This window comes from Equus quagga, chromosome 2, assembly GCF_021613505.1.
Source record: "Equus quagga isolate Etosha38 chromosome 2, UCLA_HA_Equagga_1.0, whole genome shotgun sequence".
Classification (NCBI taxonomy): Eukaryota; Metazoa; Chordata; class Mammalia; order Perissodactyla; family Equidae; genus Equus; species Equus quagga.
In genome coordinates, this window is record NC_060268.1 from 137,139,342 (window position 1) to 137,258,766 (window position 119,425).

The window sequence follows — 119,425 nt, forward strand, 5'->3', positions numbered from 1 at the left end:
AGAGCCAAATAAATGGTGCAGAGGATAAGTGTTAATAGTGTTCAAAAATGGTATTATTGTGGACTGGAGAGCAAAGAAAACCTCTGTAGAGATAACAGAACTTGAATGGAGGGAAGAATTTGGAATAGCAAAGGAATGGGTGAACAACTTTCTAACATGAGGAAATGCACATGGAAGAGAGCATGAAATGTTCATATGGGGGCCAAGTTTCCTGTAGGGCAGTAGCATGGAAATACAGTTAGCTGTGACCAAGGATCAGGATCAGATAGTGAAGGCCATTGACTGCTAGGTCTAGAAACATGATATTGAGCTTAAATGCAACAAGAAGAGGTTTTTGATCATGAGAGTGATAATGTGACAGTGATATATTAATTATAAGATTGGTCTAGTAGAGGGGCATAGGATGGATTAGATGAGGAGAAAAGGGAGGAAGGAAAACAGCTTGAGTTGCTACTGCAGTGTTTAGGGCCAAGACAATAAGAACCTATACAAGGATGACAGCCCTAGAAACACAAAGAAAAATATTTTGAAAAAAGAACCCATGGAACTTGGTTACAATTAGACAAAGAAACTGAAAAAGAAGAGTAAATTTGAACTTTATGGAGAGGGGATGGTAAGTCGAGTTTAGGACACATGCAATTTGAGGTTATCAAATGTACGAGGTGTCCAAGGGGAATTGCCATGATGGTAGATAGAGACATGGTGCTGAAAATACAGATTTGAGAGCAATCATGTGAGAGGATGGATTTGAAACTTTAAAATATAAATTGCTCCCCAAAGGAGTAGGGGGAAAACAGAAAAGAAAGTAAGATACTAGAAACTGAACTCTGGGAAATAGCTACAGTGAAGGAGTTAGAGGAAAAAGAAGGACCTGTAGAGGAAAAAAAGGTAGAGAACCAAGAAAGTTCTGCCTAGTGGGAGCCAAGAGAAGCAAACAAAAAGCCAGCTGATTGTTCCAGAAAGGCTCAGGAAATGAAGCTCTGGTTCCTCAGAAGGAAAGGGTAAAGAGTTGAGAAGAGGGAGTTGAAAGTCTGTGTAAAAGTCTATATAAAAAGCAGTTAGACCCTTACCTTACACTACATACAAAAATTAATTCAAAATGAATTAATGACCTAAATATAAGACCTGAAACTTTAGAACTCCTAGAAGAAAACATAGGGGAAAAGCTTCATGACATTGGATTTGGCAATGATTTCCTGGATGTGACATCAAAAGTGCAGGCAACAAAAGCAAAAACAGACAAATGAGACTACATCAAACTTAAGAACTTCTGTGCAGCAAAGAAAACAATCAATAGAGTGAAAAGGAAACCTATGGAATGGGAGAAAATACTTGCAAACCATATGTATGATAAGGAGTTAATATCCAGAATATATAAAGAATTTCTAGGGCCTGGCCCCATGGCCTAATGGTTAAGTTTGGCACTCTCCACTTTTGTAAACAAATCCAGGAAGTCACACACTATCAACCTTACCCAACGTGAGAAGGAACTACACAAAAGTGTGCCTACCAGGAAGTGACAATCATTGGGCGTCTTGGAGACTGGCCACCACAGGGGGAAAGGAAAAGTTAATAGAAGAGAAAAGCTAATAGAAAAGGCATTAAGGGATGGGTCTAAGCCCTTGCTACTCAAAATATGGTCTATAGAGCGGCATCATTTGGGAGACTGTTAGAAATGCAGAATCTCAAGCCCTGTCTCAGGCCTACCAAATCAGAATCTGCATTTTACAAGATCGTCAGCTGACTCATCTGTATATAAAATTTTGAGAAACATTGATTCAGAGTACAGGAATGGGGATTGGCTCTAGAGAAGGAGATTGCATCCTCTGCAGGGACAAAAAAGAGTGGAAGTGAGTCTCATGACAGAGTTGAAGGGAAGAGTAAATGAGAGTGCTTATAAAGGAAGCGACTTCTTGCCACATTGAGTTAGTTCAGATAAGGCCTACTTACAACTAAGAAGATTTAATGAATAATAAGCCCGTTTTCTTCAGGAAGTAATATAACGAAATGGAAAGAACATAACTTTGAAATAAAAACTTGGATTTGTATCCTGACTCCAGTACTAATCAGCTGTGTATCTTTGGGCAAGTTTCTTAACCTCTCTAGTTCTTAATTTTTTTCATATGGAATACGATGGTAATAATACCAATTCCATAGAGTGGATCAGAAGATGAAATAAACTATATAAAGCACTCGGTTCAGAGGAAGCATCCAATATTATTTTCATTCCTTTGCTTCTTTTTTCCAACTCTAAACACTCCATTTAGGTCCTATCTTTTGGTATTTTAACTTTGGTTGTTACTTGTGCGGAAATTTCTCTTGAATTCTCGAGATTCTCGAATCTCAATCTTTATAATTTTATTAGAGAGCACGTTGATTAGAGGGAGCACATTACATTTGCTAGCACCATATCTAAGAAAACACATATATTCTGGAAAGTCCCTAACTCCTCCCTCATTTCATCAGAGTCGATGTAGTAAGAGGTGCTATATTGAACAAGAAGTACTGGCCAAAAAACAGAGCCTAATTGCACAACAGAGGTGGGGATTGTGCCTGGTGTTGACTCACGTGAGACTCTACTTCCTAGACATCGCTTTCTGGAATAGTCCCTGTCTCCACCTTATTGCTTAGCATTGGACCTTCCTTCTTATTGTAGCTCCCATCTATGTTTCTTCCGGGCCCTCTTGGAAGCCTACCATAGTTTTTCTATTTCTTCCTCTCACTTCTTTTCCCTAAATTCACAAACACTCTTCCTTTGAGACTTTTCAGAAAGAATTTTAATAGTAGTAACAACAGGGAAACTGATGAAGTTAACAAACACAATCAACAACAGTGACATGACAAACTTATAAGAATTCTTCAAAACAAATATAAGATGAAAACATTAAAGGTCAGTTCTCATCAACAAAGTGAAGACCACCCGCAAACTAGAAGAAAATATTTTCAAGTTACACATCTGATAAGGGACTTGTAACCAGAATGGAAAAGAACTCAATAATGTAAAGACTAATAACACAATTTAAAAATGGGTGAAGGATTGGAATAGACATTTCTTTAAAGATGGATAATAAGCACAAGAAAAGATGCCCAACATCATTATTCATTAAAGGCAGGCAAATCAATGAGATAATACTTCACACCCACTGGGATAGTTATATAGATCTTCCTCGACTTTCAATGAGATTACATCCCAATAAACCCATATAAGTTGAAAATGTGTTTAATATACCTAACCTTACCAAACATCATAGCCTAGCCTAACTTACATGTGCTCAGAATACTTACATTAGTATACAGTCAGGCAAAATTACCTAACACAAAACCTATTTTATACTAAAGTGTTGAATATCTCATGTAATGTATTGAATGCTACACTAAAAGTGAAACGCAGGATGGTTGTCTGGGTACAGAATGGTTGGAAGTGTGTCAGTTGTTTACTTTTGTGATCCCATGGCTCACTGAGAGCTGTAGTTCACTGCCACTGCCTAACATAATGAGAGAGTATTGTACCACATATTGCTAGCCCAGGAAAAGATCAAAATTCAAAATTTAAAGTATGGTTTCTACTAAATTTGTATTGCTTTTGCATCACCATGAAGTCAAAAAATCATAAGTCAAACCGTTGTAAGTTGGAGACCGTCTGTAACCAAAAAGACAGACAATAATAAGTGTTAGAGAGGATGTGAAGAAAGTGGAACCCTCACACATTGCTGGTAGGAATGTAAAATGATGTAGTCACTTTGGGAAACAGTTTGGCAGTTCCTCCAAACATTAAACAAAGAATTATCACATGATCTAGCAATTCCACTCCTAGATATCTACCCAAGGGAAATGAAAACAAATATCCATGCAAAAACTTGTACACAAATGTTCACAGCATCATTATTCATAATAACCAAAGAATGGAAGCAACCCAAATGTCCATCAGCTGGTGAATGGAAAAACAGATGTGGTATACCCATACTATGGGGTATTATTAAGCAATAAAAAGCAATACAATATTGATATATGCTACATCACAGATGACCCTCAAAAACGTTATGCTAAGTGAAAGAAGCCAGTCACAAAAGATTACATATTGTATGACCCCATTTATATGAAATGTTCGTAACAGGCAGATCCACAGAGATGAAAGTACATTAGTGGTTGCCAAGGGCTGGTGGGCTGGGAAATTTGGGAGGGTGGTGAAGGGTGACTTCTAATGGGTATGGAGTTTCTTTTTGGGTTGATAGAATTGTTCTAAAATTAAATTATGGTGATGGTTGCAGAGCTCTGTAAATATACTGAAAACCATTGAATTGTACACTTAAAGCTAGAGTCAGTTCTGTCCACATTGGGATTTGAATCCTCAGGCTTCAACACTATCCCTCTCTTCCCCTGGATTCTTTCCCTGGTCAGCTGTATTCCAGCGTCCATCTCCAGGTTGCCATTCTGTATTTCCACCCCTCCAAATAAGAAAGGACAGAAGATCTCAGAATCCTCCAGCCCCAAAATCTGTAAAGTAGAAGTCCTTCACCCTAGCTGTGCATCGGAATAGCTAGAACGGGGTAGAGAGGCACAGGGAGCGCCGGCCCTGGCAGCTCACCCATCAGCCTTGCCTGGAGCTCCTGCGAGCTCCATCAGGCCCTTCACTGCCTCTGTTCATCCTGTGGGCCCAACCTACCCACCATGCCACTACTGTGCTCCAGGAGGCAAGTGAAGAAGACAGTCCAGCCCCTCTGGGCCAGGATGGAGGAGATGGTGGGAGCTGAACTCCACATCTCCACATGACCATCACCCATACCAATGAGAAGACTGACCTTCATGTCACCCTGCCGCGGGGTTAGGATGAACCAGCTCTCCATCGCCCAGTGGTGCAGCTTGTTGAAGTGGTCACAGGGATTGCACTTCCCTTCAGAAACTCCTATTTAAGGGGAAATCTCTGCAGGATATGGAGCACCCATTGTTGGTACTTGGAATAGAATGGTTGCTGGATCATGTTAAATCGGGAGAAAGAATGGTCCAGGGGAAGAAGTGAAATAAAGAATTGATGTATTTGGAATAGTCTCTGGAGAGGTTTGCTGACCAAGTAGAAGAGGTGAATGAGGAGCTCCTTGGGACCAGGGAGGGCGTGCTGACCAAGGCGCACCGGATAGAGTCAAAGCGACAAACCGACAGTTTATAAAGACCTTGGAAAAACTGACACTCTGATTTGGCCAGAAAATTTCAAAGACAGTAGAGCATAAAGCAAGGGTTTGATGAAAAGATTCAGGCGTTCCTGGCCGAGTGTGTGACATGGTAGAATAGAGCATCTGCCAGAAATCCAGCGTTTGCAATCCATGAACTTGGCCCTGGCCTCTCTTGGTCAGGATGTTAGCGCTCAAGGGAGAGCAAGAATTCATCCTTCCTCCGCCTTTTTGTTCTATTTGGGCCCGCAAGGGATAGGATGACACTCACCCACACTGGTGAGGGCAGATCTTCTGTACTCAGCCTAGCCATCACCCTCACAGACACACCTAGAAATAATGTTTTACCAGGTATCTAGGCATCTGTTAGCCCAGTCAAGTTGACACATAAAACTAACTGCATCTGGATAGCTAGAATGCTTCTTAAACAGAGCAGCTACATCACCTCAGTCTTCAGCACAATGCCCGGCAGATGGGCTCCTGACAATCCACTCTGAGGCAGAGTGGTATTTCACTGAAGTCCCAGAAGTCAGGACTGGGATTGTGGGAGCTCAGACAAGGTGGTGCTGAGGGCGGACAAGTGGATGAGGCTCTAGGCCTGGCCCCTCTCACTCCCAAATGGAATTGGAGCAGTTCAGCATTTATCTGTTTTTCTAAAGTACCTGAGTGAACTTGGGTAAGTTTCCTTGTATAAAAATTGGTTTAATAGCACCTGCCTCGTATAATGAATGAGGTAGTGCACGTAATCACTTAGCACACTGGAGGAGCATGGGGCGCGCGCGTTTCAGAAAAATGTTTGCTGCTATTGTGTTTGGATTCTACTTTAGAGTTTGTTAGAAGGATGGCTTCCACTACCTGAAAAACAGGTCTGGAAATTACTGATTTGGCCCTTATTCCTCTTTAAAAAAAAGTTTTGATAAATTACGTCAGTAGTACATGAATTCATTTGTATGAAAATTTTTTTTAAAGAAGCAACAGTGACAATACAGAAGTCTGCCCCCATGTTTTTTTCTCTAAAATGAAAAATGTTTTTAGGGAAAACATCCAAAATCTACTCAGTTCAAATTTTTAAGGTAAAAATGATTAAGGCAGTGATAGTCCTAGAGCAGAAGAACGTTATCTGTAGAGAGAATATTATTCCCTAACTAGATGTGTTCTACTCTGCAGAGTTCTTCCTTCTCAGCTCTCTTTTTTTGCAACTCCATTTAAGAATTTTCTCCTATGCTTGGAAATCTCTTGCCTCTCCACAAGTATTTTCAGAAATTTAGTCCCTTCATCCTTTGATATGAATTGTCGTATTAGGCTATGATATAAATATTCTGGATGGAGCATTTCAACTCCATCCCCATACTTCGTTACTCTGAGAATGTTGATGTACAAGAGTTGTCCATTTTGCATCTGATATTGCCATGTAGTAGTAAAGACTCTTCTTTAGAGGCAATAAATAAGTATCTCACTCTGTTAATTCTCTAAGTAATCCAGGACAATATACTACAATATGCTGAGAAAGAGGGATGTTTGTAATTTTACTCTTCAGTTTAAACAATAGTAAGCCTGTTAACGCTATAAAAGTTGTTACACAAGTCGACATGATACAGCCCTTTAACAAACAAACTTATTTCCAAGTGCCTTGCGTCACTGCTGGATGTGCTTTTCTGCAAAGCCTAACATGATCTAATTATGGGCAGTAAGAGCAACAAGGACTCCAAAAGCCTGTCTGCCCAGGAGGACCTTTGTTATATATCTCGTGAAAAAGCAGAGAGGCAATTCCTTCTGACTGCCAAAGGGAGTTTGGTGGTTGGGCTCACCCTGAGCAAAACTGGAATAAAGTGTGTATTCCTAACTCCTTTCTGTACTTCTTTGTCTTTTTCAGAAACTGTCCCCCCCAATATCTTTCTGCTATTTTCCTTCCTCTTTCCTTCTCTTTCTCTTTCCCTCTCCCACACCCAGGACTGCAAGGGGGACGTTGCTTAACTCCAAAGATGAGAAATAAATGCAGCATTCCTTAGTCTCTAAAAACCCATGCCTTCAACCTTAAAATAGAAGGAAATTCTGACACATGCTACAAGATGGATGAATTCAAGGATATTATACGAAGTGAAATAAGCCAGTCACAAAAAGACAAATACTATATGATTCCACTTCTGTGAAGTTCTACAGTAGTCAAATTCATAGAAACAGAAAGTAGAATGGTGGTTTCCAGGGGCTAGGGGGTGGGGGGTGGGGAGTTGTTGTTTAATGGGTATAGAGTTTCACTTTTGCAAGATGAAAAGAGTTCTGAGGACTGGTTGCACAATGACGTGAATATACTTAACACTACTGAACTGTATACTTAAAAATGGTTAAGTTGGTAAATTTTACGGGTTTTTTTCTACCACAATTTTTTAAAAAAACATGTCTTATTGAAAAGACAAACAAGTGTTGGGGAGGATGTGGACAAATGGGAACTCTTATACACTGCCAAATATTTTGTCAGTTTCTTAGCAAAAACACAAACTTTACCATACAATCTAGCAATTTCACACTTAGGAATCTGCCAGGGAGAAATAAAACGTGGGTCCACAAAAAGATGTGTACATGAATGTTCATAGCAGCATTATTCATAGCGGCCCAAAACTGGACACAATCCAAGTGTCCACTGACTGGTGAATATATAAACTGAATGTGGTGTATCCATACAGTGGAATATTATTAAGCAATAAAAAGGAGCAAACTGCTGACACATGCTACAATATAGCTGAACATCAAAATATTATGCTAAGTGAAAAAAGCCAGATGCAAAAGACCTGCCTGTTGTATCATTCCATTTACATGAAATGTCCAACAAAGGTAAATTTACAAAAACCAAAATAAAGCAGATCAGTGATTGTCCAGTCTTGGGAATGCAAGTGGTGGTTAACTGTAAACAAGCACAAAGGAACGTTTTGGGAAGATTGAAATGTTTTAAAATGGGATGTGGTGATGGTTGTACTCCATAAAATGTACTTTCACTAAAAAAATCACTGAAATGTACATTTTAAATTGGTGAATTTTATAGTCTGTGAGTTATACCTCAATAAGATAAGTATTAAAAATTAAAATTCAAAACAAAGCCATGCCCCACATATGGTGAGCCATCTTGGAGGGCAACTGCTTCCTGGAGCAGAGGTGAGCTGTCTCCGCTGAGCTCTGCCCAACATGAAGATTTGTGAGCAAAAGAAATCCACACACATACACCAACCCTCGTACCCAATCATAAAAATAAAATCTCATGTTCCTGCAGATTCTAACATGCCTCCCCTACGTTCTCAAAGAAAAAACATATATCATGGAAGAATTCCCACCAGTGAAGTGCACTTTGCACACCAATCACCTTGCAGCCTCATAACCACCCTAGGAGGTAGGCATTAGTACACAAATAATGTAGAACAGCACAGATTGTCAGATATCCCAATTTCATAAATATGAAAATACAAAAAAGTCTGCCTTTCCATTAAGGAAATACTAATTAACCCCATTTTACATATATGGAAACTGAGATTTAAAGAGAAAAAATGATTTCATGAGGTCACATAGCCTGCAAGTGACTGAGCTAATAGCCATGGTACTTCACTGCCTTCCACTACAAGATAATATGCTTTTTCTGAACGTATATGCTCATCCCATAAGAAACCCCCTCTTGAGAACAGTCGATCTCTCAGAGGGTGGGATCTGGCACTCATTCTGCCAACCCCAGTTGGCCTTGGACAGTCAGGGCAAGGAGTGTTGCTTATCCCGTCTGTTATGGAGAGAGCAAATGTGTGACTCTCAACTCTGTGAGCCAGGCCCTTTTGTACACCTGTCTCTCTGCTTTTATCTGTCAAAGAACTCCATCCACCGCTGTCCTGCGCAAGAGGAACACATTCTATCATTAGATGATCAGGAAATGGAAGAAACGGGAAGAGACTGAAAATGAGGGGGTCAATCCACTTTGTAAAACTTGAAAGTAAAAAGAGTACAGCTGCCCAGGAACAGTGAAGAGAAAGCACATTTTGACCAGGAAGAAAAAAGTGAGACTTTGGGCAGAGGCCCTTTGTTTGCTAGGGGATAACTGTGCTGTTTTGACGCTTGCCTGTTGGGAAATGGGGAGACAGCAATGGAATAGAAATGGCGAAGAGAGCCACAGTTTCCGGTTTTGACAAAAACATTCCATAAAAGGTGCACTTACATAAGTGACTGCTATGTTGTTAATTTCTTATGTCTCTCCAGCCCACCACCCCAGTGGGGATGGGAAATGACTGAGTCACATCCAACATTAACATCCCACCCACCTCAAAACAAAGCAAACTTTTGGCGTCTGGATTGAAGTTTCTCTTGCCTTTGCCTGAAAAGGAGGTGAAATTAGCGTGAATGTAGGTGTTGTAGCTACACAGCTGCTGTAGCCTTCATACCTTAAAAAAGAAAAATCACCTTATTTTGCAGTGTTAAAAAGTCTCATGCAACTGACAGCTTTAAGAACCTTAAGCCTCTTGGAATAATTTCCAGATATTTCTAACACAGAATGCTGGGGAGGGGGAAGGGAGAAAGAGTGAGGGAGATAGAGAGAGACAGAGGAACTACAAGACAGAAAATTCAGTATCAGAGGCAGGAAAACTGCAAAGTCATCCCGGAATAGGTCTCAGAGGCAGGAAAACTGCAAAGTCATCCCAGAATAGGTCATTTAACGCTGGATTCCACAATCCCCCGGATTACTGTGTGGTTTAGCTTTTGGGCAGCCATAATATAGCTGTCCTGAGCTTAAAGCCTAAAGGAGTAAAATTTAATAACACCTACATCACATAGAATTATAGGCACATCCATTGATCCCATGTGTGTCAAGGATGCTGTTCACCCTGGGTACAGACTCAATAGGGCTCATTGTAGAGAATTTCAGAATAATATAAAACTGTCAGCGATTCTAAAAAATGTTCAGTGATAAGATACTCCTACCCCAAATCTTTCACTGATTGAAGTTCTGAACTATCACTGCAGTTCCTCTTGAGTTTCTTTTTTTACATCTCTATTGCAGTATAATTCGCCTACCGTAAAATTCACCATTTAAAGTGTACAATTCAATAGTTTTTAGTATATTTACAGAGTTGTGCAGCCATCACCACAATCTAAGTTTAGAATATTTCCATCACATATTGAGTTTTAGTAATACATATGTAAGCTTCTAATTAGCACATTGTTATTACTAATCCTTTAACAGCTTTGCATACTACATGGGAGTTAATTCGGAGAATTTTTAATTATACTGTTGGCAGTAAGTTTGTAATGATCTAGAACTGTTTTAGGTCGTTGGACAGTTTTTTGCCTCCAATCTTTGTAATTTACATATTTCTACTTTAAACAATAGATTGAAAATAAACAATGATAGATGTAAACAATTTTTTTTTAGTTTTTTTCCCCGGTATGAAATTTTTGGATAAGGCTAATCAGATACAAAATATTTTCAAACTGTGAGGATCAGACTTTAATATTATCTTGTGAAACACTACCTTTAAAATTGTTCCCAGGGCCGGCCTCGTAGTCCAGTGGTTAAGTTTGGGCGCTCTGATGCGGCGGTCCAGGGTTTCACCAGTTCAGATCCTGGGTGCGGACATGGCACCGCTCATCAAGCCATGCTGAGGCAGCGTCCCACATGCCACAACCAGAAGGACACACAACTAAAAATACACAACTACGTACTGGGGGGCTTTGGGGAGAAAAAAGGAAAAATAAAATCTTTAAAAAAAAAGTTCTCATCACAAGAAAAAAATTTGTTAAAAAAAAAATTTTTCCCTGGAAATCTGCCCATAGAAATTGAGGAGGAGAGTATACAACAACAAAATGTAAGGAAATGGGAGATTTACATTTAAAAAAAAAGAATAAAACTTCAAAGAGGAATGCCAAGAGAAACAATGAAAGATGCTGGTCTCATATTGCTAGAAGAAATCGAAAGTCAGTGTTTGAATTCCAAGCACTGGGCACCCATTTTAAAGCAATGGATAAAAAAATGCCAATATTTACTATTATTTAGTCATTTTCTCAGATTTTTTTAATAAGATGAAAAGCTTTGGAAGTTTTTACTAAATTATAGAAAAAGTAATTTCTGGTAAAGATAACATTTTAATGGAAAATTTTCGATGCTGGAGACATTTGAAAGCTTCTAGAGTCAATCCTAAGGACAAAGACTTGAAGATATTGCAATTTCTGGTTAAATCCTATTTTTATGACTCTACCAAATTTCTCCTCATGTTTAAGACTTTCCCTATCTCTTTGTATGTCTCTTGCTTTGTGTGAAAGAAACTTTTCCAAGTTAAAATTATTAAAACATGTTGTTTGCTCCGAAGATAGATGGATGAATCTCACTAGACAATCTATTGAAAGTGATGATAAGAAGAGGGTCAAATTTTATGAAGTCATTGACAACTTTTTCTAAGTTAACACTCAAAAACAGAAAACGTAATGCCATTCATTTGTCACAGACCCATATGTAGGTATTTTTCCCTTCTTTCAAAAAATACATTAATATAATTAAAAAGCATTGATGCTTTACTTTTTTCCTTAAAATATTTTAATTTTTTTTTTAAAGATTGGCACCTGAGCTAACAACTGTTGCCAATTTTTTTTCTTCTTTCTGCTTTTTCTCCCCAAATCCCCCAGTACGTGGTTGTATATTTTAGTTGTGGTCCTTCTAGTTGTGGCACTTGGGACGCCACTTAAGCACTCGGCCCCGGGGCTGGCCTCAAAATATTTAAATTTTTTTTTTTTCACCAGCTTGCTTATGTATATGAAGTTAAATAAAAGAAAATTGTCTCCATCTGCTTTTCTTTTCTGGCCATTATTATTATTCATTTCTTTTTATGATATTACTGAAACTAATTTTGTCATACAGAATGAGGGGTGTTTAAAAGCAACAACAACAGGGCTGGCCCTGTGGCCAAGTGGTTAAATTCGCACGCTCTGCTTCAGTGGTCCAGGGTTTCATTGGTTCGAATCCTGGGCCTGGACCTAGCAACCCTCATCAAGCCACGCTGAGGCAGCGTCCCAAATAGCAGAGCCAGGAGGACCTACAACTAGAATATACAACCATGTACTAGGGAGACTTTGGGAAGAAGAAGAGAAAAAGAAGAAGATTGGCAACAGACGTTAGCTCAGGTGCCAATCTTTAAAAAACAACAAAACAAAACAATCTGCTCTGGATGTCAGATATGAAAGATATTTGACCACTACATTGATCACCTTTGAAAATTACTTGTATGTTTGGTTTCTCTTTTCTGTTTTAACCTATGTTCTCATAAATAAAGATATACTAGTAACTTCCTGCAAATTACTCTGTTAGAGCCTGGGAGGGCAACATGACTCACAGCTGGTGCTCACATGTGTCAGACGCTAGGACAGGCAGCTTCTCGTGTGTTGCTTGATTCAATCATCACAACAACCCCATGTGGTAGGTTTTACTATTTTCATTTTACAGAACAGGTTCAGCAAAATAAACAAGGTTACATGGTTTTTAACTAGTGGATTTGGATCCAGATCTGTCTCCAATGAGTGGTATTGTCCCGCAGGTATTTACAGTCTAACTGAGAATTCAGAATCCATATATAAAGACAAAAAGGTAAAATAATATAAGTAATATTATGCCAAGTGGCCATAAAAACCTGACCAAGCCCTTGATTGGGTCAAGAAAGGGAGCCATCACTAAAGGCTCTTGCAGTTGAGAAGGCTTTGTGGGGAAATGGTTGAGCAGGGCTTGCAAGGGAGTATTTAGATACAAAACTACAAAAAAGAGGAATATACATGAGGAAATGTGCAAAGTTGGGTCTGCTCCTGGACTGTCAGGACTGTAAGTGCTAAATTTAAATGATTTAGAAGGCCCTGCTTAGAGAATAAAATTCTTGTCGTTTTTGTCTACCTATATAAGTGAAACAAAATCCTACTAACCGCTTCCAGTCACCTTCAAGTTTGGGCTTGGATTTCAAAAGCTAATGCCATTGTATTGAATGTAACAAATATTTAGAGCATAGTAGCTATGGATAAAGGTTTGTTCTGATTTTTCTTCAAACTTCACGATTTTTAATTACTATATATATATATATATGCACATATACACAAACATGCACACACAAATAATATTTTTGCAAAAAAGGTAGCTATAATGAAGCATATGCATACTCTTCTGCACTTTGCTTTTTTTGCTTAACCTATATTGTAGAGAGTTTCATATCAGCCTCATTTCTTTTATTGGATCCGTCTTTTTTCATTGTAGTCATACGCCATAATTTAATCTGAACTCTGTTTTTTAACCCTTAGGTTGTTTCTTTTGGTTTGCTATTACAAACAGTACATCACATAATGACCTTAAAACAATATCCTTTGCTTACATGTGAATAAATCTATAGGATAAATTCCTAGAAGTGGAGATTCTGGGTTAAATGATCCACGAATTTTTGATTTTTAAAATTGAAACCCAACCCCTTCATAGAGGTGGACAGTGATGGTTTTTCACCTATCTGGAACCAAATTATTTCCTCGTAGAAACAAAAGATTGATCCATTAATGCTTTGTACTGTCTCCTGGGTCCAATGAAGCAGCCTACCACAAAAGTGCTTTCAATTCATTTCATCCCATATTGCTGGGGCCCATGCTACGTGCAAGCATAACCTAAAAGAGTGAGCAAGAAAATGGACTGTGAGGGGGAGAATTAGAGACATCCTGTAAACACTAGAGAAGAAAAAATCCTCCTGCACCAAAACACCCACATTCAGACAGGTGGGAAGTGCAGAGCAATCTTGAAAGAAGAGACTGTTTGTTCATCCCAAGGCCCCTCTCAAAGCCTTGAGAAGCCTGGGACAGGCAAGGCCGGGGGCTTGGCTGTCCCAGTCTTCAGACAGGCAGGAGACTCCAGTAACAGAGGTCAGGCTTGGGTAAGTACACTGAGAAAAAGAACACAACCAAGCTGATAAGCTAAGAAAAAGTTTGAGTGGCTGGTGATGGAGAGGAGGAAGAGTGCTCTGGAAGTGAACCAGGGAAGAAGAAGGGTTGGGCTTCTTGGAAGGCAGAGAGAAAAGCTCACCGGGAGAAGGGTGTTAAGATGCCATGGAAAGGGAAGTAGGTTATACAGGAAAAGGTGGGAGGATGGGGTTTGTTGAAAAAAAAGTTCATTATAGTCCCTTTCCTGTCATTATGTCTCAAGTTTTATCTGTTGAAAGCTCCTGTAGTGCGTCCCTACCACCTAGGCTCAAGTCTTATTGTCTTTGCACTGTGACACAGGCCAAAGCATCTGCTGTCTTGCCCTCCTCTTCTCACCTCTTTTCTTCTCTGCGCAAATGGCAGCATCCCACATAAAATACAGGAAGATTGGCACAGATGTTAGCTCAGCGCCAATCTTCCTCACAAAAAGAAAAAGAAAACACTATGGGACAACAGAGGAGGGAGTAATGGAATGTGTGAATGGAGGACCATGAGAAAACACCCAAATTCACAGTTAAATATTTGATCTGGGCTTTGAAGGATGATTTATGTATTTGGCAGGTGAAGAAATGGGAAAGGAATTTTAGGAAGCTTTGGTTTCAGGGATTTCTTTTGGGCTTATAGAGAAGCAAATTAGTCTGGGAGCCTAAAATTCTTTCCTCTCTATGGTGGACAGACTTTAAGACGGCTCCCAATGATCCCCTCCCCATGGTATTCATGCCTTTGTGTAATCCCCTCCCCTTGACTGTGGTCAGGATCTGTGACTTGCCCCTAATCAATAGAATACTGCAAAGGTGACAGCATGTCACTTCTGTAATTACCTTACTTGTGGTATAACACCCATCTTGCTGGCATTGATGAAGCAAAGGCCATGTTGCGGAGGCCCATGTGGCAAGGAACTGAGGGTGGCCTTTACCCAACCAGACAGAACTAAAGATAGCCTCTGCTGACGGCTAGAAACTGAAGCTCTCAGTCCACAGGTCACAAGGAAGTGATTTCTGATAACAATCATCTGAATTTAGAATAGATCCTTCACCAGTCAAACCTTGAGATGAGACCACAGCCTGGCCAACACCTTGATTTCAGCCTTATGAGACCCTGAAATGAAGCTATACCTGGATTCCTAACCCTCAGAAATTGTGAGATAATAAATGTGTGTTAAGTTGCTAAATATCTGATAATATTGCTTGCAGCAATAGATAACTAATACACTGCCCTTATGCCTTTTCTCTTCCTGTTCCTTTTTTCGCTCTTCTTTATTTTCTTTCTTTTGAAGTATCTCCGCTCTTTACTCTCTTCTTTCTCTTCTCTCTTTTGTAGAGAGGAACTAAGCTAACTTTTCTGCCAAGCTTAGTCCAGAATACTCTCTCTCCTCTTGAAATACAGCAAGTAGGGGCTGGCCCGGTGGTGCAGTGGTTAAGTTTGCATGTTCTGCTTCGGTGGCCTGGGGTTTGCTGGCTCGGATCCAGAGTGCAGACCTATGCACCACTTGTCAAGCCATCCTGTGGTAGGCATCCCACATAACATAGAGGAAGATGGGCACCGATGTTAGCTCAGGGCCAATTTTCCTCAGCAAAAAGAGGAGGATTGGCAGCAGATGTTAGCTCAGGGTTCATCGTCCTCAAAAAGAAAAAAAAAAAGAAAGAAAGAAAGAAAAGAGAAAGAAATACAGCAAGTAGCAATTTTAGTAATTATCTTTGTCTAGGATTGAGTGAAAAATGCAATTGTGTGCAAGAGCTTGGATTTTTGAGGTCAGAGAGACTTGGGTTTGAATTCTGACCTCTCTACTTAATGGCTATGTGAATTTGGGCAAATTATTTAACTTCTCTGAGCTTCACTTGCAGTAAAATAATACAAAATGGTACAAAAATAATGAACCAGGGTGGAAGCTTTAAGTTTCAACGATTTACTTGTAGTCAAGGTGCTGCTTCTAAGGGCAGCTCTAAATACTGTGCTCTCAAGTGAACAGTGGCTGGATCAGTGGCTAATAGTTCTCTCCAGTAATGCCAGTTAGTGTTAACTAGTGTAGATATGAAAGGAATTCTGACTATAAAGGAGTCATTCACTCTTATTTCATCTGGGGAAAATACCATTACATATTAAATTTAAATTTCTGGTTGGTTCTTATAAGAAAATTTACTTAGATATTTGTCTAAGAATGAGGAAGAGTTTACGTATTTCATTTAGTCTGTTGAAATAATGGGAGATTTTAACTTTGCTTTTATTTGACCCTTGTAATGCTCTAAATAGAAAATTGACCCCAGTTTAGCAGCCTCTGATGGAATACACATCATTCACTTAAAGAGTGTTCCTAGTGTCTATTGAGGACAAAATGCGTTTAAAAAATTCATCTGTCCTACAAATGAGAAAATATTTTGTAGAGGAAAGTAGCTGAATAAGTTAGGGAAAAAGAAACCATTCTTTTTATTGCTTAATAAGAGGGAAGAAAACCGAACAGAAGTCAGCTGTGTTCCTTCTCCCAACAAATGCACACCAGGAGAGGAAAGGCCAATCCAAAGGCCAGGTACCCAAGTATGTCCACGTCTACACCCCAGGGCCTAGCTTCTGACTAGTGGAGAGAAAACAAGGAATAAATGATCTGGTAAAGAAAAGAAGGCAGAAAGGAGAAGAAAAGAAGGAAGGGGGCTTGGAGGAACACGTTTTGGAGAAACTTCATCCTCCTTTCTTTACTCAATCACAAGGGCTACAGAAGCTGATGCAAGCCCTCCTGGAAAGTGGATGAAGTCTATGTGCTGGGCATTTCTCTCACATAAGATCCCAGGGCTGACATCAGCAGTTCCTGGGGTCTTAGGCTTACAAAGATTATCTTGAGAAGAAGGGCTCGGTAGAGCTAGACATTGGAAGGAGAAAAGGGAGGAAAAAATGGAATTTATGCAGTAGAAGAAGGTGTAATGAGATTTGGGAAAAGATGCAAAAACTAAAGTAGAAATAGTAGAGACCTTTTCCTGGTCATTCCTTTGAACTGCAAGTTTGCAACAGGATTATGGAGGCCCTTTAGTTGTTGGATCACAGGCAACCGGGTAGGAGAGGAGTTTGGGAGAAGACCTAGGAAAGCCAGGGCAGCACTGGAGGGGGCCGTCTCTGGGCAGTGGCCATTCACCATCTGGTGTGAAGGAATTTCAATAATTTAACATCTGGCATGGCCATCCTGATGCTTCCCGGGCTGAACATCAGCCCTGCCGGTTGTCTGTCCAGGAACCCACTCAGGTTCTTACTATTATTTCCTGGGATCAGTGGAGCCAATAGCTCAGTCATTGGGCCAAATGCCCCTTTTCGGTCTTCTTTTCTCCTTTTGAAATGCATGGAAAGAAGTACTGAAATGTTATCACTACTTTTGCTTCCAAACAGCACACACACACACATTCGCACACACACATATTTTAAAGGAAATCCACTGTGTGATGAATCTCGATCAGTCTTTCACAGTTTGACAGTTGGCCCAGTCCATATTAAAATCTCACAGGGACCATCCCGAAGCTACAAACTCCAAAAGCAAAGATGCGCCTCGTAGAAGAAAGGAAAGCAACCAGGGCTCGTTTAGGAGCATAGCCTCCTCATAGACACGAGCATGGAAGTCATCCAACTGCGGGGAATAGAATTCCTCTACCACCTCCCAGAGCTTCCCCCATAGTCCTCCATTTGAAACCCTCTATCGGTATGTGTAAATTGTGTGTCCCTGACTCCAGTATTGTCACTGGGCTTGGTGCCATGCTGCTGCTACCTTTCATGCCCACAGGAAAGTTGCTTCCGGAGGATGCTTGTTATAAGCAGTGAGCCCTGCTACTGCTGCTTTCACCACACGTCCCAAAAGAAATGACCCTCCACATCCTGGATCTCTGCAATGCTTAGTGGTACTACCTTCTCTTCAGCCCTCAGGGTCTACTGTTGCAACTGTATGGTGCAAGAGAGCATAGAATACCCCTCCTTATCTCTTCCAAAGAGCTCAGACATGGTCTCAGTTCCCAGTTCCAGGGACAATCTGCATGACCAAATCTCTCCATAATTGCCCGAAAATCTCTCTCCACTGGCCTACTCTATCTCTTGGCTTCTCTTCATCATTCAGTCCTTTTAAATCCCTTTGCTCCTCCCTCATTCCTGGAGTTTAAATTCTCTTTATTGCTTGGGTTATCAGATGGGGCCAGGGGTTTTCCGATTGTGCCACTAGGACAAGCAATGAGGAAGAGGCTTTCTCTGTGCTCTGGCAAAAGGGTGGAGTACCTAAAAGAAAGCTAACTGTTGGCACTGTTAAAGTTAGCCTCCTCCCAGCATAGTGCCGATGTGCTGAAAGGATGTCTGTCTCCTTCTTGGCCTTGAATTGCATGACCAAGTCTCCTCTCTGTTTTCACAGCCTTAGTGCATACCAGGAATCAAAAAGAAAATGTGAGAGGGGCCGGCCTGGTGACGCAGAGGTTAACATCGAGCGTTTGGCTTCGGCTGCGCGGGGTTTGCCGCCTAGATCCCGGGTGAGGACATGGCACCGCCTGGCAAGTCATGCTGTGGCAGGCATCCCACATATAAAGTAGAGGAAGATGGGCACGATGTTAGCTCAGGGCCAGTTTTCCTCAGCAAAAGCAAAAAGAGGAGGATTGGTGGCAGATGTTAGCTCAGGGCTAATCTTCCTCAAAAAAAAAAAAAAGGAAATGTGGGAAAAAAATTTGCCCCACTATGACTTGCACCACTATGTCTTCTAGAATTTTAAGGAAATTATGCTTTTAGTTTGTTTTTACAGAATTTCCCTCCATCTCCCTGTCCTTGCCTCCAGTTCTCCCCAGCAAACTATGCACAGGAGTCCGCGGGGAGGGCAGAGACGTGGTTCAATGAAGAATGTGAGTAGAAACACCACGTGTTACTTAAAATCATTGTTTCCAGTGATGACTAAGGCTTTGGGACTGGATGAAGTGTATCTGCTTCTCTCTTTAAATTATGATGTATTTTAAACATAAAGAAAATGCCCAAATTATGTAAAAGATCCCCAGTCCTATGTCCACCACCCAGATATAATGAATGTTTACATTTTGTAGTATTTAATATTATAGATAAAGTTAAAGACATTTCATTCCCCTACTTCTTTCTGAAGAGGTAGCTCCTGTGTTGAAGTTTCGTGTGACCCTTTTATAACTTTATTAAACATTTATGAACACATAGCTGTATATACTATTGTATATATATTAGATGTGTATATCAAATATTAGATGCGTATATCTAATATTAGATATACAATAGGTAGCTATATAGATAATAAAATATTGTCTATACATAATATTGGTTTGTATATAATATTGGTGTGTCTTAAAGTTGTACGTTAATGGCGTCACACTTTATCAATCTGTAACTTTCTTTGCTCAACAAAAATGTTTTTGAGTTTTGTTCATTTTGATGCATATAGAGCTTGTTAAGTAATTTCGATTGCTGTATATTATATATAAATAGGCCACAATTTATCCGTTAGTTCATGTCAGTCGACATTTAGATTGCTTCAACATTTTACTATTACTAATAATACGTCACTAATGGCTTTTGCTTTTTGGATTTTACAATTAAGCAAAAGATTTTCTGGGTTAAAGTCTAGAAATGAAATTGCTGGGTCGTAGAGTATACGCACTGTCAGTTTCACTCAATATTGCCAAATTACTCTTCAAGCTTATTGTGCCAACTTACACTCCCTCATTCTCTCCCAACATTCAGTATTATCAGTCTTTTTTGATAATCAGATGAACGTCAAACTGTTGTTAAAGTGTGTGTTTCCTTGATTAATCAAGAGGGTGAGCATCTTCTAGCTAATTATTGATCATTTGGGTGTCCTTATCTGTGAATTGCCTTTTCACATCTTTTACCAATTTTTCCTCTCTTTACTTTCTTAATGAATTTGTAGAAGTTCTTTATATATTCTGGATATTAAAGGCACTGTCTTCTGTCACACAGCAGTTTGAAATATCTATGTAGTCAAATATGATTATCTAAATAGTCAGATCTTCCCCTTCAGAGTTTGTGCTTTTGGGGTCTTGTTTAAGAAATCTCTCTCAGGGGCTGGCCCAGTGCCGGAGAGGCTGTTTGCCATGCTCTGCTTCAGTGGCCTGGGGTTGACCAGTTCCGATCCCGGGTGCAGACCTACACACCGCTTGCCAAGCCATGCGGTGGCAGGTGTCCCACATATAAAGCAGAGGAAGATGGGCACGGATGTTAGCTCAGGGCCTGTCTTCCTCAGCAAGGAGAGGAGGATTGGCAGCGGATGTTAGCTCAGGGCTAATCTTCCCCACCCCCCCCAAAAAAAGAAATCTCTTTCTCTGTCAATGTCAATAAAATAGTCTGCTGTATTTTTTCTAAGCATTTGAAAGTTTGCATTTTATATTTAGTTCTTTAATTTACCTGGAGTTCATTTTTGTATAGAATGATATTGGAATCCAATTTTGTCTTTTTCCAAATGTTTAGACAATTGATCTGCTGCTGTCCATATATATGTGGCTCTGGTACGGGCTCTCTATTCTTTTTTCACTGATATTTTTGTCTCATACCTAGCCATGCTATTCAATTACTCTAGCTTTATAATGAGTTTTGCTTTCCTGTAGGACAAATGCTCCTTTCTTATTTGCCTTGAAAATTAAGTTGTCTATTCTTTACACTTTCATATGAATTTTAGGATCAGCCTGCCAAAGTCTAAAAAAAAACTCTGTCGGAATTTCAATTGTAGTGGCATTAAAAGTAAAGAGTAATTTAGAGGAGAAATTGATAACACTGGATGGTAATTCCTAGCATTCTTGATCATACTGTAATCTTCATTTTTTTCAAGTCTTTTCATGTGTTTACTGAAATTGGTATACTTTTTTCCATAAAGATCTTTGCATCTTTTGTTAAATTTATTTCTTGGCATTTTTGTAATTATTTGTTGCTAGTTTAAAAGAATACGATTGATTTGGTATCATGACCTTGTATTCCGCAACCCAGTGTGATCTTATCTGCTTTAATTGTTATAAGATTTTCATGTCAACAATCTTTAGGGCACCAAGTATAGCCCAAGGTCAAGAGTAATTATAAAGTCATAGTTAAGACTCTGAAAATTAGGAAGTGACAAATAGACCACCAAGAATTGTTTGTCCTTTTCAATCCTTTCGTCTCTTATTCAAGTATCTTGGTGTCCTCCCTGTCTGCCCCCTCTCCTCCCACATGGACTAGGACTTCCAGTGACTCATCTGAACATAATTTTAATAGTCAAGTAGTACAAAAAGATTCTGAAGAGAAAACAGCTGTCCTTTCTCATCTTTCAGTTTGGGTAAAATAAAAATTAATGGTTTAATCATTATAACTAGATAAATATTATTCACAGCAAAGGCACACATGACTCTTTCTTTTCTTGTATTTCATTTATGTGTCCTGGAGTTTTTAATGCATCTATTAACTCCAAATTTCTCATCTCTCTTGCTTGTTTGCTCTTGTTTTTCCTGTTAGAGTTTACCTCACAGGCCTGGAAATCATTGGCTGTCGGTTCACCTTTAAAAGGGGGCACTGAAAAGCTGCCTCAGTCTCCGAGTGTATAAGAAGAATGTGCTGACCAATGGGTATTGCGTTAGGGTTATCCATTTACGTTACAAATGTCAGTATTTACTTTTGGCTGTTCTACAGGCTGGGGGGGGGAGGGTTGCTGTGGATGGAACGTTTGTGTCCCCTCCCCGCAATTCATATTTTGAAGCCGTAATGTGGTGGCATTTGGAGGTGGGTCCTTTGGGAGGTAATTCCTTCATGAGAGGAAACTCTATGATGGGATTGGTGTCCTTGCAAGAAGAGGAAGAGAGTCCTTTCTCTCTGTTCTCCACCATGCGTGGATACAGAGAAAAAATGGCCATCTGCAAACTAGGAAGTGGGCTCTCACCAGACACCGGATCTGCTGAGCACCTTGATCTTGGACTCCAGACAGTGAAAAATAAATGTTTGTTATTTAAGTCACCCAATCTCTGGTTGTTCTTGTCATAGCAGCCTAAAATGACTAAGGTGAGGGTGGGATGTGGAAAAGAGTGATAAACAACCCATCAGGAAAAGGGGCTGCAGGTCTCGTTATTTAATATAGAGATTTTAACTTAGCTTTCCTGTTTTTAATTGAGCCCCTTGACATCTTTAGAGTCCTGGAGTCCAGTACCCACCCATGATGACCTCTTCCCAGAGAAATCCTTAGTCATCTTTCAGAGAGTCATCTGCCTCTTGGGCCTGACTGGGAATTTGGTGAGAGTTGTCTATAGTTCTCTAGTCAGATGTTTAATATAGCCTCTTGTTTCCAGCGCCATAACCTTCCCCTGTGTTCCCAGATACCCCAGTTCCTGAATCTCTGTAGAATTATATTTTTCTTCTTCATATCTTTATTGAGATTTTTTAAATGAGTTTTTTAAATACAGAAAAGTTGACAAATAACATCATATATGTCTCTGACACTTGCAAATATACCCCTTCCCCCAATTTCTTATTTATCTTTTGATTTTATTTATTGGGTTTTTGTCATGCAGAAGAGTTTTGTGTTTTTTAAATGAAGTCAAAAGTCATGGCTTCTGTGTTTTGTTACATGTATAAAAGTCTTCCCCACTTCAAGAGTTTAAAAACATTGTTTTGTCTTCTAGAACTTCATAGTCTCTCACTATCTTTACATTTTTTGGTAGGATTATCAATTATTGTAAAAGATAGCAGGTAGTGGTAGGTATCCAATATCATTCTTTCTTCCCAGCTGCTGGCTATTTATTTGTCTCAGCACAATTCTTTGAATTACTTATCTTTTTTTGATGATTAAAAATACCACTTTTATTTTAAATTCTTACTTGAATTAAAGTTCTTTCTAAGCTTCTATTCTATTTCATAGTTTTTTTTTTTTGTAAATTCATGCTCCATTATCATGCCATTTCAATTATTATTGTAGTTTAATAATAGGTTTAACTATTTGAGGTTGCTAATTTGGGTTTAATAATAGGTTTTGTTATCCTCCTACATCGATCTGGAGAACATCTCAGTAAATGCTCGGGTCAAAAGCCTTGCAGAATCCTTTCTCTTTTTCTCATATATTACATCCAATCCATCTGCAAATCCAATCCATTGTTCCTTCAAAATATATCCCGAATCTGACCAAATCTCTACCACTGCGTCCTAGACAAAGCTGCCATCATTCCTCTCATCTGGACTGTTGCAATAGCCTCCTAAGTGGTTTCCTGGCTTCTCTGCTTGGTGTCCCTACAGTTAGTCATTAGTCATTAGTCTCCATACAGAAGCCTGGGTTATATGAAATCAGATGTCAGCCTCCTGCTCAAAAACCCTCCAGGAGCATTTGATCTTACATCTCACTCAGAGTAAAAGTCAAATATATTCACACAGCCCCGTGACTTCTCTGATCTCATTCTCTCTCCCTCCCTCCCTCAGCACCAGCCCCAGGGACCTCCTTGCTATTCCTTAAAAACAAACAAAGAAACAAAAAACTTAGCATAATTTACCCCAGGTCTTTATACCTGCTGTTCAGCCACCTGGAACTTGCTTCCTTGAGATATCTATTTAGGTTGGTGGCAGAGAGGGAAGAAAGGGAGAAAGAAGCATAAGTATGCTCATGTCATAATTTCTGAATATATAGTAGCTAGACACCATCTAAACAAATAGGAGATAAAGCATTTCATAATAAAGGTCACAACTAAACAAAAATACAAACTTGCCAAATTGTCAGAAGCAGCACACACACCAACACAAAACATGCATAGAACATATAGTGAAATATTATTTAAAAAAAAGAAGCTAAAAAAAAGAAAGAAATCATTGAAAAATGATAAAACTGGGGCCGGCCCAGTGGCGCAGTGGTTGTTTACGTGCTCTGCTTCGGCAGCCCCGCCCGGGTTCACTGGTTCAGATTCCGGGCATGGACCTATGCACTGCTTATCAAGCCATGCTGTGGCAGGTGTCCCAAGTATAAAACAGAGGAAGATGGGAACAGATGTTAGCTCAGGGCTAATCTTCCTGAAAAAAAACAAAAAAAAAAGATAGAACTAAAACTCATCTAACTATTATTTCTATAAATGTGAACATGCTAAAACCTACCTATTAAAAAAAAAGACTCTGGTTGAATTATAAAACAAAGAACATTCTACACTGTATATTCTGTATATACAGAGACCACTAAATTAAAATTACTCAGAAAATTTGAAAATAAAAGGACGAGTAAAGACATTCTAGGAAAATAAAAGAAAGTGGGGGTTGTGATATTAATCAGATGAGATTAAATTCTGGAAAATAATTATAAAGATGACACTTTATAAAGGCTGCAATATACCATGAAGGTCTTACAGATATGCCAACTTACCTGTACACTTTGACCAAAATCGTTGGAAATTGCAGGTGAGGATTGGGGTGGGGAGGGTAGAGAATCTGGAGGCCCATGTATTGCTTTCTTTGACCTTGAACCATCATTTAAGTACCACTTTTACTTTTTAGGCCACATCTAAGTACTTCTTGTACAGTTATTTACTTTATGTTTTTCTTTAAGTGACTCATTTCTTAACGGAAATAAGTTTATTTAATACAAAAATTGGTAAATGTGAGAGTTAATGCCCTATCTAAAAAAGGCAGCTGTTCCTTGGTTCTGAGAATGCAGTTCCTTTTTACTAAATTATTCAAGTAAAGCCAGAAATCTATCTTATTATATAAAATCTTCTGATTTTTCAATGTTAGCTTAAAGGGACAAACAAACCTGCCTGTGGTTCTTTTGGCCAAGGGTCTCCCAGTTTTCAGTCTTTGTGTTAGTAGGTGCTGGACACACAAAAGGAATCCTCTGCTTGTCTCCTTCCTCCAGTCTCAGTCAGAGGCTCTTTCAACTCAGTGCCCCCTTCTCTCTTCTCCCTTCATCCTCAGCCAGCGATGCGCCACTTAGGACTTTCCTGGACCGTAAACTCCTGAAGAGCAAAGATGATGTCTTGTTGCACGCCCTCTCTCCCTCACTCATGCCACCCCTCCTGCCTACTGGAGTTTCTGGTAGTTAATAGGTGTCCGTTCATTCATCTAACAAATGTTAGATAGCAAGGAATTAGAAAAGACTTCATAGCTTAAGTGAAAAGGCTTATAATAAGTGTAATAAGGACTCGGACAAAAAATAAGCCGAGTTCTGTGGGCTGCAAAGAAGGGGCACCTAATCCTAACTGAAGGAATAGGAATGACTCCCCAGAGGAGGCGATATCTGAATGGATTCTTTGATTCGTGAGGGAGAAGTTGGATTTATCCAGAAAAAAAAAAAAAAAGAGCGGGGGGTGGGGGGGGGGGGGGGGGGGGGGGGGCATTCCAAGAAGAGAGAGCAGATTTGTATGGGATGTAAATTGGACTGGAAAAGCTGATTTCTAGAGCATGGGCCGGGAATGATGACTGATGGCGTCAGAGGGCAGTCAGGCTTGGTCACCAAGAACTGCACTGAATAACTTATGCCATGCTAGCAAACTACACAAATCAATACCTCTGCACTTTTTTTTCCCAGAGTCCCCCCCCCCCCCCCCCCATTTGTAATTTCTTTTTTCTTATTCTCTGACTGGGAAAATCTCACTTATCCTTCATGCACCAGGTCAAATGCCAATTTTTCTGGAAAGATGTTCTCAACCCTCTGGTAACCCCCAAGAACAAAATTTGGATTGATTGAACTACTGTACTCGGCACATACTTTTATCTTAGCTCTAGTTATTTGTTTTATAGTTGTTATTATTAGTTTTCAAGCTAGGCTGGAATCATTTTAAAGTCAAGGACTGTTTTTAAGCTCATCTTTGAATCCAAAGCCTCTGCAAGATATTTCGTAAAGGGCAAAAGGAACAAGAGTATGTCACCGACTTCGAGGAAATAGCATTTGAGTTAAATGTTGAGAATAAATAATATTAGACACAAAAAAGAGTGAGGGAGGGCATATCATGCAAATGGAATAGCGGGAACAAAGATATGATTTCTTATTAAATCATTTGGGTTAAAATGATTGCTCAAGTGATTAATGGAGAAAAAGGAAATTTGATGGCATTGATATAGGAGGGAGGTTGTCATGAAATTCCATCACACTGAGCTCTTCTTCCATTGCTTTGACCTGTGTTCAAACACTTTTGATGGGGGGAGGCATTTGCCTATTTGTACTAGTGCCATTGAACAAACAACTCTGACAGGTCTTTCCTTATTGTGTGTCCTTTAAGACTCAGCTCATGTTTGACTTTCTCCCTGTAGTCTTTTCCAACTACTATTGAAACCCAAAAGGCTCCTTTTTCTTTTCTAAATCCCTCTGGACTTTCTGCTGGTACAAAATCTTTCAACACAAACTATAACCCCCAAAGGTATGTTTACTTCCTTTGTAATTGCATTCTTTATACTTTGATTTATATCTGCCAAGTGACCTTTTGGCTTGCAATTGATATTTGTAAGCCATCATAAATAATTACCACATATATAAATATATATATGTATGTATCCACATACACACACACATACACATATATACATAGATAGTTGACTCTTTGTTTTACCCTCCCAAAGAAGAAGAAAAAAACCCTCCTTTCTCTTTGGAAAATTAGAAAATTAAGTCTAGAGAAATGTGCTTCAGGAAGTGTATTATTTTTAAAGTTTCCTATTGTTTAAGATGTATTTGAAGGCAATGTGAGATTAGAAATTTTATTTGATATTCCATGAGGAGTTTCTCAGAGCTCACCCTGCAAGTGTGTAATTTTCTGTGCCTACTGATAAAGAACAGTCTGAGATCTACTTGCTTTGATCTGCTTACTGTCTGGAGTTTGATTCTGCCCTTAGGGTTTACATTCTTCTCTTTTTTTTCTTAGGACACTAATAAAAACTTAGCTGGTTGAAGCGGCTTCTTTGAAATCAAGTGGTACAGCCCCATTAGTCAACAGTACAGTAGTTTTTCTAATCTTGATTAAATGTTAACGAAAAACTTACAGAAAAGAGACTTTGTTCCCGTAAACCTAGTAACTTGCCATAGAAAGGTATGGCCAGGACTCCCCCTGGTGGACATGGTAACAAGTACATGGGAATCTCCAGAACTTTGCATTTCTTGCTAGGCTTTCATCCTATGGAGCAGATAGTAAAAGAAGAGGCCAAAGGACTAAAGAGGAAAGAAAAAATGTGGAATGTTTGGGTTACGTCTCTCAATTTAAATTTCCAATCTCATCACCTTCGTACGGTGTGTTTATTGCTCCTGTTCTCTTCCAGTTTCTTGTTCTGGGTCTTTAGACAGTGTTGATCAAACAAAGGGAATAACAAAGCAAGCTTATACTCAAAACAACTATAGTTGGCTGACTATAGTTCTGACGAAACTATAGTTTCTGATCAAGAAAAAGGTTTCCTTTTTACACTTTATTTTTTTTTTTTTTGAGGAAGCTCAGCCCTGAGCTAACATCCGCCAATCCTCTTCTTTTCTTTGCTGAGGAAGACTAGGCCTGAGCTAACATCCATGCCCATCTTTCTCTACTTTATATGTGGGACGCCTGCCACAGCATGGCTTGATGAGCGGTGCCATGTCCGCACCCGGGATCCAAACCAGCAGACCCTGGGCCACCAAAGCAGAACATGCACACTTAACCACTGCACCACTGGGCCAGCCCAAGAAAAAGGTTTCTTTGAATTGAAACGATCATGGTGATGCAGGAGTAATGATTCCCACTGCATTCTGATATCCCGTTAAATGACTGAACAGTAATGGACGATAATGAATAACTGAGCACACTCAGCCAGGTGTTGGGCAATGTGTAGGATGCTTAATATGCATTTCATCTTCCTGACAGCCCTGTGAAATAGTTAGTCCCATTATCCTTGTTTTATAGGGGCCCTAATAAGTTAAGTGATCTGACCAAGGTCACACAGTGGAAAAGGCAGAGTCCTTACCTCTTTGTTTGTTAGGGACCCTCCAGGGTGCTCACTGATGGGCAGTGAATACTGAGAATAGTTTTGGTATAAATATCCACTTAACCCTCCTCTTCAAAAGTACAATGTGCTATATATAGCTTAATTTAAAACATCACTATTTTACTGAGATCATGAAATATTTCCACCCAGATCAGGTATTTTTTCATTAGGCAATGACCACAATACATAACAACATTGATTTAACTTCTTGGCCTCTCTGGTGAAGCGATCAAGGTCGGACACATGACTTTTTAAGATTTGGCTAAAGCAGTAAGGGCCAGCCTCTTCTCCCTGGCTTTAACCCTGCCTTTGTCCTGCTTTCACCTGATGAGTCAGTGATGACAATAAGTTCATCTTGTACATTAAAAGTCAGGAGAAAAAAATACTATTAATGAGATTATTCCACAGGAAGGTGCACTGCAGACACACCAAGTGGATCACCAATCAGGGCCATGTTGGAGGAGAAAGCAAGGTGGACTTCCCTGGTCTCCCAGCCTGGAAACATGCTTACCTCTCTTCCCTTCAAACTCTTACTCGTTCTTCTTAATGTCCTGACCTCTGATTCTGGATTTTTGTCCCTTGTGCTCTTACAACTTTTATACTTCTCTCCCTCACCTCATATCTCTAATTATATTGCTCATGGTCTGATTACTTGTCTGTAACACCAACCTTCCCCCTTACTGAGAGTGGGGTTTGATGAACTCCATGAGGGCGGGGATTGCTTCAGTCTTGTTACTTAGAGCCTGGCAAACAGCGGGTGCTCAATAATTATTGGCGGAAATCGCTGTATAAAGACCCTGCAGTTTAAAAAACTGCTTTTTTCTTCTCCTCACACGGAAAAACAGAGGACCTTTTCAGAAAATTGTCTTGGGAAGGTCAACAAGTTAGCCAATGTTCAAACATTTCTCTCCGCATTATTTAGGTAGAAAACAACTCTGAATCTCTTTCTGTGCTTCTTCTAGCAGGGGGCACGATTTCAGGGTAAGAAAGCCAAGCTTGTTTGTATTATGTGTGAGATACAATGATAGATGCTTAAAACCATTCTCTCTAACCTTCTAGGTAGAGTCCCCCTTTTATGTGTTCTAAAAAAATAATGAAAGGGGCTGTATTAGTCAGGGACCTCCAGAGTAACATAAAACATGTAAATAAAGAGAGAGAGAGAGAGACAGAGATTTATTAGAAGAAATTGGTTCATGAGATTACTGAGGTTAACAATGACCAAGATCTGCAGGGTGAGTCAGCAAGCCAGAGTCCCGGGAGATCCAATGCCGCAGTTCCAGTCCAAAGACTGGCAGGCTTGAGACCCAGGAAGAGCAGATGTTTCCGTTCAAAGGCAGTCCGCAGGAAGAAGGCTCTCTGCCTCCTGGGAGGGTCAATCTTTTTGTTCTATCCAGGCTTTCAGCTGACTGGATGAGGCCCACCCACATTTGGGAGGACAACCTGCTTTACCTAGTCTATTGATTTAAACATTAATCTCATCTGAAAACACCCTCACAGAAGCACCGAGAATAATGTTTGACCAATATCTGGGCACTCTGTGGCCCAGTAAGTTGATATATAAAATTAACCATCACAGTGGCCCACAGAAAATTATTTGTCAGGTGGTAGAACAAGGATTTGAACTTAAGCCTGATCTAGAAGCCCATGATTGTTGCACCAGTCCACACACTGCCCCCAAAAGGTAATAGATACAATCAGAAAGTCTTCCAGGTTGACAAACACCAGAACCTTTGGTCTTTTTCTTTCTTTCTTTTTTTTTTTTTGAGGAAGATTAGCCCTGAGCTAACATCTGCCACCAATCCTCCTCTTTTTGCTGAGGAAGACTGGCTCTGAGCTAATGTCTGTGCCCATCTTCCTCTACTTTATATGTGGGACGCCTACCACAGCACGGCTTGCCAAACCGTGCCGTGTCCGCACCCAGGATCCGAACTGGCGAACCCTGGGCCTCTGAATCGGAACGTGCACACTTAACCTCTGCACTGCCGGGTCGGCCCCACTTTGGTGTTTTTCACAGCAGCTTTCTCTTCTCCCAAAACAATCCACAGATTTTTAATATCCCAAGTGTCAGTTTTTCCCCCAATTACCATGCATCACATGCACACTGGCTTAAAACAAATTGATCCAGATAGCAGCAGTATTGCCTGGTTGGTTGGTTTTTATACCAGAAGTTTAGGTACAGAAGTATTGATTAGACTAAGCTATAGCCAGTCTTGTTAGGATAAAATAGCTTTTCAGTAAATTTTTCTAATAAGCATGTTCAAAAGTCTACAGTACTAGGCGTAGAGGAGCAAACTTGACAAAAACGGTAATCAGGATTTTGGGGCAGAACAAGACAAATTATATTGATTTTTTAGCTATTACCTCTGCATCCTTTTAAAATTTACTTTCAGATCTCGTATTAAAGCAAGTACTTATTGAGCACCTGCTATATACCTGTAACTGTTTTAGGCACTGGGTATAATGTAATGATCAAAATTTCAAACATTTTCTCCCTCAGAAGTTGAAAAAAGCAAGTTAGGTAGCGTGACCAATGACTTGCCAAACCAGATGCCAAATCCTAAGGGAGTCAGAGAGCTGTAAACCGTAAACTGCTGCAAGTGACGAGACTTTTGGGGGTACGAAAGTACTTCAGGATCAGGGGTTTAACTCAAATGCACACGCTGGATGGCATTGTTAAATTAAGAAATGCAATTTATGGTTTAATATTTTCATTATCAGAGACTCTACACTAGGTGGCATCCAGAGTCAGGATGGAAGCAGTAACCAGCAATGGAAAGCCAATGTTAATTTAGTTTCTGTGCTAGAAGCAGCTTTCCTGTGGATCTTAAGAGAAATAGTAATAAAAGAGAAAGGGATGAGGTTGCTTTAAGGGATGATCAAAACGCTCTTTGTTGTAAGGGATGTGGAGGTGAAGAAACAAGGAAAAGACTCATGTGATGGCTACAGGGCAGATTGAAAGTTGGAAAGAAGGCGGCTGAGAAATTTTAAAACTATAAAATCATAATGGTATTCAGGTGAACATACAGCCTTATTGCCTAGAATGAGGAGAGGGAGCTTGTATCAAGAGAGTTTAGGATAAAGAAAAAGGATTGCTGTGCAGAGATGGAGTACATAAATGGAACTCTTACCTTTCATTGCTGGGAGATTTTGAAATAAATTTAACTGACTTAGCAAAGTTTAATGGACGATAGAGCCATAAAAGATATCATCTCTCATGCCTGTCCTGATTATGGAATTAGATGAGCCACTGCCTAACCCAATAGTGAAAATGTTGGTAGGCAATATTACTGGCAGAAAAGTAATTTATCCAACAGTAATGAGCACACGGGCAAGCGTGCAATGCCCGAAATTACTTTAAACGTAAAATAAAGTTGGGAATCTATACAACTCTGTATACTTACAAATGAAAACAACTTCTGAAATAGCACTTGAAGAACCAGGTCTTGACAGAAATTGACTTCTGCTTATCTGTGACAGGTTGGAAGAACTAGAAATAGACTATCTTCAGTGACACAGCTGTCAACTAAAGTGAAGAACATCTACTCTACACAACACCTCGTTGACAGCATTCTCAGCTTGGCACACTTTTTTTGTTTGTTCCACATTTGAGGTTGAATGGCCTTTTTTCCTGTTCACAGACCTAAGGGGTAACACCATATCAATACCCCTAATTTATAATCTTAATTATAGTCACCTATTTACTAATTAAAATCTTATTCTGTCTTTCCCCTTTGGCATGATTCTTGGCAACTTCAGTTAATATATGCAATTATTTTGTCTATGAAATACTTAAATCCATTAAAAATACAGAATTTTCTCAGGAAAGGGAGACGTTCAGTTAACATTCATCCTTTGCAAATCTCAGTGTTATGTATTTTATTTAATCCTTTAAAGTCATAGGTTGCAAAGGGATTAAGATGGCTTGGCATTACTCTTAGTTGGGATCCATGATGGTAAACTAAGTGGAAGTAAATTTTTTTTTATTTTTGTGAGGAAGATTGGCACTGAGTTAACATCTGTTGCCAATCTTCCTCTTTTTGCTTGAGGAAGATTCGCTCTGAGCTAACATCTGTGTCAATCTTCCTCTAGTTTCTATGTGGGATGCCGCCACAGCATGGTTTGATGAGCAGTATGTAGGTCCACACTTGGGATCAGAACCCACGAACCCTGGGCCGCAGAAGCAGAGTGCACACACTTAACCACTATGCCACTGGGTGGGCCCAAAACCATTTTTTAATTTTTTTAAAGATTTTATTTTTTCCTTTTTCTCCCCAAAGCCCCCCTGGTACATAGTTGTACATTCTTCGTCGTGGGTCCTTCCAGTTGTGGCATACGGGACGCTGCCTCAGCTTGGTTTGATGAGCAGTGCCATGTCCGCGCCCAGGATTCGAACCAATGAAACACTGGGCCGCCTGCAGTGGAGCGCGCGAACTTAACCACTCGGCCACGGGGCCAGCCCCAGCCCAAAACCATTTTTTGATATTAAAAGCTTTGCATGAAGCCTCAATGCATTGTAGTAGTAATCATATATGAAGAATTTCAAATATACAAACTAAATATTAAAATCAACAAAACTGTTGTTTTAATACCTTAATAAAATAATTAATAAGAACTTTAGATAGGACCTTGGCTTAGTGGTTCCCAGACTTTTAGATTGCATGGAGCAGTTAAAAAAAAAGTGGGGACCAATATAGGGCTGCCAACTTTTTATTTTGCCAAGTAAGGATATTTAAAGCAACTGAAGCTACTATCAACATTTCATAAAAGGATCATTCAATACCACAAAAGCTGGATTAATCTTTTAACAAAAATTAAATTCAAGCTGATAACCTTCCATCGGCCTTTTATCTTTTCCCTGTGTGGATGCTGAAAATTTAGTCTTGGCCTAGAATTTGGGAACAATTGGCCTAACATGCCATTTAGTCCAACCACTTCAATTAAAAGGCTGAGAGGTGAGTGGCTTTGCCTGAAGTCAGTTAGTGTTAAAATCTGGGGAAAGCATAGCTTCCGACAACACCCTCACAGATGATACGCAAGCACTAAACATGTTGCTAATTAGGCATCTTAATCAATGTTTACCTGAAAACGAAACCTGTAATGTAAAGTCAAATAAACCTACCTACTTTGTAGTAGAAAGACTTGGTATACATGACTGTCCCTGTTTGAGTTTGTAAGGGAAAATAACCTCAAGTGATAAGTTATCATAATTATATAACCTATGTCAAAAATGATATAACCTAACCTGTCAGCTTTTAATTCTCCAAAATGTTTCATTCTCAGTGACAAGGTCTACAGAAGATGCTTAATAAACGTCTGTTGCACGAACAGATGAACGTCACTCTAAATCTCTGCAAAACAAGTTTCTTCATCACATTTAGAAGCCTTTCAACCTAGCACATCTTGCAGAAATCACTGGGACAGAAGTGACATAGAGAAAAGAAGATGGTGGTGGTGTCGGGGAGCCCCACTTGCCTGATTTCTCAATCAAATGCAAAAGGAATTAGAAGCTTTAGGGTGCTTAAATAAGAACAGTAATTGCACACAGTGATTTTTGCGTAAAAACACCTCACATCAACTTGGCTACACCCACTTTACTTTTTAGGTTAACAAAGTAACACAGAAAGAGTTTAATATCCCAAAGGAATTCTAATTCAAAAGCATGTAATGAAACTAACGTGATCTAGGGAATACATTTACTTCATTATTTTGGACTATCAAAATGCAACAGCAGATGCGCATTTCACAATTAGGTGATCATTTCCAATTTCACCATAAACATACACACCCCTTTGGAAAGTAATTTTGAGAATTGGCACTAGTTTCTTCTTACCCCATTAGCTACAAAAATGCGTGACTAGGGGGCTGGCCCCGTGGCCGAGTGGTTAAGTTCGCACGCTCCACTGCAGGCAGCCCAGTGTTTCATTGGTTCGAATCCTGGGCGCGGACATGGCACTGCTCATCAAACCACGCTGAGGCAGCGTCCCACATGCCACAACTGAAAAAAAGGACCCACAACAAAGAATATACAACTGTGTCCCGGGGGGCTTTGGGGAGAAAAAGGAAAAAAATAAAATCTTTAAAAAAAAATGCATGACTAATTTCAAATTCAAAATTCAGAATACAGTGTTTGTTAAATGGAAGTCTCTTTGTCACTAGCTTTGGGAGGGCATGGATTTTTCTTTTAAACAATTAACCTTTAAAACCATGATGCTCTCTTTTGCTGACCCATTCATACCTATTTAAAAGAGGCGGGGAGAGGCATGGAAAAAAATCACCCTAAGAATCTGATAGGTAGAAGCAGTGTTTGTAGGATTTGAGATTTTTGAGCCAAAAATGTGCCTTAAAGACAAGTTAACTAAGTCACACGGGCTACTTAAAACCATATACACAATTTTGGTATCAGCTTTGTCTACTGTAACAGACAAAACCATACGTTGAAAAAATATCAGTGATCATAAATAATATAAGAATACTGATGTTTGGTTTCACTGATTCCTGTGACTTTCAAGATAATTTCGGATTTTAGCAAGTAGAAACTTGTGATTGACTACTACTGAGAATTCAAGCACACTAAACGATGAGAACGTTTACCTGCTAGGGTTTTCAATTCCAAATTGTTTGCCTATGTTACATACATATTTTGTCATGACTTTTCCTTTCAACCCATAAAATCAAAAAACTTAACTTTACACTTTAAAAAATATATTTACTTCTGTCAATTCTTGTATTTTTCCTAATTATTTTGTTCTCACCTTTTCTTTTTTCTGAATTAGTAATGAATGCAATGTTTCTGGTCTGAGTCTTTGAAAAACGTTATATAAACAAACATGTCTTCAAATTTTTGCTTTTAAGGTCACACAATTTAAAAGAGGATTAATTCTTATTATTCTCTCTCAAATAGTTTCTTTGGTAGAATCAGTCATGTGCCTGATTATCGATGGTGGGAAATAAAAATCTTCGATTAGCCCTGAGCTAACATCTGCCACCAATCCTCCTCTTTTTGCTGAGAAAGACTGGTCCATGCCCATCTTCCTCTATTTTATGTGGGACACTGCCACAGCATGGCCTGACAAGCAGTGCCTAGGTCCGCATCAGGGATCTGAACTGGCGAACCCCAGGCCATGGAAGCAGAATGTGGGAACTTAACTGCTGCACCACCGGGCCAGCCCCTTCCCATTCCTTTGATCTAGCCTTGTGATTACTATTTCGGTCATGGATGTGTGGCTTTGTGTTCAAGAGACTTGACATTATGTGCTGCAATTCCTTCGATGCCTCTAGCTTGAGTGGTTGCCACTCCATTGGCCAAAATTCTGGAACAATTCCTTCATAACTACTTTAAATCTAACATCCCGTTGATCTAAATTTCCATTATTGGTTCCTTTAATGGATCAATTAAATATCTATGAAGATAAATACAAAGAAGTCACTACCCCTTTATTATTGACCTGGCCCACTTATATAATTCAGCAGAGTAACATTCAAAGTTCATTTGGACTGAAAACTGTGAAAACATAGAAGCTATATTTTCTCAGTGCCTTGACCACTGTCAAGAAATGAAGGTCCTAACAAGTTTTTCCTAGATTATATTAAGAGATTAATGTAGCTTAATCACACTCAATTTACTTTCTAGGTTAACTAAGTAATATTAAAAGACGATAATTTTTCTTTGAAACCTACAAGTACAATCTGCATATACATGATTTTGAGAATAATTTAATACATTAAGATCAATGCACAACTATGTTCTAATGTCATTATTTGAAATGTAAAGAAACGGATCCTTACAAGACCAAAATAACCCACAGGCTATGAGGTTGGTTTTTACTTTTTCCTTTCTTTTTGTTTAAGCAAATGTGCACCACGATGGTTCAACAAGTAAGGCAGATGCCACGAATATGAACGCTGTAGTCTGCAACACACCACATCAAGAATTCAAGGGAGGTGAATTAGACAGAAGTGGTAGTCATTCTAATTAAACACTCAGGTAACATGACGACAAGCTGGTTTGCAGCATCAGAACTGTCCATTTAAGTGTCTTTTTTCTTAATGATCAGAGGTCCCACGTTGTCTCCAGTCTCTTCATTGTGTTTTGTGTGAGATCCATCACAGAATGGGAACTAGGAAGAGAAAGAGAGAATGTGAAACATGTAATCACAAAACCAGTATTACGTGATGCTTAATTCACATATATTAACGTGAGAACTCAAAAGATTTTTCAAGGCTACCTTATACAGGTTTTCTTAAAGAGCATTTGTAAAGTGTATATATTAAGTAGGAGGAAGAAATCAACTTGTGGATAATACACAGATCATTAATTGCATTTTCATTTGTGCATTTGATTATGGATGTTAAAAACCCTTTCCATGTTTATGTACTAGTTACATTTCCTTCCTAGTGAACTATGTCCATTGCCTATTTATTTGTAAGAGCCTAAGTTCATTAGTTTAAAATCAATTTGTACATTATCCCTTTGTTGATCATCTTTGTAGCAATTTTTCCTACAACCTTTTTTATTTTGCTTATTTGTTCATATCCTTAATTTCTCCAGTTTTATACAAACAAGCCAATATTTCCCTTCTTAGCATCCTCCATTGAGACTTCTTTCTCCTAGAGATGTGATAAATTTCCATTCCTTTTCATGATTTCTCATTTTAGATACAACTGACATTTTGGTGTCCAGTGGGTGGAAAAGGGAAAAAACAATTTCTAACACAGTGTTTCCCAAAGTGCTCCAAAGAAGCTAAGTCCTGAAAGATGTTCTAATTTGGTTTCATTCTGTGTTTAAAAAACATATATAGCTCTCTTGATTCACAACATATATTGTTATTTTAAAGAGGTCCTGCTATAAAAAACCCCAGAATTTTAACCCAAAATTTGGCAAGCTGACTGGACTATGGACACTTTTAACTTTGATATCCACTGTCATAGTGCTCTATACAGCACATTTTGCAAAATGCTGTTCTAAGATCCTGTTGCTTCATTATTATTAGAGGCAGTTGCTTCCCAAATTGTTATACTTTTATGCATAATTTTATGAAAATAAATTCTACATACAAAAATGCCTACATAGGGCCTGCACGATGGTACACGGGTTAAGTTCACACGTTCCGCTTTGATGGCCTGGGGTGTGTCGGTTTGAATCCCGGGTGCGGACCTACACACTGCATACCAAGCCATGCTGTGGCAGGCGTCCCACATATAAAATAGAGGAAGATGGGCATGGATGTGAGCTCAGGGCCAGTCTTCCTCAGCAAAAGGAGGAGGATTGGCAGCAGATGTGAGCTCAGGGCTAATCTTCCTCAAAAAAAAAAGCCTATTTATAGGTTCTATATTATCATTATTCATCAGGCAACTACACTGGAATAACGACTTGTTTAAAATATGCTTCAATATTTGGTAGGGCTAGTTTTCATTCATATTATTCTTTTATTAAACCTTTCCTATTTATTCTTTACCTAACTTTATCTATTTATTCTTCCAGATAAACTTCAGAATTTTTTGCCAAGTCCTGTTTTACTTCTCTTGTAGTTTTCATCCTCACGTGCCATGCATATTCTGGTAAGATCACTTCTGCCTTATATGTTTTATGGTTATTACAACTAGGTACATTTTCATGCCTGACTACTCTGGCTATTTTTGCAAGTATATCCTTCCTACTGCTAAATGATAAAGAATCCAACAATGTTTTAAGTGTCTCCTCAGGATTTTACACTCAGAAGGTCCAAGCATCAGTAAATTATTTTGTTTCTTTCCTTCTAAATTTATACGTTTTATTTCTATTTCATGTCAAACGAAGATAGATAGCATCTTTGTTTTATTCTCGATATCCTGAATGTACTTAAACTCTAAAATCTAGAATTTCTCTGTTTAGTACAAGGTACATTGTTGCATTGAAGGAGCCTATGCGGAAGAGTAAAGTAACAGACATCTTGGCTTGAAGAGTAAAATCGCCTCATTACTGGGGCTGGCCCCGTGGCCGAGTGGTTAAGTTCGCGCACTCCGCAGCAGGCGGCCCAGTGTTTCGTTAGTTCGAATCCTGGGCGCGGACATGGCACTGCTCATCAGACCACGCTGAGGCAGCGTCCCACATGCCACAAATAAAAGAACCCACAACGAAGAATACACAACTATGTACCAGGGGGCTTTGGGGAGAAAAAGGAAAAAATAAAAAATCTTTAAAAAAAAAAAAAAATCGCCGCATTACTACAGTGAAGGGAGTATAATTTTAGATACCTGAAACTAATCTTAAACTCTGATATTAGAAGTGTTTATTCTAAGATTACAATAACATTGGGTTGATGTTAAAGAAACTCAATTTTAATTTTACTATCTGTATATAATACTGAGAAGCAGTAAATTAGTTAAAGAAAAATTCAAGGTATCAGCATATCTGAAATTTCTAGGTACAAATTCTATCTTGGGGTAGATGGTAACATGTATAAATACATATATTATATATACATAAATGTAATATATATAAAACTTACATTATTTCTTTTTGTTAGGTCAATAAGATGTGTTACACAGTAGATTCATACTAAAGACAAGTCTTTGTAGCAAAAACATGAACCCAAGCTTTCAGTTTTTTCTTGGCATGGATGAGGAGAGAGGCCATAAAAAAATCAAGCTGAAATGTATCCCACAGCAAAGAGCAGCATTTCAAAGGGACGCGTGTTTAATAAACAAACAGATGATTTTACAGTGAGAATAAAAGTTTACTTTGTAAAACACTCGATTTTTATAAATAGCACATACAAAACAGGGCACTGTACAGTTTTATGCATCCAGGTTCTAAAACATATTTTTGAAAAATGACATATTTGTAAATTTAAAAAGCTTACTCAAATAACTTACTGAAATAGTATGTTTAACTTTTATTTCTTTCTTAATTTCATGTTGAAAATATTAGAAAACTAATGTACTTTCTCTAATTATTTTGCTCCATATATAGAATCAAGAACAGGAGAGAAATCCATAGAGAAATATACGAAGCAAATCTAACAAAAGATTAAGAAAGTCATACATTTAAAATGCGAATATATTTTTTATAACAATCTTGTTCTGCCTAAAAACTGAAATTTGCCTGTTTCACCAAGTTCTTAAAAGTAAACAAGTAAAAGGTAACTATTTCTTTAAGAAGTAGTGAGTAGTAAACCCTGGCTATATGTTAATAAACTTTCAAGCTTTTAAAGTGTATAAAGCTTTTATGCATTTAAAATGTAAACCAGGTATTAAAAATCATTTTGTTCAGAGTAGAAGATATCTTTTAATAGTACTTTCTATATAACTTAACCCCAGGAATTACTGAATAATTTAATAAATTTCAAAATTTTAAGTGAAAGTGGGTTAATAAAACTCTCATTTTCATTACACTATTATTTAATACTATACTTCTTAGATTAGGTTTGAAAATATATATCCACCACACATTTTCTATGTCCTGCATAAAAGGAGAAAAAATAAAACAAGATACCTCCTGAAAAACATAAATATTGTTATAATATACTATTTGAATTTTAAAGCCGAGTAATCACCATTCATTCATTTATACTCTATTGAGAATCATGAAACAATTTCAATAAACATGTTCTATTAACATGTACAACACATTCTTCAGAAATTGCTAACCCTATCATGAAATAACTCATTTTGACTTTGGTTGAGAAAAATGTTTAAGTCTTTTCATTAATTTAAAATGAGCAATCCCTGGGGCTGACCCAGTGGTGTAGTGGTTAAGTTTGCACACTCTGGCAGCCCAGGATTCACCGGTTTGGCTCCCAGGTGCTGACCTACACACCACTCATCAAGCCATGCTGTGACAGCATCCCATATACAAAATAGAGGAAGACCAGTACAGATGTTCATTCAGGGCCAATCTTTCTCACACACACACAAAAAAGGGTAATCCCTAATGAATAAATATGAGAATACCTAATCTTCACATGAAGTTTGGGAGATGATTCTGGGGTTCAATAATTAGCACAGAGTTGATTAAAATTTGTTCTGGGATGCCAGTGTTTATTTATTAAGAAATTGTGGAGAAAGTTGTGATTTAAATCAGCTGAATTTCCTGTATGTCTAGAAAATATTCCATTATGTTTGTTAACCCAATTAGACAACTGCAAATTCCAAATATTTTTTAAACTAGGGAAGAAAGGGTGGGGAGAAGAGGTTGGAATAAATGTTTAGGAGGAAAAAACTACTAGAGATCCTTCATCTTTACTCGGAAAGCTAGCAAGGTTATCTTCATTAAAAGACACAAGATTTGAGTTTTTCTTAATGATCCCACATCTCAAGTTATGAACTTTCTGTTATTAGGGTGATTCAAGATGGAAATAAAGGCTTTTCCTTAACTTGTATCGTCTACCTGCAACAACTAAAAAAAAAATGTATCTTCCTTCTCCAAACTTCGTATTTTTAATGAAATTTGGATTCTACTTCCCAAGGAAGTTGCCTGGGGTCATTTTGGGTCATTATCATAAATTGCTCTGAGAAACATGCTTGCTTTGGTTGAGAAAGAAAACAAAGGCAATGGGATCCTTGAGACTACCTGATAGAGCTATACGATATTTTATATCATTCTTACATACTTTAGTAAAACTTAAGACAGATACCATAGGAAAATGTATAAAGAGAAATTAAGATTTTACACGACTGTTCTTATGTGGTTGGGCAAGCAATGTACCCGACATCAAGAATATCGTTTCTATAAAGAAATGGACTCACTGCAATCCACTTCCAAGCCATTAATGGGATGGAGATTTTCTGTCACACACACACACACACACAAAACAAAAAGAAGACCACCATCACCACAAAACAAACAAAAACTCCAATCCTGAAGTTGTAAATGAAGGAAATGATCCCATATAGTATGTTTCAATTGTGTTTCACTTCAATTTCAGTTGAGCTCCTGATGTTAACTCACAAGCATTCCTCTATTACGTGATTTTCTTAGTCTAGTTCTTCTGCTGTCCTTCCTCAAACTCTCTCCTGTCTCACAGATGGCCACCATACAACTCAGCAAATGACGTAACCAATGGCGGGGGTGGGGTGGGGGGGGGAAGATGAGGACCCAGCAAGACTATGTTGCAAACTCTTCCCCCTCAGACCAACGTTCTCTCATCTTATTTCGAAAGTAAGACTATTTTTACGGCTGAGTTTCACATCTGTGCTCTTACTCTCATTTCCTTCCACCCTCTTTCAAGACACCTCTGTCTCAAATAGTATCTTTCCCTGTAGTCGCCTTAGTCATTTCCTCTCTTTTGGCTCCTTTCCTTCTCAGTTCAAATATGGACAGCCCTTTTGTGAAATACTATGAAATAGGCCAGTTTCTGAAACAGCAGAGGGCATACCAAACCTGGGGGGGAAGAGAGGAAGAATGAGGTATGTTAAAAAGCATAATTTCTGGACATTACTAAGAGACCTGATTCACCAGGTCCGGGAAAACTGCTCAAAATGTCAGACACACAACACAGGTTACTAGTGGTTATACCTTAAGAATGAATTAGGATTGAATTAAATATATAACTTTTTTTGAGAGAGGCAAAAAGCCATTTAAATTTTATTTTAAAGACAACTGGTTTGTACGAGGAAAAAAACTACTGAATATAAACTCAATTTAGCCATCTAATCAAAGGTATTAATTACAAGTCTTCTGGGAATTGGCATGTAAGTGTGTGACTTGGCACCTGTAAGATAAGCTTAGAAACCTCAGGAATGTGGGGAGTTTCCAAAGATGTCTAAAGATCAACAACATCCACTAACTTGAACTCAACTGATTCATGTGGGAATAAAAAAGTGTCCAAGATTCAGTGAAAATTCAGAACTGACAAATCCTAGATGTGAAGAGGATCACTAATGGCATTACAGATAAGCCCCAAAAAAGACACTGAAAATAAAACGACTGGTCTGGCATCCCATTACATTAAGTCTACCTATGGGAAATGACAACCCCTAGTTTTACCATCTGGAAACTCTAAATTGTGTGATTAAAGGATAGTCCTGGAACACTTTGTTCAACTATAAAGTCTAATAAACATTTCAACCACTAGCTTGTGTCCACTTGTCATTCTTCCTGAAATACTTGAGATCAGGCTGTGAAAGTCCGTATTTGCTTTATCGACCCTTTACCCTCTGGGAAAACCCAATCAAAGCAAACACTTTATTTGACCTCAAAGCTAAGCTTTAGAGTTCACTCAAGCAGTTATTTTTCTTTTCATTCATTGTCACATTTACCAAAATTTTGACCTATACTCAGACTTCTAGCATTTCTTTATTAGTAATTCACACTCTAACCCACTTGGACACAGCTTCTATTCTAATCATTCTGTCGAAAAGACACCAAAAGGTCAAATGCCTACTTGTTCAATCCAACAACAGTCTTACTCTAATAGTTTGCTCACCTGGGTGTCTTTGCGCAAGCCAATGGTCACAACCAAATCTTTGAAACTTTTTCCCTTTTCCACCGTGAAGCCATGATATTCTTAGTTTTCTTCCAACTCTGGCCAAATTCATCTCCTTTTTGGGCTCTTATTCTTCTTTCCAAAATGCAGGAATTTCTCTAAGATTTCATACTTAGCCCTTGATTTTTATCTGTATCCAGGATCTGCTGCATTCCTACACTTGACTCATCACTTTTGCTGATCTCTATCTCCAACCCTAATGTCTCAGCTTTAGTCCCACATTTCAGATCATCTGCTGGACACACTCATTCAAATGTCACCTCAGATTCACTCTCTGAAATTATCACTGTCCTAGAAAAATAGGTTTTCACCTTGAATTCCTTATTTCTGTTAATGGCATCCCCTCTTCTAATCCTACATGCTTATTTCAGCGAGCTTTAATCTTCCTCACAAAGCAGTCACTGCATTTGACTGATCCTTCCTGCAAAATGTGTCATGCATCTGTTCATTTTTTTTCCATTCCCAAAGTCAGTACCCTGGTAAAAATATCATAACTTTATGTCTGAAGTCCCTGAAAAGGAACTCCCCCACGTCTGGAGGCACTCTTCCACGTCACACTGACACTTAGCACTCCTCAATATGCACTTGAGCATGGGGGAGGAGGGGTGCAAGGACCAGAGTAGATTCTTCATTAATCCCATTTGTGCTCATGTGAGTACTTCCTAGCAGATTTTGAGAACGACTCCCCAACACCTGCTAGTTTCTTCAAACACTACCACCTTTCCAGGGGCATTTTAACTTTCAGGTATTTCACTATGCCTTCCCAGAAAATTCTAGCCCATGGTGTAAACTCTTCCTTTTACTTGGAGCACTTGTACTGCATCTATTATACACGTCTATGATCCCTGCTGTTTTACTATTTAACTTTTCTCATGCATGTATATATAGTAGGCACTAAATGCAGTACTTATCATTGACTAAGGAACTATAACAAGTGACTTAGAAATTCCCTAATTTCTACAGGTATTATTACTTTCTGTATTATGATGAGCAGCAAGGGAATGAAACCTATTATAACTTTAAAGAAAAAACCAGTTCTAGGCTACAGAATATTATTGAGGATTATTTTCTAGCAACTCCACTAGTACTTATGAACAATCCCACGTTCCAAATGAACAGTGCTCTTCTTAAGGTACAACTTGTTGCAATGCGACTATTAACTTCTTCCTTATTTGTGATCTGTGATTTGTGATAATGGTTTTACACTACAGGGAAGAGGTCCCTGACATAATGTGCTTTCAGAAAGAGATACATCATTTTTATTGTCTATTTTCTTAGGCCTTACAGTGTCACCTTTAGTGAAATCCATTTTATTTAATGCTAATAATGGTAGTACATCCAGTATTTTCACCATATTTCTCACAATACACCAGAAATTTTGAAGTCATTCAACGTATGAAGCTTTTCAAGATGACCTTAGGAGAGCATTTACCATCTTTAGATCTCTAGCTGTCATCACTGTCTAAAAGCTGCCCAAACACTGCAGGCATCACAGATGACACTTCCAAGTGGAACTTGAGGAAATGTAATTCTCACAAAAGAAAATAAGATTTTAAAAAATCCTCTGTTAGATATTTAACTATAGGAGCTACAGCTTAAAGAAAGCTGAGGATACAGGGTGAATGTATTAATCGGATAAGAAACTTTCAAGGGCAATTTTCCAAAAGTTTCTCTTGAAATTTCTAAAACTTGTCTTAGAATCCAGGAGCTTGAAAGCTCAAAAAAAGAACTGACCTCTTCTGTTTCTCTTTGTGTTTAGGCCGCAACCTCCCTTTCAAGGCTAAGATCCACTTGGGGAGGAAATTCTAAGAGTAAATAAAGGGATTTTTCTCTCTTCTTTTGCCAAGAATACAGTTACATTCACCCGAAGTCAATGAGAGTACAATGTAATTTTACTGCACAGTGGTTATATATTTTAGTAAATATATTCCTGAAGAGTACATGGAAACACAGAAGAATAGGATCCATTAAAAAAAGAAAGAAAAGAAAAAGGGATATCTTAATATCTCATGACACAAGTTTGATAGAATAGTTTTAAAGGCAATGTTACATTAAAGATGGCACTAAATAAAGGACTTGTTTTCCTCACCTTTTTGGACCTCCAACAACGGCAGTACACAGCTTTATCTCCCAAATCCTCCATGTCAAAAGCGTGTACTACCTTGGGGTTGTCTTTCTGGATGTGAGGGTTGACCATTGATTTGTTGCGATGATCTTTACCATAAAATCTTTTGTAAGCTAGATAACCAATCACAGCTGTGCCTGCAGCAAAGGTAACTGCTGCGATCCATTCAACTAGAGCAGGGAAAGAAAACAGGAATAATGATCAAAACCAAAACACACGCTAATAATCTAACAGGAATGTTCAGGAAATCCAGTTTTTGAGTATTAAGCATCCCAACAGTCAAAGGTTTTTAATGTTAACAAAATGATCAGAACACACTGGTGTAATAGTCCTTTGTTCAGACTTTCCCCAGCCCTTACTAAGGCAACTGTGTATTTTCTGTTGAGTGATGATGGCTAAATGAAGATAGAAGAGGGAAACTTATTTTATTGATGGAGAAGGAAAAACAAGGCTTAATAATCTTTTTAAAGTGTTCATAAGTAGATTTAAAATAATATGAGCCTGCAGATACCTATTACTTAGACAAAACAACTGATACATAAAAAAATTCAGATTACAAGCAAGACCATAAAAATTCAGATTGCAAATGACCTCCTCCCTCCCTCCCCACACCCGCCAAAAAAAAACAGGTGATTATGTTAACAGAATGACTTATCAGAGTTCATTTAAACAGTAGATCTTTTAGGGATTTATTTATTTATTTATTTATTTGGTGAGGAAGATTAGCCCTGAACTAACATCCTCCGCAAATTCCTCCTCTTTTTGCCGAGGAAGACTGGCCCTGAGCTAACATCTGTGCCCATCTTCCTCCATTTTATAAGTGGGACCCCTCCACAGCATGACTTGATAAGCGGTACATAGGTCCACACCTGGGATCTGAACCGGTGAACCCTGGGCTGCCAAAGCAGAGTACGGAAACTTAACCACTACACTACCAGGCCGGTCCCACTTCAGTGCTTTTAGAACACATTACCACAAACAAAGTTGGTATCTGAAGAAAAAACAAAAAAGGACAAACCAAACAAAACCACCCTTCCTACTAAACATTCAGACGAATATATCCAGCAGGATTGTGGGCTTCAAAGTTATTTTTTTTTTTCTTAAATTTCAAAGTGCTTTCTCATTAAAATAAAAATCAGAATGTACTCATTTCATATTTCGTAAAAAACATGGTTAATGTAATTATAGTTATATTCTCATTTAATAAATTCTAAATTTCCATTGTCAACTAGTGGATGATCATTTGAATTCTCTGCTAACTTCATTTTAAATTTAATGACATTTTTCTACTCAATTATTTGCTTGACTAACAGGCCATCTATTCTTTTCAATGTAGCTTTCAAGGAGCCCTTAGAAAACCAAGCACTTAACAACTACCCCAGTTCCAGGGAATGTTGGAGAGAAGCAAGTTCTGCATAGTCTGGTTAGCCTCAGCCTCAGAGGAGAGTTGTCTATTCCCAGCATGGAGTGGACTGCAGAAGAAGGTGAACAGGGGTCAGGATAAACACGCTGGACTGCTTCCCAGCACTTCCTGAGTCAGATCTTCATAGCGTTTGAAATAAGTTCCCAGACTATCAAATAAAGCCCTAGAGAGATAAGTACAAAAACACATTCCAAGGCCAAATAAAAACATATAATGAATAATTAACCATATGGCTTATTTACACTATTGAGTCAAATTTCTTACTGCACTAATACGAGTAAATACCATACCTAATAGCGCCTGACATAAAATTGGAGCTCATTCTTACAAAACTCTAATGGGAAGGAACAACCATTCTCACACTTAGTTCTTTTTATCTTGGTCTTCTCTTCTGGCTTATTTAATAATTTAGTTTTTATCAAATGCTTCTAATTAGCATGCTCCTTGGATTCCATTTTCAACTATCGTATTTTTCTCTACAAAGTAATTTAGTTTGTTTTCCTTCCCACAATATTTCCATTCCTCCTTGCTATAATACCCTTAAATAAACATGAATGTTATGTCCTTCCAGGTGCTGCACGACTGGGAAAACAAGTTAATAAGTCATTTGACAGTTTCAAACCTTTGGCCTCATTGGAAGGATATTTCTTAACCACATGCTTTATGTAGATTTGTCTTGAACCTTAGTGCTGCTTCATGGTATTACCCTGCGGCGATTCCAAGCAGGGCTGAAACTTTGCTCTGATTTCTAGCTTGATTCATGATCTTCCCTTTGGGCTAAAATATTGCTTTGCATAGTATATGTTCAGTTATGTTTGCCGAACGTTATCTTTAGTATAAACTTAAAAGGGAGAACATCCCAAAAGACTAAAATAACACAATTCCCTAAATGCTACTGATCTCAGTTACACCTAATTTTTAGGTGAATTATGAAGCAATCTCTGATTTGTTTTAATGGTGCCTATATATTACAAAAAGGCCTGAGCTCCAAAGAATAACTACAATTGGCTAGCATTAATTTGTCTCACAATATTCTCTTTTTAGAGAACCCCCTAGGAATTTCTACCTGAAATTCATGATAGGCCAAAAGAATCTTTCTTAGCCATTAAAACATTCTTCTATTCTCTTTTCTCATATTACTAACTGAATCCAAATGGTGACCTTTTTTTTCAAACCTTTACCTCCCCTGGATTTTTTGATGGTGGAAGAAATGACAGAATAACTGACATAGAAAAGAGGCAACAGCAAATGAAAGAAATGGGAACTGACTCTAACTATTACCCAAGAGTAGCTGCCCCATGGGGGAATCAAAACACACACTCTGTGACCCTACCTCCTGACAACGGTCACTTATAACCCTATATAAATGTCACAGTACCATATGTGTGCTAGGAAAATGGCTTTGTATTTGCTCTAATGAGTCTTTTGGAATCACAGAGCTAGATTAGGTCCTAAGAATTTCCATTTCTTTTTTCCCCGATCCAAAATTCTAATTTTCTAATCTCATTTGAGACAAATGTAAAAGTTCCCAGAATAAGAAAAATGTTGCTGTTTTATCATTTCACTTCTGCAGCCTGAAACAGTTTTCTGGCAAAAAGCTATGGATGCCGTTGGCACTCTAGGGAAAAGAAGGAAAGGAAAGTATATGGAGATAGACGAGAATGATTGATTCAAAAGCCAAGAATCAGAGTAGAGAAAGAATTGAAAACCCAAGACAGTTAACAAACAAAAACAATAAAACCCAAGTAACATTTAGTCCTTGTCTATATGCCTATCAAGAATAGACACAACCTCAGAGACAACAAGGGATTTACCAAGACCCAATTGTTAGCTGGCACCTTTCAGACACAAATCTTTTAGAACTGGCGTCCAGAAAAATCCTGAGCATTATTTCTGTCTCTTCTGGTTCATCCTCACTTTTCTATAGACATCTTCCAAAGTATAGTATTCCTACTTTCTATCTACACAAATACCATGAATAAGCCAATATGAGGACCAAAATACAGAAAATACATTTCTAAATAATCCCTCCTTTTCTTTTCTTACTCTTCCCATGGCCCACTACTGTATAATCTTTGGTTCTCTCTCTCAGAATTATTCAGAGGTCGAGAAAACATGAACTTGTTCCCAAATCTCTTGTTTATGACCCATTCCTCAGCTTTTCTCTACTGTGGGGATTATTTCGATTTAACTTAGACAGAGATCTCACCCTACTTCTTTTCCTTTTGCCCCTTGTCTGCTCCAAACTGTCTTCTCCTGCCCAGTATCAACTGCCACAGAATCAGAACGTTCCTTTCATCTCAGGAGAGGGGGAAGGGAGCTGTGTTTAAATCTTTCACTCCCTTAGGTCTCCCCCACATTGGTAGGCTGTGCCTGGTAATGTTTTCCTCTCAAGGCCTGCCGTACAAATGGTGTTCAGGGTTAGTCGATAAAAAGAAATAATAGATTACTCCATCTGTCGTCCATCCTACCATCACGTTGCTCTTACACCAAATGACTTATCTTTGGCCTCATCTTAACCTATTGTATCCAGGTGTGGAATTTAAATACTTCCTAAGATTAAAAATAAAACTTTAGGGGCTGGCCCTGTGGCCGAGTGGTTTAAGTTCATGCACTCTGCTTTGGTGGCCCGGGGTTTGCTGGTTCAGATCGTGGGCATGGACCTATGCACTGCTCATCAAGCCATGCTGTGGTGGCATCCCACATAGATGAACTAGAATGACCCACAGCTAGGATATACAACAACGTACTGGGGCTTGGGGAGAAAAAACACCAAAACTTTATTATGGAACATTTCAGACATACATAGGGAACACTATAATGAACTCCCATTTACCCTCACCCAGCTCCAACAAATATCAATTCACTGCCAATCTTATTTCATCTATAGCCACCAATCCCCCAATGATTTATTTATTGTTTATAACCTATATGAGCTACCTCTTTTATTCTCAGTACAATCTGCACCTTCCTTCTCAGGAATGTGAGAAACCCTTAAAGAGAAAATTTTAAACCTATATAATAAATGGATATATTCACATTAAAAAAATAAAGTTACTTTAAATGACTCAATTTATTGAACCCAAACAATATTTTCATATGTCAAGATTAAGTGAACTGGAAAATTATGAATTAGTTTCAATCAAATAGACAAAGATATAAAAGTCAGAGAATAAGCACTTATGAAATTCAGTTTTGGTTATGTGCACTGTAACATTCAGGGTTTAGGATGAATAATAAAGTGCAAGGTCGACAGACAAACATCTATTTTGTAACTTGAGGCTAAAGCAAATACGAAAAAAAGTGATTTGAGGGGACAGCAGGTTAAGGAAGGCCTTTTAAAATATTTGGTTTAGGGGCCGGCCCGGTGGCGCAGTGGTTAAGTTTGCACGTTCCGCTCCAGCAGCCTGGGCTTCACCGGTTTGGATCCCGGGTGCAGACCTAGCACTGCCTGCCAAGCCATGCTGTGGCAGCCATCCCACATATAAAGTACAGGCAGACGGGCACGGATGTTAGCTCAGGGTCAGTCTTCCTCAGCAAAAAGAGGAGGATTGGTGGCAGATGTTAGCTCAGGGCTAATCTTCCTCAAAAAAAATTTTGGTTTAGTTGGTTTTTTTTTTTTTTAGGGATGAAGGTGAATTATGAGTGACTTTGGGCTAAGAGAAGAAAACCCCTGTGAGTAAGAGGCCTGAAGATTTAAGAGTAATAGGTATTAATAGTGAGGCAAGAGTTTAAAGCAGGAAGAGAAAACAGCATCTGGAGGACATGGAAAGAAAAAGGTCTCAGTTAATCTCTTCCTTACAAACAGAGGAGAAGAGGTTAAGGATGAGAGCAGATTCAATGAGTTTTGCAGGTTATCAAGGAGTGAGACGTCTAGCAAACTTCCTGAAGGTCATCTATTGGGTATGAGAGGGAGTCACTAGAGACTGGGGACTCCATAGTAGTGAAAGCCACTTAATGTTAGAACTGTGGGGCCCGCCCCATGGCCAAGTGGCCAAGTTTGCCCACTCTGCTTCGGCCACACAGGGTTTCGCCAGTTTGGATCCTGGGCACGGACATGGCACCGCTCATCAAGCCATGCTGAGACAGTGTCCCACATAGCACAACCAGAGGCACTCACAACTAGAACATATAACTATGTACTGGGAGGGCTTTGGGGAGAAGAAGAAGAAAAAAACGAAGATTGGCAACAGATGTTAGCTCAGGTGCCAACCTTTAAAAAAAAAAAAGAAACTGTAATAAACTAATATTTGGTATCAAATAAAAAATAAGATTGGTATGTCAATTATACTTCAATAAGGAAAAAAAATAAGGTCGGTGTCATAGACCAAACAGGTATCAAGAGCCATCTCAGGGACTGGGGTCTTTGGATTTTAATTCCAATTACTCACCTTCATTGCCTCTCCCAGATTCATGTCCTGGCCTGATTCTCATTAATTTTATTTATAACCCACCCATTATTTTTCCTCTAAATAGAAACAAGAATTCTGCATGCATACAAATATCCTTTTATTTTTTATTTAACATATACTTACATAGTGCTTACCATTGTCAAATACCATTCTAAGCCCTTTATAATTATTAACTTATTTAGTTGAGAAGAGACATGGTCATCTTCCCCAAAATCAAAAGATCTAAACTGATTTTCACTCTATAGGAATTAATAGGTTTGGTTTAAAAGTTGGGAGTAGAACAATTTGAGAGCTAAACATTACAAGGTGGATTCCCAAGACATTCCCTGTCCCTACCTTGCCACACCACTATATTTGAGGGCAAAGGTGCTGGCAGAAGAGATTTACAAAGGTGTTGGGCCTCTTTCCAAAGTCCTCACAACAACTTTTATGCTTTTAGCTGAAAAAAAATTAGTTACCTCTCATAACAAAGTTGAGTACTTCAAGTTTAATAGATCGCTTCAGCAAGCAATTACCTACCCCTTAGAAAATGCCAAACTAATAAGAAAGTCACCTTTGGATTCCCCTATGGTTAAGATTAAAAAAACAACAAACTTGTCTTGACTGCAAGAAAGATGAGCCCGCAAATAGAGTTAAAAAGTCCTAGAGGGGTTGGCCTGGTGGCATATGGTTAAGTTGTGTGCTCTGCTTTGGTTTCTCGGGTTTGGATCCCAGCGGGGGACCTACACACTGCTCCTCAAGCCATGCTGTGGCAGCATCCCACATACAAAATAGAGGAAGACTGGCACAGATGTTAGCTCAGAGCCAATTTTCCTCACTCTTCCACCCCTCAAAAAAGCACTAGGATTCACCTATATCTATCTCATTTCAATACTAGACTACCCAAAGAGAGTTTAGTGCCCATTTACACACAATGACTCCACATTTTAAAAACACGTTTTGGAATCTTTGGGCCCATATCACACAAACACAAACTATCTTCTGAAATTACCGGTGGCTCAAGTCACATGAATATCTTATTTTACACAACAGTCTTATTCCTGAGAGAGTAAAGGTCTGAGTTTTTTTTAAAAAAAACAACACAAACAAAAATCACTCCACGTTTTAAGTGCACCAAAGTGCTTCTACTTAAAGGAGCCCAAAGATGAGTATCCTTTGAAATAATTTTTGCCAATAATCACCTCCTATATAACTCATTAGTAACTTAAAAATGTCACGGGTTATCACTCTCACTCTGCCAGGTAACTTTGGACAACAAAAGTGGAATTCTCCAATTTAACAGACTCGATTACAAAATTAAGGCTAAAGTTAGCAAGGGCTTTTTACTGAACCTGACGCTCTAGCTGCCCAATATTTACTAAGTGACCTGACGGGACTATTTTATATTAACTTCTAAACAATCTCTTTATCTTTACTTAACTACTGTTACAGGTAAGCAAGCACACCTTGAGGTGTGGCGTTTTACACCTGGGCAGGGAGATCACATGTATCACCTAGCTGATGCAGTTATATATTAACAATTATACCACCACCAAGAATTGTTATAATGTGAAGCCTTACATTAACCGACTTCTAGAAAGTCTCTTAATTTTAACTGGACCTTCTGTGAAGGTACGTTTCTAAACGCCAGGTACTAGCATAAGAAGCAAGGCTCAGAAAACTGAAGGCTCCGTGAGCTCGATTTTCACTCCTCTCTCCTGGACTACTGCCACCGAGCGCCAGATGCCAGAGACATTAAAAAACTGGGAAAACTGAAGACTTCGGACTGGATTTCTTCCCTTAAAAAAAAAATGTGCAAAACTAAGATGTGATTAGTCATGCATCGCTTCGGGGTTGCAGGAAATCGACCTCCTCACTCCACGGTGATTTAAACATGAGAAGGGGGAACAGGTCTTTTTTTTTTTCTTCCCACCTTTCCTTTTTCCAGGCTCTGTGACTTAAGAACACAGAGGCATCTCAGGGGGAGAACGAGAAAAGCTAGCAGCGAGACCATCAGGTTTTAGGGTTTAGCTAGTTACGGGAAACGTGGTTCAGACCTGGGTGGGTGCTTGCATGCCCCCCACGCCACTTATGCCCGAGGATATCACCAATCCATACCCTGACCTCGCCCCCTTTCCCCGTCTGGCCCAGGGAGCCCGTAGGCCGGCCCAGCGCTTGCCCTTCTGCATCTCAAGGTTACGGGACTGGCGGGCGCGCAGCAGGGCAGCGGTAGCAGCCCAGAGAAGCTGAAGAAGCTGCAACCGGGGCGCAGGCCGTCCCCCGCTCCCAGGCCCTACTTCACCTTTTACGCTGGAAGTCAGACTCATGGCGCCGTCGCTTGCCAGGCGTGTGCACAGGACACAGACCACAAACGGGCTCGCACGGACAGCAGGAGTCAAGGTGCGACAGGCGGCCTAAGGGCACCTACTCCAGGCTGCTACGGCGCAGGCGCCGAGAGCACGTGTGTATTATCCACCCAAGCAGATGTTGAGCATGCGCGGATCTGCCTCCCGGGATTTAGGGAAGTCTTGAGTCCGGATTTTGACAGCAGCAGGAGCGGGGGAGGAGGAAGAGACCTAGAGAGGTAGCAACTGAGTTTGCGCAATCCTGAGGCGCCCTGGGGCAGGGCCTTGGGAATACGTAGTCCAGGCCAGATTTTACATCTCTTCCAGGTGTGCGGGTTTCTCCGGGCAGAGGACAGGTGCTGGTGTAACACTTGGCGTAAACAGATATCTAAGATTTTACCCACAATTTTCTTGCTCGGTCCAGTACCTGCAGGCTAGGTCCAGTTTTCATATAAAGTGCCAGTGGCAGACACATAGGAATCAATTCTGGAGTCTCATTCCAGAAGCTCCCCGCCCTCCCGGTGTGCATCCCTTTCTTCTGCCTTTGACCCAGTTATCTCTTGAGGACCTTGGAACATGCGCTAAGGCTCGAGTGGGAGAGAGAAAAAAGCGGCTCACTTCTTTTAAAAATGTGTTAACTTAAAAAAAGAATGAAGATTATTCTCTATCTTCTACAGTCTGAAATTAGTACCAGTTCCAAAATTTTTTATAAAAGCTGTTTAGAGACATCAGTGGGGGGGGAGGGGATTTGAGGGTGGGTGTTCTACTAAGCTGCCTGTTTTTACTCCTGCAGTTTCTGTGCAGGGTGGGAGTTGACTGCAGCTAAAGGGTGGCCTCCCAAACTACCCTTGGCACAGGTACTGCCTCCCAACTCTCCTAACCAGTGACTGCTGTTCACAACTGGAAGCCCCTGGCGACTTTGAGCCGGACCCTGGGAAGCGCTGAAACGCGCAGTGAATGAAGACACGACAACCCTGGGGGCACCGCCACGGCAGCCCGGGGGTGCGCTCGCCCCACTGAGGTCGGCTTTAGCTTGCTTTGGCAGCGCTGAGCGCCCGCCGCGCTGCTGGGGTCCCGTCCGACGGCCTCTGAGCATGCTCAGTAGCGGCGGCGGCCGCGGGTCGCGCAGTCGGAAGCTCGCGGCGGCGGCGGCCGTGCAGGCGGCGCTGACGCGCGCGCGGCAGCTGAGGGGACTGGAGGACGGCGGGAGGGGGAGGGGGAGGGGGCGGGGGCGCGGGAGGTGGGGCCGCCGTCGCCGTCAGGGCCCCAGGGAGCGCGGGGCGCCGCCGCCGCTCCTCCGTTCGCTTCAGTCTCCAGGGCTGCGTCGTGCCGGTGGCCGCGGCGGCAGAGCAGCGGGAGCCGGGAGCCGCGCTCGGCCGAGAGTTGGGCTGGCGAGAGCCCGCGCCTCCGCGGCGTCATGGGCCCCCTCCCCGGGCCTCAGCGGACACCAGCCGCGGGAACCCCCGGGCCTCCTCGCGGCCGAGCCTGAGCGACCCCCGGCTTCTCCGGCGCCCCCTCCCTCCGCCCGATTTTTGTCCTGCTCTCGCCGTCGCTACCGCTTCAGCTCTCAGTTATGGCAACGGAGCCGCCATCCCCCCTCCGGCTCGAGGCGCCCGGCCCCCTAGAAATGCGGACCTCGCCGGTGAGCGAGCCTGCCCCTGAGGGCACCCCGAAGCCGGCGGGCGGCAGGCTGCGCTTCCTCAACGGCTGCGTGCCCCTCTCGCATCAGGTGGCCGGGCACATGTACGGGAAGGACAAAGTGGGTAAGTGGGGGTGGCGCGGGGCTCGCCGCTCCCCTTCCGCCTCCGCGAGCCCCCGGCGGAGGCAGCCTGGCGCTTCGGGGCCGGGATGGACGCCCCTCCGGGGCTGCACGCCGCACCCCCCCCCCCCCGGCCTCATCCGCTCTCCCCCGGAGCCTCGCGACCCGCGCAGCAGGGGCTCGAAAAGTGGGGCGATTCCTAGGGTGTGGGGCGTCAGGCTTGCAGCAGGAGGTGACCGGGAGGGGAGTTCCTGGTCTCCCCAGGGAGGGTGGGTGTCAACTGGAGACGGTATTGTTAGTGAAAATAAGGAACTTCATTTTTACTGGACGGGGAAGTAAATTCTCCCCAGAGCACAGGATCTGTTTATTATAGGCGGGCAGCTATTGCAAAAGAAAAGGAATGAAATGCAGATGATGCTAATCTGGTGCTTCTCTTCTCGGTGCAGCTGCATAGCTGGAAGGGAAGAAAAAACAGAGGGCTTTTTCTTTCTCTTCTTTTTTGGGGTGGTGGGGGCGGGAAGCCTGTCTGGGTTTATCCGGGATCTCTCTCCTTGCCCTCCTTGAGAAATTTTTCTGCTATCTCCTGAATTTCTCTGGGAGGCGTGGCTCCAGTAGTGCAGAAACTCGGATTCATCGTAGGAAATACACCCTGCTGTTGTCCTGGAATGATACACAGTTGAGACATTCAGTTGTTTTTCATCCGTCTTTATCAGACTGTATCATGGCCTGTGTAATACATTTTGTGAGCTCACAACGTTTAAAGCACAATACGGGGCCTTATCTCAGTTTATTGTCTTGGTGAGGTCAAAGTTCAGTTTAGGAACTGAAATTCACCTAGTTTACTCACACTAGTTCTCTGGGCCGTGATTATTTGGGGAACCTGACTGATGAGTGTGTGAGAAATGGGCATCTTAGGTCGACCTGGAAACCACTAGAGACAGTTTGGTTTGTGCTGGTAAGATGATTCTAGTTTAGGCTGGTAAGGTAATACTGACATTTTTAGACGAGGTGACTGAGGCCAAGCCTGGTTAAGTGACAAGCATAAAGTCACACTGCTACTATGTGTTAGAATCGGAAAACCAAGGGTCCTGCTAAGAGCACTGTCTTTTTCGGCCATGCATTGTACTTGTAGATAACAACTCAAACAAGGATTTTTGAAAATGGATGAGTACTCGTTTGAATGTATGTATTTCTCAAAGAGCAGAATTTCCCACTACTATTGTCTTTATCTGTTTCTTTTCTCTTGTTGAAAGTGAGGCGTAAATGATGTTGTCATGTAGATTGTGTGGCTTTCTGCTCAATAAATTTTGGGTTCCTTGAGGTTAGAGACCAAATCTGTTTATTCTCATAGCCTTATACACAGACTGGGCTCAGTTAAACTCCGGAAATGTTGAAAGAGTGAAAATGACTGTTCCTTTAGTACACATAGGTAAGAAAACAAGGAAACAAATATGATCCTCAAGGTGCTTCGCATAGATGTAAGGAAACAACCTTCTCAAGATGCTTAGCATAGACATATTATCATGTGTGTCACTTCTGGTAGTGAGAGTACTTATGGAATTACTGTTAATAGATTTATATTGCATACCTATTGATTTATATTACTGAATTGTAATGATACTATTCCTAATAATCTAGAGGCCTGAAAAAGTAATTGTTTCCTTGAGGGTTCCTAGAGATCAATTTTCCTGCAAAGGAGAAGAGATTAAAAATCCCAACATAAACCCAAACAATCTCAATGACGATTGTCACTTGAGTGTAACCACTGCTTATCAAAGTATGTAATTGTGAGCCTATTCAGAGAGCTATTTCTAGGTAATTATAAATGTACCCTGAATGTGACATAAGCTACATTGTAAAAACAGTGGCTGAAAGAGTTAATTTGTCATCCATATTACCTAATTAAAGGAGTAGTTTAGATTCTAGAGGAAGGAGTCCTTAATTTTATTTATTACTGCATTCAATTTAAAATAAACTTTTCTTTTTCAATTTTGTAAGGTTCTCTTGTCTAGGGACTGTCTTTGCATCAGCAGGGCACAGCACCTCAAAGATACTGTGCTGTCAATCTAATAAATATTTGTTGAACTTAATTCTCAGTCATTTACACAATCTTGCATATATTATATATTGTTCGTAAAAGGACACCTGAATGGTGATACTCTTTTATATTCATAAAATGGATAACAATATGGTTAGTAATTCAAAGTTCAAAATTTATCATCTTTCTCCACTACCATAAATTACTTATAAAGTACATTGTGTAGAACATACTTTGGTTTGGCTGTCAACTGTAATTCTCAGAATAAACTTTCTTAAAGATGTGTGGATATTTATTTTTGTTTTGTTTGTTTGTTTAAATTTGTTACTATCATTAAGTAGACAGGGTTTTTCAATTTAGGATTGATGTCTTACCTATTTCCAAAAAGGAATTGTTGGCTTTTTTAAATTAAAAATTGAAAACATGGAACCAATTGCACAAAGGTACTTGAACAGAAAAATAGATTTTATTACAGTTAAGTGATAAGAATATGTGATAGTTCTAATATGAGAGTTACATTTTATGTTCTTTAATGAAATCATATTTTATCAAAGTATATTTAAATCTTATTTCTAAGACTACAAAGTGTTTAGTTCTTTAAAATGGTAAAAGTAGTACATGATCTTTTGGGAAAAAAATTCAGTGTAGTAGTGCCCTGCCCCCAACCTCTCCCTCTCCCTGGGCAATCAGTGGTAACTATTTCCCATGAATCCTTTCAGGCCTTTGTTTCTGGGCGCATACAAAAACATTAACAAAATTCGGATTTTTCATATAAATAGATGTATTAGCAACTTTTTGTTTTCATTCTGTGTCATGTAGTATGTCCATATTTTTCTACTTATGATACACTTCATTCTTTTAAAAACCTGTTGTATTCTACAGTGTGGATGTATCATGATTTATTCCTCTGGTAACGTATTTTTAAATTTTCACCATTTTTTTTTTGCAATTATAAATAATATATTAAACATTCTTGTTTGTTATAGTGTACCTTGCACATTGTGCAACTTTTTCTATAGGAAAGTTTCACAGAAGTGTAATTGCTATCAATTTAAATTCCCAAAGTTTGCCAAAGTTAGCATAAAATCCTTTTTCTGTATTAATTTTTAACGTGTACCACTGATTTCTTTCAAAAGTCCTTAAAGCTTTAAATGAATAGTTGAAATATGGTTTGTGTATCCTGATCCAACTAAAGATATAGAAATGACATAGTTCATAGGGAAAAGAAGCATTTAAACTGATAGTGTTTTGGGGGGAAAACCCGCAACTATTTTGGCTTACTGGTCTATTTTATTAGTCTCTGAAACTAATTGACTTAAAATAATTTCAGACTTTCAGAAAAGTTTCAAGAACAGTATAGAGAACTTAACATTTTGCTGAATCTAGCGCTGTCTCTGCATATTATTTTTTTTCTGAACTATTTGAGTATAGGTTGCATAGATCATGCATACCCCTTTACACAGTAATGCTTGAGTGTGTATTTCTGTAACCACAGCATATTTATCAAATATGGGAAATTTAATAGTGATACAATGTTTTTATCTAATCTATAGTCCATATGCTAATTTTGTCAAGTGTTCCAATGTGTTTTATTTTGTTTGTTTTTCTTGGTACAGGATCTAGTCCTGGATCATTTATTGCATTTAGGCATCACATCTCTTAGAATCCTTCAATTTGTAACAGTTCCTCAGTCTTTATCTTTTATGACATTGTCATTTTTGAAGAGTACAGGCTGGTTATTTTACAAAACAGTCTTTAATTTGGATTTCTGATGGATGCTTATGATGAAATTCAGGTGACGCACTTCTGGCTGGAACACTATACTAATGTGTCCTTCCTAAGGTATCACATCTGGAGGCCCATGATCTCTATCTGCCCATTATTAGTGATGGTAATTTTGATCATCTGGTCCAAGTGAGGCTTCTTCAGTAAATAGTTAATCTTTTTCCCTTTGCAACAATAAGATGTCTGTGGAGGGACAGTTTAAGATCGTGCAGCTGTATGGATCCTCATCACACTTCACCCTAGATTTGGTGTTTATTTATGATTCTTGCCTGAAGTAGTCTTTGATACTTGAAAAATGCTGATTTTTCCAGATTAACCACTCCCCCTATTTTAACGACATTTTGTTATAAGAAGTAGCCCTCCCTTTACTCCTCTGTACATATCTGTGTGCTTTTTTTTATGATCAGTTTGGACTTATGGATTCTTATTTTATGAAGTGTCATATCCCATTATAGAACTTATTTACTTTGCTGTTTAGATTGTCCCAGATTTGGCCACTGGGAGTGCTTCCTTTCTGTCACAAGTAATTTTAGACTCATCTCATACCTTCCCTTCCCAGCTCCAGAACCAGCCATTTCTCCAAGGACCCCTGGTTCATTTTTAGTGGGAAATGGTATTTAGAAACCACGATCTGCGTGCTAGGTGTGCTCATTGCCACTGGGGTATCATTGCTTCCAGGCCTTTTCAATGGACATAACTAAAAAGTATGTATAGATATTTTAGAAATCCTAATTTCATACTAATACTTCCAATTTCATTCCAACTCTACGGAGTTCTTTTCCTGATTCTAAATTTGGACTTCCCGTCTACCTCAGTGAGGACCCTGGCTTCCAAGAATATTAATGGTTTTGGTTTTTTTTCCCAATCCTATAATTTTCAGAATTTTTATACCCATATTACTGCAGAAAACAAACCTAGAATAAAGAATTCAGGATGAGATTGCCGTATACTGAGGGGATGTGGTTGGAAACTTCAAAAGTTATTTGGATTGGAAGGTTTTTTTCTTGTTATTTTTACTCCCTCTTCTCTGTTGTAATATTATTTGTTTGAAATACAATTGGATTCATTTGTTTCTGTTTAAATTCAGTTCCCTCTCTTCATTTTTGTTTATTTGATTATATATTTTTGAATGCTTATAAAATTAACATGCTTCCAAAAGTCAAAACTTTATGAAAAGTTTATTAGAAGTGTCACTCCATTCCCTGTCACTCCATCCTATTCCTCAGCATCCCTTGTGGGTAACCAGTTTCATTGTTTTCTCATTTATCCTTTATGAGTTTCTTGTTGCAAAAATACGCAGATCTCTGTGTTTTCTCATTTCTCTTTCTTTCTGACACAAAAAGTAGTATGCTTATATAGTGTTTTGCACTTCTTTCTTTTTTCCTTTTTCCTCCTCAAAACGCCGGTACATAGTTGTATATTCTAGTTGTAGGTCCTTCCAGTTCTTCTATGTGAGCCACCGCTACAACATGGCTACTGACTAGTAGTGTGGTTTCTTGCCTGGGAACTGAACCTTGGCTGCCAAAGCAGAGCCTGCTGAACTTTAACCACTAAGCCATCAGGGCTGGCTTTACACTGTGCTTTTTAAACCTAACAATATATCCTAGAAGTCCATAGTGTCAGTTCACAGAGTGCTGCCTCACCCTTTTTTATAGTTCAGTTGTGCTCCATTGTGTGTATATACCCCAGTTTTTTCAATCAGTTTTCTAGATTTGCTTTTGGACTTTCATTAATTTTTGTTGATTGATTTTTTTACCCTAGCAATAATATCTCACTGTCTTAATTCAAGTTGCGTTATAAGTCTTGATGTATGGTACAATAAGCATCTCATTTTTTTCAAGATTGTCTTGTCTATTTCTGGTCCTTTGCATTTCCCTATAGATTTTAAATCAACTTGTCTTTTCTTTTCCTAAGAAACCTGATAAGGTTTTGTGTCTGCTTTGAATCTATAGATTGCTTTGGTGAGAATTGATTCCTTTGTAATACTGAGTCTTCCAATACTTGAACATGGTATATCTCTCTATTTAGGCCTTTTTTAGTTTCGCTTAGAGAGTCATAGTTATCAGTGAAGAGGTCTTACACAACATTCACTAGGTTTTTGCTAAGTAGTTGATGCTATTGCAAATTATACTGTCTTTTTAAAGAATTTTATTTTGGAGAAATTTCAAACTTACAGAATAGTTGCAAGAATAGTGCAATGAACTGATGTATACCTTTCATAATATTTTGCCACATTAGCTTTATCACTTTCTTTATTTGATAATGATTCTGCAGAACCATTTAAGACTAAATTGCAAACATAACTCCTTTCCTCTAAATAAAGTGTGTATCTCCTAAAAATAAGAACATTACCTTACCATGGTAAAATTAGCAAATTTAGAATATTTAACATTCATCTTTGCCATTATTCCTGTAATATCCTTTGTAGAAATTTTTCCTCATCCACGACTACACGTTGCATTTAGTTGTTATGACTCTTGTTGCCTGTCATTTGGAGCAGATTCTCATTTTTCTTTATGCTTCATAACTATGAAATATTTGAAAATATAGGCATATGGCTTTTTAGAATATCCTTTAAATTAAGTTTGATTGTTTCCTTATAATTAGATTCAGATTAATGCATTTTTGGGAAGAACACTCTGTGAGTTATGTTGTGTTCTTGAAGCATCATAAAGCACGGATGTCAGTTGCATTACTGGTGATATAACTTTGATCAACTTGGTTAAATGATGTCTGCCAGATTTTTCCACTGTAAAGCTTTTATTTTTCCTATTGTAATTAAGTGATTTGAGAAGAATATTTTGAGACTGTTAAATATCTTGTTCCTCCTCATCTAAGTTTTCACCCAACGTGATAAGCATCCATTGACAATATTTGACCAACTCACTTATTACTATGATAGTTGCAAAATAGTAATTTTCTCTGTCATTCCTGTTACATTTATTAGTTGGCATTCTACTTTAAGGAATGTAAGTTTCCCTTCTCTTTCTCTTTCGTTATCAGGATGGACTAATGGATTTTTCAAACTTCAATGAATGAATCTTACCCATTATTGTTGCTGCTTATTTTGATGCTCAAATTGTTCTAGATTTGGGCAATGGGAGCTTCTTCAAGCTGGCTACTTTGTCTTTTCAGCATTTCCCTTTTTTTATTTTAAAACATTTTCTCACTTTCTGGCATAAAAAAATATTCCATGTTCATCTTGTACTTTCCTCATCTCTGCCCTGGAATGAGCCATTTTTTCAAGAACCTGGTTCCTTTAGTGGTAAAAGCTGTTTAAAAATCAAGATCTTTGCACCAGGTGTACTTACTGTTACTTGGGTGTGGTTGCTGTTTATCCTTTTAGCAGATTTGACTAAGAAATACATAATTTCATATTCTTAAACATTTGAGTTCATACTCACTGATAATTTACATCTGTTACCACAGGGTGGTTCTTTGCCTCTCCCTGTTTTATATTTGTATGTCCCTTCTTTCTCATTGAGAACTCTGTCTCCCCAAAACATCAAAATATTTACTCATTTTGGAATATTTAAGCCAACCTTGCATTCCTGGAATAATGTCTATATGATCATGATAAATTATTCTGTATATATTGCTGGATTAGGTTTACTAATATTTCAGTAAAGATTTCTGTGACTGTTCATTTGAGATAATTGTGTGTAATTTTCTTTTAAGTCTTTGTTGGGGTTTTTAAAAATCAAGACTATGGTGGCTTCATAAAAAGAGTAGGGAAATATTTCCTGCTTTTCTGTTTTGTGAACAAATTTGGTAAGATTGGTATTTTTTTCTGTAAATGTTTGATAGAATTTACTAGTGAACTCATTTTGACCTACAGTTGTCTCAGGATATTTAAAATTATGAATTGAATGTTTTTTTGTAGACATAGGACAACTCAGATTTTCTATTCTTGTGCAGTTTTAATAATTTGTATCTAAAGGAATTTGTTCATTCATCTAAGATTTATTGGTATGAAGTTCATAATTCTCTTAGGATTTTAATGTTTGTAGGATTTGTAGTCATATCCCATCTTTCATTTATTCCTCATAATGGTAATTTCTGTTTCCTTTTTTTTTCTTGTTCCATCTAGATGGAGGTTTATCAGTTTTAGTGGTCTTAGAGACTCTAAGTTTCACTGATTTTTCTCCATTGTTCACTCTTATTTTATTGAATTTTTTGCTCCTCTCTTTCCACTTATTTGGGGTTAATATTTTCTTTTTCTGTCATCTTAAGTTGGAACCTGTTTTCTTTTGTAACACAAACATTTAAAACTGCACATTTTCTTCTAAGCACTAAGTAGTACTTTAGGTACAGTCCACAAATTTTGATGTGTTGAGTTTTCATTATCATTTAGTTAAAATATTTTCTAATTTCACTTGTGAATTTTGACCCATGGATTAATTAGAAATGTGTTTACTTTCCATCTAATTTGGTATTTTTCTCAAATATCTTAGTCTTATTTTTGTTAAGGTCAGAGAATATTCTGTGTGATTTCAGTCCTTTTAGATTTTAGTCTTGTTTTTTATAGTCCAGCACATGGTCAGTCTTGGGAAATGTTTCATTTGTACATGGAAAAAATGTATATTCTGTTGGATGTAGCATTCTAGGTGTCAGTGTGGTCTAGTTGTTTGATACTGTTGTTCAAATTTTTTATATCATTACTAATGCTCTCTATACTTGTTTTATCAATTATTGAGAGTAATTGTGGGTTTGTGTATCTTTTCTGACAGTTTTTTTGTTTGGTTTGTTTTTTGGTGAGGAAGGTTACCCCTGAGCTAACATCTGTTGCCAATATTCCTCTTTTTGCTTGAGGAAGCCTCATGACTTGATGAGTGGCTTGTAGGTCTGCACCCAGGATCCGAACCAGTACACCCTGGACTGCCAAAGTGGATCATGCAAACTTTACTACGCCACCAGGCCAGTCTCTTGGTTCTGTCAGTTTTTGTTTCGTGTATTTTGAAGCTTTATTATTAGGTATACACATTTAGGCTTGTTGTGTCCGAATGAATTGACTTTCTTATCATTAGGAAATGTCCCTCTCTCTATGATAATTTTCCTTTTCTTGAACTCTCCTGTGTCTGATATATAATAATATTAATATATCAACTTTCTTGTGAGTAGTACTTGCTGGTATATATTTTTTCGCATCCCTTTAAGCCATCTGTGTCTTTATATTTAAAATGTCTAGGAGTTTGTTTTTTATGTCCTATTTAGGATTCTGTAAGCTTCTTGATTCTGTGTTTTTATGTTTTTCATTAGTTTTAGAACATTTTGGACATTGTCAAGTATTTCCTCAAACTCTTTCTGTCATTAAAAAATTTTTCCCTTCCAGTCTTTTTAAATAACTTGTTTATGTAATTGAGATTGTACAGATGTATAATTATTTTAGCATGTATGTATTTTTTATGTTATTTTTTCAATAATAAAAACGGTATGTGTTTATTGTAGAAATTTCTAGAAAAAGTGACAATAAAGGGTTAAAAATTACCTAGAATGTTCCATCCACAGATAGAAAGTATAACATGCATTTATTTTACATAGTTGTAATTCCACTGAATACACAATTTTTTTTATTGTGGTAAAAAACCAAAACATAAAATTTACCATCTTAGCCATTTTTAAGTGTACAGTACAGTAATGTTTAACGATATGCTCGTTTTTGTGCAACATATCTCCTAGAACTTTTTCATCCTGCAAAACTGAAACTCTGTATCCATCAAACAACAAATCACCCTTTTACCTTCCCACCAGCTCCTGGAAAACAGCATTGTAATTGCTGTTCTAAGAGTTTGACCACTTTAGATACCTCATGTAAGTGGAATCACACAGTATTTGTACTTCAGTGACTGGCTTATTTCACTTAGCGTGTGCCCTTAAGGTTCATCCATGTTGTAGCATATCAAAGAATTTCCTTCTTTAAGGCTGAATAATATTCTGTTATATGTACATACCACATTTTCTTATCCATTTATCTGTTGATGGACATTTAGATTGCTTCCACCTCTTGGCTCTTATGACTTATGGCTGCAGTGAACATTGGTGTGCCTTTCTCTCATTTTTTTCCTGAGATTCTAAAGATCTTTTCTCAGACTGTTTGATATTATTCTACAGATCTTGGATTCTCTCTTCAGATTTTTTCCACTCTTTTTTTCTCTCCCTTTGCGATTCACTTTGGGTAATTTCTGTTGACTTGATATCAGAGTCACTGATTCCTTCCTCTGCTGTTTTGTGTCTACTGATGAGCCCGTAGAAAGCATTTTTTGTCTGTTACCACAGTTTTTTATTTCTATCATTCCATTTTTTTCTCTTAAATTTTTGTTCTGCTGAAATTTTCCATCTTTTCATTCATGTTGTTTACCTTTTCTATTACAACCTTTAACAGCAATTATATTTATTTTAAGTTGCTTTGATAATTCTAACATCAGTGTCATCACTGAAACTATTCTGTATGTTGCACTGTCTCTTGGCAGTATTTTTTCCCTTGCTTTTTCATGTCTTGTAATTTTTTTATTAAATTCTGGACAGCATGTGTAGGATTGAAGCAACTGGAGCAAACATTATTTATGCCTGAAATAAATATGCCTTTTCTGCTGGGCTGTTCATGTTAGTGATTGAGCCAGTCTAGTCAGGAGTAGAGCCAGCCTTGACCTTTGTTGTTGTTATAGTTACCTTCTGTTATGGACTGAATGTCGTATTCTTCCAAATTCATATGTTGAAACACCAAGCCCCAATATGATTGTATTTGGAGATAGGGCCTTTATGGAGATAGTTAAGATAATGAGGTTATAATGGTGAGGGCCTGATCCAGTAAGCTTAGTATCCTTATGAAAAGAGACAGGAGCAAGCATGCTCTCTCTCTCTCTCCCTGCCATGGGAGGACAAAGTGAGAAGGCAGCCGTCTGCAAACCAGGAAGATAGCTCTCACCAGGATCCGAATTGGCTGGCACCTTGGTCTGGGACTTCTAGCTTCTATAACTGTGAGAAAATAAATTGTTTGTTGTTGAAGCCACCCAGTCTATGGTATTTTGTTATAGAAACCTGAGCAGACCAATCCACCTTCAGTGCACCATGTGCTTGAAATACCTATGTTGTAAATTATGTTTATGTAAGTTATGTTTAAAGTGGGGCTGGTTTGCCAGAGGATTTTTCTCAGTATTGCTGTTTAACCCTCTGCTTTAGTTCTTCCTTGTGCACTCATGCCTCAGAGAGAGTTTTTCTTCGTGTTCATTCCCCTCCTTCAAATATAGATTACTGTTGCTGATTACTTGGTGATTGCAGGCCTGGACTAGGCTGTAGGGGTGTCCTGTGTTGCCTGGTCCAGTTTCAATATTAGGAAGGCCCTGTGACCTTGAGTCTTGTGATGGGCTTTTTCAGTGATCCTACACCTTTTTTTTTGTGGGAGTCAAACTCTTTAGCAGGTGCTTTACATGAGTTTCCTTTCCTTCCCCTGTAATAGGAGACCTCTAAACTGTGAACCCGTTATCGTTTTCTGCTCTCTCGGCTCCCCAGGATTAGAGGATTTTTTCTTTTAACATTTGCCTGTCCACAGTGGATCACCTGTGCCTTGGGGGGCAGCATGATTTACTGCCCTTATCCTGGAAGCTTAAGAGTTTTGTTCACGGGGCAAGAGGTCCTGGGAGGTCTTTTTTTCTATAATAGTGGTGTCTGCCTTCCTCAAGGACTTCCTCTCTTCCTACCCCTGAGGGTCCCTTTTTCTGGGTTTTTTTGAGAGGTGGGGTTTTCCTTACCCCAGTCTTTCTCTTGAGGGACTGGAAGAGAGATCCCTGGAGAAGATGCTGCAAGTGTTTGCAGCTTCTCAAGAGTTCTGTAGAAATCTTCCTTGACTTATGATGGGACTATGTCCTGATAAATCCATTGTAAATTGAAAATATCATAAGTTGAAACTGTGTTTAATACATCAAACCTACTGAACGTCATAGCTTAGCCTAGCCTTCCTTAAATGTGCTCAGAACACTTACATTAGCCTACAGTTGGGCAAAATCATCTAACACAGAGCCTATTTTATAATAAAGTGTTGAATATGTCGTGTAGTTTATTGAATACTGAACTGAAAGTGAAAAACAGAATGGTTGTATGGGTACAAAATGGTTGGAAGTGTATCAGTTGTTCACCCTTGTGATTGCACAGCTAACTGGGAGCTGCGGGTCTCTGCTGCTGCCCTGCATCGTGAGAGAGAATCACAGTGCATATTGCTAGCCTGAGAAATATCAAAATTTGAAGTCCAGTTTGTACTGAATGCATATTGCTAGATGTGCATCGAAGAAAATTCATAAGTTGAACAATTGTTATATTAGGGACCATCTGTACTCTCTCCCTAACCTACACTTGTCCTTTAGCCATTTGTTGAAAATGTTAGGTGAATTATTTTTACTGCCTTGTAAGGTGGCCCCATCTTCCCATGCTCTGCCAAAAGCAAGCCAGTGCTCCCATCCTGCCTTTTAATAGTGGTTTGTGTCTTAGATTTCATGTTTGCTGTTTACCATCTCAGCACTCCATGGATGGGAAGGCCTTTCTTGTTCTACATCCCAACCTTTGGGAACAGAATTTCTCTTCAGAAATTTTTAGTTATATTAAACTACTCCTTGAAGTCCTAAAATCTTTTTTTTTTTTTTTTTAAGATCGGCACCTGAGCTAACAACTGTTGCCAATCTTGTTTTTTTTCTGCTTTATCTCCCCAAACCCCCCCCCCCCCCACCCCCGCCCCATACATAGTTGTATATCTTAGTGGCAGGTCCTTCTAGTTGTGGGATGTGGGACGCCACCTCAACGTGGCCTGACCAGCGGTGCCATGTCTGTGCCCAGGATCCGAACCCTGGGCCGCAGCAGCGGAGCATGCGAACTTAACCACTTGACCACAGAGCCGGCCCCTGAAGTCCTAAAATCTTTTAACTGCTTACCAACAATCTTATCTATATGGTTTCTTCTGAGAAATCCACTGAAAGCCTGGTGAAGGATCCTTTGTACATTATTTTCTTCTGTCTTTCTGCCTTTAGTATTTTTCTTTGTCATTGACTTTTGACAGTTTTAATATTATATGCCTTGGAGAAGGTCTTTTTGGTTTGATGCAATTAGGAGTTCTATTAGCCTTATTTACTCAGGTGTCCACTTCCTTCCCCAAGTTTGGGAAGTTCTCAGCTATTATTTCTTTGAATAAGCTCTCTGCTTCCTTCTCCTCGCTTCTTCCTCTGGGATACCTATAATCTTGTCTTACTTTTCCTAATTGAGTTGGATATTTCTTGACATGAAAAAGAATTTCTTCATTTTTAAAAAAATCTTAGTTCTCTCTCCTTCTCCACCTGAATCATGTCTGTGTTTCTATCTTCAAGCTCATTAAGTTTCTCCTCCATGGGGTCTGCTCTCTTTTTTATGTTTTCTATATTTTTTATCTCATTAATTGTGTTCTTCATATCCAGAATTTCTGTTTGGTTTTTGTAGAGCTTCAGGCTCATTGGTGAAGTATTCCTTCTGTTCATTAATTTTATTCCTGAGCTCATTGAACTTTCTGAATTTCTTGTAATTCATTGAGTTTCTTTATGACTGCTGTTTTGAATTCTCTGTCACTTAGATTGTAAACTTTTGGGACTTCAGATTTGGTTTCTGGAAAGTTGTCATTTTCCTTCTGTTCTGCCATGTGACTGTAGTTCTTTAGGGTGTCTGATGAATTGATCCTCTGCCAGTTCATTTGTGGTAGATATCACCTTCTCTTATTTGGATATGGCTTTGGTTAATTTGATTCCAGTCACCTGAGTCTCGTGTTCGTCCACTGGCTCTCTCTGGGCTCAGATGCTGTTGTCCCAGGCACCACCTGTGTTGCTGTTGCCCGGTTGTCTGGGGATGCTGGTTGTACCACTGCCAGGGGTACTGGGTTCACAGGTGTCGCTGTCCCTGGTGGGGGTGCATGGGACAAGGGACTCATATGCAGCCTCTGCTGCTGGTGGAATTGGTGTCAGGGTGCTGCCACTGGGGGCTGGGTGCTCCCGCCCTGTCTGCTTGCAGTTGTGCAGGTTGAGCCACTGCCTCTGCCGCCATTCCACTGACTGTTGTGGGGCAGCACTGCAGTGCTGCCGTTGCTGCCCCTTAGGCATTCGTGCACTGGCTGTCGCTACTTCTGGACTTTGCAGACGCACATGGGGCTGCTACTGCCGCCTTCTGGGTGTTTGTGCATGAGGGGCTGCCACCACCTCACTGGCATTCAGGTGCCCAGGGCCATGCTGCCCTTGCCTCCTCTTGCAGTCATTCAGGCCACTGTGTGAGGATCCATGTCCTGGGTTACTGCTGCTGTGGGTGGGGCAGAGGACTGCTTTTCTAGTTCCACTGCTTCCCCGGGGTCTAGTCCACCCACCTTCAGATATAAAGCTGCCTGGATCTCTTGGGCGTCTTGTGCTGTTTAGGGAATCCTGTGTTGCTCAGTGGATGTCTGTCTGGTTGTAGTTTAGAGGTGAGAGACACAGGGAACCTCTTACTCTGCCATGATGCTGACATCACTCTCCCTTATATCCGTACAGATTACTGTTTACCTCCTTTCTGTTCTGTGTCTAGGTCTTAAAACAAACGTGATTATTGTATTTCTTAAGTTGCAACTTTCTGCTTTTGTTGATTAAATTCTGCGTTTTTGTCATGATTAAAAATTCCTGACACTTGCCAAAAGAAATAGAAACTTAATAGCATATTTCAAAATTATAAATAGATTTATTTGAGCCCTATTGTGTTTAGCATGATTTTGTAAAATCTCAGTATATGAAAGTTTAAGATTTTAACATGTAAGTTTGAGAATGAGTCTTCATAGTATAGGGACAGGGCCAGTGCTAGTACATATATGATGACTTTAGGAAAGGGCTCCTGCTTTGAGTGGGCTGATTGTAAAAGTGCCCCTTCCTGCTCCAGGCTTGGTGCCTGATTTCAGCCCCCACTTTTCCCATTGGCTATGTGCCCTCCTACTATCTGTACAGCTGTACATAGTGCATCTGAATCAGGAAAAATTTTTAGTTGCTTTCTTGTAACAGATGAGAGAAACTTATAAAAAATTACAAAGTAAGAAGTTCATATAGGACTACCATTAACATGTATTTTTTTTTCTGCTAATAAAAGTGGCATCAGTTTATGCTTCTGCTTTCAACTTCTTGTTTTAACTATAAATTAGCATCTCTTGGAAAGTCTGTTACCAAAGAATTTCTATAAAAATGTACATAAATGTTCTATTTATTAGAAAGTCTGAGAGCGCTACTGGGGAGTAGTGGTTGGAGACAATAAAGCCAAGCTACTTAGAATTTTTTTTCTGGTGCTTTGTGTATAACAAGAACTGAAATGTGTTGCATGAATGTTAAAATTTCTGAAATAAGTAAAAGGAAAAGCTTAAATTTATGAAAGTTGTTTATCTGTAACTTCAGGTACAAATCTATCCTATAATGCAAGGTACAATATTGTTAAAGCATTAAAGTGTATTCAATTTTTGTTTTATAGGTATATTGCAACATCCAGATGGCACAGTTTTGAAACAGTTACAGCCACCTCCAAGGGGTCCAAGAGAGCTGGAATTCTATAATATGGTAAGTGAGGTAAGATTTGTTTTGTTGTATTCAAAGTGTTTTTCATTGTTTTCTGGTGGTGAGTCAGTAAGAAATACATTTGACAGCAAGTCCTAGTATACTGTATATGTGACTGAAACAAAAGCTTCATGAAATACAATGCTTATCTTTACTGATGCAGTGTAGTATTTTCTATTCTACTTCATTTTTTAAAGATCCTTATTCTGATCCACTAAATTGACTTCAATTAATGAGATGACTTACATTTTGAAAAACACTTAACTGAGAGACTTTATATTTCTCAGAAATACTGAGTGTAAATAAGTGTTTTTACTACAGGATTTCTTAGAGCCTTAAATAGGCTAATGTGTACGTTGAATCACCAAAGTGGGGGAGGGGGAAGAGGCATGCTTAACATCTTAGTTAACCATATAACTAGGATACTTTTTAGTACATTGGTAGTGTTTTTCAACCACCACCTCTGTCTAGTTTCAAAACATTTTCATCATGCAAAAGAAAACCTTGTGCCAGTTAAGCCATGATGCCCTATTCTTCCTTCCCCCCATTCACTGGTAACCACCAATCTGCTTTCTGTGGACTTGCCTATTCAAGGTATTTCATATAAATGGACTTATACAATATGTAATCTTTTGTGTCTAGCGTCTTTTGTTTAGTGTAATGTTTTTAAGGTTCATCTACATTAAAGTAAGCATTAGTATTTTGTTCCTATTTATAGCTGAGTAATATTCCATTGTACTTACCTACCACATTTTGTTTATCCATTCACCCATTGATGGACATTTGGATTGTTTCCACCTTTTGGCTTTTGTAAATAGTGCTGCTGTGAACATTCATGTATAAGTATTTGTTTGAGTTCCTGTTTCCATTTTCTTTGGATATATACCTGGGAGTGGAATTGCTAAGTCATATGATAATTCTACATTTATCTTTTTGAGGAACTGTCACATTATTTCCCAAAGCGGCTGCACCATTTTATATTTTCATCAGCAATATGTGAGAGTTCCACATATTGTTCCACAAACAATGCTTGTTTGATTTGTTTTGCTTTGTTTAACGGCCATCTGAGTGAGTGTGAAGTGTTAATCTCATTGTGGTTTGTTTTGATTTGTATTTCTCTAATGGCTCATTATGTTGAGCATCTTTTCTTGTACTTATTGCCATGTTTATATCTTCTCTGGAATAATGTATCTTCAGACCCTTTGCTCATTTTTTCATTGGGTTGTCTTGTTTATTTAGTTTTAGGAATTCTTTCCATATTCTAGATATAAGCCCCTTATCAGATCTATGATTTGCAAAGATTTTCTCTCATTCTTTGGATTGTCTTTTCACTTTCTTGGTAGTATCTTTTGAAGCACAAATGTTTTTAAATTTTGAAGTCCAGTTTATCTTGTTTTTTCTTTTGTTCCTTGTGCTTTTGGTGTCATATCCAAGGTCATGAAGATTTACGCTATTTTCTTCTAAGAATTTTATAGCTTTAGCTCTTAAATTTAGGTGCAAGTGAAAAAAAACAATACAAGCTAAAATGAAAAACAAGCATTGCTATAAATGCTTTACCAATATTAACTGAGTTAATCCTCACAACAACCTGTGAGTTAGGCACTGTTAGTTATTATCCTCATTTTATATATAGTCGTGTGTCACTTAATGACGGGGATACGTCCTGAGAAATGCGTCGTTAGGCGATTTCCTGGTCGTGCTAACATCATAGAGTGTACTTACACAAGCGCAGATAGTATAGCCTACTACATACCTAGGATATGGTACTAATCTTACAGGACCACTGTCGTATATCCAGTCCATTGTTGACCAAAGCGTTGTTATGCGTTGCATGACCATACGGTACGTGCACACTACAGCATGATTAGTTTAAATAACTTGACCAAGATTGTTCAAATAGTTAATGGTGGCCTCAGGATTTGAATGTAAGCAGTGTAGCTGTAGAATATGCGTTTAACTTCTCCACACTGCCTTTATTTTGAAGAAAGTATTTTATATTTATTCTGTAAAAGTCTTGTACATAATTTGTTGAATTTATTCTAGGTACTTTTTTTGTTTCTATTGTAAACAGTATTCTTTTGAAGTACGTTTTCCAATGATTGCTAATATATGAGTGAAATAGATATTTCTATAGTGTTCTTACATATAGTAATCTTACTGAACTCTTATTAACTTGTATTTATCTGAGCTTCTCTAACAATTCTAATTGTTTTCTGTATAGACAGTTATATCTTCTGTGATTGGAAGTTTTGTTTGTCCCTTTTGATTCCAGTTACTTCTCTCAAGGACTTCCAGTCTAGTCCTGCATTGAAGTAATGATGGGGGCATGTTCCTCTCATTTAACAGAAGTGCTTCTGACATTTCCCCATTAAAGTATGACTCTAAGTTTTTGATAGCTACTTCTGCGCAGATTAAGGAAATTGCCTTTTGTGTGAGTGAGGGTTCTGTCAAGAAATAAATGTGCTTTCTGGCAGTTTAATAAAAGGACTGTCTACAAAGGTGCAGTCAGAGTTTAAGGCCACCTGCAAGAGATAATGCTATAGCACCCCTGGGCCGAAAGGGCAAGGAGAGGGAGTGGTTACTAAAACCCAGGAAGCTAACTTTGTGAGAAGACATGAACTAATAAGGAGGGAACTAGAGAAGTAAATAACCTGATCTCAACTCTTCTACCCTCCATCTCTTGCACCAGTAAGAGACAATGGCAAGAGGGCAAGGGACCCACCCATTGTCATGCAGTTGATTCGAGTTAGCTTCTTGGGAAAGGGGAAGATAGACAGAATTTTTTCTATTTTTATTTCAAGAAACAATTTAAAACATGAATGGGTATTGAATACTTTTCAGCTACCTTTTCTGTATCTGTTGAAATGATCATATGAGTTTCTTCCTTTAATCTGTTAATGTGGTAAATGCCATAATAGATTTCTAGTATTAAGTCTAGAATAAAACTTACTTGGACATGTCTTTTTTATTTGTTTTATAATAGTGCACATTACTGGGTTTTGTTTGCTAGTGTTTTATTTAAGATTTTTTTCCAGCCATGCTCATAAATGAGATTAAACTATTATTTTCCTTGTCTGGTTTTGATATCAGGTTTCTTTTAGCTTCATAGAATGAGTTGAGGAGTGTTTCTTTTTCTATTTTATGAAAGAGTTTGTATCGGATAAGGATTTATCCAAAGTTTACACCAGTAAACTTTAATGGTTTTGGATAATTAGGTAGACCATATTTGGTGAGAGTTAATTGGATAAGATGTTTTACAAGTTGTTTTTAAAACAAAAGCTTTTCCTTAAAGTCTTGATAAAACTTAAGTATAAGTTCATCAGAGTAGCGTGTGGTCTGTCTCTGTCTCTTTCTTTCTTCCTGTCCATCCTTCTTTTTTCCTTTCATTCTTTCCTGGGAAGGGATATATTTTTAACCAGTGATTTAGTTTCTTAAATGTCTTGATTTTTTATTTGTTAATGTGATGGTAAAATAGTTAGATTATATTTTTATACAAAATTGACCACTTGGCAAAGTTCTTCATAGTATTTAAAAAAATCTCTGCTAATCTAGTTGTGACTCACTTTTTATTCCTGATATTGTTGACTTGCTGCTTCTCTCTTTTTCTCAATCAGTTTGGCCACCAGCATTCTTGTAGTGTAATGGTAGGGGAATGGAGAGGGATGCCAAGGTTTTTACTGTTCACTATTTAGATTTTTATTTGCTCTCCCTTTTTCAATATAGTAATTCTATCATCATGTATGCCTGGTCCCTAAATTCAGAGATCCTTTGGTTCAAGTCTTCATAGTGGACCTTTGTGAAGCCCACAGATCACTGCTCAGCTTAAGGCTTTTGGTTTCCTCTTTATTTAGATCCCTGTTAGTTTCTGTTCTTTCTTGGGAGCTCAGCTATACATTTAAGGAAATATTCGTTAATTTTATCTTACATTTTTAGGTAGAAAGTCTGGCATGTTGCAGTAAATACCAGTCCTAGTACTTTAAGAAATTTATATTTAAAATAAGAAGAGAAGGTTTACTTCTCTACTCTTCCAGTTCTTTTATCTTTTTCGCTTATAAATATTTCATGGACTTCTTTAGGTAAGTACATAGAGATATACTTGGCTCCTCCATCTTGTTTTTACGTCATCATGAACACTGCCCTCATTGTCATTGTGCCAGGAACAGAGGGATGATAAGGTACACCCTGCTCTTAATTACCTTGGTCTGGAAGTGACTAATATCACTTCTGCTCACATTTCAGTAGGGGAGGCTGGGAAATACAACGTACCATATGAATATTTGGTGAGTCTCTGCCACACTTGAGTTTATTCTGTAAAGTTATGTTGTATGTAACTACTTGACATGGTTTGATATATATAATTAGAATGCAAATACTAAGATTTCATAAGCATTTTATACCAGTAAACTTTAATGGTTTTGGATAATTAGGTAGACCATATCTGGTGAAATTTCATTGGATAAGATGTCTTACAAGTTGTTTTTAAGACAAAAATATTTGTTTCCTCTTCTAGGAAAAAAACTAAGACCCTAGTTCCAGGATATCTGAACATTTCTAGTATTTTCTAAAATTCTTACTGGTTATAAATGAAGGAATTAAATGAGCTATAATTAGACTTAACATTAAGTTAAAGGATAACTTTTTTAAAGAAAGTAAAATCACAATTTGCTTATAGATGTGATCAAATGGACACTAAACTCCCCCATCCCTTGGGGGTGGTGGAGAGACACCAATTGAACCTCCTCTGGCCAGAATTTATTTGCATGTCTATGAACAAGAATTATTTTGTATTTGCTAAGAGTTATCTACAACTTACGTAGTTCTAAAATAGTTGAAGGATAGTGAAAGCCTAGAGTTAAGTAACCGAGAAGACCTTGCTCTAAACAACACATAGTTTTTCACTGGAGACGCACAGTAATCTTTTTTTTTTGCTTTTTCCAAATTTACTTCCAAATTGAAACTCAGACCAGATAAATTGTGATTCAACAGTATTGTTTTATTTGAGAAATATATAGCAATTATAAAGCATTATAAGAAAGCTAACATGCAAATGTTATATTTCTCTTTGTTTCAGGTTTATGCTGCTGATTGTACTGATGGTGTTCTTTTAGAGCTACGAAAATATTTGCCAAAATATTATGGTATCTGGTCACCTCCCACTGCACCAAATGGTAATCTTTTCTTAAAAATCTATCTTTTAATCTTAATTCATGAGAGTGGCTTTTTAAAAGTCTTTATATAAAACTAAGCCTAGTAGTATAAAAAAGAATATATATGTGTTTTTCTTTCTAATCCTTCTCTACTTCATTAAAGAAAACTTATTAACACTTGCTTTTCATAACCAGTTTCTTAAATGATACATACAAATTAATGGCCAATCTTACGATTGAATGAAAATAATGTATACTGGTACTTAATACTGTATCAATTTACAGATGTCCTTCTTTTCCTGGTTTATTGGGCAGTTTCTTTTCTCATTTTGAGTAGGAAAAAAAATCAAGAAAAATATTTTCTTTGCATAATTTCCTCCCTATCTCCTACCCACTCCTTCATCCTCCACCTCCAGGCTTTAAATTGCAGTCTTTTAAAAAATACTGGTAAGTTTCGTAGTTAGGAGACAAAATGATCTATGTAGGTCACAGTATTTCTCTCTCTTAATATTAGTTAATATTGAAGCAGTATTTGCCACTTCAAGGCCTTTGACAGAGCAGAGAGAATTTGATTAAACAAGCAGCTTGACTACTTAATTGAAGAAGGTTCATGAACGGAGAAGAGTTTCAAACTTGACGGAGTTTAAGAATAACCCATAGGCTTCTTAAAATGCAAATTAATAGACTCAACTCCCAGACATTTTGATTATGTAGCTGTAGGTTGGCGTTTAGTGATATACTTGTTAAATAAAAGCTGCAAGTTTTTTTGATGTGGATAGTGCTTGAACCACATTTTGAGAATGAGGAGAGAAGAGGGCTCCAGTTTGAGCTTGTTCTTTGCTTCACTTCTTTGTCTTCCTTCTGCTTATTCACAGGGTTTGCCAAGTTGCATTAGTAGTGAATCATGGTGTCTGCCTGTGACTGTCCCCAGTTAGCTAATAATCAGTCAATAATGTTTTTAAAAAGTGAGCTGAGCTTTAGTATTAGAGTAATAACGTAATTTATTTCCTGGCCCTTTTTTTTTTCTTTTTTTATTTGGGCATCTTTTCTTATATGCTCAGGGTAGAGTTTTATAAAGCTTGGTAAATTCTTATAATCCAAAGTAGTAAAATGTAGAAAGTACTGTCAGTTCAGCAAATTATTGTAACTTTAGAGAAGCATAAGAATGTGCTGACCAATGTGTTTTTTTTAAAAAATTTTTTCTGACAGCTTTATTTATCTGTTTATTTGGTGAGGAAGATTGGTTGCCAGTCTTCCTGTTTCTGCTTGAGGAAGAGTGGCCCTGAGCTAACATGTGTGCCAGTCTTCCTCTATTTTGTATATGGGACACTGCCACAGCATGGCTTCATGAGTGGTATGTACGTCCTTGCCTGGGATCCAAATCTGCGAACCCCAGGTCGCTAAGGCGGAGCACAGAAACTTTTTTCTTACATTGAGATATGCTTATCTCAGTATAAACTTATGTTGAGATATGATTTACATACCATAAAACTCACTCATTTAAAGTGTACAATTCAGTACAATTCAGTTTTTAGTGTATTCATGGAGTTGCACAATCATCACCTGTAACTATTTTTAGAACATGACCAATAGGATTTTTTTTTTCTTTTTAAGATAAAACATTTGTTGGCAGTTATTTTTAAAGATTTTGGGCTAGTTCTATATGTTAAATCTCATTTGTACCTGTGTATAAACACAGATGCCTAGTACACATACTATCAAAAGGCTTTTATTGATAGTTTTTTAGAGGAATAGAAATGTATATGTTCAAGTAGGTTTGAGCAAATTTAGGCTTCTCAGATGTAATGTCCAGCCTTATTGATTGGTGGGGTTCTGGATCTAGCTACCAGTCAAGCTTCAGGAAGCATGGACTAAAATAAGCTGGCATATATGTCTGTTATCTCCCTCCCTCTTTGCCCCAGATTTGGAGGTTCAAGTTCTGTACTTGTGATTCCTACTTTCAGCTTCTGTTGCTCAGAAGTGGCTGGTGATTGATGGGGAAAGTGGGAGCAAGGCCTTCTCTGTTTTTCCGTTTGGCTTCATAGTTGGGCAGGGGATCCTCACCTGGTCTTTTCTCCTTTTTGAGAGGTTCAGAAATGAAGATGGTAGCCAATACTTAGTAAACTTTCTAGATATGGTGGGGAAGAGCCTGATGAAACTTGGAACCCATATTCTCATAATTTATAGAATCAGCGATATTCATTAAGGGGATCTAAATAAGTCTTCCTTCAACTCCCTAAATGCCCTCTCCCTTGTCTTTGTTTTAAAGGAACTAGTTATCTTTACTATTTAGTTATTTGTAGGTCTTTTGATTTTTCCACAATGTTTCAGATGTTTCCGTTTTTTCTCCTTTGATACTGGGGAATTTTCTGCCTCTCTTTCTTAGAGTGTCAGGACTATATTTCAGCAGTAGAAAATTTGCTATAGGAATTTTTATTTTATTTTTTTAGGAAGGTTAGCCCTGGGCTAACTACTGCCAGTCCTCCTCTTTTTTTTGCTGAGGAAGCCTGGCCCTGAGCTAACATCGTGCCCATCTTCCTCTACTTTATATGTGGGATGCCTACTACAGCATGGCTTGCCAAGCGGTGGTCCGCACCTGGGATCCAAACCGGCCAACCCTGGGCCACCAAGAAGTAGAACATGCACACTTAACCCCTTCGCCACTGGGCTGGCCCATCTATAGGAATTTTTAATGTTTAATGTATTATAAAATGATATAAGTATATTTAATTTATATTTAGGATAATATTTAATTATATATATTTAAGTTGAAAATATATGTAAAATAGAAAAGCTTCCTTCCTTCATAGTAACGTTGTGTAATCTTGTGCTATCATCAACAGCATGAAGTATATAAATGTTTTGAGCATGCTAACCATGTCATTGGTAAAGCCACTGAGAAATCTTACTTAGTAGTCTGCTTATAACCAGCCATGAAGTGGTATATTTTGAAGTACCTGGTAGTTATTTTCAGGATCTTTACCTCAAAAAATTAAGAAACTATAGAAATTATATATATACTTTCCATAAATTAATAGATAAATGCTAGATTTATCTTCTGTGGACGTAGCCTTTTAAACTTAACTATATTTCTCTTCAGTGTGACCTCTTGTAATGAGCTCCATGTATTTATGAAAAGTAGATGTCCTTCTATTTATTTTGCAAATGCCAAGACTAAGCATTGCAGAATACTGTCTTAGATCTGAGGTTCACAAATGCTGGTCCTTGGACCTCTGACAGATGGGCTTCATCAGAATCTGTTGTCCTAAACAGAGTGTTTGAGAATTTAAAAAAGTCAGTCCAGTTATTCTACTATCTATCTTTATGATTTATACACACACAAATACACACATGCATATATATGTACTTATATGTAAAACTCTCTCCATTTTTTTAATATGTAAAATTCTGTCTTTACTTGCAAGTTACATCAGATCAAATAATCGTAATTATTTTCCGAATATCATATTAATGTAGTTTATTTCCTTGACCTTGGTCAGAATGAACTAAACCATTCCAAATAGAACATTTATCTTCTGCTTAGTTTGTCGGACTTTTTGGATGAGTTTTACAACATATTGTCTGTTCACCTAAAAATTGAAAAGTACTGCTCCACTCTACCCAGAGGGGCCTAGCTCAAAAAGTGTCCTTAGATATCCATTCTGTGGCCTTGCTTTATAAGTGAGGCTCCCCTGCAATAAAATGCCTTTGATCATTTAAATTACTGAATCTCAAGATTGACCTACTTCAAATTAAGCTCTATTCTAGTGAAATAATTTGCTAATTGCGTTTTTCAGAGAGAATTTGTATTTAGATTTATTTCCAGTGATGATGACTGTAAAAAAATCAGCAAAGATCTCAATGCTCAGATGATTTCCTCATTTTGTTTTCACCTGACAATTACTTGAGTAGTAGTGTGTTTGCCTAATACTAATTAAGGTTTTTCTTTAATAACAGATTTATACCTAAAACTGGAAGATGTGACCCATAAATTTAGTAAGCCCTGTATAATGGATGTAAAGATAGGGCGAAAAAGTTATGATCCTTTTGCCTCTTCTGAGAAGATTCAGCAACAGGTCAGCAAGTACCCGTTAATGGAAGAGATTGGGTTCTTGGTGCTTGGCATGAGGGTAAGAGTGATTATTAATATAATGCACACATTTCTCTTTACATGTTTTTCCTTTGAAAAATTACAGATGTCATTATACTACTAATATATCAAAAGATAATATATTTGGAATTGATTTGTCCCTCACTCCCCAATGTGAGCAGAGATTTTTAGCTCTTTTGTTCACTGATAACATGGTCAGTGTCTGGAATGATTCTGACATATAATATGTGATTATTAAATAGATGAATGAATGTTTTAAACAAGCTTATGTTTAGGTACAAAATTTATGATAAGTAAATGTGATATTTATGATTTTTGCATGAAAAAAGTGTTGTTTATATATTCAGTAATTTTTATATATTTTAAAATAGAAAAAGGAAATTAAAAATTAGGTCACTGTTTCAGATTGTGCTTTAAAACAGTTATTTTATTTGCTCATGCTTCTGTGGTTTGGCAATTTGAGCTGGGCTCAGGTGGACAATTCTGCTAGTCTCCCCTAGGGTCCCTCCTGTGACTGCACTCATCTGATGGGTCTACTGGGGGTAGATGGTGTAAAATGACCTCACTCTCATGTCTGCTTGACTATATAAGCATAATGGGTAGTTTTGAAATTCATGTAAGATGGTATATGAGTCTTTTGAGTTTTAAGCAGGAGAGTTAATAGGAAGCGTTATAGATGAACTGTTAATGTGATGGTTATAACAGCACAGTTGAATTTGGTATTCTGATTGTAAATAAACTAAAGAAATTGTTGATACAAGTATTTCATTTTAGAAACTGTAATTAAATGTGGGTATATAGTAAAGAGAAAAAAGGGTAATGGAGTAATGTTAAAACAAACAAGGAATAAACATTCCACAGGAATCTGAGTGGGCAACTATTTAAACTTTCACTGTTTTCAAATCTCTCACCTTTCCACTTTACTTCTCACTTTTAGCAGATGACTTTGCCTTCTGCTTCAGAAAAAATGAAAGCCATCAGACAGGATTTCCTTTAATTTCCTGCTTACAGATGTACATGCCTAACCTGCAAGTGCTTTCATTCCCTCTCTACTCTTTCCTGTCACACTGAAGAATTTTCTATCCTCCTGTCTAAGGACAGCCCTTCTCTCGGTTCTCTGGATCTCATTCCCTCCCACCTTTTCAGAAACCTCTAACACAATTGATTCTCTCTTGTCTTTCTCATATCTTCAACTTCTGTCTCTCTCTACTCTTTTCTTTTTGCTTTAAATATGTTCAAATCACTCTCAATTTTTTAAAAAAACAAAACATCAGAACCTACCTTTACCCTGCCCTGTTCTCCAGCGGTGGATTTAATTTGCCTCTCCTTCACAACCAAATTAGTTATTTCCATTTCGCTACTTTCCACTTAGTATTCTTCAGTCCAATCCAATATGGCTTCTGCTCCATCATGCCACCAGATTGGCTTCTCACTAAGATGTCCCTAATGATATCTCCATGTTACTAAATTCAAATGGTATTTTTCATTACTTACCTTATGTCACTTAGAAAAGCAGCCTTCAAGGCTGACTTGGTCCTCCTTGAAACATTCCTCTTTGTGTCCATGGCACTGCACTGTCGCCTGGTTTTTTCCAAAGGCCACTGTGCAGGTTTCTTTGCCAGTTCATTTCTCTCTGTTTATTCTTTAAATGTTGAGATATTCTGCTCAGTTCCATTTTACTGCCTCCCTCTCTTTTCTTTCTATTTCTTCCTAAGCAGTGTCCTTTGTTTTCAGTGGTTCAGTTTCACTTACATTGATAACTCCCAAATGTATATCTTCAGCCTCTGCTTTTTCTTTGATCTCCTGATCTGTATAGCTAACAGCCTACTAGACATTTTACTTAGATAACTTAAAGACATTTAGGATTAATACATAAAAAACTGACACACACATCCCTCTTGGAAACTAACAAACATAACATAGCAACAAATTTCTGTTATTCCCTATCTCAATAAATTAGAAATCACCATTACATTCAGTTTTGTAAACTAGAAACCTTACAGTCACCATCACCTCTCAGAGCTATCCATCAATCCTATCAATCTTAATTCCCAAATATCTGTTGAGTCCCATTATCACCATTATCCCTCTCCAGACTCTAGTATCTTAACTGATCTTACTCTTTTTGCTTGAGGAGGATTGCCGCTGAGCTGACATCTGTGCCAGTCTCCCTCTCTTTTCCATGTGGGATGCTGCCTCAGCGTGGCCTCATGAGCAGTGTGCAAGTCCACGTTCAGGATCTGAACCCATGAACCCCAGGCCGCCAACACAGAGCACCTGAACTTAAACTACTACACCACAGGGCTGGCCCCTGAAGTTAATTTTTTGGTGTGGTTTGAGGAAGGGGTCAAGCTTCGTTCTTCTGCGTATGGATGTCCAGTTGTCCCAGCACGAGTTGTTGAAAAGACTATTCTTTCCCTCACTGAATGGTCTTGACACCCTTGTTAAAAGTAAATTGACCATAAATGTGTGTTTATTTCTAGACTCTCAGTTCTATTCTCTTGATCCAGATTGTCTATTTCTATGCCAGTACCACACTGTTGTCTTTTTTTTTTAATTTCAACTCTATTGAGGTATAATTAACATATAAAGTTGTAAGATATTTAAAGTTTTAAAGTGTACATTGTGGTGATTTGATATATGTATACATTCCCCCCATCTGGTTAATTAATGCATCCGTCACCTAACATCTATCTTTTTTGTGTATGTGTGAGAACATTTAAGTTCTATTCTCTTAGCACATTTCAATTATACAATACAGTGCTATCAACTGTAGTCACTATGTTTTACATTAGATCCTCAGACTTTAGTCATCTTATAGCTGAAAGTTTGTACCCTTTTACCAGCTTCTCCCTATTTCCCCCATCCTCTAGTGCTTGGCAACCACTTTTCTGCTTTCTGTTTCTATGAGTTTGACTTTTCTTTTAGATTCCACGTATAAGTGATGTCAAACAATATTTGTCTTTCTCTGTCTGGCTTATTTCACTTAGCGTAATGCAGTTAAGGTCCATCCATGTTGTTACAAATGGCAAGATTTCCTTCACTTGAGAATAATATTCCATTGTATTTTTATTTTTTATTTTTTTCCTTCCCAAAGCCCCCCAGCACACAGTTGCACATTCTTGGTTGCGGGTCCTTCTAGTTGTGGCATGAGAGATGCCACCTCAGCATGGCCTGATGAGCAGTGACATGTCTGCGCCTAGGATCTGAACTGGTGAAACCCTGGGCCTCAGCAGCGGAGTGCGTAAACTTAACCACTCAGCCACAGGGCCAGCCCCTCCATTATATTTTTATACCGTATCTTTATCCATTCATTCATTCATGGATACTTTAGGTTGTTTCCGTATCTTGGCTACTGTGAATAATGCTGCAGTGAACATGGCATGGAGATATTTCTTCGATAGCCTATTTTCATTTCCTTGGATGTATACGCAGAAATAGAATTGCTGGATCATATGGTATTTCTATTTTTAATTTTTTTGAGGAGCCTCCATAATGTTTTCCGTGGTGGCTGCACCAATTTACATTTCTACCACTGGTGCCGAGGAGTTCCCTTTTCTCCATATTCTCACCAACACATGCTTATTATCTCTTGTCTTTTTGATGATAGCCATTTTCATAGCTGTGACTGCTATCTCATCGTGGTTTTGATTTGCATTTCCCTGATGATTAGTGATGTTGAGTACTTTTTGATGTTCTGTTGGCCATTTAGATGCCTTCTTTGGAAAAATGTATATTCAGTTCCTCTGCCCATGTTTAAATCAAATTGGTTTTTTTTCCTATTATATGAGTACTTTTATATTTTGGATATTAACCAGTTATCAGATATGTGATTTGCACGTATTTTCTCAGAACCGCACTAACTTGATTAACTGTAGCTTTGGAGTAAGTTTTGAAATCAGGAATTGTGAGACCTCCAACTTTGTTTTTTGTTTTTGAGATTGTTTTGACTATTCTGAGTCCCTTAAATTTCCGCGTGAATTTTAAGATCAACTTGTCAGTTTTGGCAAAGAAGTGCCAGCTAGGATTTTGGTATGGATTATGTTGGATCTGTAGGCCAATTTGGGTTCCCCTCTTTTTGTTCTCATATCTTCCTTTATATAGTATTTGACAGTTTATAATTACATATTGTTTACTTATCTGAGAAAAGGCATGATTGAAGTGTGAAATAAAATGATAATGTGAATATAGATTTAATTATACAATTCTGGAATATTCAGATTGGGAGATAAATCTTGAATTTTCACAGGAGTAATGTTAGGATTAATTTTTTCAAATGATTTATTTCTTTAGTAGGTGATAAATTCATTGAATTTTTTAATCACAGTGGGTTTATAGACTAATAATAAAGATAGACTTGGATAATTTTAGAATTGAAGTTCCAAATTTTAAAAGTTTCCCCCCAGGACAGTCATGCCTTTAAATAAAAAAACCTTGGATATCACTGAGTAGACGGAGGTTCACCAAATACATGTTTTTAAATAGTTTTCTGTTATGTTTAACCAGTAGTGAAAGAAATTTCGTGGGCAGAATAACTTGCTGATTTTCTGTGCTGATTTAGGAATTCTTTATTTTTAAATGATTTTCAGCAATTATACTCTTATTTCCTTGATCCCAACATGGGGTAGATGATAAGACACCATTGATAGAATAAGAAGATTTGTTAAGATATGTATTTTAAAAGAGATAGAAACATAATAGGGCCTATAAGAGAAAGGAAGTCAAGAGAGGAGGGGTATAGAGTGACTTTGGAAAAGGTGGTATTTTGAACTGGTAGCAAGGGAAAATAATAGCTAGAAAACCAAGAAGCAGCAGAGCATATTGTGAACTGTTAGGAGTTTATGCAAGGTGACTAGAGCATACCATATATGGTTAGGTGGAGTGTATATTGTCTTAAAGGATCATACTTGAGAGAAGTTAGTATATCAGCAACTTGCTTTGAGACTTACTGGTTTTTTGAAATAGGGTCCTTAAGAGTTAACTATTGTGTACATGGTTAATTTTCCAATTTTTGTATTGACTCTGAAGACATGTGCTATGTAATTATAGGGATTTATTATTGAAATAAAATCTGTAGAAATTCACCTGAAATTAAAACATGTAATTAAGACTTTAGAATGATTTAATTTTTAGATGTTTCTGTATGTTTTTTGTGACAACTTAAATTTTTGACAAAGAAATACCCTTTGGAGAGAAATAACCTTTCTTAACCACTGATTCCTGATTACTTGATACTTCTCTTTTGATCTTGATTGATCACGTTATCTAAAAATCAGAATCACTCTGTATATCTTTTTTCTTTATAATACTGAGTCACTGTCTTCAAATCTCTCCTTCCCATGAATTGATTTAATATGAAATGTATTTCACTAAAGATATTTCATTTTGTTTGCACCTGACATAAGTTCCTATAAAATAATCAACTTATATAGTGAAATATGATCCGTAAGTGCTGGAGCTTACTTTTGCCTGTCATTCTGTCCTACTCGTGTCTCCCAGCTTTCCTTTCCATTAAAAAAAAATTAGGTACCTTTTTTGCTACATATTTACATATTTTCAAGATGGGAGTATAAATTTTGATTTAGAAATATGTTTGCTACTGACCAAGGCTGGGAAGTAGGTAGAGACTGGAGAAATTCTCAGATCTCTTTCCATTCTAGCTTTAACTAGTAACGTAAAAATAAATAGAGGGAGAGGGAATATCAACAAATATCAATAATATCAGTAAACTGAAACTATTTAGCTTTAGTCTATATGTGAAATTTAGATTCTCATATGTGAAATTTAATTTAGCTCAGATAATATACCCCTGAATAGTAGAATGGTGACTCTTTTTATTTTGAGAATCCTCTTTTTTTTGGTGCATTTCCTGGTTTGTAGTTTATATGACTATGATTTGAAAATTTTCTGTTTTTTTGTTTTTATTCAGATTTGTAATTTATTCAGATTATTATTTTTCTCAATTTCATCCTTTTTATTGTGACATAATTGACATATTGTGTAAGTGTAAAGTGTACAACAGGTTGACTTAATACATTTGCATATTGCAATATGATTACTACCATAGCACTAAGTAACACCTATATCACATTGAGAATCCTCCTTTAAACATATTTATGTGTATAGAGAACATAAGTTGTTTCTGTTTTTGTTTTATAAACATTTTGGATGTGCTTAAGTGTTCCTACAAGAACATTTTTTCCTGTAATCAAATATAATTTTTGGTGTTTATAAAGTGCTTTCTTCCATTCATAGTAACAATTTTTTTTTTTTTTTTAAAGATTTTATTTTTTCCTTTTTCTCCCCAAAGCCCCCCCGGTACATAGTTGTGCATTCTTCGTTGTGGGTTCCTCTAGTTGTGGCATGTGGGACGCTGCCTCAGCGTGGTCTGACGAGCAGTGCCATGTCCGCGCCCAGGATTCGAACCGACGAAACACTGGGCCGCCTGCAGCGGAGCGCGCGAACTTAACCACTCGGCCACGGGGCCAGCCCCCATAGTAACAATTTTTAAAGATAAATTGTCTCTCTTTAATGGGCTGTATGTGTATATAAGAACATGGTTGTATTTGAACTTTTCCAATGACTTGAAGCATTTGAGATAGATGATAATTAGCTGTGCGAAACTGGAAGTTACAAAATATCAATTTGTTAAGTTAATATATTCTTAATGCTTCTTAAAAATGTATTTAACTAAAATTTGAGAAGTTACAAAGTTGTATGGTTCAAACTCCAAAAAATATAAAAATATGCAGAGTGAGAAGTCGCCCTCCACAGAGAATACCGTATTCTATTTTTTTCTCCAGCGTATCCTTCCAGAGGTATGTTACACATTTAAAAACAAGTACTACAGGGGGTGGCCCAGTGGTGTAGTGCTTAAGTTCGCATGCTCCACTTTGGTGGCCCGGGGTTCGTGGATTCAGGTTCTGGGCACAGACCTACACAGCACTCATCAAGCCATGGTGTAGCATCATCCCACATACAAAAATAGAAGAAGGTTGGCACAGATGTTAGCTCAGCAACAGTCTTCCTCACCAAAAACAGAAAAACAGGTACTGCTGATATGTGTTCTATTATCACAAATCCTGCTTTGAACACTGTTGCATATCTTCCTTTTTTGTCCATTTAACATATCATGCCATAATTTGAACAGTTCTCTTTGATGGATTCTTTGATTGTTTCCAATCTTTTGCTATTACAGGTGAGTAACCAGAGACCTACCTCATTCCACCAGTAAGCTAGCATATTTATGGGATAAGTTTCTAGGGGGGAATTGCTCGGCTTATGTGCATTTATAATTTTGGTAGATATGAGCATCTGCCGGATACAGAGCAGTAGTTTTGAACCAGGGGCACTTTTGCTGCCCAGGGGGACATTTGGCAATGTCTGGAGACATTTTTGGTTGTCACAGTTTTGGGGAGGGCTGTGGTCCTGGTATGTTTGAGAGCTGTTTGATTTTTGTGAACTCTTCAGGTCCTTTGTTTATTTTCCCATAAGAGTATATATGTCCTTTGTTTGTCATAAATTTCCAATACTGTTTGTCTATTTGTGTTTTGATTTCTCCATGGTAAAAACACTGTGAACATTTTTTAAATATTTTATGTGGTGGAAATTGCTGAGTTTTGGTTGGAAATACCTTCCTAGTTATCAGTTATTCAAAGATTCTTTCATGTTGATGGGGGGAGGGCACTTGTATCATTTCCTTTTGTGCATTTTTATCTTTGATGTATTTGGAATTGATCCTTGCATAAAGTGTAAATACAGCTTTTTTTTTCCCAGATCACTACTTAATCATACTAACACCATTTAATAAATAATTAATCTTTTTCTGCTGATTTAAAATATCATAACATACAAACTTGTCATATGTATTTAAAATATATTTTAACAGAATCAGTATCTCAGAGAGATACTGTTTATTGCAGCATTATTCACAGTAGCCACGATATGGAAACAACCTAAGTGTCTGTCCACAATTGAATAGATAAAGAAGATGTGGTATATATACACAATGAAATATTAGCCATGAGAAAGAAAGAAATCCTGCCATTTGTGACAGCATGGATAAACCCTAGGGCATTTTACTAAATGCAATAAGCCACGCAAAGAAAGACAAATACTGTATGGTATCACTTCTATGTGGAATCAAAAAAGAAGCCAATGTCATAGAAACAGAGAATAGAATGGTCGTTTTCAGGGGCTTGGGGAGGGAGAAATGGAAAGATGTAGGTGAAGGGGTACAAAATTTCAGTTATAAGATGAAGAAGTTCTGAGGATCTATTGTACAGCGTGGTGACTATATTTAATAATTATGGTATTGTAAACTTGAAATTGACTGAGAGTAGATTCTAAGCATTCTTCCCACACACACAGAAGAAACGAGTTAATTATGTGACGAGATGGGAGTTAATTATCTTGATCTTGGTAATCATTTCACAATGTCTGTGTATACTAAATAATCACATTGTACACTTTAAATATGTACAGTTATGTTTGTTATTTATTCCTCAATTAAGTTGGAAAAAAATAAGTTTGTTTTAATGTCTAGTAAGATGGCAAAGTTAGTCCCTCGTTGCTAACGTTATTTCGATTTTTTCTGGCTATTCTTATTTTTCTATATGAACTTCAGAATTAGCTTATATGGTTAAAAATTGTCAGTGTTTTATTATAATCTCATTTTAAGTAGAGATTAACTTAAGTAGAATTGATATCTTTTATGATGTTGAGGCTTCCTCTCTGAGAACATGGATGTGTGTTTGTGTGTATGTCTTAGGACTGTTTTAAAGATCATACATTTATTTAGTTTATTTCTATGTCTTATTTCTTTTTTGTTGCATTTGTAAATGGGATCTTCCATTACAATTTCTAACCAATTATTTGTATATATGAAAGCTGTTTTCTGTTTACTAATTTGTACTCAGTCACCATTTCGTTTTCATTGTTTGTATTAGTTTTTCATTTGATTTTACAGTATATAACTATTACCTACAAAGAGTAATATTTCTGTCTCCTCCTTTCCAAATTATTACATCTTTGATTTCTTTCTCTTGTCTATTTGCATTTGTTAGAAACTCCAGAACAATATTAGATAGTAATGATGATGGAAGACATTGTAAGAGAATACTTTTTGTGGAAGTTTCTTGTGTTTTACGACAGATACTTCCTTATTTCCACTTTAAACTTGAAACTAATTTTTGTTGGATTGAGATAGATAATTTTCATATTGGGAATATTCATTTCCCTTTTAAAGAATTTTCATCAATAGTGGATATAAATTTCTTAAATGAGTTTTTGGCATCTGTTGATGTGACGATGTGATTTTCTTCTTAGATCCATTAGAATGAAATATATGAGTAGATCTTCCCATCTTTTACCATCCTTGCATTGCTAGGGTAAACTCCACATGGTCAAGGAATATTAGTTTTTAATATTCAGTGCTTTTTCTGACAGGTTTATCATGTTCATTCTGATACCTATGAAACACAAAACCAGCACTATGGAAGAAGCTTAACAAAAGAAACTCTAAAGGATGGTAAGGATTGAAAAACCATATTTCAATGCCTGTATTACTGCATGGTTGTCACAATAATTCTCAAGTGATTTCAGTTTTAACTCTCTGTTGGTATAAATAAATAAATAAATAAATAAATAAATAAATAAACTTTACAAAAAATAATAAATAAATAAACTTTAAAAAAAATAAACCTTAGATGCACAGAATTAGATTAATCATAATCTTTGGTTCATGATACACCAAAACCATAGGTCCATGAATGGCCCTCTTTTACATTTTTATTCATTTTTTATTTATTAATATACTTTAAAAAAGTAATGGATATCTGTGAACCAACCATCTAGTTCAAGTACTGGAACTAGAGATTGTCTTTGAAATCATAGAATATAGATTATAGTATATTAAAACTGCTTGTTTTATATAACGCACTTTAAAATGTGTGTTATAGCATGTGATGTATTTTTATTGAAATTTCCTTCATATAGTTGAGCTATATAAGCTACATAATGAATAAACAAGTGGCTTTAAAAGTAGTTTAAATAAAGTCGTTAACATATATGCTTCTAAAATATTTATGGCCATTACAAAAGAAATGATATCCTGGATTTCTGGAAATACTATTCTATTAGGAGTTTATTCTTAGCTCTACCTAAGATGAGGAAGAGCTTACGTATAGTGTAAGGAGTTTGAAGAATAATTTTTATTTTATGTATAGAAAACAAACATCCACAGTGTGATCTTAACAATTAGTTTCTGCCTTGGTGTACTTAATCAATAGCAAGATAATAGTCCAATTGACTCTTGATTAATATTTTCCAGGCTAATCTGAATGTTTTTTAGCAGTTTCTATCCCAGAGTGGAGGAATAAGCTATTTAAAAACAAAAATCAAATTATGTATGCCCATAAATTCCCAATTATGATAAATTAGGCATAGGTAATTTTAAAAGAGGCCTAATAATCTGATATATTAAACATTTAAAAGTCAATTTTGAATAACATACTCAACCTGGAGTAGTGCTGATCCCCAAAGTGAGCATAACTTTTGTGAAAAGACTGATTTAATCAGTGCTATAGCAAACAAAAAACTTACTACAGGTACAGTTTGGTATGTTGGTAATGGGCTGTTGACACCATTAAAAATGGTTACGATTTAACTCTAGGTTTTAGATTAGTTCTTGAGTGTTATTCTAACAAACAAGTAATCTTACTATCAAATCTTTCACAATAGCAAATGAAACAAATGTTGGAATGATATTCTTTAAGAGAATATGTATAGAGAGAAATAAACCATCAGTCTACCTGTAGTAAATGTTTTTGTCCGAATACAGTCTTTCACTTTACCTAAGTGTCATTTAAATGTTTTCTAGTAAGGGCATCTTCACCAGAAATTAAGTTGAGGTCCAAGTTTCTGTGTCTGACTGGAATTCTTACCTGTTCAGTTAATTTCAAGGAGTGATGGGAAAAAGTTGAAGAATTATATCTAAGATGAGTTTACTTCCCAAGTGATAGCTATTTCACTATAATACTAATATTTTCCTTTTTATAGGAGTCTCCAAGTTTTTTCATAATGGATTCTGCTTAAGAAAAGATGCTATTGCTGCCAGCATTCAGAAGATTAAGAATATTCTGCAGTGGTTTGAAAGCCAGAAGCAGCTTAACTTTTATGCAAGTTCATTACTGTTTGTTTATGAAGGTTCATCTCAGCCATCTACTACAAAATCAAATGACAGAACTTTGGCAGAGAAGTTTTTGTCCAAAGGACAACTTGCAGACACGGACGTACTGGAGTACAATAATAACTTTCATGTGTTAAGTTCCACAGTGAATGGAAAAATAGAGTCGTCAGTAGGCAAAAGCTTGTCCAAGATGTATGCTCGTCACAGAAAAATGTATTCAAAAAAGCATCACAGTCAGACTTCATTGAAAGTTGAAAATGTAGAGCAAGACAATGGATGGAAAAGCATGTCCCAGGAACATTTAAATGGAAATGTGCTTTCCCAACTGGAAAAGGTTTTCTACCATCTTCCCACTGGTTGCCAAGAGATTGCAGAAGTAGAAGTACGAATGATAGATTTTGCTCATGTGTTCCCTAGTAATACAGTAGATGAGGGATATGTCTATGGGCTGAAGCATTTAATTACTGTATTGCAAAGTATTTTAGATAATTGAATCCTTTGCTGCAGTCTTTTTAAGAGGTGGGGCAATCATAATGAAGAGCAGCAGCAGTCAATATCTCTATACTTGTAATGCTATGTAAGAAATTTGTATTGTGAGTCTACATTTTATTTGTCTTTATACTTTTGGTAGAAGGGTTAACTTTTTTATAATCTTACTCAGGAAAACTAATTATTTGTTCATTAGAAAACTATGAAGAATAAAGAAACTTAGGAATGTTGAGCAGGGAATGTGTTGGTACATGGCTTATACATGTATTTGGCTCAAGCAACACACAAACCATTTTTCAGTCATTGAGTTCAATTTTCTGTAGCCAATTTATCAGGAAATCTCTGTCCACCCAACCTTGACAATGAGCCATATCTAAACTCATTACATTATTAGAACACTTTCAAAAATCTAGAAAGCACAGATTGAAATACTTAGTATTGCTATGTATGAAGTTATTAAAACTGGAGAAAATTCTACTTCAGAAATAAGTACTGTTTAGGTTTTATATTAAAAGTTAAGACCAGCATATCAAAGGTGCTTCTTAGTGAAATGATTTAGAATTTTCCATTTCAAAAGCAGATTTTCCCTTTAATTTTCCTTTATATTCATATTTCAAAATGTTACACTTCATGAAAAAGATAATTGAAATGGACAACAACAACAACAACAAAAATCTTGAAATTAAGGGCACTAGTAATTACACTTACCAGGATGAGAAGAGAGAAGTAACTTGCAAGGAACAAGGTGTTTTGTTTTAAAATCTTTACTTTATGGGAAAATGTACTACCTTGTGAAAAGTTTTAGAAACCATATAGTACCTTTTCCTCTAACTGCAGCTTCAAAAAGGTGGGTGATTGAAGCATTATCTTATTTCTCCTTTAAATAAATATTGAGTTTTTTCTTCTAAAATCCGTATATTTAAATGTCCCCATTTAATTAAGCAGTAGTATAAATATATGTTGCTAAAAATAGTCTTTCTCAGAATTCTAATAAGCAGGAAAGAACAACATGCAATATTGTGAGTGTTACCAAAAGTGCTATGTGTAAATTAGTGCATCGTCTAGAGTTTGGTGCATATCTAAATCCATGCTTCTATTTCACCCAAAAGTTTTATATCATATTCAAGAGAGAAATTTTAATTTCCTGGAGAGGAGGGCAATGCTATTTTCCCTGGAAAAATTAGATTCTTAAGTATTATCTTTTACACATCCACTAGCTTTTTAAAAATAACTATTTGTTATTGAAAACACTTAAAACTTTGAAATTAAATTTGCAAATAAGTTAGATGTTTATGCTGTCATTACTTGCACTTTGATTCACTAATAACCCATTTAAGTAGTTAACAGTTTTGCCATATTCCTGGAAAATGTTTCAGAGTTGTGAATTGTTAAACTTTTTCCCCTAGAGTTACAAATTAAACGTTTAAATCCAAACATCTTTTTTTTTTGATGTGGAGGAAAGTATCACAATTTTATGTTTATTTCACCTTCTCAACCCTCTCTGAGCGCCGTTTGCAAATATCTGAGCACAAACAGAAGTACCACATATTCTGAATTCTATGCTTAGTAAATCTGTTAAACCTGAATAACTTTAAAATCCATATGCATTTTGTTATTGTTTAAAATTTTTTATTTAGAGTCATTGTAAGTATTTTCCATAAGGACTTCATATTTTTCTCTACTGCCTAATGGGTATTGCTGTTGCTTTTTTTTGTGGGGATGATTTCAATCATAATTAGTAGTCAGAAACTTTTTAGTTTTATACTTTTTGTCTCCTACAGTACAGACTTTTGTTGTTGTTGTTGTTATTTGGATAGTGGTTCAATAAATCTTAAGCTCGGATAATTAAACACTATTTTGAATCTGAACAAAAATGAGGCTTTTTTTGTATGGGATGATATCAATCAGCCTATGTACAATCAATTTAATAAGTTTAAGTATTATCAGATTTTTTGCACATTTTAGCTGAATAAAGTCTGAATCAACTGTTCCAGATTTTCTTTATCCGTATTTGGAAATATAGTTTTGTAAAATCAGTGTCTTACTTTTTGATACAATAGATCATGTTTTGTTTTAATAAAACAAGAAGCGCTTTTATCTTTTGTTTTTCAGGGAAGGGATTAACATTTAATTCTGTTTGTTTACATTTTTTATCACTGTCATCCAATGCCCATCTTGTGTTACTTTACAAGTAAGCTTACATGTAACAGAATAAGCATCTGTTTATGTAATCTACATATGACTATTTTACTATCTATTCCAGTCATTTAACATTATGCTGAAATTTACCACTGTGGGGATGAATAATCACTATTCACCAAGCATAGTTAAACATTTAAATGTTTAAGAAATAAGAATAATAAGGATATAGTTTGGGTTAATAGGATTATCATAGTTTTTTCCCCCTAAGGAAATGTAAGTAATGATTTTAGTGTATTTCTTATGGAATACACTCATAAAAAGGACTATAAGCAATTGTGGATAGTGAATAATACATTTCTCTAATAAAAATTTAAATTGTGTAATAGTTTTATAATAAAGTATTTACATTAATTGATATTTTAATATGGATGGAAGTTGCATAGATTCAAATAAATTAAAAGTTGGCAAATACTAAATATTTTATCTAAATAGTTTTTCAAGAAACAATTGTGAAAATGTGTATATTAAATGGCTCTGACATGGAGCTTGTGGTATTTTCAACTCAGTATTCATTATTCTTTGTTTTATGTGTCTGGAAAGATTGTACTTACTATGCCTCTTTACACTACAATTTGCTGTTGTGGGGCTTTCGATTGTGTTCAACCAAATAACTTTTTTCTGCATTTTGATTGAGTACAATTTGCTATTTTATGATTTCCAAGATGCTGTTCTTCATATCGTCTTTATAATGTCTGCATATCAAATTTACAACATAACTTAAGAAAAAGGAATTAATTTTCAGAGATATGTCACTGGCACTTTTATTGTTTTACGTGACTGAAAACATTTGTTTCTAGGATTTAGACTATTGTAGAAGATGTAGGATGAAAGAAAACGGTAGAACAATGAAAGTTTTATTTGTGAAATTACAGAAATTTTGTCCACTCTTAAAGCATTGTCATTTAGTACCAATTTCTCTTAGCAGGTGGCATTTGATACTTAAGCTTGATTTGCTTTAAAAATTGTTTACAGTGCTTTGTAATAATCTTCCTTATTCAGTGCCTTTAACCTTGATTTGATGTATTTGTAGCCTTAGTTATTCTTCTATTACATCCTACGTTTTCATAGTCTAGACATCAATTTCTTTTAAAGATTTGTCAATTTGGGTTTGTAAAGAGGTAGCAATTTTCTATTAATGCTTTGCAAAGGAAAACAAGTCGAGTTGCCTTTGAAGGCAAGGCTTCTTAGTTCATTCAGAAATACTTACTGGATGTCTACCATGTGCCAAGCATTTTTAGCCCCTGAATATGCAGTTGTGAACCAATCAGACGAAGCCCTAATCACTTCCAGCATTCTTTCTCGATGGGGTGGGGTTGAGGGCTTAATTAAAATAGAGATACAGAGAAATATGCATTTAAAGATAATAAAGTTAACTAGCATTTGAGTTTGTGTAAAGATAAAGTAATTATTGAGTTGAAGCATTACCAATATGTTAGAGAGGTTAAAAATAATACTTTGTAGCATTGTAACCTTTATTTGACTTCTGAGTTCAGGTAGTGATTATAGATAGCATAAAAAGGCCTTAATTTTTCACTTTTCTTGCTGGTAAAGGTACGTTTACTTAGACTGTCCATTTAGAGTAGTGTTTTAACATAACGTTACTGTGAAAAACATTCTATTACATATTCACAAGCAAATTACTGCACATTTTTAAAATTGTATTTTACAATTTAGTACAAATACTTTAGGCCTCAATCTTATCTTCAAATCACTGGTATTTTAAATTTGGCAATGAATATAAAATTACTTTTTGGCTTACAAAGTGATTGTATTGTTACTTAAAATACTTGTTAATATTTTAAGAAGGTTGGAGTCTCCATTTTTGGGGATTTAATGTTTAAATTCTTATTTTGATAGAGTCTAGTAAGGGGAACTAGTACTCATTCGATTAAACAAATTAGAATATACTTTCAAAAAGTTAATTGTTAAGCTTTGTCATTTTGGGGGTTAAAATCTGGCCTGGTGTTCACTTACATATTAACAAATTTAATTATGACATAAAATAGTCTTAACTATCATGTATGATGCACTTGCATATAAATGAAAATGGTGTGCACAAAGACACTTTACTATGGGAGCTATACTGGAAGATTTATGAAAGCATGTGAAATTGCACCTAAAATTGTGTTATTAGTGACTATGCTAAATTTATTGTACTTGATGAATGAATGTATTTAGTCTAGTCAAAGTTACTTTGGTTTAAATGTCTAAACAATGTCTCTTTTTTTTAATGTGTTTGTAATTTGTACTATTGATGGGGGTATTCCTGGACTGCAGGGGTTATTGTCAATGTGATTTGTGTTTTTATTTTATAGAATCATCTAATGTGATATACCGATTTTTATAAGTGATATTTAGATAATTCTAATAACTGTATATTTGACAACCTATTAAAATGTTTTGCATTGGAGCTTTTTTCATTAATTGTAATATGCTAACAAACAACAGTAATTTTAATTTATTCATTTAACAAATACTTGAGTGCATGTTATGTACCAGAGACTATAGGAATCATTAGGGATTCAGAGATGATTACGACAGGATGTAATTGAAAGAAGCATATGCACTGGAAATGAAAAAGTATGTAAACTATTTTGTTTGAATATTTATTTTTCTATCATAGACTAAAATCTTTGGAATCAACCTAATAGGACAAGTGAACTATGGGAGGAACAAATTGACATGGCTATGAAAATATATAGTTTTAAAGCTTCAGGAGTAGGTAAGATATTTTTGCGTGTATTTTAAATTTCATGAATCAGTTAACTAATGACCAAGTTATTCTTTCTGTCATTAATTAAAAAGAGAGGACACTGTCAAATACCTTCCCTTTACTAGGCACTGTATTTGACTTTGGAGATTTTAAAAATTTGAACAGGAGATTCAGTACCTGTCCTCAAGATATGGACCATCTGGTAGAAAGAAAAAACCATATAAATGTGGGATAAAATGTTATTGGGACTATGATTGATAACTTATCAATATCCAGCAGGGCTGTGAAAGAGAAGGGAGTCAGTTCTGATAGCATGCAGGAGGAAGAGGGTCTGTGATTCATAGTCTCTTAGCAATCTTGAGTAGAGGCTCTGGAAGGTTGTGTGGCATTCCTGGTTAGTGCATGCTCCTGTGCACTGTGGGGAGGAGCAATACTGTGTGAAGTTTCTTTTGTTAAGACTGGCTGCCTAACTGCTGAAAATAACAGGGAGTCACCACTGCTATAGTCCCCAAGTTACAGCTAAGTGTAAGAACTAAATAAAACCTGAAATGAAATAATAAGTGAAAATAATAATTAAAAGTAAAAATAAACACTTGGAGATTTTGTTGAAAATGCATGTTCTGAATGGGATCTGTGATGCTCCTGGTCTGTGGACCACACTTTGAGTAGCGAGATTTTCAACAAGTTCTTTGGGAGTGGAGTGTGCAGTAGAACTTGGAACACTTTGATCCAAGCAACTGGAGCTGTTTGAAAACCAGGAAAGAGTGCTGAGAAAGAAGTGAAATTTCTTTCAGAGAAAGAAGTGAGTTTATAATGTGACAAAACACAATCAGCAATGGCTCGAAATAATACTGGCCATTCTCAATTGGAAGAAAAGTTCATCAGCTGTGTCAGGCCATTAAATCTTCCTCCTGCAACAGGTCTTAGGAATCCTGTGATAATAGACTTGTCTTTTTCTATTGTGTGTGTCATTGGCCTTTTTTGTGTGTGAATGATAACTACTTTGTCAACTGAAGAAAACATTCTGCATATGCTCATTAATTACATTGTACTTGCCATCTAACATTCAAGAGATGCTTTAGGCATAAATGACATGGATTGGATACTCTCAGGTCTTTTAAGCTGAAGCTTTATGTTTCTGAGAGAAGTTAGGAAGGCCTTTAAAATTAGTAATATTTGACAAAGTGCCTTGGGCTGGGCACAAAGAAGATGATGAATGTGAGGCATTGTGTGGATGCTTGTTAGTCTGGAAGATTAAACAGTATCACCTCACACGTTTTGAAGATGGTGAACTTAAGGTAAGCAGCTTTATAGCTTCTGAGGCTTGAATCCAGTTAAAAAAAGATCACTTGTTTTTGTAAATTTGTGAGGAAACTATAATACCATAACTTTTACTTCTCATCGGTCTTTCATTTTCCACTCCCTATTATGGTTGACCCTAACCCATCCAGGTTATGCCACAGAGAGAGAGGACAATCTAAATATTGGGCTAGCCTGACCACTCTGTCAGCAGTTATTGCTTCATAACTCCCCAAAATGTAAGTGGTCTAAACAACCCCCCTTTATTATTTGTATGGGTCTGCAAGTCAATTGGGTGGTTCTGTGGATCTTGGCTGGACTTACTCATGTTTCTCTAATCAGCTGGCAGGTCATCTGAGTGGGGGCCTGGGCAGGGAGGGTTGTCAGCTAGTCTAGGATGACTGGGATGAGGTGACTCTCACATTCTATCGGCAGGCTAGCCCAGGCATTTTCTGCTAGTGGTAGTGGGGGTCCAAGAGAATATGCTGAAACATGCAAACAGGTTTCAAGCTTGTTTGAGTCAAGGTTGCTGCTGTTGCCAAATCTAGAGTCAGTGTAGGAAGACCCCGAAGGAAGGGCATGATGCAGGGAGGTCTCAATGCAATCAACAACATTCTCCAATCTCAAACCAACTCCTGTAGGGCACCAGGAAATTGATTCTCGGCTTGTCATGGCCCACGATTTCATAGGAAGCAATGTCAGATCATGTGAGAATGTGGATATTTAATTCTGCTGATAGAGCAGAGGCAGCAGGACAATTCTTACTTTGCATATGCAAAATTTAAAATCTCTTTTCTTGTTCCTTCTTTTAATTTCATCCAGGTTTCCACCCATCACCGCCCGTAGGTAGAACCCACTGGGCCGTCTCATAGTGTTGCCGTCTTCAATTTATGTTACTGTGTTGTTATAATTTGGGGAGTGGTTTTGTATCCTCAGCAATCTTGTCTTATTCATGAACTTCCTTGGTGAGAACTTGCATGTCACTTGATTTTTCTTCCAAGTGTATACAAACTGTTAGGTTTCTATGACAAAAATTATGTTAAAAGTGTACTTTCTATTCCAGTTCAGTTGATGTTAAAACTATTTTTTCATTGAACTAGTAGTTTTGGTTCAATTTTTAAGTGCGGAGGCTACTTAATTCTAAAATACTGTTTGAACTTGAAAGTGCTGTTTTATTGACAATTTAGCTGGATTTTAGTTTCCCTAAATCAGAATTTTACTTTAATTCATTAATTGTCACTTTCTCCCTATTTTTTTCTGTTATTAGTATACAATATACCAAAGGGTGAAAATTCTTAGGAAGAATGTTTACTCCATAGTTTCCCTTCCCGATGCATTTCCTGTTCGTCTTTCCCAGAGGGCATACTATTATGGTTTTTAGCCTTGTAATTTATTCTGAATATATTCTTGGGGAAAATAAAATTAAGAAGTCTTCTTTTAAGAATGACAACATCTGGGACTCTGGACTTAACTTATCCAAAGCAATCAGTGGGTTTATCCTTAATTTCTGATTTCTAGGTATATGGTAATTGTTCGTAACCTCAAGTGGGATGATTCATCAGATGTATGCTCAGGAACTACACAAAGATATGCTGTGTAGCTTTTCCCAGCTGTTCAATCTTTTTTTTTTTTTGTAGCTTTTGTAGAGAATTTGCTTTTACAAAAGGGCTCAAGTATTTGACTCTTTGAAATGTGATATTCATATCCTTTTCAGTTAAGCCGTAAATAGCAGATAACATATTAGATGCTTCCACATAACAAATCTACAAATAACTTTGTGTCACAGTGTTTTTAAAGTGTTTATAGTAATCCTTCCAAAAGGCATTTGACAATTCCTTACATTTTCAGAAGAAGATATTGAAGGTAAGTGGTGACTAAAAAACACCACCTAAATAACTTTAGGCCAGGAGGTGATAGATATTCTGTAGCCTCTTCCAGAATCATTGTTATTCCCGTCTCCTTCCTTAAAACAAAACAAAAGCGAAAGCAAACTCCTGTGAAGTACCTGCTCTCCCTCCTTATTGCAGTCGTCTATTCACAGACCCTCCAGCGATGTCAGATATAGCACCTGGCTTACAGTCATATTCTCCACCTGAGTGGCTGAAGTTATTCTTGGTGATTTCCATGTATACATAGGTGATTTTCCTAACACCTTGCCCTCTCAGTCCCTGACCACTCACTTCTTAAGATTTTGTTTTCCACCCCTGCTTCAGCCACTCATTCCGGTGGGCATAGCCTAGACATTGCTAATTATTATCCTGCTCTGCCTCCTGTACTTTCAATTCTCTCTCTCTACTACTTTTAGGTCAACTTTCTCTTTTTGCCCCACCAGGATTATTGATATATCATTCTTGTTTTTCTCCAACCTCCTACCTTCTCAGTCTCTTTTACTGAATCATTCTTTTCACCAACCATTGCATTTTGGTGTACACTGAAGATCAGTCCTCTCTTATATAATAATTCTTTAGATCAGATTCTCAAACTTATTAGACTTAATAACTCTTTCAATAATTAATACTTTATAAAACCACATTTGAAATCCTGAACTAAAACTCATAGATGATATAATCTATTCACACATATAATTTTTTTAAATTTAAAGAATCGAAGAAGATCTAAATAAAGGGAGGGTATACCATGTTTATGGATTGGGAGACTCCCTGTTTTTAAGATGTCGATTCTTGCCAAACTGACCCTTCAACATGATCCTAATTAAAACCGTAGCAGGGTTTTTCCCCCTTAGAAATCCACAATGGAATTCTAAAATCTGTATGGAAAGGCAAAGGAAATAGAGTAGCCAAAACTTTTGAAAAAGAATGCAGTTGTAGGATTAGCACTACCAGATTTCAAGACTCACTATAAAACTATGAAAACTAATAGACTTTGGTAGTGGAGAATGGATAGACACATAGAGAAATGGTACAGAACAGAAAGTTCAGAAGTAGACCCAAGTATATATAATCAATTGGATTTTTAAAAGCTCCCTTATATAATTGACATGATAAACTCACATATTTGAAATTTGATATATGTATACACCCTTGAAACTATCACAATAATCAAGATAATGAACATATCAATCAACTCCAAAAGTTTCCTTGTGCCCCTTGGTAATCCCTTCCTCCATCCCCTCCTCACCATCCCCTCTTCCCTCCTCCATCCCCAGGCAAACACTAGTCTGCTTTCAAGTCACTATATATTAGCTTTCATTTTCATCATTTATATACTCTGTTTTTTTGATCTGTCTTCTTTCACTTAGCATAATTGTTTTGGGGTTCATTCTCTAGTTTTCTAATTCAAGGTCACAAAGATTTTTATGTCATGGATGAATCCACCCTCAGAGTTCCCAAATGTACAACCCCCTATGTTTTATGTATGATTCTAAATAAATATACATTGACTGAATCCATGAAATTACATTCTTTAAATTTTTAAAGCACACAGCTTGATATTGCAATGCTTTTTTCTTTTGTAAAGCATTTTCATACTAAAATATATTTCCATTATGATCCCCATTGGATAGGTCAGAGAGCTTCAGCCCAAATAGTTTAACGCTTTGCCTAAGTTATCAGAAACTTGAGTATAAACCCAAACACACCAGAATTCAAAGAGAGTCAAGCTCTAGTCATGAGTTAGGACTATTAAATTATTTAGAAATATCCAAAGGCATGCTAGTTGTTTTTTCTAAACTAGGAGAGAATATTAATTACATTGAGAAAATAGTTTAAGTGGAGTTTCTGTAGTTCAGTGGCCTCTCCTGTAGTGAAAATATTTTCACCTTGTATAATTAATGCTTCAATGCATTCTCATCAAGTAGCAACCAACATTTTAAAAATCTTAAACAGAAACTGAACAAGAAGAGAAAAAATTAGGTCATATTTCTATATCTGTAAAAGTTTTACCTTAAAATGAAGAAATAAGCTTCTACATAAAAATTTTCAATTTCAGCATTAATGCAGCCATTTTCAGCCTTTTGCCTCTTACAATTCTTTTCCTCTCTCCATCATGTCCATTTTGTGAAAGTGGGAAAAGAATGGCAGAAAGGAAAGGGGCTTTAGAAAGAATGTTTCTGAGGGAACCAAATCTGAGTGAAATCAAGAGATTTATGAGACGCTCAGAGCCACACAGTGGGTTCTACAACCTGGATCACTCCTTCCTGTGGGCCAGGCCTGGGAGGTGCAGCGGGGGCAGGCACGGCCCCGCCCGCCAGAGTGCACAGATTATCAGGGAGGCAGAGGCACAGGCAGAGGACGTCAGTACATGAGGCCACTATTGTCCTTTTTACAGATGAGGAAAGTGAGGGTCAGTCTTGTTAACTAATCTTGCCCACTGTCTTGCAGTTAGTAAGTGTTAGAGCTGAGATTTGGATCCAGGGCTGGTGGACCCACCCTTCTCCCCTTACACGAGCCGTCTCTCCCTCCTCCACATTTTAGAGCACGTCATGTGTTCGTCTTTTAGTAACATGAAGTTGGAAATGTCCCACCCAGAGGCAGAAAGACATAGTTTTTAATCCCTCTAAAAGCACTTGGAGAGAAGAAGAATATTATATAAAACTCTGACAAACTTCATTAACACCTCCTCACACCCCTCCCCTACCTCATATACACCAGGTATGTGGAATAGAAGTCCCTCTGTCTCCCCAAAAGGAGAAAAATGCAGGACTCATTCATAAGTTTGAGTTTCCCCAGCTGGACAGAGATGGTGACTCGGAGTTAATCATCTCCAACAATAAATAGAAGAAGGGCCACCAGAAAAGGTGGAGGGAGATTTACTGGGAAAGAGATGATGGCGATATTATCTAACTTGATTGTGCTGGTGGATACACAAATTTGTCTATTTGTCAGAACTCATGGAACTCATAGAAGGGTTGCATTTTGTTATATGTAAATTATACTTCAATAAAGTTGATTAAAATAAGCAACAGGAAATGTGGCGACTGCTCATGCTCTGCCAGTTGTTCTGTTGTAAGACACACATTCTGTTTATTTTCATGGGAACTAAACATTGGAGCACATGGCAGAATACAATATGATTGAAAGCAATATAAATTTTCTGGTTTACAAATGTTAAATATCCTCCAGCAACATTTTTTAGGAGCTTACTATTTTAATCTCTACGTCTTAGACGTCTAATTGTCACTCCAGTTATTCCAAGAAAACAAGTCTGAAAGCCATGCATTCAAATTTAGTTTCTTCTGAGAATTCAACACTTGAACACTCTCCCTTTACCTAGAAGGATGGTTAATCACTAAGTCAGAAAAAAACTTGGGTTACTTTCTCAAGGACTATCCTTATTTTGGGTCTGATTGTTCTGGACATTTTACAAAATAATTTACCCATGTGATCTAAAGTGTAGTATTAGTAGCTAATATTTATTGAGCCCTAACTGAGTCCCAAGCACTGTACTTTACAGGTTTTAAGCCATTAGCCATTTGGCAGCCAAAGTAATTTGAAAGAGTATAGTCACAATGTATTTCAGCTACACTAGAGCACTAAGTCTTCCAAAAAGTCTTAGAAAAATATACAGATTCCTTCCTGCTGTTCCCCAGTTCTGTTAATGTCAACACCGTCCTTCCACTTGTCCTTGCAACAAAACTGGGAGTCATCCTTGAGGTCTTTTTTTCCATACATGCCAAATCCATTCCACCAGCAAATCCTGTTGGTTCTACAGTGGTCCTTCCTTATCCTTGGGGCGTGCCTTCCAAGGCCCCCAGTGGATGCCTGAAACAGAGGATAGTACTGAACCCCATATACACTGTTTTTTCCTATATATACATACCTATGGTAAAGTTTAATTTATAAATTAGGCAGAGTAAGAGAATATTCTAATTGCCACATCCCTACTTTTGCATTTTGGGGTCATTAGTAAGTCAACTAAGAGTTACTTGAACAGAAACACTGCAATACTGCGACAGTCCATCTGATAACCGCCAAGGCTACTAAGTGACGAATGGGAGGGTAGCGTATACAACATGATACACTGTATAAGGAGATGACTCATGTCCTGGGCGAGACAGAAGGGGATGGTGCAAAATTTCATCATGCTATTCAACATGGCATGAAGTTTAAAACTTATGAATTATTTATTTCTGGAATTTTCCATTTAATATTTTCTGGACCTCTGTTGACCACAGATAACAGAAACTTCGGAAATGAAACTGCAGATGAGGGGGAAGTCCTGTACTTCCAAAACCTCTCCAGACTCTGGCTCCCTCTCACCACCTCCAGCGCTACCACCCTAGTGGAAGTCACCACACTCTCCAGGCTTGCTCACTAGCTTCGTAACTGCTCTCATGCCTTCCTGCTTGCCACCTTATGCTCTTTCTCGACTTAGCAGTGAGAATGATTATTTAAAAATATAAGTGAAATCGTATTACTCTCCTGCTGAAAATTCTCCAATAGTTTCTCATCACACTAGGATAACATCCAAAATACTTGCAATTACTTCTTGAACCTTATATTCTTTAATCTGCAGCTGCCTTTCTGATCTCAGTTCCTACCATTCCTATCGTACTTAGCCCTATGGCTAAGCTGGCACTGCCCGTCTTACAGTTCCTTTATCTTACCCCTGAGGTTTGGACTTGCCTTCACCTGAAACTTTCTGTTCTCACATATTCATACAGTTCTCGCCCACACTTCGCAGGTCCCTGTTCAGGTATCAATGCCGCAGAAGGTTTTTCCCTGAGTGAAAATAGGCAGTGCCTCGTCTCTCAGGCATTTTACACTGTCTAGTTTTCCTCCCTAGCACCTATTACTATCAGACACATATTAGTCTATTTAAAATTTATTTGCTGTCTATCTTCCCCTCCTGCCCCTACCAGAAGGGAAATTCCACGAGAGCAGAAGCTTTGCCATTCCTGTCCACTGTTGCTTCCCCAGCCCCTAGAACACTGCTTGGCACAGAGTAGGTGTTCCTCACATGTTACTGAATGAATCAATAATGTCTTTTTGGTGAATCTAAAATTTAAAAAATAGGTAGCAATGATCCTGTTACCCAGTAGCGTCAGGGGCTTATGAAGATTACAAGGCTGTTTGAACATAAATGGCTCTAGACTGCCAAGCTCTTGGTTAGTCTTGCATTACCTATCTTTCATCAGCTTCTCTCTTCTTTTCAACAGAAGCTTTTTAATGGTACAAAAGCTCTGTGTTCAGGACCCTCCCAAACCTCGCCCTACGTGTCCTTTATAATAAAACTGTAATCACACGTTAGTGTTTTCCTGAGTTCTGTGAGTCACTCTGGTGAATTATTGAACCTATGCTCGGGGGAGGGGCAGTCACTGGAACCACTGAATTTGTAGGCAGTTGGTCAGAAGTGTAGATGACCTGGGGCCCCCCAAAGTTGTGACTGGCATCTGAAGTAAGGGCAGTCTTCCTGGGGACTGTGTCATTTAACTTGTGGAGTCTGATGGTGACCCCAGGTGGTCAGTCAGAATCATATTGCAGTACCTAAATGTGTGTTCTGTTTAAAGACACTTTAGTTAATTTAATTGTTGATTCATTAAGATTAAAATCATGGGGGCTGGCCCCATGGCCGAGTGGTTAAGTTGGTGCGCTCCACTTTGGCGGCCCAGGGTTTCGCTGGTTCAGATCCTGGGTGTGGATGTGGCACCACTCATCAGGCCACGCTGAGGTGGCGTCCCACACGCCACAACTAGAAGGACTCACAACTGAAAATATATATAACTATGTACTGGGGGGATTTGGGGAGGAAAATCAGAAAAACAAAAAAAAAAAGATTGAAATCACAGCCAACAGCACTATAACTCATACCTGAACAAATCTAATCTAACCCATGTGTTTTCTTTGTCAGGCATGTCACAGCCTTCTTCACCTAGGTACAGTAGACAGCAGTTCATCACTATACTCGGAGGGCCCTTATAAACAGCCATATCACCAAAAAAAAATCACAAAAATGCGAAAAAAGTAGCACTAAACAAACTGTGAAAAGGATACGTTTATATTATGAGAGCTGAAACAAGAAGGCAGAGCGTTGCCTCAGTCAGCCTCAGCTGACAACCTGCACATTGGGTGACTCAGGTTTTGCTGCTCTGGGAGTGTCTGCAAATGGCTGCAAAAATGCCATGAGTATTGATTTGAGGCTACAAATAAATTTTAGTGAGTAGGTGAATTTACAGATATGGAATCCATGAATAATTAGACTCACCTATATAGACGTAGTATGGATATCAGCCCAGGACGAGGTTGACATGAGGGAAGTCATATTGTAACTCAGAATGACCTCTGACTAACTCACCCACGCTATATGTTTTAACTTACATGTAGCCTAGGTGATGAATATGCATGCTCTGTAGATTTCATAATCCTGGCTGACGCATGTACCTCCTTGCAGTGATAGATGATAACGTTGTTCTTTTGAGTTTATTTTTGTGTGTGAGGAAGTGTGGCCTTGAGCTGTCATCTGTTGCCAATCTTCCTCTTCTTTTGCTTGAGGAAGACTGTCGCTGAGCTAATATCTATGCCAACCTTCCATTTTATGTGGGATGCCACCGCAGCATGACTTGACTAGTGGTGCTAGGTCTGTGATCGGGATCTGAACCTGTGAGCCCCAGGCTGCCGAAGCAGAGTGTGTAAACCTAAACACTGTGCCACCGGGTTGGCCCCTCTTTTGAGTTTCTTAGGAATATGACAACCTCCTCAGAGAAGAATGTCTATGCTGGCATCTATCATCAATGACAACTGAAAGACCTGGTGTGGCATCTCCAGTCACTGATGCCAGATGGTCAACATTCCTGAGCCCCTCCCTTATAGCCCACTAGTCCCTGTGTAATTGCTTAAACTTTGTGCTTGGGGAAGATGATCTTTGGGACATGAGTCCACCATCTTCCGATTTGCTGGCTAATCAAATAAATCCCTTTCTTGACCCCCAAATCATCTTGCAATTGATTGGCTTCAGGGTTGTGGGGGGCAGAATGAGCCTTTGCTCAGTTACAGTATGTGTGTTTTTATCAGCCACTGTACTAATAATAATTTACATATTATTCCATCTATAAATATACTCCGTTAGTTTGGGGTTTAAGCATAATTGATTAGAACCATCTATCCCATAGCCTATGAGAAGTTCAATGTGCTTCCCAAGAGTCCTGTGAAATCCTAGGTGCTTGTGTTCAATAGGAACCAGCCCCAAGTTCGTATTCCTCCTAAGCCTTTGATCTCGTTTGTCTCAGCAGCTGCTCTTTCTGCTCCACACAAAGCCAGGGGTGAGACTCCGCACCTTTTCCTTGATTTCCTCTCAAACTATTCTCACAGAGACTTTGTTTGTATAGCAGGCTTTAAGGGAGACTTGGGAATGAAAAACTTGGTCACATTGCAATAACACAAACAAATTAAAATAGAATATTAAACATCCTTGTCTTAAACTGAGCTTTAGTCCCTCTACCCCAGCTCCTGGAATTTTTAATAATTGCTAGATCTGAGTCTTTATTAAAAACAATAGGCTATTTACCTGCTTCAGATCTTAAGCTTAAGAGCACTGACCAAGGCTTTTGGACTTTGTTTTTTCCCCCTTTCCCAATAGTATCTGTAAGTGGGAGAACAGAAATTCAGTGTTACTGAGATGAATTATGATAGCCACTCTTTGGCAAGCACAGTTTAGTAACATGTTTTCCCTCTAGTTTACTGATGTCAAATCCATTTAATCCTCACAAAATCTCCACAAGAAAGTTTTATTCCAAATTTACAGAGTAGGAAAAGGCCTAGAGAGATTAAGTAACCTGTCCAAGATCACAGAGCTTATTGTAAGGAGTTCAACCCAGATCTGAGATGCCAAGTAGCTTAACTCTCAACTAGATTTGCTTACTTCCCAGTTCCCTAACTTCCTGAACAAGGGATGGCTGGATTAGTGAGAATATGCTGTACCATGTACTAGCATTGTAGAAAAAAACACCTATAATCCAATTAAATGCTGAAAATATCATCCAAGTTAAAAACATGGGTTTATGGGCTCTCACTCTTCATGGAGATACTCTGCATGTTAAAGAAGATGTTGAAGGGTCAGAACTAAAAATAGGATTGTTTCTATTTGTGTGTACTACATAACCTAGGAAAAGAGATTTTAAATATGTACTTAATTATACTAGTTAATTAGTTACTTGCAGCATTATGATGGTTTTCTGATGTTGCAAAACAATTTTGAAAGGATGCAAAATAAAGGAGTAAAAGTACAGTGGTGGAAGTATGTTCAGATTATATACATGAATCTAAAATTTTAACTTGCAGCTAAGCAGAGAGCTTTCTTATGAATACAAAGACAAAGCATAGGAATGCTTTCAAGGTATACCATGTAAGGAAAAGTTTATTTTTGCCTTTTTTTTTCTTTTTACAGTTTTATTGAGGTATAATTCAGGACTTTTTAGTAAATTTGAGATTTAAATTTGTGATCCGTCACCACAATCTAGTTTTAGAACTTTTCCATCACGCCCAAAATTTCTGAAGCTCATTTGCACTTGTTTCACTGTTCTTAACAGGCCTGAGGGAAGAAAACAAACACAAACACAGACACAATCATTTTACTACTTAAAGAGAACGAAAAATTACCGAGTACCACCTAGTGGTGTTTAAGTAAATAGCAAGGTGACATTGCAGTTCCTGAAATCCTCAGATTCCAGATTCCTTCTATGGAATCACTAAATCAGCTACAAATATTCATGGTTTATAATTGAAATTCAACTTGAAAATATCGACAAGCTTATCTAAAATCCTTACTAGATAAATTTTTGAAACTTCAATTTAAAAAAACTAATGATATCCTTGCTTCAAATGAGAGTTTCCCTGGAGCCCCAATCTGCTTAGCTGATAAATGCTTAACAATTTGAGGCAGGGATGAGGAGGCCTGGATCCTGATCCACTTGCTTCCCCACTTGATGAAATTAACTTTATAAAGAAAAGACTGTGGAGAAATACACAAAAATAGAAAGAGTGGTTATTTTTGGATATTGGAAAAAGAGTGAATTTTTCCTTTTGGTTTTATTTTTCTCTCAAGTACATACTTATAGTTGAAAAAACTGTAATAAACTTTATTTTTAAAAATGAACATCAAATTTCAAAATATTGCAAAAACACTTAGCAAAGTCTTTGAAAGACAGTAATTTTCCATGACTATTATTCCCCTTCTGGATTCCTCCCTTTCGGTGGCAGTAACTGCATACTGACAGGAAAAGACTTAAGGCAGTGGTTAACTGGGAAGCTCCTGCCTCAGCCTCACAGTATGACTCCTTGCTGGGGAGTTCACCCGTACCTGCCTTCATGGGAGCTCAGTGTCCCAAAATTAATTAAATTTTGATCAACAGTGTTCATATGGTGAAATGCAAATAATTCTGATAGTGTTCCCAGAAAACAGTGCTTTATTACAAAAAAGTTATTCAAAGAAACAGTAATTTTGGCAGTTAAGTAATTAGAGATGTCAAGTTGGATAATAACAATAAATAGTTTAGATTCCAATTCTTGCTCTTATTCTTGTTATCAGTGTGACTTAGGAAAGCCACTTGACCTCCTTCTGAATTTTTTCCTCAACTGTAAGCTGAAGATAACAAAAATACCTACCTTATAGGATCCTTATGGGAATTAGATGAAATGATACATGTATTTTATATATTGTGCTCAATAAATGTTATATATTGCTACAATTATTTTACTATCAGTATTCTTTTCTTAGAGTGGTGTGTGGGAGGTCTGGTTTACCCTGTGACTGTGGGGGAAATCTGATCACACCACTCCTATAGGTGTGGATAGTAAACTAAAAGTATGGGAGAGGCGGGGCACAGGTGCTGTCCTTGGTTCTGAAACCACCGTCACTCAGCAGGGCAAGCTTGTTTTGAAACCTCAGGACTAGTGATTCCTTGTCCAAACTCTTAGAAGAATTTTGAAGCAGGTGAGAGCAGAAGTGAAGAGAAATGCACAAACACAGACAAATTACATTGCTTGCTGTCATCAGGACAGAAATTACAGTACCTAATCACTTTGGGATTAGTACCTAATTACTAAACTGCAAGTTCCCTGAGGTCAGGGGCTGGGTCTTGTGCTTGTGAGGACAAAGGATAATGCTCGTGTCTTAGTTAGCTGGGCCGCCTTAACACAATACCCTAAACTGAGTGGTTTAAACAGCAGGAATTTATTTATTTATTTATTTATTTTTTGTGAGGAAGATTGTTGCTGAGCTGACATCTATGCCAATCTTCCTCTATTTTTGTAGGTAGGTCACCACCACAGCATGGCTGAGAAGTGGTGTGTAGGTCCACACCCTGGATCCAAGCCTGTGAACACCAGGCCACTGAAGCAGAGTGTGCAAACCTAACCACTACACCACTGGGCTGGCCCCATTAAACAACAGGAATTTACTTCTCACAATTCGGGAGGCTGGAAGTACAAGATCAGGGTGCCAAGATGGTTGGTCTTCTTGCTATGTTCTCACCCGGCAGAGAGGGAGAGACAGAAAGGGACAGAGAGAAAGAGGAGACAGCTTTCTGGTGTCTCTTTTTACAAGGACACTAATCCCATCATGGGGGCTCCACCCTTATGATATCGTCTAACCCCAATTACCTACCAAAGGTCCCATCTCCAAATACCATCGCATTGCCGGTTAGGGCTTCAACATATGAATTTGGGGGGACAAAAACTTTCAGTCCATAACAGCCTGTAAAGTGGGGAGCACACAGTGTCTGTTACACTAAAGACCCTCAATAAATGATAGTTCCACATAGAGGGGATGCTGTAACCTGGACCTCATTGTTTCAGTCTCACTGCATAATTCTACTTCTTTTCCTTGACACAGACCTTACAAGATGAGTCTGGTATCAGCACATACAGCCCTACCATTGTCTTTGTTTCCTTAGCCACATGCAATTGCTCAGCATAGAAAATGTGCAGATTGACTGTGTTGGGGGTGGCGGGGATCCAAAGATGTGAAACACATCAGGATGGAGCCTGAGCACCAGGAAAGGCCTGAGTCTGATTACACTAAGGGATGATTGTTGGTTGGGCCCCATGTGGACTGTATCTTAAAAGTAGTTTAATGTAACCTGCAATAATTGCTAAGAGTTACATAGCACTTACTCTGTGCTGGCTGTTCTAACATGTTTTACATGTTGATTCATTTTAAATATTACAAAAACCACAAGGGATAACGTTATATTTTTGCAATTTTACAGATGAGGAAACTGAGGCAGAAATATGTAGAGAGCCTTGACTAAGGTCACACAGTGGGTGTCACAGGAGAGGTTTGAACCCAGGCAGCCTGGCGCTCGTGTCTGTGCTCTTAACAAACATGATATCGTGTCTTTCCTGAAATTTAAGCCACATATCACAATGACACATTTTCCTCTTAGGTTTAGTCCCCTATTGTATACCATATCTTCTTCTGGTTAATATCTGAAGACTATGAAGAGTGGTAAGAGGGAAAGATTGGGGATGAGCATTGAGCAATGACTTCCTTTGGCAAGGGGTTCACTCATATAAGGGAGTTAATGTATCTTTAAGAAGGTGGGGGTCTGCCTCAGCAGGCAGGGTCAGAGAGGCTGATTCATTTGTCTGAGGAGGTTCAGGGAATGTTGGAGTCTTGGGATAGTCCAAATCTTCTAAATCTTGCTATATATTCTCAGTCAAATTCTTGGTATTCCACTCCTTTGTGACCGATGCTATAATTGCCGTGTAAGAAATCATGGGACTGCCAACTCGACAACCGGAGGAGTTTGGTCCCCAGTTATCCCAGCCTTGGTGCTGAATAATAGTCTTTAGTTCATCCTAGTCCAAAGAATTTAAGGATTTAACTTCTCTCTATTTAAACTTTTGGTTTTGTTGGAAGTATCCCCCCCTACAATTTTGAATTCCTCACGTTCTTCATACTGTTCTATGGCCAGAGAGCAGCTCAGTTCCCCTAAATCTCCTTCAAAGGTCGATTTATTCCAGATGATCCCAGGAATGAGTTTAATTAGGTGATTCACCACCGCACGATACAGGCTGCTATAGTCTCATTTCCAAACGTTAACCTGGTTTTTACTGCCTTCAGGCCAAATAACCAATGCCATTTTTTCCCCATTTCCCTGAGGTTCTATTGCCTGCAACTAACTCCTGATGATGTAATATAAAAATTTGACCTAGAAATATAATTTTCATCTGTATTATTTTCCTATAGCTGCTGTAACAAATTACCATGAACTGAGTGGCTTAAAACAACAGGGATTTACTCTTACACAGTTCTGAAAGCTAGAAGTCTGCAATCAAGGTGTTGGTATGGCCATGCTTACTCTAAAGGCTCATGGAATCCTTCCTTGCCTTTTTCCAGCTTCTAGTAGCTCCCGGCGATCTTTGGCATTCTTTGACTTGTAGCCGCATGATTCCAGTCTCTGCCCCTCTCTTCACATGGCCTTTTTCCCCCTATATATGTGTGTGTCTGTGTCTCCAAATTTCCCTCTCCTTATAAAGACACCAGTCTTTGGGTTTAGGGCCCACCCTGATCCAATATGACCTCATCTTAACTTGATTACTTCTGTGAAGATCCTATTTCCAAATGAGGTCACATTCACAGGTACCGATGGGGAGAGGCTGGGTACGGGGGCCTAGATCTTGGGCATATGTTTTGGGGGATACTATTCAACTCATTACACGGCACAAAAAAATTACCGTAGGCATAATTCTTGCTAGAGCTCCTCGTAATCATTTTACATATTTGCACATCCTGTACCTGCACATCCTGCCAAACCTCTCCCAAGACTCCTGACGTGGGTGAGAGGACAAGTGAGAGGAAACCCACACACACAAACACACATTTCAGAACTCAGGACACGGGAAGGTGTACATGTCATCTGAAAGAAGCGACTTTCCCCTAGCTGTAATTAGACCCCTCCCTAGGGTGTAATAAATTCCTGACCTTGTACTGGGCATTGACTGTGGCAGGCAGCCAGTGGCATCCCAGTAAAGAGACAGTGTTGCCATGTCCTACATTTTTCTCCCTTTTGTGCATTTTTCTGAACAAATGTAAATTTTAGACTGATTTTACTCATGTCTCTACATTTCTTTGAGTGGTGTGTGGGCGCACAGAGAAGAGGTATAACAGAAAGTGGTGTTTCGGTGGTGGCTGGGTGGCGTAGTGGTCAAGTCCGTGTGTTCTGCTTCAGCTGCCCAGGGTTCACCAGTTCAGATCCCGGGTGTGGACATGGCACCACTTGGCAAGCCATGCTGTGGTAGGAGTCCCACATATCAAATAGAGGAAGATGGGCATGGATGTTAGCTCAGGGCCAGTCTTCCTCCACCAAAAAGAGGAGGATTGGCAACAGATGTTAGCTCAGGGCTAGTTTTCCTCAAAAAAAAAAAAAAACAAACCCCAAAAAAGAAAGTGGTATTTCATCCCTGTCCGGTCAGTGGGGTGAGGATTTGGGCCTGCTGAACTTTGAGTTGATTACCACGATCCTGAACTCTAATACTGGCCCCTAAGAGTAACAGCACTTTGCCTGGTATCACAAGCCTCCCTCTCTTGGCTTTTACTTTTCTCCTCATTCATTCTTATTTCCTGCTTGCTTCTATCCATCATGTATCAGAGATGTCAACTGATTCTTTCTGTCAAACACTTCCTTTCTTCTATCAAAACCTTCCTTTCTTTCTTTCTTTCAGGAAGATTGTCACTGAGCTAACATCTGTGCCAATATTCCTCTATTTTGTATGTGGGATGCCACCACAGCACAGCTTGATGAGTGGTGTGTAGGTCTGCCCCCAGGATCCAAACCTGTGAACCCTGGGCCACTGAAGTGGAGTGTGCAAACTTAACCACTATGCCACCAGGCTGGCCCCTAAAATATTTCAGAATAAAGAATTTAGGCTTTGATAAATTGACAAGGCTGGGTCATCTTGTTTCTTGGAAAATAACTGGAAGTAGTCTGTGAGAAGAAATTAGGCATTTCAAATCAACTAGGAGGAATCAACTATTCCAAAGAAAATCTTTTACTCCACACTCAATTAAACAATTAATTGATTTGTCAAATGCCCATTCATTTTCCAGAGATTGCGTTCTTGATATAAAAGAGGCATTAAAAATCCTTGTTGGGGCCAGCCTGGTGGTGCAGTGGTTAAGTTCGAATGTCTTTGTCATTGCATTCAAGGATATTTATAGTTTTTTTTTTTTTTTTGAGGAAGATTAGCCCTGAGCTAACATCTATTGCCGGTACTCCTCTTTTTGCTGAGGTAGATTGGCCCTGAGGTAATATCTGTACATATCTTCCTCTACTTTATATGTGGGACGCCTGCCACAGCATGGCTTGACAAGTGGTGCTATGTCTACACCTGGGATCCGAAACTGTGAACTCCAAGCCACTGAAGCAGAGCACACGAACTTAGCTACTACGCCACCGGGCTGGCCCCTATGTCAAACAAATTTTTATATGACCTGCATTTCGCTTGTATTCAGTTCTAAATAGATCTTAACTTCCATGAGAATTTTTCTTTTAACCCCATGGGTCTCTTGATCATATGTTATTTAGTTCCCAAACATTTGAAATGTCTTAATAGCTATATTTTTGACATTAATTTCTAATTTTATTGCACTCTGGTTGGAGCAAATAGTCTGTTGATCTTTTGGAATTTGCTGAGATTATTTCAAAGGCCTAAAATGATTTATTTTTATTAATGTTGCATGTGTATCCAAAAAGTGTCTATTTTTCATTGGCTGTATGTATGTGTGTGTGTGTCTGTATTCCAATATGTATTTAATACATTTAATATATTTAATAGATCCAATACAATATTAATTTTTTATGTTTTGGATATCTTGACATCCTTGTCTGCTCATTACATCAGTTTCTGAGAGGATTATGTAATAAATTTATAACAATTTTAGAATTATAGTTGTTCTTTTTAGAATAAGGCTTTTTGCATTTATTTTGATGAGCATCTTATAAGATGCTTGTTTTGGTCTTTGTCAAACTATTGCAGCAGTTGATTGCATTTCTGTCTTGCCTTGATTCGATTTTTTCTCAATTATTTTGGCATTTGGAGTGCATTCTTACCTTGAGAGGGAAGGCTTTATTTTACTGGTTATTTTTCTCTTTCCTGCTGTGCTCATCTGTTCTTCCTTAGTGGTTTTGAAGTTGTAAAAAGAAGGATGGAGTTTCAACAAGAAGGGATGTTTTCAGGGAGCTTTACCTAAAGTGCTCAGTATCACGAAAGGAGCAGGTGAGCTCCTGGGAAGGGTGCAGAAAGAATGGACAGTTATGCTGTAGCGCTGGCGGTGCTGGGACCCCTGTGAGGGGAGCTGGGAAATGTAAGCTGGACCCATGAGGGTGAGAATCTTTGAAACAAAGCTCTTCATTTTATTCTGTAGACCATGTAGAGTTCTTAGACATTTTGTTGTATTGGCTTTGATTCTGAGTCCTTAATAATAGAATAGGGAAAACATTTAGTTAATATTATTCTCAAAGTCGTCGTGTAAATTACTTGTCACTATTTGTGACATGATTTGAAGATCTGAAATGATAAACTCCCAATGTCAAAAAAAAAAATTTCATTATTATTCTCAAAACTATGTCTTTGGTGAAAGTCTAAAGCTATGTAAGTGATGCGCTCCAAGTCTCTGGCTGCCTCAATTTTACTTTTATCATTATTTAGGGTTCTTTTAGATCAATGATTCCCTAATTCAGCAGTGTTATCAGGAGACCAACTTGAATTATAGCTGCTTAGCATTCCAGAAATATAAAGCCAAAAACATCATCCTTTTATTTTATCTTATTAGCATTTACTAGCTTGTATTGTACTACAAGTATTTATTCAAATTTGTGTGGTAATGTATACTAGTTTTCCCCCAGCATTCATCCTTTTCATCTAAAACCCCCAATTTTTAAACCCCAATTTTTGTTTTGGTGAATAGTTACTCAGAATAAAGACCATCTTTTCCTTTGTAGCTAGATATGGCCAAGTGGATGCATTCCTCTCAATGGGATGTAACTGGAGGTGATGTTTAAAGGCAAGGGGGTCTGCATTTCTTGTATACTTGCTCCAATCTGTTGGGCAGAATAAGGATGTAATAGTTGGAGCTGCAGCAACCATCTTGGACTATGAGATGACTTTTAGAATAGGAATCCTACAGGGAGCAGCAACAAGATAATTGAGTTTGGATCTCTTACACCATTGAGCGCCTTAATGATTCTGATCTGACTACCATTGGGCTTCTTAAATGTGAGAGAAAGATAAACTTCTATTTTTGTTTAAACCACTATGATTTTGGGTTATTCTGGCACTTGCATTCTAACATAGTCTTAACTAATACTCTATAGTGTTTTTGGATGTCACAGCATACATTTCCCGTTCTTCAGGAAACACGGCCCTGATTTTCCTGTTTTTGTCCATGTAATTAGATGAGGCTGACCTTAGCCTCCCAATTTCAGGGAAGGGCATATGAGCCTTGCTCACCAATCACAATGTTCCATCTAATTGGCCTCAGTTATTGGCTCATGGATGGTCACATGATCAATACCAGACTAATGAGATGCAATCTGGGACTTTTGTTGTAACTAATCGGAAAGAGAAGCTGTCATTCCACCACAGTCACTACACTGTGAGGACATGAATCTGAGGCTATTATTAGCACAAAGGAGGACTGGTCTGAAAAAGAAGTCAACACAAGAAAAATGCTGGAATGGAGTTCACACACACACACACACAGACACAGATTGTGACATCACTTGAGCATTTTGATCTAGCCATTCTTGAAGCTAAATATTCCTGGACTTCAATTGCTTGAGTCAATAACTTCTTTCCCTTTTTCGTTTGTTTGTTTAAGCCTATCGGGTTTGTCATTTGTGACTGAAAGATTCCTGACTATGACTTCCTCTGTTTATTTAGGTAGTGACGAATAAAAGTGGCAAGCAATAGGATATATTGGAGTATATGAGGAAGCCATTTGGTATAAACCTAATTTGGCCTGACCTTGTCTTTCCAAAAGGGCCTGACCATGGCTGTTGATCATGCATTGTGTATCTGCTTTAGATATTCCCTATGGCAAGAACAAAGGCCCTTGAGATAAAGGTGCAACTTCCCTCCCCCTCCCAACGTTGGCATTTCTTTAAGGATTAAGCATCTTTCCTTAGGCTAGAAACTGATTGCTGTCTCACCTGTGACCGCCCAGCTCCAGACAATAGACTTGCCTGCTGCTACGCCCACCAAGATAGCAGACCCACTACCTGCTGTGTCCATCAAGTGCTGTGCCGACAGGGCAATCTTGTGACTATTGTGGGAGGGACATTACAATCATATGTGAAACACCCTGTTTGGGGGTATATAACCACTCTGTGCATCCCACTTCTTCGGTGCCCTTTCTTCCTTTGGGAAGAAAGGCCCTGGGCCATGGTCCTCAGATTTCATCTCAGAATAAACTCACCCAAATTTTCATTTATAGATTGGTTATGGATTATTTTCGTCGACAGTAGGTACAAAATGTTTCACATGTACCATTTTCTTACTTTAATTCTCAAGACATACCTATCAATTAGGTAGGAAAACAAAGACTGGATCTTATTCAGCTTTGTTCTTCTCACAGGGTAGAGCACTGTTTCTTTAGCAGAGCAGATGCTTAACAATGGCATGATCGACCCCGTCAAACAGCTAACTAATTTTATTTCCACAGGCCAGAATTCATAGGATGCCTATTATTATTTTCAAAGTAGTCACCTGGGGGTTTTTAAAAGTCTTTCAGTGAATGTTACTGCCATTGCTCAGTATATTTTGAGAAATAGTCTTATGAATTGCCTTCAAAATCTGTGGCATTTTTTTCTTTGTAACTCAATAGGGATAAATCTTCATCCTATGAAAATGACTTGACTTCTGCAAACAGCCAAACTTCAGTTAAAAATAAGTCTGGTAAGCCTGGGAAGAATGAGGCTAAAGGGTAGAAGTGGAAGAAGGAAAAGTGAAAAGGAAATGAACTTTTATTAAGTTTTGTTAAAATTCATAAAAACCTACAAAATCGGCATTATTAATTCCAGTTGCGTAAGTGGCCTGAGGATACACAGTTCCTATTGTTATGGCCAGGACTCAATCCAAGATTTATCTCACTCAGAAGACTGACTTTGCCTTTCCACCATTCTGACTCCTTAATGCTGACTTTATTTGGGATAAAAACTACTATAAAGCGAAGAGAATCACTTCCTCTTGAGTTTTGTCATGTAAGTGTCATGCCTTAGGGCAGGGACAAGCATGCCTAGTGACACAAGGGGTAAGCATAAAGTGAAGTTTATTGGGGAAGATTTTAGAAAGGTCAGCCCGTTGCGTGTAGGGTGCTTAGTTTAGCCACAGCTGGATGCACAGTGGAAAGTGCTCCAGCAGAAGAATCCTGCCGTGGTACCACTTTACATCTATATGGAAAATGCTGTGGTCTGAATGTTTGTGTCTTTCCAAAATTCTTGTATTGAAAACCTAATGCCCAAGGTGATGGCATTAGGAGGTGGGGCCTTGGGGAGGTGATTAGGTCACAAGGGCAGAGCCCTCATGAATGGGATTACGCCCTTATACAAGAGACTCCAGAGAACTAGCTCACCCCTTCCACAATGTGAGGACAAGAGCAGAAGGCTGTCTGCAACCCAGAAGAGTGCCTTCACCAGAACCGGATCATGCTGGCACCTTGATCTCAGATTTCCAGCCTCTAGGGCTGTGAGAAGTAAATTTCTGCCATTTATAAGCTACCCAATTTGTGGTATTTTGTTTTAGCAGCCCAAACAGATCGAGACAGAGAATGTGTGAGGGGAACAGGAAACACTTGACTGAAGCTGTACCACGAGTTTTCTGGTTGCGAGAAGTGGCCTTGTTGGGGAAAGGGAGTGTCCGGAGCCCAGAGGTCAATAGTTTAGGAAGTTCACACGCCAGAGCCAGTATGAGCTCGTTCCCTTGTAGTGCTTCAGCTGAGCCTGCTCAGTTCTGCTTAGCTAACTCACTGCCACGCCACCCCAAGGCGGGCGGTGGCCAGGGGGACGTAGGGAGCAGCCGCCAGGGCCATCCAGTGGGTTTACGGTTTGTCTCTTTTCAGCAAGTGTGTAGTTTCCTGATATGATTATTTTATTTGAATGGGTCTGTTTGCTTTATTATTTTTTTTTGTTCTCATTCATTTTCATCTTCTCTCTTCCCTTATTAGTGTATTCTGCATTGCGTATTTCTAGGGTATAACTCCAAATGGTAACAGATTCAATTCTTCCCTGAAAATGAGCTGCTGGAGAGTGCCTTGGGCCCATACTATCCAGGACTCTCAATTTCCTGTCTATTTGAAAGAAAGTCTCCCAGGAGCTTCAACAGAGAAAAGGAGTGAGTATCTCATGGTTATCTTGAGCAACTATGGTAATAATCAGTAGCCATAACATCCCAGGGTAACAAAAAGGTCCAAGGCTCTCTGATAGCATCATATTTTCTCTACCTGCTTTTTTGAACCTAATCCAGAGACTGGAATAGAAGCAATGAGTCAGGTGTCTTGATGGACCACACGTTGTTGTCCATAGATAGAGGTCGTTATTTTTGAAAAGGACTTCTGACACTTTTGGCTGGAGGATTTCATTTTACCTGCTTCTTCTCTCCCACTCAATGAAATCAGTCTCCCAGTGGTGACTACAGAATGGAGCACTGTCACATTCTGTAACTATGTGTCAGCCTGTTCAAGAAGCGGCTTGAAATTTTCTGTACTTGCAGCATGTAAAAAAAGATAGCTCTGCCGTGGCGCTGTAGAGAAAAGGATGGGCAGGCTGCTTCTGGCTTTTACTGCAGACCCCAGAAAACAACAGCAGGGGCACAATGAAGGGAGGGTCTAGAAGCAGATAGCTGGAAGATAAAGGGAGATAAAGGAATGTGATGTGCTAGCATGCACAGATGCTCTTGGTTCCATCATTTCCTGGCTGTGTGATCCTGCACAAATGACTGAACCTCTCCCAGACTCATATCCATCTGAAAGTGGAACTAATGATAAAATCTTGTTGATTCATCCCTCAAGAGTTCCAGGTGAAATCTGAAACTGGCCCCCATACACAGAGGGCAAGGAGAGACCAAAGAAAGAGGCAGACACTCCAGATTGCTAGGTGGCAGGTTTAATAAGCAAGGGAACTTACATATGAGGCTTGTCCTGGGTGGTTGCAAGATGAGTAGATCTCTGCCCCCACTCGCCAGAATTTTAAGTTTATGTAAAAGCCTTAACTGGGTTTGTTCAGTCTAGATGATCTCACCAACACCTTACTCTCTTGAGGCTGCATCCTTGGAATGGTTGTAGTATGGGAATAGTAGGCTGATGGACATTTCAAGGACAGGGAGCAGGTGAGAAGGTTCTGATTGCCTGGGTCCAGCTTGTGGGTCAGCCAGCAGTCACAGCCTCTGGATGACCTCCTCCAAC

General features: G+C 38.1%; 2 protein-coding genes across 3 annotated transcripts; one reads left to right on the plus strand and one right to left on the minus strand.

Annotated features, from left to right (window-relative positions):
• Nucleotides 1–35,434: 35,434 nt before the first annotated feature.
• Nucleotides 35,435–52,883, minus strand: CISD1 (CDGSH iron sulfur domain 1). Its single transcript, XM_046652945.1, has 3 exons — nucleotides 52,732–52,883; nucleotides 44,580–44,785; nucleotides 35,435–36,142 (listed from the first exon to the last, which is right to left on the minus strand). The coding sequence occupies exons 1-3, from the start codon at nucleotides 52,754–52,756 to the stop codon at nucleotides 36,053–36,055; spliced, it is 321 nt and encodes a 106-aa protein (XP_046508901.1). The 5' UTR covers nucleotides 52,757–52,883; the 3' UTR covers nucleotides 35,435–36,052.
• A 1,456-nt stretch (nucleotides 52,884–54,339) lies between these two features.
• IPMK (inositol polyphosphate multikinase) lies at nucleotides 54,340–95,467 on the plus strand. 2 transcript variants are annotated; one of them, XM_046652943.1, is made up of 6 exons: nucleotides 54,340–54,537; nucleotides 69,838–69,932; nucleotides 74,992–75,088; nucleotides 79,025–79,197; nucleotides 88,626–88,707; nucleotides 90,237–95,467. In XM_046652943.1, exons 1-6 carry the CDS (start codon nucleotides 54,348–54,350, stop codon nucleotides 90,857–90,859), a joined length of 1,260 nt encoding a protein of 419 aa, XP_046508899.1. In that variant the 5' UTR covers nucleotides 54,340–54,347; the 3' UTR covers nucleotides 90,860–95,467. The 2 variants fall into 2 exon arrangements, with proteins under 2 accessions (XP_046508899.1, XP_046508900.1); XM_046652944.1 differs by having other exon boundaries at nucleotides 69,838–69,923.
• The last annotated feature ends 23,958 nt before the right edge of the window (nucleotides 95,468–119,425 follow it).

Bases quoted from the DNA above. Each gene is read 5' to 3' on its own strand.
- CISD1 (XM_046652945.1), bottom strand. From the start codon at position 52,756: ATGAGTCTGACTTCCAGCGTAAAAG. The intron at 44,786-52,731 runs GTGAAGTAGGGC...TCCCTGCTCTAG, and splicing joins TCTGACTTCCAGCGTAAAAG to TTGAATGGATCGCAGCAGTT. The intron at 36,143-44,579 runs GTGAGGAAAACA...TTCTCTTCCTAG, and splicing joins GTTGTTGGAGGTCCAAAAAG to TTCCCATTCTGTGATGGATC.
- IPMK (XM_046652943.1), top strand. From the start codon at position 54,348: ATGGCAACGGAGCCGCCATCCCCCCTCCGGCTCGAGGCGCCCGGCCCC. The intron at 69,933-74,991 runs GTAAGATTTGTT...TCTTTGTTTCAG, and splicing joins TCTATAATATGGTAAGTGAG to GTTTATGCTGCTGATTGTAC. The intron at 75,089-79,024 runs GTAATCTTTTCT...CTTTAATAACAG, and splicing joins ACCTCCCACTGCACCAAATG to ATTTATACCTAAAACTGGAA.